This window comes from Culex pipiens, chromosome 1 (genome assembly GCF_016801865.2).
Source record: "Culex pipiens pallens isolate TS chromosome 1, TS_CPP_V2, whole genome shotgun sequence".
Lineage (NCBI taxonomy): Eukaryota > Metazoa > Arthropoda > Insecta > Diptera > Culicidae > Culex > Culex pipiens.
The window spans coordinates 36,641,724-36,785,902 of record NC_068937.1 but is presented as its reverse complement, the minus strand read 5'-3'; the positions used below and the strand labels follow the sequence as shown (position 1 = coordinate 36,785,902).

General features: G+C 36.9%; 6 protein-coding genes and 1 pseudogene across 10 annotated transcripts; 3 read left to right on the top strand and 4 right to left on the bottom strand.

Annotated features, from left to right (window-relative positions):
- Nucleotides 1-40,151: 40,151 nt before the first annotated feature.
- On the bottom strand, nt 40,152-49,445 carry LOC120414186 (SET domain-containing protein SmydA-8-like). Of its 2 annotated transcripts, none has more exons than XM_039575264.2 (7): nt 49,120-49,445; nt 42,847-43,002; nt 42,249-42,768; nt 42,007-42,191; nt 41,653-41,935; nt 41,339-41,595; nt 40,152-40,618 (listed from the first exon to the last, which is right to left on the bottom strand). In XM_039575264.2, the coding sequence occupies exons 1-7, from the start codon at nt 49,264-49,266 to the stop codon at nt 40,499-40,501; spliced, it is 1,668 nt and encodes a 555-aa protein (XP_039431198.1). In that variant the 5' UTR covers nt 49,267-49,445; the 3' UTR covers nt 40,152-40,498. The 2 variants fall into 2 exon arrangements, with proteins under 2 accessions (XP_039431198.1, XP_039431199.1); XM_039575265.2 differs by having other exon boundaries at nt 42,249-42,765.
- A 4,832-nt stretch (nt 49,446-54,277) lies between these two features.
- LOC120414185 (SET domain-containing protein SmydA-8-like) lies at nt 54,278-63,051 on the bottom strand. The gene is made up of 7 exons (XM_039575262.2): nt 62,807-63,051; nt 56,610-56,780; nt 56,028-56,547; nt 55,769-55,953; nt 55,424-55,706; nt 55,085-55,341; nt 54,278-54,928 (listed from the first exon to the last, which is right to left on the bottom strand). The coding sequence occupies exons 1-7, from the start codon at nt 62,948-62,950 to the stop codon at nt 54,782-54,784; spliced, it is 1,707 nt and encodes a 568-aa protein (XP_039431196.1). The 5' UTR covers nt 62,951-63,051; the 3' UTR covers nt 54,278-54,781.
- Nucleotides 63,052-81,879: 18,828 nt separating this feature from the next.
- On the bottom strand, nt 81,880-82,680 carry LOC120414184 (60S acidic ribosomal protein P2-like; annotated as a pseudogene).
- A 2,208-nt stretch (nt 82,681-84,888) lies between these two features.
- On the top strand, nt 84,889-86,405 carry LOC120414176 (zinc carboxypeptidase-like). Its single transcript, XM_039575249.2, has 2 exons — nt 84,889-85,287; nt 85,349-86,405. The coding sequence occupies exons 1-2, from the start codon at nt 84,961-84,963 to the stop codon at nt 86,363-86,365; spliced, it is 1,344 nt and encodes a 447-aa protein (XP_039431183.1). The 5' UTR covers nt 84,889-84,960; the 3' UTR covers nt 86,366-86,405.
- A 228-nt stretch (nt 86,406-86,633) lies between these two features.
- On the top strand, nt 86,634-88,331 carry LOC120414177 (zinc carboxypeptidase-like). Of its 2 annotated transcripts, XM_039575251.2 has the most exons (3): nt 86,636-86,927; nt 86,991-87,217; nt 87,281-88,331. In XM_039575251.2, the coding sequence occupies exons 1-3, from the start codon at nt 86,921-86,923 to the stop codon at nt 88,262-88,264; spliced, it is 1,218 nt and encodes a 405-aa protein (XP_039431185.1). In that variant the 5' UTR covers nt 86,636-86,920; the 3' UTR covers nt 88,265-88,331. The 2 variants fall into 2 exon arrangements, with proteins under 2 accessions (XP_039431184.1, XP_039431185.1); XM_039575250.2 differs by having other exon boundaries at nt 86,634-87,217.
- Nucleotides 88,332-89,566: 1,235 nt separating this feature from the next.
- Nucleotides 89,567-118,380, bottom strand: LOC120414172 (facilitated trehalose transporter Tret1). 3 transcript variants are annotated; one of them, XM_052710715.1, is made up of 3 exons: nt 118,128-118,380; nt 91,118-91,735; nt 89,567-90,718 (listed from the first exon to the last, which is right to left on the bottom strand). In XM_052710715.1, the coding sequence occupies exons 2-3, from the start codon at nt 91,721-91,723 to the stop codon at nt 89,858-89,860; spliced, it is 1,467 nt and encodes a 488-aa protein (XP_052566675.1). In that variant the 5' UTR covers nt 91,724-91,735; nt 118,128-118,380; the 3' UTR covers nt 89,567-89,857. The 3 variants fall into 3 exon arrangements, with proteins under 3 accessions (XP_052566675.1, XP_039431169.1, XP_039431168.1); XM_039575235.2 differs by lacking the exon at nt 118,128-118,380 and adding an exon at nt 98,382-98,538; XM_039575234.2 differs by lacking the exon at nt 118,128-118,380 and adding an exon at nt 91,799-91,926.
- A 12,896-nt stretch (nt 118,381-131,276) lies between these two features.
- On the top strand, nt 131,277-132,865 carry LOC120414191 (ER membrane protein complex subunit 8/9 homolog). Its single transcript, XM_039575272.2, has 3 exons — nt 131,277-131,407; nt 131,469-131,841; nt 132,456-132,865. Exons 2-3 carry the CDS (start codon nt 131,500-131,502, stop codon nt 132,708-132,710), a joined length of 597 nt encoding a protein of 198 aa, XP_039431206.1. The 5' UTR covers nt 131,277-131,407; nt 131,469-131,499; the 3' UTR covers nt 132,711-132,865.
- The last annotated feature ends 11,314 nt before the right edge of the window (nt 132,866-144,179 follow it).

Here is a 144,179-nt window from a genome sequence, read left to right as displayed (position 1 = left end):
AGGGTTAGTGATTTTTGACGATTTCGTGGACGGCGTGAAGTTCGAGAAATTTATCAATTTTCTCAAATCATGTTGATTTTTTTTCAAAATAACAACAAAATAAATATTTGATCCATACAGACTATTTAAGTTAATTTTATTAGTTTTCAATTGAAAAGCTTGATATGCAACATTTGAAGAATTGTTCAGATTTTTCAGTGTTTTTAGGAACTTACTAAGTTTAGTAGGTAATATTTGCATTTGCTGTAATAACAATTTTACTGCTATTTTATTTGAAAGGTATAGTTTCAAAAGGATTTGACAGAATCATGATTTGTTTTATTAAAAATAAAATGAAAGCTTTGAAATCAACTTTTTAAGTTTTTTTCTGAGTCCTGTTTAATTTTAACGATATTTGATTATTTGGGTGGATAATTCCCGTGAAAGTTTAAAAAATACTATTTTCTATTGTTTTTGTTTTCATTTTGTATACAAATTTTGATTTCGTTACAATTAAAGTATTTTTTTACTTTTGATTTAAAATTCACATTTTGAAAAGAGAGATAAACACCTTAAAGAAAATGTTATTTTGCTAAATGTCGCAAAAAAATCAAATTATTTCACTCATTTTTGCTGGACAAGATTGTTAAACCTTGCTTTGATATGAAATTCAATAAAATGAAACAAATCAGCAAAAACTTTTTTACTTTATAAGTCGAATATTAAAAAAGCAGTTCAATAAATGAGAATACGCATGCCTTACATTTTACTTCAAAATATATTAAGAGCCCATCCATAAACTAGGTGGAATCTTTTTTAAAAATAACGAGAATTTTGTTTGTGTCTCGTTCAAATTTACGATTTTTTCATTGAAGAATAATATATAATGAAGCATGAAAAGTAGTTTCTTTGATACTAACATAAGATTTTCATAGTTATTTTAGCATTTTTTACGGTCCGCGAAATTTGCGTGAAATTTGGTGTTTTAAAATTGAGGTCCCCGTGAAATTTGCAATTTTCGAGCGTGAAAAATCACTAAGCCTACACATAATGGTCAGCCAAACAAAACGTGTTTGTTATTGTGCTCTCGTTTTTGTATATTCAAGGTCAAACATTAAAACGGGGTTTTCTCGGAACGTCGAAATGACGGGTGCGACAAGATAGCACGACGACGTCGAATTCCATTTTAAAAGAGCCTAAACCGAAAAAAAAGTTCTCCAATCGCGCTCAAAAATTTTCTGAGGGTTCCTCGGTCAAAATAATTAGACCCGTATTTTTTTGTTTGGCCATTAGGGTGACCTACATCTTGCTAGGGTGGTTCGAAAAATGGCAATTTTCGTCATTTTTCGCAAAAATCACTTTTTTCGAAAAATCATATCTCCGCGCCATTTCATCCGATTTTAGCTGTCTTAGACGCAAAAGAAAGGTGATGAGTTTGGCTATTTGAGAAAAATAGTAAGAAGTTCCAAAAATCTAGCTCAACTATTGAAAAAGTCGTATGAAAACTTAAAATGGCGTTTTGACCGTGTCTGGACCAAAGAGCCTATGTCTGATAATATTTTTATCGGATTCCTCGGAAAATTTCACATTACATATTTAAAAATTGACGATGTCAAACCGTACGTTTCCAAGATATGATTTTTTGAAAATAAAAACTTAGTTTTTCGACGCGCCACGCGCAAAAACAGAAAAATGACGAAATCGGCAAAAACAACCTTTTTCACTAAAACTGCGATACCTTAAAAATTTCATCGATGACCTATACATGTCTGGGTACCAAAAGCTTACGTTTACAGTTACGAAAATTTTGATACCCAGACCCAGACATCGCTGATTTTTTTAAGTTATCGCAGTTTTAGTGAAAAAAGTTGATTTTTTGCCGATTTCGTCATTTTCCTGTTTTTGCGCGCGGTGCGTCAAAAACCGTAGTTTTTATTTTCAAAAAATCATATCTTGGAACGTACGTTTCCATGAAAACGACATCGCCAATTTTTTGATATGTAATGTGAAATTTTCCGAGGAATCCGATAAAAATATTATCAGACATAGGCTCTATGGTCCAGACACGGTCAAAACGCCATTTTAAGTTTTCAAACGGCTTTTTCAATAGATTTTTGGAACTTCTTACTATTTTTCTTTCTTTTGCGTCTAAGACAGCTAAAATCGGATGAAATGGCGCGGAGATATGATTTGTTGAAAAAAGTGGTTTTTGCGAACCACCCTAGCAAGATGTAGGTCACCCTAATGGCCAAACAAAAAATACGGGTCTAATTATTTTGGCCGAGGAACCCCCAGAAAAATTTTGAGCCCGATTGGAGAACTTTTTTTTGGTTTAGGGCTCTTTTCAAATGGAATTGCTGACTACGTATTTTCCAAAAAAAAAACCTATAAATGACTGTTTTTTTCAATATTGCTATCAAATCATCGGGATTTTTTCGTACATTTCGATAGCTATAATATTTTTTGTGTAATACTCAAAATTTAGACAAAACTATTTATTTTCGGAAAAAATACTCCAAATTTCCGTTTTTTAACAGTATGGGTATCAAACGATGGAGATTTTTAAAACATTTTTCAAAAGTTTTGTATTTTTTTGCGTATTTAAAAAAGTTGTTGCTGTCGAAATGTATAAAAAACTCCGATTATTTGATACCCATACTGTTAAAACACAAATTTTAGTATTTAAAAAAAATGCGTAGCTTTGTGAAAGTATTGACCACTCTAAAATAAAGTATTTCAAAAGTGTCAAAAAAATTTCAAATTTCCAATCCCTTGAAATCCTTAAAAAACTGATATCCTGAAAAAACTAAAATTTTGAGTATTTTTCAACAGTACATATTTTTGTGAATTTGTAAAATGTGTAAATACACCAATTTCGACCCCAACATCGAGGAAAGTGGCTTGCAAGATTTTTTTAAAAACCATCTTGTAGAACTTAGTTTCACGCAAATTAAGAGAGGTCGGGGCAACTACTCTATGCGTTGGCAAAGAATGAACCGAATAACTCGGATTACTTTCCGCTCTTAGGCAAAGTTTTCAACTAATTATAACTTTATTCCAAGTGAAAAAGCTAGTTCGAATATTTTATAATATTTCATACAAATGTTTGTTTGTGCTTATAACTTTCATGTCACCCTACGTGAGCAACACTCACGGGCTCGTGAAAACGTGAAGACCATCACAGTCATCGTCTGTTTTCGTGGTTGATGCACATTTTCGTGGTCAGTTGATGACGACCGCGAGTGTATTTTCGTGCTGTCCACTGTGCCCGTACCAGACCCACTGTCAGCTGTCCCGTGAGGCAATATTGCCTGACCGACTGGTAAACAGATTAACTTACTCTTGACCATTTTTGGCACTGCGAACGGACTCGGACGGCGGATGACGGTGCAGTTGCAGTTTTTATTGCCTAGTAAAGCTTGGCTGCGATCAAAGCTAATTTTTATTGCGACTGGCTACTGCCTGGCTAATTACTGTGCTATAAATCTTCGAATACGCGATTTTTGGGTTTAGTTATTGCAACGGGCAGGGAAATTGAAAAACGGCTTTTGCAACAATTTGAATATCATTAAATTAAAGTTATTGGAAAATTAATCATATTCCATCGTTGTCGTGCTATCTTGTCGCATGTGACTTTTGGTCCAGGTCATAATGCCTCACCTTTTGACCTTCACAGATCCCCACCTTTTCATATATAATAGAAGATTCAATCTTGTCATGCTATCTTGACACAGCCTAAAAATTGCTGTTAGTGCGACAACTGGGCAAAGGGATTTCAGATCCGAACGCTTTTGACACACGTACATGTCCAACTATTGTAAACATTTTTATTTAAAACTCAGGGCTCCAGCAACCAATTTCAACCAAACATCGGGACAATGATCAGATCGGTCAGCCAAGCAAAGCGTGTTTGTTATTGTTTACATTTTGTGCTCTGTTTTTTTGTTTGTTGAAGGTCAAACATCAAAGCGCGTTTCACGGCAACGACGATATGAGATATTTTCGTTCTGGTACACAATAACACAATAAAGCAGTTTTTCAATTATCATTTAAAAAAGTGTTTTTTTTAAGTTTGTTTACAAATCAAGTGGTTTGAATTTGTTTTCAAGACCAACGACTTCTTCGATGCCACAGTTGGTATATTTTCAGTGTGAACCCCAAAATCTGTTTCTAGTTCAATGTCTTCGTCCATCTGTCAGTGATAGTTCCAGTTGGAGAGCGCGCCGCTTGAATATATCATTCCAAAAATAGCCCTACCGCTCAACAGTCTGTGTTTTGCGCGCTGACGATTGACTTTCTGCCTTCGGCTTAGAGGCCATCACACTGGGACGGATCGACCTTAATTCGTGGAGCGCTGAAAATAAATTTTCCAAGCGCCTTGATTTTCTCACACGTACACACTAACAGGTTACGTGAGTGTGGGAAACAATTTTCGAAAAATACATTCACACGCCATGGAGTCGCGAGAAGTCCGCTCGTATAGTCAAGGTTTAATTACAAATTATATTTTTACCTCTCCGAGCGCTCCGCAAACTTGTAACTCACAGCAAGCCATGCTTAGTGCGATAAATGTCCGCGAAAAAACCGAAACCACATATGAAAAACAAGCAAATTCATCAGCGCTCACAGATGGCGTTGTTTTTTTCCTGGTGGATTGTGTCGGGAAAAGTGTGATTACATTTCCAATTTCCTTTCATCTGCACACGAGCGAAACACAAATTACGAAAACACGTTTGCCACGGAAAACCAACAACAACAATGTTGTGGATAGAAAAAGGGTTGATGACCCTATTTTTGGCGTATGGTTGGTTCAGGGATCAAATCCCGGTCGGTCATCTTGAAATTTGGACTTAGGAATTGAACAACGACTTGACAATAATTTCGCTGCCGGCCAGCGCAGCAGTAATTCCATTTCAAAAATTATTAGTATATTTTATCTGTGAGCAAGCCTCAAATATAGACCACCAGAAAAGGTTGCATTACCGTACTGTAAGAAGTTTGTTAGAAAACAATCGAAACACACACACGGACCAGCAAAGTGGCGCTATAAATAGAGCGTTTCCCCCCTCCTTTGGAAAGCCACACGCGTGCGTTGATGGCTGATGAATTAAATTTTGGGCAAAAATGTTCCCAAAAATATGAAAGGGTTGACGTTCAATCAACGCGCACCGTTTGACACCCATTGATGGAGGTTTTTATTTCCAGGGTTTGATGTGTGATCCCCGGTAGCAGGTGATTGAACCCGGGTCCTTCTCAGAATGGGCTCAATCCATTCAGAAACATTCGTGGGAAACGGGAAGTCTTGGACGTTTGAGAGGTTTGATGAATGAAAAGACGTCATAATCCTGCTATAATAGTTTTTGAAAATTAATAAGTTATGTGAATTTCCAAGGAAAACTTAAAAAAATAAATTAAATTTTAAAACGAAACTATTGGCACTACGCCCCCCGGGGCATGGCCTTCCTCTAACGTGGGATTTCTGCTCCAGCGCCTCTGACGAGACAGGAGAAACCGGGACCGACGTTTTACTTCACCATCCGATAGAAGCTCAGTGGATAAGGCGGGAATCGAACCCGCGTCTCATAGCATCATCGGGATCGGCAGCCGAAGCCGCTACCCCTGCGCCACGAGACCCACCGAAAATTAAAAAAAAAAATTTAGGACCATCTAATGGAAATTAAATAGTTTAAATTAATAAAATACCTCAGGGAAATAACATTTTTTTAGCTTTGCTCTGGTGAATAAACTGTCATTACTGTATTCTATAACTAATTTTCAAACATTGTTGCAAACAATATGAAGAACAATTTCGCAGAAGAATGTATGCTATTTTATACATTTTCAGCAAAAGTTATGGTTATATTAGTGAAAAAATATCTGCCAATTTTCAAAATTCTTTGATATTTAACTCATTCTCGTTATTAACAGCTACAGTTTCCCAAATAAGGTAGGGGAGCTGGGGGTAAGACGGCCAGGCGGGGTAAGACGGCCACCTCACTGTTTTACTAAGTATACTAATAAATATTACTAAAATTTTTAGCAATACTGTTCCTCATGCTAAATAATGCATATGGAGTCACCCTTGCCAAACCTATTGTTTGTTAAAAATAGCTCAAAATAAACAAATATTTTTTCAACTTGAAACTGGATGTAATTTTTAAGATTTACAACTTAAGCAATTTTGTTAGATAACAATATGAAATCCTTTCTTTAAATATTTTTTCATGATAAATTGAAGTTTTTCCCAAGATTATGTCCTTCGAAAAAGTTTAAAAAATGCGATGAGCTATTTGCAAAAAAAGTTTTATAAAGTAAGTAATTTGGGGGCAAGACGGCCACCTCCACAGGGGGTAAGACGGCCACCCGTAATTTGTAAATTTGATTTGATAAAGGATACATTTTTGAAGGATTTTTGACTGTTAAGTCATATTTGACATGTTTTCAATAAAACTATCGATTTTTTATCAAAATGCTTTTAACTGCCGTTTCGACAATATTCCTTACTGTGATATAGCAAAATTCATTCAATAGTATGAAATCCTTTCAAACTTTTAATAAAAGTCGCTAATTTACATAATTTTGATTTACTACTTCTAATTGAAATACACAAACCAGTAAATTTGCATTAAATTGGGTATATGTTCGTGTAAAAATTCATAGTTTTTCATGAAATGTGATCGCAATAATATGAAACACAAAGTCCAAGTATAGAATTTGTTGAACAGCATTTTTCTTTACATTTGAAACTTGTTTTTTTCAACCAAAATAGTTATGATGTTCAGAGAAGCCTGTTCAACCAATCATATAGGTATTTGGGTAGATTTAGCAAGGTAACAAGTTAATTTATAGCACTGACCGTCCTATCCCACATGGGTGGCCGTCCTACCCCGCGTATTTCATTTTTTTTTAATTGCTGAAAAGTATCGAAAATTGGTTTATATACCAACTAATTTATGTCATTTCTGTAATGGACTATTAGTAGAACAATATGTACCTGATTTGAGATCAAAATAATCTGTAGTGTTAATTTTTTGTGACTTCTCCCTTAGGGTGGCCGTCTTACCCCCAACTCCCCTACTGTTGAAAGGCTTCCGAGAGAAATCAAAATAAGAAAAAGCTCAAAATGTGCTCATTTCTTGGATTATTCTGCTAAATGACGAAAGCGACAATCTTGAATATAATAAAGTTTTCGTTAGTTTTTTACTTTTTACTTTTCTCTACAGTACTTTAGTTCTCTATATTTGGCTTTTTTGAACTTTGTTGATGTGACCTTAAGTTGCTGAGATATTGCCATGTTTATATCTTTACATGGCAATATCTCAGCAACTAAAGGTCATATCAACTGAAATTTCTAAGTCTCACCCAAATCAGCAACTAATGGTCCAGTTTTCAATGTTATAGTATGACCATTAGGGTGACCTACGCCATGTTAGGGTGGTCTGAAAAAATGCCATTTTCGTCATCTTTGGCAAAACCACTTTTTTCAAAAAATCATATCCAAAATCCATATAATGTTCATAGTTTGTGAGAAATTAAGCGAGTTATGTGGGTCTCCCCACTCTCTCCTAACTATTCAATGCCGATAGCAACGTCAATATTTACGGGTTTATCACACAATGGATTATGTCTGGATAACAATGTGTGCTTTGGTGGATGGTTGGAAGCATTGCATTATTTCGCATGAAATGTTGAAGTAACATGGTCTAAGGACATTGCTGGAGCTTGTTTTTCAGTTATGTTTCGGACATATTTGAGTATCATGGCAGGTGCTTCGAGGGTAGCCGATATATATTATATCTTGCTCGTGTATTTTTTTTTGTCACGTGAATTAAAATTAAATGTTTTGATAGGATAAATAGGTGTTTCCATAACAGAACCGAAATTTCTGATTTGAATTGAACTCTCATGTTTACAAAACATCCGTCAAGAATAATGCAATCGCATTCTTAACTGTGCGACAAGAGTTCAAAAATTAAATTACATATCGTCTATTTATAACTGCCACATTCACTGTGTGTCGCACATTTTGCGCCATTACTTTAACCTCAAATATTTGCATGCAGAAGCAGCAGCAGTGTGTGTCAAAAGTGAGTGAGAGAGGTTGCCATCTTTATTATTAAATCACGATGACTAACGTCGCATCTCCGTCGCGGCAAGCCGCAGAATTTATGTGTTTACCTGGGTGACTTTCCCAGATGCCAACGGAAGGCTCACCGACGACTTTTCTTCGCAGCTCATCATCATCACCTTCGAGTGAGAAAATGTCTTGTTTGACTTTCCCTCCCCGCTCGAAATGAACATGACCAGCTCGCAATTTGCTTGCCGAGATTATTTGCCACAGATAAGCAGATGTGGCATTTCAGACAATTATCAGTACCACAGACTTAGTACGCAACTTGGTTGAAAATTATCTTACATCAATTGTTGTCAAACAAACATTACACTGCGCTCACACAAATTCTTCTGCTTTACTAGTGTGCGTGAACGCAGTGTAAAAAGTGACAGGTCAACATCGTAGTTGCAATTGTCAACATTGTATTAGTTTGTTTTACAAAAAACCTCCGATGGTTTGACACTTTTTGTTGGTTTGGCAAAGTCAAACTCAACTTACTCTACCGAATAATAAACAACAAACAAACAAAAGTGACGAACTGTCACTTTTTACACGGCGTTTTCAAATCAATCGATTAGTAGTGTGTGTAAGCGCTTTGTAAAAGGGGTGACACATTTAAAAAGGACCCCGCGGGTTTGACGGCAATTTAAATTAATGAGATATTTATCAAATTTTCAATAACGGAATTTCATGTATGTTTTTGTCTGTGATTATTCGCACGCGCAGCCGATTTTTTCGCCTGCATGTTTTTTTTCTCTCTAGCAAATTTTCGTGTGGCAATAAATATTTTTGATGCCTCTCGTGCCAGAGTTTACTTTGCGGCGGATTGCCTGCAGAATCCCATCGTCTCGTACTCCCCTTTGATGATGGCCCGTGACGGTCCTCGCGGGCCGACTGCTAGTGTTGGTAATGACTTTCGGTTTAGTTTGAGTAATTTCGGCTTAGGTTTTTCCTTGGCCATGCTTGAGGAGCACTCTATGCAGGTTAAACGCAGCTGTACTGCTTTTGTTTTGAATAGTGTCCCAATCGCACTAATTGCATCATTTATCCTGGCGAACTTGAATGATACACTCATGTCGATTTCTAATCAGAGATAATAATATTCTACTGAAATGTTTCATGAGAGTAGCATTTTGTCACAGTGCACACAAAAATATTGTTGAACTGTTTACATTTATTCTAGTAGGTTGCAGATTTTCATACTATTTACTATTTTTGATGGTACTTGACAGTCGTAGAACAAAATCCTCTTTCTTGTTACTAACATTGCGTGCTTCAAATGGGACCTAACACTTCAAAAGGGCACATAACTTTTGTAAACAATCCTTTCAATCAAATGACAGTTTACATAAGGTGTGATAGGGATACACTCTTGTTTACAAAAGTTATACGCCCTAATGAAATGGAAGGCACAAATCAATGTTTGCCTCGTTTTTGAGACAAGATTCAAACACAAAATTGAGAACTGTCATTTGTACTACCTGTCACACAAATAAACGAAAAAACTTGACATTGACACTGTTTTCGTTTTACTGTATCAAATTCAAATATAAAAAAAATCGGACGGTTTTGCGTTTTTCTACGCAGATTTAGTTGCTTTGCTCAGATGCTGGGTCAAGGTGAGAAAATGCATGTTATGAGATTAATGATTCATAGCTGGGGACGTGGGGATATTTTGGGCGATTGCCAAAATACGTTTGCAGAAAAAAAGTCTTCTCTAATACGCAGACATGCCTGGGATGGGATATGAATGTGTGTGTGTGGATGGGTCCAAGTGGATTACAGTGTTTTGATATGAGTTGGCATTGAATTTTGTTAGAAATAGGTGTATGACGTAGTATTTATTATCATTTTCGTCCATTTAAGCAAGAATGGTTCACGGTACGGAGGAAACAAAATGTAATAAATCGAGAAGTCCCATGGGAGATATAAACATAGAAAGCTGTGTTTCACGTTCTTGATTCAGAATATGTTCGATTTTTGTATAATATCTTGATTATGGAAAATGTTCAATTTTTGTATTATCGGTAAAAATTGCGTTTTTTCTTAAAAAAGCGCGAAAACTCCACGATTTGTATGCGATATGATCAAGGTAAAATAAATGTACAACATTTTGAAATACGACATATAATAAGGCCATTCAACAAATCATTAAAATTTACTTGAGCAAACATGCACTTGAACAACAAAACTAGTACCGTAAACCGGGGTGACATTGATGGGAACATTTTTTTTTGAATTATTTTACAATTGGTAAGGTTTGTATCAAGATTATAATTTTTAAAACCTGTACTGGAATAGTCCACTCAAGGTCCATGCATTATTTTAGAAAAAAATCCGTTGAAAATTCTTATTTTGAATTCCGGGGTGACTTTGATAGTCATAGTTTTGTTGGTTAAAATCAGATTTTAGGTGTTCAAATTTTATTTTTACGTCAAACGTACCATCACTTAGGTTGCTAATATAGTTTTCAAGAAAAAATCGATGTGTATATTTAGTTAAAGAAGTTTATGAACTTTTTACAAAATACACATAAATTTTAGGCAAAATTGTTAAAAAGTCAATTTTTTTTTCTAAAATGTGTTGAAACTAGTTCTGTTTATAAAATTATCCATTCATATTGCATTATAAATTGAATTCAATGCTCGAATCAAAAGTTTTAACATTTTGTATCAAACTTGTTCTACTAAAAATGCTTATAATTTGAAGTTTTTTTGAATTATGATTCTAAAACACTTAATATTTATTATTTACAAATTTATTTAACCTTTTCTTGCTGAAAATATCTCCTAAGAATCCGAAAATGCATTCCGTTTTCATGGCGAAAATCATGATACGTTGAGATATTCATCGATATTTTCATAATAACAGTTAACTAACTTTTTCAAAACATTATGCAACAAATTCTTCTACAAGTACAAAGAACACTTCTCTACTTTGTCAGTACACGGAGAAAAAAGAGTTCCCAAAATCGTGAACAAGCGTTCATGAAAATGGGAACGTGGTTCTCATTTACATGAACGCTTGTTCACGATTTTGGGAACTCTTTTTTCTCCGTGTATGATTCCACACCATTCCGTTCGTATTTGATTTGTACTCTTTATTTTGCGGAAAAATCTATCCTATCCGGTTTACGGTTCATGAATTTCCAAATATGAAGGTCAACCAGATCTGATTTTTATGAAGCATTGGCGGGCCGGAACTAATGTTTCATAAAAGTTGAATAAGTCTAGCATTTCAATTCATAAAAAATATTTTTATAAGGTCCTTTTAATATTAGCAAATGTATCAAGTAAAGTAAATCTTTCTCTGTTCCTGAGGGGAACACCCGTGAAGAATATCGTGGCCGGCATTTAAAAAGCGGATTCAGTGACACAACTTAATGTTAATATGATAAAGTTGTCTTGCTAAGGTGTCTTGATAAGGTCCAGTTTGCCAAATGGGTAATTCTCTACCAACTCACATGAAATCGGGAAAAGTTGCCCCGACCCCTCTTCGAATTGCGTGAAACTTTGTTCTGAGGGGTAACTTTTGTCCCTGATCACGAATCTGAGGTCCGTTTTTTGATATTTCGTGACGGAGGGGCGGTACGACCCCTTCCATTTTTGAACATGCGAAAAAAGAGGTGTTTTTCAATAATTTGCAGCCTGAAACGGTGATGAGATAGAAATTTTGTGTCAAAGGGACTTTTATGTAAAATTAGACGCCCAATTTGATGGCGTAGGGTAGGGTAGTCATCAATGAGACACTTTTGGTTTTCAACTTTCAAAGTTTTTTCTCATTTTTTCATCAGCATGTCTTAATGAGCTTTTTGTTGCATTTTCTTTCTTTTAATGTGTTCTAACATTGACCAAATTATGAGATCGATCCGACATCTACAGCCAGAGTTATTTAACTGTCTCATTGTAGACGCACTTGGCAGGAACAATGAGACAGCTGGGGAACAATGAGACACACTACGAAAATCAAGATTTTTCTAGTAAAACATCATGTTTTTGTATTGTTCCATTGCAGGTAACTTGCCTTGAACATTTTAGAGCAATTTTGCCAACATGAAACTTTAATTAACAAAAGTTATACTAAAAAGTATTTAAATTTTGTAAAATTCTTATATTTATACCAAATAATTTTGTATTTTTGGTTAAATGAAGTTAAAACTCTATAAATATGCCAAAAATCACTTTTAATTCATGTTTTGAAAGATTTCCATAGATTTGGAAAAGTTTAATGAAGAAAAATCAAAGTGTCTCATTGTTACCCATGGGCTGAAATGAGTGGGGAACAATGAGACAGTCCTGGATACTGGGTATATTCTAAATTTTGGCCAAACTTAATGAAAGGACATTGTAGCCCAACTCAATCCCTATGGAACGTTGAAAGACATTTTAAGAAATATTAGTTTTGGTGTTAATGGCAGCCTACGAGCGAAAAATAATGTTTGTCCATAATTTACTTTTACACCCCAGAATCAAACATTTATGAATAACTTTTCAAGGGAGCGTCCATAACCAAAGCCACTATAATGGCAGACGTGTATCCAGTAGACACATCTTTCCCCCAAATATGAGCTTGATTGGTTGAAACTACGACTTGTGAGAGCCATTTTATCATTGTTCCCCGTATCTCATTGATGACTACTCTACCCTACTCAGAATTCCAAAAAAAACGTATTTTTCATCGAAAAAAACACTAAACAAGTTTTGAAAATTCTCCCATTTTCCGTTACTCGATTGTAAAAAAATTGGAACATGTCATTTTATGGGAAATTTAATGTTCTTTTCGAATCTACATTGACCCAGAAGGGTCATTTTTTCATTTAGAACAAAATTTTTCATTTTAAAATTTCGTGTTTTTTAACTTTGCAGGGTTATTTTTTAGAGTGTAACAATGTTCTACAAAGTTTTAGAGCAGACAAGTACACAAATTTTAATATATAAACATAAGGGGTTTGCTTATAAACATCACGAGTTATTGCGATTTTACGAAAACAAGTTTTGAAAAAGTTACTTTTTGCGTTTCTCTTTGTTTCGTCGTCCGTGTCTGTCGCGGGTGACCATGAACGGCCATGATTAACGACGACCAACATTTTCATCAAGGGGTTTCCAGCATCGTGTCAGACTGGTCACTAATCCGGAATTACTTGGAATTTGAGCAAGTAATTCTGTAATTCCGGATTTATTGAGTAATTCCAGAGTAATCCTGGTAATTCCTAATAATCCCAGTAAGCCTGGTAATTCCATAATTCTTGTTTGTGAAAACATACTTCAGAAAATAATAAAATAATAAAAAATAACTGTTAAAAAGATAATTTCGATAAACCTTTTATAATTCTATTTATTGCCTATTAACTTTCATGTATGAAACCAAAGTTACAGCTAGTACGGGATCATTCGGATTTTGAGTAAGTAATTCAGTAATTCCAAAATTACTCCGCAATTCTGCAGTAATTCCTGTAATTACCTAGTAATTCCGTAGTAATTCGAGTAATTCCATAGTTACTCAGTAATTCGTGTATTTCCCATTAATTCAAGTAACTACTAGTAATTCTTAAAAGCAGGGCTGTGGAGTCGGAGTCGGAGTCGGAGCCGAAGTCGGTGGAGTCGGGTCTTTTTGGGGACCTGGAGTCGGAGTCGGAGTCGGAGTCGTCAAAACTCGAACAGCTGGAGTCGGAGTCGGAGCCGGAGTCGGCTAAATTTTAAGAGCTGGAGTCGGAGTCGGAGTCGGAGCCGAAAATTTCTGATAACCTGGAGTCGGAGTCGGAGCCGGAGTTATCTTAAATTCAACAAAAAATATGTTTTTTTTATTTTTCAGAATTTCCTATTTCCTTTTATGTTTAATTGATTTATCAGATGCCATTATGTTATTGAAGCTTTTTATTGTGATTGAAATGCTCTAATTGTGTTATTACACTATGAGTACAAAAAAATCAAAGTGTTGCATTTCAAATAATTGAAACTATCAAAAAATATCAAAAGAAGTTGCAACAAATTTTGAAATAATCATTGATTGTTGATGTTGATTTTAGGTAAACTATTTTGATATCGTTGCAAATTATCGTTGAACAAATCTCAAGAATTCAGTACAAAAATAAACTAATAAAAAAATGTATAGAACAAAATAAAGGATTTTAATTTATTTTTCAAATATTATAAATAAAAAAAACAGAATCAAAATATTATCAACTGGTACGAATTTTCTCAAACTGTATGTCCCAAGCCATTATGACGGAAGGTGATAATTATTGCAAATCAATGTACCTTTACAAAATAAAATATTTGTGACCTAGAAAATATTTTACTTGTGGATATTTGTTTTTTATTATATTTTAAGTTTTTTCATATATTTTGATGGAGGCGCAATATCATTCATAAAGCTTCATTTTAGGTTTCACGAAGTATCGTGAACCTCCTTTTTAAAATATAAAATTTTAAAATTAAAATAAATTAAAAATTTCCAGGGTTAAATATTTTCCATGTCACAGATATTTGAAAAGGACATCTTAAGCGTCCTTTCCACGAAGAAATTGTTTAGTTACATTAATTTGCAATAATAATCTCCTTCAGCCATGGCGTGATGTCCATGTACGTCTTAAATAAACAAAATATAAAATGTTTCGTTCAAAATTGTCATTAAAAAAACAAGGTGTCTGTCACTGTGCTTCTTACAAACGTCAGCCTGAAAGTAAACAAATTGAATTTTATTGTTCAATAGATCATTAAGGCCAGGTTTCTTTTAGTTATTCATTCAAAAATAACAATTTAATGTTTAAATTTATTAGCTTTGAAAAAAATATTTTCAAATTTGAGGTTAAGCAATAAATCCAAATTTACTTACAAAACTGTTCTTCTCAAAATGCCCCTAAAACTGAAGATATTTTTTGATTTCTGTTTCCATAACGTATAAAACTTGTAACCTAGAATCTTTTTTCCGTTTATTTACTTTACTTTACTTTTATTTAACTTATTTTTCTTGAGAAAAACATGACGCTTAGAGAGTATTTAAAAAATCCTATTTATCAATGTTTTAAAAATAATTAAATGATAATAGTTAACTAACTTATGAAACATTTAAAAATATGTGGAGTTGGAGTCGGAGTCGGAGCCAACCATTTGTTGAAAGCTGGAGTCGGAGTCGGAGTCGACTAGAGTTGGTTGGCCGGAGTTGGAGTCGGAGTCGGAGCCAACCATTTGTTGAAAGCCGGAGCCGGAGTCGGAGTCGGATCGGAGTCGGCTAATCTGAGAAAACCGGAGTCGGAGTCGGAGTCGTTTGAAATATGACCCGACTCCGCAGCCCTGCTTAAAAGGTAAATCGGCAGAATGCATTTTGCTTTTCATTGATGCTTTTTATGGTTGTAAGAAGTACAGAGCGGATTCGAAATGTCCGCCAATTTGGATGCTCTCTAATTCAAATGTATTCGGATGAAAAACACTCAAACGTCAAAATCAGTTGTCAAACTGACGTTGATGTTTACCACATTATTCGATGATTTCCAAGTAGGGCGTCCAATTTTCCAGGGTTTTGAGTTTACCGGAAAACGGAAAAAATATATTTTTTATCCCGGGAAATTTTTGAAAACGTCATGAAATCTATGTTTTCTTTATATTAGTTATGTTTTTAAAATCAAACTATTAGCACAATACTATTAAAATCAATCTAAACAGGGATAGCACTTTTAGATAGTTTTGAAGATTTTTTTTGTTCTTTGTTGTGCTTTGAATTTTAAATGCACTCGAACGCCAAAATCAGTTTTCAAAATGATGTTGATATTTACCCAATTGTTCGATGATTTCCAAGCAGGACGTCTAATTTTCCCAGGTTTTGAGTTTCCCGGAAAACGGGAAAAATATTTATTTATTCCCGGGAAGTTTTTAGTTTTTGAAAAAGTCATAAAATCTATGTTTTCTTTATATTTGTTATGTTTTTCAAGCTTTAAATTTATAGAATTAGCTCAATACTATTAATATCAATCTAAACAAGGATAGCAGTTTTTAGATAGCTTAACATTCCAACGCCCAAGGCTGCAAAAAAGTTGGAACGGTAACTTCAACTCGCTGGTTCTCGGACATAACTTAACCAATCAAGATGATTCTTCTTTCCAGTGATTTGTTAGATGTTTAGATGATTATAGAACTTTGCAGAACTTAATTCGATCAAATCTGTAATTTTTGCGATCAAAAACATCGTTCCAACTTTTTTTTTCACGTGTAAAAAAAAATCGCCAAAAATTCCGCGGCGGCAGTCGTTTTAAAAAAGGTGGAACGATGTTTTTGATTGCAAAAATTACAGAATTGATCGAATTAAGTTCTGCACAATTTTAGGATCTAGATATTCTTACAAATCACTGGAAACAAGAATTGTTCCGATTGGTTGAGTAATGCCCGAGAACCAGTGAGTTGAAGTTACTGTTCCTCCTTTTTGGGAGGCTTGGGCGTCTGTGTAAGTTGGACATGCGTTGGGCGTTCCAGTGTTAAACAAATTTTTGCTGTTCTCTGTTGTGCTTTGAATTTTATATGCACCACATTTCTAATTCAAATTAAATAAGTATCTTATAAATATTTATTTTTTATTTATTTCTATATGACATGAATAAAACAGCTTGAAAATTGGTTTAAGATGTCTAAAAACAAAAATGACAACAAATTAAATGGTACCAATTTATGTAAATTTAAGAAAAGTTTAAACTAATTAATTGTAATAGTAATGTAATTTCCAGGCCAAATTATGATTTTTGTTTAATTTTGGAAATTCCCCGTACAACATATAAAAATCCCGGGAATTTTATGCCGGGAATTCCCGGGATGGACGTACTATTGCCAAGCACGTGGTTTTGTGCATTTTACAGCTGTCATTCGATCCAATTCTCAATATGCTGGAAGCTAGGCAGTAATTCCAAGTTATTTTTATAAATTTGAGCAATTCTGCGTGGTTTCTGGAAATCGCAAGTAATTCTGGGAAATCAAAGTAATTCATGACATATTGCCAGTAATCCTGGTAATTCCATTTAGACTGGTCAGTAATCCTTGATGCTGGAAACCCCTTGATTTTCATAACTTTTTTTTCGTAAAATCGCTATAACTCGTGATGTTTACAAGCAAACCCCTTATGTCTTTTTATCAATTTTTTTGTAATTGTCTGCTCTACAACTTTGTAGAACATTGTTACACTCTAAAAAATAACCCTGCAAAGTTAGAAAAAACACGAAATTTTAAAATGAAATTTTTTATTCTAAATGAAAAAATGATCCTTCTCGGTCAATGTAGATTCGAAAAGTACATTAAATTTCCCATAAAATGACATGTTCGCCCACAAATCGGGTGCCTAATTTTACATAAAAGTCCCTTTGACACCAAAAATCTATCTCATTACCGTTTCAGGCTGCAAATTATTGAAAAACACCTCTTTTTTCGCCTGTTCAAAAATTGAAGGGGTCGTACCGCCCCTCCGTCACGAGATATCAAAAAACGGACCTCGGATTCGTGATCAAGGACAAAAGTTACCTCTTAGGACAAAGTTTCACGCAAATCGAAGAGGGGTCGGGGCAACTGCTATGTGAGTTGACGGAGAATTATCTAAAATTTTTCGAGGAATCCGATAAAAATATTTTCAAACGTAGGCTCTTTGGTCCAGAGACCCTCAAAAAAGCATTTTATGTTTTCATTTTGACCTTTTCAAATGTTAATACCCTTTCGTTTGCACCAAGACAGCTAAAATTGGTTGAAATAATGCGGAGTAATGATTTTTTGAAAAATTAGTTTTTTGCGAAAATCGGCGAAATAACCATTGGACGGACCACCCTAACACGGCGTAGGTCACCCTTATAGCCAAACAAAAAAATACGAGTCTTATTATTTCGGCCAAGGAACCCCCAGAAAAATTTTGAGCCCGATCGGAGAACATTTTTATCGAATCATACTGTTTTCGTGTGGAATTGCTGTATAGAAATGATAAGAGCTAAATTCAAACATGAAGAATGTTTGAATTTGAAACAAAAAGACATCGAAAATAATACAAAGGCAAAATCCAAATACTACGTTTAATTAGCAAAAATTTATTGCAAAAGCAAATAAAAACTTAATGTTTCAAAATAAATTTTTAATAATAAGTTAAATTATTAAAAACAAAGGCTTATTTTTTTTAAAATTTAGACACCCAATTTATTTATTGAAAATGTTATGAACAGCTTTAATAGAACTGTTTGAAAAGCCATCGCGGGCCGGATGAAATGGCTTCACGGGCTTCACGGGCTGTATTGTCTGTAGGGGAGAGTGGGGAGACTTGATCCCCTTTTTTTAAATCGCACATAACTCTGTCAGTTTCTCACAAAACTATGATCTTTTTGCATGAATTGAAAGCTTAAACATTCAACTATGTTTGGCTGATAATGGTACTTCATCAGATAAACTCTTCGAATTATGCCAAGCGTTTTAAAAAAATATTTTAAACCGGCCTTTTCAAAATGTTGGGGGTAATTTGATCCCCCTTTCAACATTTTGAAGAAATCTTAAGCAAAATGTTTCTTATTCATTTAAACTTTTAATTTTCTATAAGTTACACAATTTTAAATTAAACCTGTACGTTTGTGTTCAAAATATAACAAGTTTAGCATGTAAAATATTTAAAAACTTAAAATTGTCTTTTTTAGACCAAAATTGAGCATGTTTACAAAAGCTGGTAATTTTTGTTTACAAAACTTTTGAAAAACGGTTCAAACTGCAGTAAGTTATGTACAACTATACTAAAGGAAACTATGTACGAAACCCCAGCCCAATTATTTAATCTTGAGGCTGATTCCAGTGACTGTAAAAATGCAGGGATCAAGTCTCCCTAAACGCACTTTTTTAAACAATTGATTGTAAAAATAGTATGACGATAAATTTAACGTCAAATGCGTAAGGGTTTTGGAGTTTATATGTTTATCAAACAATTCATGCATAAAAAATATTTTTTTGAATAATTTTTGAGTGTTTTCTATACATATCAAAATAAAGAAAAAAGATCTCTTGGAAGTTTTTTGCAGCTCTTCTTAGAAAAATGTGCGTAAATCAATCTAAACATTTTTTAATTTTTTTCTTTGTTTTCTACAATGAGTTTTAGTCAATTTCGCACAACTTTCTAGAACAAAGCTAATTGTTTTACCCACATGCTGACGAGATACAGGCTTGGGATCAAGTCTCCCCACTCTCCCCTATAGATTGTTTCATACATAGAAGCGTACCCTTATTTTGAAAATAATTTAATCGAGAAAAAGAACTCCTTTCCTCATTCAGTAATCAAAAAATCCAATTACTTAATAAGGAAAGGAGGCAATTTTCCTCGAATTTAGGAATTTGATACTTTTTTTATTTCAGTGTAGATAAGTAAATGATATAAGTCTACAAAATAAAACTTTTGGAAATTGTCTAACTTGACTGTTATTTTTTTTATCTGTATATTTCCCAACTGCGTCACTATGCTGTTTTTTCTAATTTTTTTTTTTAAATAATTTTGTTGAGCCCCGTAACTATTTAACGAGTCTTCGCCAAAATGATGACCAGTTTTGGTTAACCCGTGCTGAAATAACGAGGAACCTGCTGGGTTCACAGTTTCGTTCAATATCCAACTTTCCCGACTCACGTCAAACCTCAACCCACCAACCACTTTTACTTTAGAAGGAATGTTGATGCAGTATCGATACAATGCAACTTTTACTTCCGATGGAAATTAATTAAAAGGGAAACAAAAATGTAATCTATTCTGCTATGGATTCACCCAACAGTTTCGCTGACTACACGATGTTTTCATTTTTTTGTGTTCTTGAGAAGGTTTCCGATGAGTGCTGAAAAATGTGTTTTAAAACGACATCATTCTATGCAATTAAAAAAAAAACACGTTTGAATAGAATTTTTGGTTCCCAGCTTTTTTTGGCGATCGGTGCATGGTTATATAAAAACCAAAACAGTGTCGCTACAAATGCTGAAAAGGTGATTTTTTCAGCACTCAAATCACATTATTGAGATTTCAGTGTCCGGTTTTCGTGGAAAATCGCTCATGAAAGATATGTTTTCAACGGAAATTTCCACGTAATCCTTTCCCACCGCAAAACCACAAAAACGGTGCCCATCGGTTCCATTAATCCCGGCCAAATTTAGCGTGACCCTCACATCACCGGACAATGTAAACACCAGCCGTTGGCGGACAGTGCGGGGGTCAAAGCCGACCACGGTTCCACACGGCGCTGCTGGGTGCTGGTCGCGTGATGAAAAATTTGTCAACAAATAACACGACGACGACGACGCAAGAGGTGAGATGGTACGCGCAACAGACTTGTTATTCCCATCGATGACAAATTGGCCGAGCACTTTGCTCTACACGCGAACCAATGTTTCGTCACAAGGTGAAAAATGAACTGCGACGATTTGGTTAAGTTTGACAGTTGAAAAAAAGATTGACTGTGATTTTCTTGAAAAATATCATAAATATATAATCATGAAATTGTCCTAAAATCTGATTAATATAAAATAATGCTTGTGACCCTTTTCAAAAAATCCACTCGAGCTGAAAAACCGCGGTGGTGGTGGTGATGCCACCAAAATCCACCTTGTTTGTTTAAATTAGCCTCATCTTTTAAACAACGGAAAAGTCGCCTCCGGAGTCAGGATGGTGGAAATCAAATTCTTGCCGAGCAGAAAGATAAAAAAAAACCGAGACAGATGATGTGGAAATTATATTCCCTGCGTCACGCATTTCGGGTGCGATTTCCTGCGAAAATAAAACCAACTTTGGGGCCCCGGTGAAGAATCTGGCGGGGCAGTTTCGGGTGCGGTGTAGGCGTTTAACGCCGGATGTACGCTCTAAATATAGTCCCACAGTAAATCAATATTGTGTTTTCGAGAGAGGGAAAGCGGGGGGAAAAAAGGGAAAATCAAACCTTACAAAGTTTGCGTTTTGACGTCAGTTTGAGTTTGGTGAAGCAAAGTGGATGTGCTTTCCGGCGATCAATTTTTAATATTTTAAATTGGTTTGCATGTCTGTCTGTCTACAATGCATTTTTTTTTATTATTATAAGAGTTATCAAATAACCTTTCGGAATAATTTCTCCGAGATTTTTTTAATTTGAATAAAAAATTGTAAATCGATGGCCGTTGCCAAAAACCCCTAATTGACTTTCTCGAGGGTTAATATGTGATAAAAAAAAAACAAAATATTCATTTTTTTAACAAAAAGTTTAAGCTGCATAACATGACCATGCCATGTTTATGTCTAATGAGAAATTCTCTACGAAATCAGTCTTTTTTCTTAAATTTTAATTTTTGTATTTTTTAATCGGACTGAAACTTTTTTGGTGCCTTCGGTATGCCCAAAGAAGCCATTTTGCATCATAAATTTGTCCATATAATTTTCCATACAAGTTTGGCAGCTACACAGCAAAAAATCCGATGGTAAAATCGCATGCAAAAGCATGCACATCACCTTCGTCAAAATAAACACTTAATATTACACACTGCATGTAAATGTTTTGCAAACACAAAAAAAAAAAGTTGCAACCGACGGGATTCTAACCCAGCACCAACAGTAAAGACTGGCGCCTTAGCCCACTCGGCCATCAGACCGATGAAAAGCTGTAAGGATAAACGCATATATGAGCTTGACATTTCGGTTAAGTAGGTTTCCCATACTGATTGGCTACATATTTCAGGGTGTAATATTACACAGAATTTCATAAAATAATGCAAAGTTTATTTTTTACCCAGGCCTTTTACACGCAGCTGGATTACTACTCTTTTAGCTGTGTAGCCATACAAAAATGATGTATGAAAATTCAAAAATCTGTATCTTTTGAAGGAATTTTTTGATTGATTTGGTGTCTTCGGCAAAGTTGTAGTTATGGATACGGACTACACTGGAAACAAATTATACACGGTAAAATATTTTTTGGTGAAAAATCACCTTTTGTCACTAAAACTTGATTTGCAAAAAAACACTATTTTTATTTTTTTTATTTTTTGATATGTTTGAGAGGACATAAAATGCCAACTTTTCAGAAATTTCCAGGTTGTGCAAAAAATCTTTGAGCGAGTTATAAATTTTTGAATCAATACTGATTTAAAAAAAAATCAAAAATTGGTCGCAAAAATGTTTCAACTTTATTTTTTGATGTAAATGCAAATTTGCAATCAAAAAGTACTTGAGTGAAATTTTGATAAAGTGCACCGTTTTCAAATTAAATCCATTTTTAGGTGACTTAAAAAGGCATATGGCGTCGCGCTTTTTCAGGGAAAACCGTTGATTCCGGAAACATGGGATGTTTTGTCGATGCGCCAGGTCTAGGGACAACGAATCCATATGCTCTCTTCGGGAAAAGTGTTCTCGAGACCATTACCCTTAGGCCTGACCATACAAGAAGTTGGCGCATGATTTTCCCAGACCTGTTGGAGCGATTAAACAAAAAGTTCCAATTTCCCATAGTAATTCCCATTTAAACTTTAACCCTGATCCGCGCAGCCAGTTTACAACCAAATGAGCTGATATTTGGCATGAAAGTCCCTATGGACATGCCCTACAAGGGGAACCATACTAAAACTTGATCGGAGAACTTTTTGAAAAACTTACCCACCCTATTGGCTATAGTCCTATGAAAAATCATCCAAACTTCAAAAAATTATAGTGTTTGCAAATTTTCACAAAATACCTATTTTTCCTGTATTTATTTTGAAAATCCATTTTTTTCTCGAATAAAACATCAAAATTATTGTTATTGCAATATGGGTATCAAATGATTGGGATTTTTTAATGCATTTGTAAAATTATAATTTTTTTTCAGATGATTACAATTTTCACAAAACTACGTGTTCTTGAAAAAAAGTACTCAAAATTTCAGGTTTTCACAATTTGGGTATCAAATCATCGGGGTTTTTTCTTGCATTCCGAATTTAATAAAAAAACATTTTTGAAAATACTCAAAATTATCGCAAAATTAAGGTTTTTCTCTTGCAAAATGGGTATGAAATGATCGCGATTTTTTCATATATTTCGAATGTTATAACCAGGGCTGTGGAGTTGGAGTTGGAGTCGGAGCCGGAGTCGGTGGAGTCGGGTCTTTTTGGGAAGCCTGGAGTCGGAGTCGGAGTCGGAGTCGTAAAAACTCGAACAGCTGGAGTCGGAGTTGGAGCAGGAGTCGGCTAAATTTTATTAGCTGGAGTTGGAGTCGGAGTTGGAGCCGAAAATGTCTGACTACCCGTAGTTGTAGTCGGAGTTATCTTAAATTCAACAAAAATTATGTTTATTTTTATTTTTTTAGTGTTTGCAGATTAATTTACAAAACTTCTAATATTTTTAAATTTTTTTCAAGTTGCATGCGCTGCGTTGCCATTTTTATTTTTTTAGAGATCACTAAATGATAACCTGTTAATCAGCTCTTACCCAAGTATGTAGTATCATCATAACTCAAAAAATAAAAATAAAAACAATATTGGTTTTGTAGTCAGAAATATTTAATTGATTTTTGACTGCATCCTTTTGCCGATATTTATGTACCCTTTAAACTCAAATTTGACCAAATTTAATCTAGTTCTTTCTGAAAAAAGTAAACACACATGCATCTTATACCACGATAGCGAATGGCTTGGTTGTTGTTGTTGTTAATTTATTTATTTCTGGCAGTTTTAACCTTCTTGGTCATTCGCTGCCCTAGAATGGCTTGGTAGTTTTAAGTAAATCAATGTTCAGGAAAAAAGTTACGAGGCACATCAAAAAATATAAATAATAATCACTATTTATGGAAATCGAAAACAAAAAAATCACTGACAGGATAACTCTTCCAACAAATATTCAACGATTATAACAATCTATTACTTGGAACTCAACATGCGTATTTTGTTTATAGCTTTGTACAAAAAATTAAAAGTGTCTGAGAATGTTGATCCGTAGGCAAACTATTTTGATATTGGGATAGGATGGGATAGGACAGGATTAAAAGATATGAAAATTTCCTTGACCTAGAAAATATTTATACTGTGGATTTTTGTTTTTTATCCAATTCTTAGTTTTGCCTTTCTCACTTTACTGAGGAAAGGCTATAAAATCACTCGAAAAATGAACTTCTCAATTAGACCTCCTACCCCCATCTTCATGTATACCTATCGACTCAGAATCAAATTCTGAGCAAATGTCTGTGTGTGTGGTGGGATGTTGATCAAGAAATTGTCACTCGATTATCTCGACATTGGCTGAACCGATTTTGTCCGTTTTGGCCTCATTCGATCCGTCTTGGGGTCCCATAAGTCGCTATTAAAAATATGCAGTTTAGTTAAGTACTTCAAAAGTTATGCTAACAAAGTGATTTTAACAAAAGTCCGGAAGATTGTAAAAAGGGTGGTTTTTGTAAGAAAACCCGTCATGCTATACATTTTAAGAAAGGTATTTAAAAGACCTTTGCAATGCGTCCAAGACATTGAAGATCTGACAAATCTATCAAAAGTTATAAGCACTTAAGTGTTAGTTATACGCTTTTTGGATGCCGGATATGTTGATAAAATCGTTGTCCGGATCTCTCATGCGACCTATCGTTGGATAGGTATTCAAAAGCTTTCCAATGCGTCCAAAACATTGAAGATCTGACAACCCTATCAAAAGTTATAAGTACTTAAGTGTTATTTACGCACTTTTTGCATTCTGGATAGCACTCTTTAAATGTGAGAAAGGCGCCAACCACCTAAGGGTGGATTAAGTAACGGTTTTCATATATTTTCATGGAGGCGCACGACCATTCATAAAGCTTCGTTTTAGGTTAAGATGCAAGAAGTATCGCGCGCCTCCTTTTAAATATATAAAAAACATTTTCTAGGTCACGGATATTTGAAAAGGACCCCTTAAGCGTTCTTACCACGAAGATTTTTTTAGATACATTGATCTGTAATAATAAACTTCTTCAGCCTTGGCATGATGTCCATGTACGTCTTAAAAAATTCAATGGAGCTTTAAAAAAAAGTTTCGTTTAAAATTTAAAAATACAAGGTGACTATGATAGTCACTGTGCTTCTTATAAATCCGTAGTAACAGTTCAAAAGGGCGAATCTGCGTTTGTAAACAAGCAGTCTATCCCGCTTGAGGGAAAGGGATAGACTGCTTGTTTACAAATGCAGATTCGCCCTATTGAAATGTTACTACGGAAATGTCAACTTAAAAGTGAGCAAATTGAATTTATATGTTAAATCAATTATTAAGGCCAGCTTTCTTTTAATGATCATTAAAAAAATAACAATTTAATATTTAAGCTTTAAATAAATTTAATGAAAATTTGAGGTTAAGTAAATAAATCCAAATTTACTTACCAAACTGTTCTTCTGAAAATGCCTTCAAAACTGGCGTTTTTTTATTTCTGTTTCAATAACGTCTAAAACTTGTAAAACTAGAAACTTTTTTCCGGTTTTTTCCACTTAAAGAGTTTTTAAATAATCCTTTTTATCAATGTTTTCGAAATAATAGTAAACTAACTTTTGAAATATTTAAAAATATGTTGAGTCGGAGTCGGCTAGAGTAGGTGGGTTGGAGTTGGAGTCGGAGTCGGAGTCGGTTGGATCTGAAAGCCGGAGCCGGAGTCGGCTAATCCCAGAAAGCCGGAGTCGGAGTCGGAGTTGGAGTCGCTTGAAATATGACCCGACTCCGCAGCCCTGGTTATAACTTTTTTTTGCAGATACTCATAATCCCTCCCATCCAGAATTGTTAGATTTTCATCTGCAGATTTTTCCAGATTTTTTATCGATCTTTGCCAGTTTATTTTTTATTTTTTGAGCTGGTCTTATAAAGGTACATAATTGTTTATTACCTTATTACTTAAAATTACTTTGATTACCTATGAATTTCAAAGTTATTCGTTCGTAACCAAGTTGCCAGCCAAAATTTGGAGTAAATCTTAATTACTTGCTACTTTATCTGATATCGAACACCGTTTGGTTCCAGCGGAATGTGATAAAATACTGTAATGCCAAATTTTGGTGACCGATCATTGAAAATTTTGCAATTTTGCATGTCTTGATTACCACAAATTGGTATGACACCAAATTTTACTCTTGTCTTATCATTAAAACAAATTTTCAAGGTTTTTCGAATAATCAAATGTGTGGTATTGACACCAGAGAAAGGTACAATTTTGCATTTACAATTGTTTATTGCTTGGGAAAAGTGTGTTCAGCTCAGGGAAAGGGAAAGATTTACTTTCTTCTCTATAATAAGACAATCATGGTGTTTCAGCCCTGGTAACGTCATGATTCGAAATCCGGACACTTAGTAGCATATCATCTTTGTTATAGCTGGCAAAAAATCATGCAACAAGTAGAAATTGTAGAAATATCATCAGGATGTAATATAAACAGTCAGTTTTAAGAGAATGCGTGCAAAATATGGCTTTTCTAACAATTTTTCATCAGAATTTTAAAATTAAAATGACTTGTTGTGCTTCGAATCCCGGACACTGATAAAAGCTGATTCGAAATCCGGACACTTTTGCTTCGAATTCCGGACACTCGTTTTTGCTAATGAATAGCACAAATTTGGACTGAAATGTTAGTGAATGGCATTCTTTAGGTCTCAAATAAGCTGTTAACATCAAGACAATCGATATTTTATATAAAAATTTGCTAGAATTTAAGGAAATCAAAACCATAAATTTCTATTTTGCCTTTCCGGAGCTTCGGAAACCTGTGAAATATTTCACGTGAAATGTTTCGCATTTTTGGTTATCTTATAATTTTATTTTATTTAATTGTTTTGACATTAACTACAGCGTTCAAACCATATGAAACTGTAAACAGGAGCGTTTGGTACGGTATGTCCACGCATCCTTCCTCTCCTGTAGATTCTGTGAAATGTGCTCCGTTCACAGAATCTGTCTCTGCGGTTAATGCAACGCAGTAGGCCTGGCCGCTTTAATTTATGCAATACATCTTCGGGGTTACTCAAGTGTACTGCAATAATTAATATTGACAAGAAAGAACTTGGGACGTAATCTAACCCCAAGTTCTTCCAGGATGCTTTCTTCGGACTGGCTGCGCTTGTGTTCGATTAGATTAGATTAGATTAGATTAGATTAGACATTAACTACAGCATTCAAACAAACTTTAAATGAAAGTTGATGTTAGAATTCATCAAATTACACAGTTTTGACATTCATAATGCGAACTTATATCCAAATAATTGATAAAACAAGATGAGGTGTCCGGGTTCGAAGCGTCCGGTAATTCGAATCATGACGTTATGCTGGCATCTCTTGTGGATAATAAGAAAACTGCATCCGGAGAGCAAAACAACGATTCTTTGAAACAATTGTGGAAAAATTTGAATAAGATTTTTTAAGAAAAAAGAACAAACTGGCAAACACGCTCTCAATGCAACACGCACAAAATCATTATCAAGTTTCAATTGTTGGCTTCCGGGAAGAAAATAACAACAGCACCTGCTGCACGAGCCACCGTCGACAGTGTTGAGTGTTTGGCCGGAAGTTGTTCATGCTTTTTTCCGTTGACTTGGAGCGAGTGAAAAAGTTTCTCTCACTTCTTTCGGATGCTCGTCGTAAGCTTTTGTATGTGTGCACCACCCAACAATGGAGACTGGAAGTTCTGGTGCAGATTATTAAACTTTGTTAACAAATTATTTTCCCAAACTATAAGTACATAATCGTAACAGCATTAACTTTGTCGTGGTTTCCACTTTAATTTCTTTCCAGGGAACACGATTTCGAAGAACAAAAACACAATCCAGCTCCCAGAAAGCTCAACAAGCTCAACACAACAAAGCTGGCGATCAGACTCGTGGTAGAAATACTTTCCCCCGTCAGGTAGAGGTGCTTAAGCTGGCCGGAATGGCCTAGGATCGATGGAACGTGCTCGATTGGATGGTCCTGCGAAAACCCGAAAATAACGTGAAGCAAAATTAGGGCACCCATCAATTGTTATAGCCACTTCCCGTCTGCCACAGGAAAAGCTACTTATCGTCGTTTGTTTTATTTTTTTGCCACCATTTTCAGGAGATCAAACCACCGGGAAAAATGTTATTTTCCTTCGTGAAAAAAGTTTCGCACGAAAATGGCTTGGGCCGTGGTTTTGCGGGAAGGGATTTCATTTTTCATTTTTAATGTTCACACTTTAGCAAAAAACCACCACCTCCCAGTGGAGTCAAGGAGGCTGTTCGATGGGTGCTTTTTGAAATTTGAATATCGAGCAGATTTTCCCTAATGTCTCCCGATAATAGGCGTAATTGTGAGTTCATGCCGTAGCTTTTTTTCCTCAATTCACCCAAAATATATAAAAAAGATAGATCAAAATTTCAAAATCAAGTTTAACACTTCAAGGGGACTGAAAACATAAATTTTGGGCATTTTGAAACGTGAGTGCTCAATAAAAAATCAAGTTTTGCAACGAGTTGTACACAAAAAGTTCAAAGTGAAAAAAAACTAACCAACTTTCAACTCTAGAATCGGTGGTGTAGTTGCAAGCGTGATTGCTTCGCCCCAGTTGGCTTGAGTTCGATCCCAGTCTCGACCCGGTATATATAATTGCATATGCAATATAGGGTATTTTAACGATTAGTGGACTCCCTAGTAGAGTCGAAGCACATTTTTCACAAATTTTCAATATTTTATACACAGGAAAAAAAATGATGGTAATATTAACAGGAAATAGTGACAGATTTTGTGGCAAAAAAAAATTAATTTTACCACTGAAAATGATGAATTTTCATCAGTTTTTGATGAATATTTATCAGGTTCACATTTTTACGGTTTTGCCTTTCTCACTGAGGTAAGGCTATAATCCTGCTCTAAAAATGAACTTTTTATTAAAAGCTCGAAGACCCACCTTCAAGTATATATATCGACTCAGAATCGAAAACTGAACAAATGTCTGTGTCTGTGTGTGTGTATGTGTGTGTGTATGTATGTATGTGACCAAAATTCTCACTGAGTTTTCTCAGCACTGGCTGAACCGATTTTGATCAAACCACTTGCAATCGACTTGAATCGCTATTGAATTGTTTGAAGTTTCGATAACTAGTTCAAAAGCTATGTATAAAAATGTGTTTTCAAATATATCCGGTTCTCATTTATATGCAGGTAAACGATGTCCGGATCCTTTATCCGACCCATCGTTGGTTAGGTAATCGAGAGACCTTTCCAATGAGTCCACAACATTGAAGATCTGGCAACCCTGTCTCGAGTTATGACCACCTAAGTAATATTTTTGTACTTTTTTGAAGCCGGATCTCAATTAAATGTATGCAAACGATGTCCGAATCCATCATCCGACCCATCGTTGGTTAAGTAATCGAGAGACCTTTCCAACGAGCTTACAACATTGAAGATCTGGCAACCCTGTCTCGAGTTATGACCACTTAAGTTATATCTGTGTACTTATTTTTCTGGATCTAAAAAAATAGCTGAAATATGTGTCCAAACCACTCATATTACCCATTGTTTGTAAAAAGTGAGGAAGGCATCAACCACATAGGTGGATTAAGTTAGTTTTTTTATGTAATATTACTCAAAAAAGAGGTAATATTCAACCTACCAAATTTTCAACATTCCAAAATTCAATTTTTTTTTCTGTGTAACCCTTTGTAAAAAACAATGAAATTTGAAGTCTTTTGAACAATTTTGACTATTTGTTTCATCAGTTATTTGTTTTTGAGCTGAAAAATAGCAGTTTAAAAAATAAAATGCCTGTTATTTGATGTTTTGATGCATGGTGTAGGTATAATGAAAGATATAGTGAATAAAAGATGGATTTTGCTCACATTTCATTATAAACAAATATGTTGTATTATCAAATTTGGCTTTGACCAGGGCTGTGGAGTCGGAGTCGGAGTCGGAGCCGGAGTCGGTGGAGTCGGGTCTTTTTGGGAAGCTTGGAGTCGGAGTCGGAGTCGGAGTCGTCAAAACTCGAACAGCTGGAGTCGGAGTCGGAGCCGGAGTCGGCTGAATTTTAAGAGCTGGAGTCGGAGTCGGAGTCGGAGCCGAAGATTTCTGATAACCCGGAGTCGGAGTCGGAGCCGGAGTTATCTTAAATTCAACAAAAAATATGTTTTTTTATTGTTCAGTATTTCCTGTATAACAGCTTAATTTACAAATCAACTTATATTTTTAATTGATTTATCAGATGCCATTATGTTTTTGAAGTTTTTTATTGTGATTGAAAAGCTCTAATTGTATTATTACACTATAATCACTGAATGATAGCCTCTTACCCAAGTATGTAGTATCGAAATTAAAAAAAAATAATAAATTTAAAATTGGTTATTTACTCAGACTATATTTATCATAGTATTCACTATTTTTGCAGATCGAAAAAGAGTCACCGACAGTTTAACTTTTGTAACAAATAATCAACGATAATAACAATCTCTTACTTGGAACTCAACATGCGCATTTTGTTTATAACTGAGTACAAGAAAATCAAAGAGCTGCATTTAAAATAATTGAAACTAACAAAAAATGTCAAAAGAAGTTGCAACAAATTTGAAATAACCATTGATTGTTTATGTTGATTTTAGGTAAACTATTTTGATATCGTTGCAAATTATCGTTGAACAAATCTCAAGAATTCAGTACCAAAATGAACTAATAAAAAAATGTATCGAACAAAATATAAGATTTTAATTTATTTTTCAAATATTCTAGATAAAAAACAGAATAAAAATATTATCAACTGTTACGAATTGATGTGAAATATTTGTGACCTAGATAATATTTTACTTGTGGATATTAGTTTTTTATTATCTTTTAATTTTTTTCATATACAGTAGTTGTTCGGTAACTGGGCTGAGAACGTAGCCCAGTCACCGAATGCTGCTCGTTAACTGGGCTGAACAGAAAATAACGAGGGGACCACCGATGCAAAATATTTTCCAGATGAAATATAAAAATAAAAGTTACTCATATTTATTTACAATGCTTACTTTTCCTATTTCTTTAATTGTAACTTTAAATTAAACAAAAGTTTGAAAAAAGTTTTTTTATTTGTGGAACATGATTTTTACATCCATTATCCCCGCGGTGATTTCGGTTTGTTTTGGTTTTTTGACGTTTGTCTGCTTTTTAACTGGGCTACGGCCCAGTTATCGAGCGCCCAGTTAAAAAGCAGCCCAGTTAAACAACGCCCAGTTACCGAACAACTACTGTATTTTGATGGAGGCGCAAGATCATCCATAAAGCTTCGTTTTAGGTGAAGATTCACGAAGTATCGTGCGCCTCCTTTTAAAAGTATATAAAATTTTAAAATTAAAATAAATTAAAAATTTCCAGGTTAAAATATTTTCCATGTCACAGATATTTGAAAAGGACATTTTAAGCGTCCTATCCACGATGAAATTGTTTAGATACATGTTTCGTTTAAAATTGTCATTTAAAAAACAAGGTGCCTGTCACTGTGCTTCTTACAAATGTCAGCCTGAAAGTGAGCAAATTGAATTTTAATGTTCAATAGATCATTAAGGCCAGGTTTCTTTTAGTTATTCATTCAAAAATAACAGATTAATATTTAAAATTATTAGCTTTGGAAAAAATATTTTCAAATTTGAGGTGAAGCAAATAAATCTAAATTTACTTACAAAACTGTTCTTCTCAAAATGCCTCTAAAACTGAAGATATTTTTTGATTTCTGTTTCCATAACGTATAAAACTTGTAACCTAGAAACTTTTTATCCGTTTATTTACTTTACTTTAGTTTTACTTAACTTATTTCCTTGAGAAAAACATGACGCTTAGAGAGTTTTTAAATAATCCTATTTATCAATGTTTAAAAAATAATTAACTAATAATAGTTATCTAACTTTTGAAACATTTAAAAATATGTGGAGTAGGAGTCGGAGTCGGAGCCAACCATTTGTTGAAAGCTGGAGTCGGAGTCGGCTAGAGTTGGTAGGCCGGAGTCGGAGTCGGAGTCGGAGCCAACCATTTGTTCAAAGCCGGAGTCGGAGTCGGAGTCGGAGTCAGCTAATCTGAGAAAGCCGGAGTCGGAGTCGGAGTCGGAGTCGTTTGAAATATGACCCGACTCCGCAGCCCTGGCTTTGACCAACAAAAAAAAACCTAACAGACATTTAAACACATTTATTTCCGAAAAAGATCAGAGAAAACGTTTCAAAAACCACTGCAAACATAAAAATAATTAAAAAAAATAAATTTTGTTTTTTTTCCCAGTCGCAAGATTGCTTTTTCGGCGTATCAGTCAGAAACTAGTAGACCGATGCAAATTTTTCCATATTAATTTTCCATATTAATTGCACAGTTTTAAATAAATAGGGGTTCACTTTTGGAAAAATTTGGATTTTTGTTGTCCTATATTGGACCCCCCTATTTTTTGCTAGAAAATGAGCAGTTCTTCGCTTTATTTTAGCAAAATTCCTTAAACTTACATTATTTCGACTTGCTGAAGTTGAATAATCAGTCAAAAAATGATCGGATAGTTAATTCAATCATAAAATATAAATGATCAACTCTCTACGAAATCGGCCGATTTCGAAATTTTTTATTTTTTGTATTTTTTTATTTGACTCAAACTTTGTGGGGGCCTTCCCTATGACCAAATAAGCTATTTTGCGTCATTGGTTCACCCATACAAGTCTCCATACAATTTTGGCAGCTGTCCATACAAAAATGGTATGTAAATATTCAAATAGCTGTAACTTTTTAGTGAATTTTCTGATCAATTTGGTGTCTTGGGCAAAGTTGTAGGTATTGTTGAGGACTTTTGAGAAAAAATAGATAGACGGAAAAAAAATTTGCAGATTTTTTTATCAACATTTGTTTTAACTAAAACTCAATTTCCCAAAATACGTATTTTTTGATTTTCAAAAGCTTTTTTGATATGTTTTAGGGGACAAAAATCCGCAACTTTTGAGCCATAGAGAAACATGGTCAAAAAATCTGCCGCCGAGTTATGAATTTTTGAAAAAATAGTGATTTTTGGGGAAAAAAATCGAAGTTTTATGCAAAAACAAGTTTGAGATTATTTTTTAATGCAAAATTAAATTTGCAATCGAAAAAAACTGAACAGATTTTTTGATAAAGGGCTCTGTTTTCAAGATATAGCCACCGAAAGTTTGATTTTAGCGAAATATTTGCAGTTTTTCAATTTTTAAAAATAGTGACCATGAGTGACCATTTCTAAAAATATTTTTTTTTGAAAAGTTCAGAAAATTTGTTATAAAATTGTCTAAGAGACATTGAAGATTGGACCTCGGGTTGCTGAGATAGAGCCGCTTTAAGAAAAAGAAACACGAAAATTGAAGTTTTCTAAATCTCACCAAAACAACCCACCTTTTTCTAATGACGATATCTCAGCAATTAATGGTCCGATTTTCAATGTTAATACATGAAACATTCGTGAAATTTTCCGATCTTTTCGAAAAAAATATTTTGAAAATTTTAAAATTTAGACTAACATTTTAAAAGGGCCAAATATTGAATATTACGCCCATTTAAAATGCCAGTCTTGATATAAAAATTTTGAAAACATTTTTTTTCGAATAGATCGGAAAATTTCACGAATGTTTCATGTATTAACATTGAAAATCGGACCATTAATTGCTGAGATATCGTCATTAGAAAATGGTGGGCTGATTGGGTGAGACTTAGAAAACTTCAATTTTCGTGTTTCTTTTTCTTTAAGCCGCTGTATTTCAGCAACCCGAGGTCCAATCTTCAATGTCTCTTAGACAATTTTATTGCAAATTTTCTGAACTTTTCAAAAAAAATATTTGTAGAAATGGTCACTCATGGTCACTATTTTTAAAAATTGAAAAACTGCAAATATTTCGCTAAAATCAAACTTTCGGTGGCTATATCTTGAAAACGGAGCCCTTTATCAAAAAATCTGTTCAGTACTTTTCGATTGCAAATTCAATTTTGCATTAAAAAGTAATGTCAAACTTGTTTTTGCATAAAACTTCGATTTTTTTCCCAAAAATCACTATTTTTTCAAAAATTCATAATTCGGCGGCAGATTTTTTGACCATGTTTCTCTATGGCTCAAAAGTTGCGGATTTTTGTCCCCTAAAACATATCAAAAAATCTCGAAAATAAAAAAAATACTTATTTTGGGAAATTGAGTTTTAGTTAAAAAAAATGTTGATAAAAAAATCTGCAAATTTTTTTTCCGTCTATCTATTTTTTTCTCAAAAGTCCTCAACAATACCTACAACTTTGCCCAAGACACCAAATTGATCAGAAAATTCACTCAAAAGTTACAGCTGTTTGAATATTTACATACCATTTTTGTATGGACAGCAGCCAAAATTGTATGGAGACTTGTATGGGTGAACCAATGACGCAAAATAGCATATTTGGTCATAGGGAAGGCCCCCACAAAGTTTGAGCCAAATCAAAAAATACAAATAAAATCCATTTCCGGTTTTGGCAGAGAATTGCTCAAATGCAGTTTTGTTGTGAAAATGCTAGTGGCCATGGCTGATTTCAGATGTCGAACTCAAAAAACTTATTTAGGTGATAAAGACAATTCAATGTCAGTCAACATTGTTTTAAATGATGTTGAACGTGACAAATTAAAGATTTCACTAATGGATAACGTACCCTATGAATGAAATTTAACGAAAACCGAGTGATATTCACTCAGATCTGAGTGAAATTCACTCAAATTCATTCAAATATATTTTTTACAGTTATCAATTTTGCCACGCTACAAGGGAAAAAATCTTGTAAATTTACATTATTTATCATGTACCAAAAAGTATCATGATAAATAATGTATATTTACATTACATTTATTGGAAATTTACATTAGTTTTGAACATTTACATTTGTTTTGGAAATTTACATAAGTTTAAATCAACTAATTCTGATTGGCCAATCGGAATGAGAAGCTCGACTTGGATTGCAGAAGGAAAATGGTGTGGCCAATGTTTTACTTTGAAATTATTGAAGCTGGCAGCAAAATGAAATTCTTATTTTAAAAAGATGTTTCACAGGTAGGGGTAGCTTTCTCGTCGACGGCCAAGCAGAATTACGCTGGACTGGAATTGAACGGACGACGGGTAGGATGTTCGGTGTTACTGCTGCTACCCGCTGCCGACTGAGCAATCTTCGTATTTTATAAACGAGCGGCTAAAGCATCAACTTGTTCAGATCGAGGCTCAGGCAGTGGGCCAGGGAAGTATGAGAGCGATAGAAAGAGAACCAAATATAACTATTTTTAGTTCGGGTAGTTTTGAAATCAACGTTTGACAGAAACACATTGAATATATGATTTACATTAAATAGGAATTTGCAGGAAGCCAAACAGGGACAGAAATTCATGAGATTTGAGTTTCCATGCTCAACGTTTCCATTAGATTCAAAAAAAAAAAAGTTTTCATGTGGTTAATGGATGGTCGCTTATAAATAAAATGTATATCGAAAATTATAAATATAAAATAAACTTTTCATGGTACAGAGTGAAATAAACGGTAATTTTGATCGATGACCCTATTATATTTTAAAAACTCATGACCTACAACTTTGCCGATCGATGTCAGCCAGAAAATATCTTTTCAAGGTACAGATTTTAATTGTTTTCTAATTGATTGTTGTACCGCTTCGAAAAAAAAAATCCAATAAATTCTTAAATTATGGTTTTCACAAAACTAAAGGTCAGAAGGCAATGTAAATTCATTTTATTCTTCTTTAGGGATGAGTTTAAATATTAACATTTGCTTTTCATTTCCAACGAATGCACCTATCCAAAAAGACTGAGCTTGCTTTTAAAAAGTTGTGTTTTTCTATCCCAAGCCTTCCTGCAATGAATGCAATGAATCGCCCAACACGTATGCAATCACTGGTACGCCACGTTCTCCGAAACTCTTCTGGGTTTCGAATCTGTAACAGCACTGTAAACGGTCGGTAATGAGTCCACATGAAATGTGGAAATGGTGGCACACTAGGGTGAATAATACAACCATTTTTGTTTTGCAATTCCATCGTGAAACAACTTACTTTTCCTGTCATTCTTGAACGACTAAAAAGTCTACTATTCTGTACCGAAAATAGCAGAATCGAATAGAAACACTTTTCAAAATAAATGCTGAAAAGTTCTTCTTTTCAGCACTGAAATGGATGCTGAAAAGTTGAACTTTTCGGCACTTGTTTGGAAAAGTAATACTTTTCAAAAAAAAAAAAATGATTTTTATGGTTTATAGGCAAACTACATGAACATTTGACATATAATTCCATTCAATGGGTGTTTTTCGGAATTGCAAAAAATGTTGTATGGAACTCGTTGCAAAACATGTTTATTTCAGGAACCATTTTTTTATGAACTCAGGAAATAAGTATGCTCGCTGAATTTGAACAACTTTTTTTTTTAACAAACGTTTCAACACCCTAGTTACACACGTGGCTCTTGTTTCAGCTTTTTATTAGTTGAATGGTCATCACTTCCAGGTGGTAAACTTCCTGAAAGTTGATGATTATGATTTTTTTGCAGGTTGCTGCTCAGCGATAACGTGTTAACAGCACGTATTCATAGCAAAAAAAACCTGAATGGCAAGTAATTCGTGATTTCAGAACGTTGCAATTGCAAAAAATTGAATTGAAATTCCTCGTGCGGAAACATCATTGCTTGTCAGGATAATTTTGAGATTCAAGATTGAAGAAGATTGCGCGAAAGCGGTACCTTTTTCATATTTTTATTCGACGACGTTCTCCTGACGGGTACTTGTGTGCAAACGTGAGATGGATACCAATAGCAGCGAGGGTAGAGTGAGGGGGGAAGGGGGTGAATTTGGATCAAATAAAAACTTTTACCCAAGTGCGATTCCGTGTTGTAAGTGAGTGGAATATGTGTTCGATTACTTGACGTTGTTGGCCCAACTTGGGTAAGTTCTGCCCGCAGTCTGTTTGAAGTGAGCACTGGAAACTAAATCAAAGTGAAGTTTGAAAAGTGTTGAAGGGGGAATGTCAACGCCCAGAAGAGCAAGCTAAGCAAGTGTTTGTGGAAATCCCTTTAAAAGACGTTGGAATTCAGTTGGATTTTTACATAACTTTTCCACAACAATTATAATTTAAAGTCTTCACGTGCACTGTATTATCACAAAAACGTGCAAGACAATCTACTTGTAGATTATTTCAAAAGACGACTTCTTTTATCATATGCTTGAGAAAGAAAGTTAAATTAAAAAAAAAAAATTCACGTTGAAATTCTGAGAATTGCTAAACATAAACTGATTATTAATTTATTTTTATAATTTTTTTTTTCAGCATGGATACTTTTAGTGAAAAATCAAAAAGGCAATTGTTTGAATAACTTTGGCTTAGTTGATGATATAACTTGAAAACTGAGTAATTTATATAAAAAAAACTAGTTTAATTTTGCATCCAAATGATTTTTGGATTTTTTTACTGTACAGCCCCGACTAGATTATCCGAACTTTAGATTATCCAACGTTCGAATATTCTATGGTTTGTAGCAGACTTTGGATAAACAAATCATGAACCAAAAAATTATTCTACTTTTTTTTCATACTTTAAATATCAAATTTTAATTCTGCTATTCAATTTTAGTTAAAATTTTAGTTAAATTTAACTACATCACCGCCATTTTGGCCGCCATCTTGGATTTATAAATTCGAAATCTTTTCAGAGTAGTTTAGGGGTTATTCTTAAGCTCGACAATTAAAAATTTGACGTCGAAGTAAAATGTTTTTTCTTGATTCAATTATCAGAAGTGAAATTTCTCGGATTTTATTTTTTTTTTCATTTCAATTTTATTTTGGCAGGAATTCTATGAAAAAGTAAATCATACGAATGTTTTGACATGAGGAACGGAATTTTGAATCAATTTCACAGCATAATAACCAGACATAAATGGGTCATTCCATCTGAAGCGGAACAGCATTTGAAAATTACCCTCTCCGATCCTGCGCAAATTTGGCAGGGCTGTTGATACTATCAAAACATGCAAGAATCCCGAATTTCATCCAAATCGGACCACCCCCTCCATTTTTGTACCTCCCCAAAAAATCGACTTTTTGGCGATTTTTGACCAAACCTCCTAGTTTCAAATGACGATAACTCAGGAACCACAAATCTTAGAGGGTCGGTCTTAGACTCAATTTTGAAGGAAATTGGACGTAAAATCCATTTCCGTGATCAATATGTCGATTAATTTATTTATTCTATCTGTATTGCGCAATTGAAAACTTGAAACGGCCGTATCTCAAAACACCCCAACTTATTTTTTTTATTTGACCTCACTATCGTGTTCCCCGGCCAATTTTACATAAGAATCACTTATCGACAGAAATGAATATGAATCGTTCCAGAGATATCGAATTTTAAAGTTTTGTGTTTTCGAGATTACCTACATCAGCTTCATTCGCCGCATCTGCTAGAAGCACACAGGCGGGCCGATCAATAACTGCTACCTGGTCATTTATTGAAATAATATTTCATCATAAATAATCTTTACCAAATTGGGCAAAAATTAACTGTATAACACTGTAGGAAATTGAAGTTTAACCGCGAATAATCGCAAAATATCTGTGCTAATCCACAGGACAGAGCAATAACGACACACAGTAAAGGCCAGAATTGGATTCCGACGAAGCGAGCAGGAAAATGCAATTAATCTTGTTAGTAACACTGAACAATAAGTGCACGATACATTATTGAGTAAAAAATATGAATTAAAATGAATAAAATTTGTTGATACGTTGTACTCTAGTGAAGGACGATCACAAGGAGTAGGAAAAGGATTTCTGGAAAGTAGAAAATTGAAAAATGTAAGAAAATCACAAAGTTTGATCTGCTTCAAAGCGGCTAATTCCCCAAATTTAGTTGCGATGATTTCGACACCGTCCGAACAACAGTGTTTTTTTTCTTCTATCACGGCTGCTGTCCTCACGTATGAAGATTTTTTTAAATTAAATGTACCTTGACCAAAATCATCTTTCAATCAAATGGAGCTGGCTAACAATATAAAAATAGATTTAATATGATCAATCTTTTAAACCATAAATCAGATTTGCCAAATTATGGTAAAGTGTCAATAGTAAACTATAATAATGATAATAATAATAATAAAGCAGGTTTTGGGGTTTTTGCTGAATGGCACTATTTTGCTACCGCCCATGAGAAAGGCCCTAGTCATGGCCTCGGAGGTACTCTGAAACGGTTAGCAACACGTAAAAAAACGGTGCATTCAAAATAACCCAATAAATATTCCTTTCACAAAAATAGATTGATCAAAGTAGGTATCAGCCATTTGAATAAATATTTGCGTAATTTTTTTAAAATTTAAATTAAATTATTCATCTCCCAGAACACCAGGTAGCAGTTATTGATCGGCTCGCCTGTGTGCTTCTAGCAGATGTGGCGAATGAAGCTGATGTAGGTAATCTCGAAAACACAAAACTTTAAAATTCGATATCTCTGGAACGAATCATATTCATTTCTGTCGATAAGTGATTCTTATGTAAAATTGGCCGGGGAACACGATAGTGAGATCAAATAAAAAAAATAAGTTGGGGTGTTTTGAGATACGGCCGTTTCAAGTTTTCAATTGCGCAATACAGATAGAATAAATAAATTAATCGACATATTGATCACGGAAATGGATTCTACGTCCACTTTCCTTCAAAATTGAGTCTAAGACCGACCCTCTAAGATTTGTGGTTCCTGAGTTATCGTCATTTGAAACTAGGAGGTTTGGTCAAAAATCGCCAAAAAGTCGATTTTTTGGGGAGGTACAAAAATGGAGAGGGTGGTCCGATTTGGATGAAATTCGGGATTCTTGCATGTTTTGATAGTATCAACAGCCCTGCCAAATTTGAGCAGGATCGGAGAGGGTAATTTTCAAATTTGCACTTTTTCGTGCACAGTTGAGATGGAATGACCCAAATTTGAATTTTATGGAACTGTGTGAATGCCACAGGAGCAATTGGTACACGCCCCATACATTTTTAAGTTTGTATTTCCAGTTGGAAAGGGGAAGGAAATGTGATGTAGTGAGGTTTTTTTTTTGTTCTGGTCAACAAACAGTTTTCGATCGCTGGCAGAGCAAGATTTCTAGGGAAGTCTTCTAGATATGCTGGTACAGTAGGATGACTCTCAGCTTATGATGAATAATTTGGCCTTTTTTGGAAATTTTAATAGAGCCACCCTAATGCAAAACGTTTCGGATGTTTGGATACCGATAAAGTGAGAGAGAGAGTTAAAATGATAAATCAATAGGAGCTGCCCACATGCGGACTGTGGACTCTTTCTGTTATCCCACCTGTAAGCAATTAAACACAACAAATTCGAACTTTGAACTCAGACCCAACCCGGTTGTATAAGCTTGGAATCCCGAAGCTTTTATTCCGTGAGCAAAACTTAACAATACAATCCCACACACACACACACAGTTTCTCGATTCCAATTAATACATTCGCATGCGTGCCTCCTTTGTCCTAGAGGCGGCATCCTTGGCTGGCTTCCGAAAGGGTTGGATCAGACTCCATCATTCTGGAAAGTTCACCCTCGACGCGTTCCAGCCGTTGGCTCATGGTTTCGAGTGATGTAGGTTGAGTCTGGAACAAACAAAGAAAACTCATTTGAGCTCCCCGATTCAAGTGTAATTGGGTGAAAATAATTGAGTCCCATAAATTCCTGTGACAATCACGCAAAATGATGACTAGGTATGCTAATGAGGTGTTGAAATCTCACATCGACGTCGTCGTGCTATCTTGTCGCACCCGCCATTTTGACGTTCCGAGAAAAACGCGTTTTAATGTTTGACCTTGAATATACAAAAACGAGAGCACGCAATGTAAACAATAACAAACACGTTTTGTTTGGCTGACCATTCTGTGCATTGTCCTGAAGTTTGGTTGAACTTGGTTGCTGGAGTCCCGAGTTATAATTACAAATGTTTACGGTAGTCTAGCTTGTACGTGCGACAAACGCATCCTGACTTTCCTGGCCTGAAAACCCTTTGGCCTTTTGTCGCACATACATCAATTTTCAGGGAGTGACAAGATAGCACGACGAGATTGAAACTTCTTTCATATGTAAAGTGACAAAAATGCACGTAGTTTTTTCGGTTTTTGTTGAATATCTCAGGATTGAAATCGAATTTTGGGGATCTGTGAAGGTCAAAAGGTGAGGCATTGTGAGCTGCACAAAATGGCGTTCTTAACTTAATTTGGCCCAAAATGCACGTACGACAAGTTAGCACGATGGCGACGACATGTCGGTTATAAGCATGCTCAAGCTTATTACCTAATTCATGGAAATGCTTCCTAACTCACCGTTGCATGCTTATTAGCAATTGCTCCGGAGACGTTGAGTTTTTGTGTTTTCCAAGAAGCGCCCGGATGATGAACCACGATGGCTGGTGCGCTGTTGAACGAGCTTCCAGAAATGCTTTTCATCGCCTCGAGAGCATCACGTAAGTCCTGTAGTAGTTTCGTACGAAACGGACTCATTCCTGGCTCTAGTTGATTAGCCACCTCCAGCAGATCCACGCAGAGTTCCACCTTTCGTCGCAGTTGTTTCTCGGAAAGATCTGAAAAAGTGTTTCAAAAGGAAAGTGTCCGAAATCGGCGCCACAAATCAAACCTACCTTGAAGATTGATTCCACCTGGTCCACCTCCCCCGTACAGCTGGGTGAGTGCGTACTTCACCTGCAGCACATTGGTATTCCAGGGATGAAGCAGGGACGTTGATTGAAACCTGTCAAGAAGACATTCGTACCCGTCTGGACCGGCACCGCAGGACAATTGGCCTATTTCAGCCCGAAATGCTTCGTTCCGGGTGATGTACTGCTGGGCGGACTCACGGTAGGAGCACTTTTTGTCCTCACACCTCCAGTCGGATCGGAAATCAAGGGGGTTGACGGCCACCACCTGAGTTTTGGGTGCGGAATGTGGGATTATTGAAGCTCGAGTGCTCGTCTGTAGGATTTCCGCACACTTACCATGGATTTGCTGCACTGCGGACAGACGATGGAACCGGCATAGGTGCGGAACTCGGTTGGATCCGAGCATCGATGGCAGCAACACTCGAAGCATTTTGCCTGTTTGATGGTGAATCGACGCTGGATGGTGGCCTGCAGGGGTTGGGCGTACGAAATAGAAATCATTTCGCCCTTGGGAATGTCCACTGAAAGAAGTTCAAAACATGAGTACTTAGAATCATGAAATAGTTCTAAGATCCTACCGGCCGCAATCATCACCAGGTTGAACTCCTCATCAAAGTAATGCCTGGTATTCGGTTGGCAGCAGTGATTCATCAGAGCGCCCAATTCGTACAAGGCACGTATCTTGATGGATTTCTCCGGAATTCTTATTTCAAAACTATTGGTATCGAAAATCCCAGCGACTCCCATCAATTCCTCTTCACTAGCTTCCGTCTGAAGGCCTAGCACCCCACGGACAAACGGCACCACATTGGACCGGATTGCGGCGTACAGTGGCGTGTTTTTGCGCGTTTCAAGGTGGGATTCCATCGAAACCACTTTTGCCCACAGCTGCGGATCCCTTCGCTTGAGCAAAATGGCTCGCAGTGGAACTATCGTGCAGTACGCGGAGTACTTTTTGCCGGGATTGCACTCATCGAAACCAATTTGCGGCAGGTAGCTCTTGGCGGCCAGTAGCCGACACTCTTCCCGATGGTACCGGCTCGTTTCGCAGCTCGAACCGCACATGGGCCAGCCGCAGTGCTGGCAGTTGTTGAACTGCTAGAAAGAGAAAAAAAAACAGCGAAGAGTCTCAAAATTGATTTAACCGAAAATGCGTTCAAACCGTGATTGACGTACCTTCGTGGCATCCAAATTTCTGTGGCAGCCCAAGCAGACCGGAACGCTGGCCGTTTTGGGGCCCACAATGATTGGCGGTTCGCGGAAAATAACCTCACCGCTGCGGATTGACCGGGTTGCCACCAGGTGACGACCGAGGGTTGAGTTCTGGGTTGCCTGTTTGCACGGGAATATTTGTGGGTAATTTATATACAATCAATAAAACTAAAGTAAACCTAAAATGATTTCAATTTGGTACTTTTTTTTGGGTTTTTAGGAAAGTTTAATGTAGAATTTTGGATGGCCCTGCTTAAAAAATCTTAAAAGTTAAAAAAATGAATTGGTTTGGTAACATAACTGTTTTTTCGCACGTATATTTCATAATTTTACATATTTGAATATTATACAATGCTAAAATGAAATTATTTCAAGCAAAATATAGACATAAATCTAAAATATCACTTTAAAATTTAAATTTGACTATCAAAAGAAGAAAAAAAAATTCAAAATTGTTCACAGTCCACAAGGGATTATGTCGAAAGCACAGTGATTTTCAAATTGGATTATTTTTAACGCTCCCGTGTTAATGCTGTTCATTTTTACCTCTTTGTTGATTCATTTACATTTACGAATATAAACATCGTTTGACCAGAGTAAGTAAATTTTTGCGATTTCGTGAACAGCGTGAAATCTCTGAAATTTTAAAATTTCCGTGATATCTCGTGAAATTTATCATTTCTTTTTAAATCAATAGAGCAGTTCTCTACGGAATCGGTTTTTTTTTTCTTTAATTTTAGTTTTTGTATTTTTTAATCCGGCTGAAACTTTTTTGGTGCCTTCGGTATGCCCAAAGAAGCCATTTTGCATCATTAGTTTGTCCATATAATTTTCCATACAAATTTGGCAGCTGTCCATACAAAAATGATATGTGAAAATTCAAAAATCTGTATCTTTTGAAGGAATTTTTTGATCGATTTGGTGTCTTCGGCAAAGTTGTAGGTATGGATATGGACTACACTGAAAAAAAATGATACAAGGTAAAAAAAAATTTGGGCTTAATATTGAATGTTTGGCCCGTTTGAAATGTTAGTCTTGATTTTAAATTTTTGAAAATATTTTTTTCGAAAAGATCGGAAAATTTCACGAATGTTTAATGTTTTAACATTGTAAATCGGACCTATAGTTGCTGAGATATCGACATTAGAAAATGGTGGGTTATTTGGGTAAGACTTAGAAAACATCAATTTTCTTGTTTTTTAACCTTTGCATGGCAATATCTCAGCAACTATGGGTCGTATCGACAAAGTTCAATAAAGCAAAATATAGAGAATTTTCTCAGCTTTTCAAAAATATTTTTTTCAAAGATGGGCAAACATGGGCACTAATTTTAAAAAATGAAAAACTGCGACTATTTTCAAAAAAGTTACCTAAAATTGGTTATAACTTGAAAACGGTGCACTTTATCAAAAAATCACTAAAGTACTTTTTGATTGCAAATTCGATTTTACATCGAAAAATGAAGTTGAAAAATTTTTGCGACCAATATTTCGATTTTTTGAAAAATTCTGTATTGATTCAAAAAATCATAACTCGGTCAAAGATTTTTTGCCCATTCTGGAAATTTCTGAAAAGTTGGCATTTTATGTCCTCTAAAACATATCAAAAAATAAAGATCAGAAGTGCGGTGCTTCGGTGGACGCGCAGTCCTGTTTTTTCGTGATAATTTTTGTCTCTTTTGTGTCGCTCTTTGTGTGCATGAGGTGATTGGGCATAATAATTGAATAATGCCATCAGAAGTGCGGTGCTTCGGTGGACGCGCAGTCCTGTTTTTTCGTGATAATTTTCGTCTCTTTTGTGTCGCTCTTTGTGTGCATGGGGTGATTGGGCATAATAATTGAATAATGCCATCAGAAGTGCGGTGCTTCGGTGGACGCGCAGTCCTGTTTTTTCGTGATAATTTTTGTCTCTTTTGTGTCGCTCTTTGTGTGCATGAGGTGATTGGGCATAATAATTGAATAATGCCATCAAAAGTGCAGTGCTTCTTGGGACGCGCAGTTCTGTTTTTTCGTGATAATTTTCGTCTCTTTTGTGTTGCTATTTGTGTGCATGGGGTGATTGGTTTTATGTGAGTAGGTTTTATGTGATTAGGTTTTATTTTTTATGTTATTTTCTTTCTCTCCATTTCCTCAGTTTGATTTGCGATGCCTTTCCGTCGGGTCGTGTTTTTTTTTCGCGTTCGTCGTCGGTGTGTTTTTTGTTTTTTTTTTTCGCGTGCGTGTATGTGTGTAAAAGTGCGGCTGGTTCTGGTTGTCATCGATGACAATTGAGCCAGTCTTATTTGCGATGCCTTTCGGTCGGGTCGCAGGGTTTTTTCGCGTTCGTCGTCGGTGTGCAATAACAACAAAACCTTATCATACCATTTCAGCTCGATAAACATCGTAACTCGTCGTTCGCTTCGTTAATCAGTACCCCACTAAACATGAATCATGTAAAACTCGTAAAAACATCTCAATTAAAAAGTCAGACTGTTAAATTCTTCATCATTTAATTACAAATAATTTTGGTTCTATCTTTCCACAGCCTGCTGTCTAAGATAAGTCCATTTCAATTAAAAGTTAACAGCCGATAAACGGGAAATGACTCATCCGCAGCATCCGATTGCTTGCCTTGAGATTAAAACATAATACCTTTCAACAAACACTATGATTTTGGGTCGCATCATCATCTTCTATGGTGAATCCTGACCAAACACCCTATCCTACTAACAAATTTTCAGGTTCCTGGCGCTTGTGGGGTGTAAGCACAGAGTAAATCAGCTGCCCTAGTAGCAACCTGCGCTAACTAACATTCCCGTCCCTTAAAATCGAGATCTACAAACTGACATGGCGGGCGCCGTTGGTGGCCAATGACTGTTACCTATTCGCAACTGATCTAGCTTTAGCAATCATGGTGTTTTATCTTTTCAGCGCATTCATACATGCTGTTGATAAGGGAAACACCACTAGATCGTCGAAGCATATAATCAGTAGTGCTGAAAGGATATTACGGTTCTGTTCAGCAACGGAGGGGCAACCATGGGTGATCTCTCATGCTCATGCTCTAAAACATATCAAAAAATAAAAAAAATTAAAAATAGTGTTTTTTTGCAAATCAAGTTTTAGTGACAAAAAGTTAAATTAAAAATCACCAATTTTTTTTTACCGTGTATCATTTTTTTTTCAGTGTAGTCCATATCCATACCTACAACTTTGCCGAAGACACCAAATCGATCAAAAAATTCCTTCAAAAGATACAGATTTTTGAATTTTCACATATCATTTTTGTATGGACATCTGCCAAATTTGTATGGAAAATAATATGGACAAACTAATGATGCAAAATGGCTTCTTTGGGCATACCGAAGGCACCAAAAAAGTTTCAGCCGGATTAAAAAATACAGAAAAAATCGAATGACCGAAATCTCAGAGAATTGCTCAATACTTTAAAATACCAACCTTCAACAATGATTTCACCCACAATGCATTTTGACCGCTTGCTTGTTACGGTGGTAGAATCGTAGAATTTACCCCCGGGGAGTCCCTCAGATGACCAGAATGGGCCACCCTTAGTTTTGGGCTTTAGAATGGATTTAGACCAACCATAAGGCTAGGGTCTTATAAAATACGTCAAATAACACCACCAAATCGAAAACCACGTTTGAATTCATTGTATTTTTCGAATTATGAGCAAAAATTTTATTTTCTTTACATAACCACACAAATTCTATTTATTTTGAGGTTTTTAAATAAGCTTTCTGAAAAGTTAGAACTTTCGAAAGACTGTTCAATGCTTAGAATGTTATCGGGAGCTATTATCAAGGTAAACAAACAAGAACGGATCCTCCAAATCAAATGATTTGAAATGAGAGGCTTGGTAGTGGAAGTGTCAAATTAAAATCAACTTGGGGACAGATCGGACCACCCGTTTTCTTGCCTTTTAAAAAAAAAACAAAAGTTAAAGAAATTAAATTAAATGGATTATTGGCTTCACAAATCACGTTTAATGCAACATTAGTTGTTTTTTTAGTTGTTTTGATGCTTATTTGTAAAAATAGTGTCTTAATTGGACATATTTACACTATTTTCTAAAATATTTGTTTTGGTAAGTGTTTTTTTATAAAAGAGATCAAACTTAATGTAAACATCGTTGGAAAAGTCCCTCGAATAATTTATTATCACCAATCAACGTTGTATTAGACGAAATGGCTTGTTTTCTATGGTGGCCCGTTATGCCCCCCCGAGCAGACGGTAATAACTTGGGAATAACATTTCTGATATTTGAAAATACTAGGCAAATAACATTTTATGTTATTCATAACAAGATTTGTTATTCGTCGTTATGATTTTTTTGTTATTGGATTGTTATTGTAATAACAGACTAATCACATTTTTAGTTATTTTTCGAACAAATCTTTGTTATTATTTTTTGTTATATTAACAACTAATCCGATCATCCCAATAACAGTTGGAGTTATTCTTCCATAACAAAAAATTTTATTCCAAAGTTGTTTTGGCTTTCAACCAATATCAGACCAATAACAAATTTTGTTATGATAACATAAACTGTTATTACACCCTTATGCAAAAATGGATTTTTCAGGAAGATTCCATAACACTTTTTGTTATTTTAACAGAATTTGTTATTGAAATGGCATGAATTTTGTTATTACCGTCTGCCCGGGCCGCACCCTGGAAAAGCTGTCGAAAAAACACATTTTTTTTAAAGTGGCTCATAATAGTTTTAAATAAACAAATTTCATTAACCAAGTATACAACATTGAATGAATTCAAATTATTGTGATCCAACATGGTTAAAACTGCAGTCCCAATTCACCCCATGTGTCCCGATTGACCCCAGTTTACGGTAACATTCCAAAGCATAAGCCTACTACACTGAATTCATAATTTTGTATGTTTTGCCTTCCTCACGTTACTGAGGAAAGGCTATAAAATCACTCGAAAAATGATCTTCTCAATTAGACCTCCTAGACCCACCTTCATGTATACCTATCGACTCAGAATCAAATTCTGAACAAATGTCTGTGTGTGTGGTGGGATGTTGATCAAAAAATTGTCACTCGATTATCTCGACATTGGCTGAACCGATTTTGTCCGTTTTGACGTCATTCGATCCGTCTTAGGGTCCCATGAGTCGCTATTAAAAATGATAGAGTTAAGTTAAGTACTTCAAAAGTTATGCTAAAAAACGAGTTTAACAAAAGTCCGGAAGATTGTAAAAAGGGTGGTTTTTGTAAGAAAACCCGTCATGCTATACATTTTTAGAAAGGTATTTAAAAGACCTTTTCAACGCGTCCAAGACATTGAAGATCTGACAACCCTATCAAAAGTTATAAGCACTTAAGTGTTATTTATACGCTTTTTGAAGGCCGGATCTCAGATATGTTGATGAACACGTTGTCCGGAACTCTCATGCAACCTATCGTTGGATAGGTATTCAAAAGAGCTTTCCAATGCGCCTAAAACATTGAAGATCTGACAACCCTATCAAAAGTTATAAGCACTTAAGTGTTATTTACGCACTTTTTCGAGGCCGGATCTCAGATATTTTGATGAAAATGCTGTCCGGATCTCATATGCGACCTATCATTGGATAGGTATTCAAAAGACCTTTCCAACGCGTCCAAAACATTGAAGATCTGACAACCCTATCAAAAGCTATAAGCACTTCAGAGTTACTTATGCACTTTTTGGAGGCCGGATCTCAAATATTTTGATGGAAACTTTGTACGGATCGCTCATGCGACCTATCGCCCCAAATAATACCCAAAAGACATCTAACGCGTCCAAAATATTGAAGATCTGACAACCCTATCAAATTTATAAGCACTTAAGTGTTATTTACGCACTTTTTGCATTTTGGATAGCACCCTTTAAATGTGAGGAAGGCGCCAACCACCTAAAGGTGGATTAGGTAACGTTTTCTATGGATTTTGGTGCATTTTACTTAGGTGGGCCATTCTGCCTTGCTTGGGGCCGAAAATTGCGACGCCACATGCCAAACAGTTACATCCAAACAATCAATATTTTGCAGAATTGTTAACTGTTCAACTGTTCATTGCTCTAAATTGTAAAATTTTAATTCTTCAAAAAACAAAAAAATAGTTCAATCACATGTTTGCACATCATCACGTATTCCAGCATATCCAAAATCAAACGAGCCAAAAACTGCCCTGAATTCTTCACCTAAATTCCTCAACCATCCCGTCCCGATAAAATTTCCGAAAACTCCACTCACCTTGTAGCACCGGCATTCCTTCCGATGAAGCTGCTTCCAGTGCTGTCGTTGGTGATCCTTGCCACAGTAGGACACCTGCTGGCATCCGGAGCACCGTTGACCGGCCGCCGGAATGCCACAAACGGCACACACGTCCACGTTAACCATTCTGTTCGGCACAAAACACACTGACTCACTGACTGGCCAAAAACCAATCTCAACTCATTTCATATCACATCAGCATAGATAGCAGGAAAGTGCGCAAAAATTGAGTGCGTTGCGATGAAATCTCGACCGACTTAGAAATCACAGTTAAAAATGTTTACATGAATTCAATGCTGCGTCGTTTTTTTCGTTCAAGGCTATTTCGTATAATTTTTTACTAGCTGTTAAAAAATGTGATGATCTAGAAAAATGCTTAAATTTATATTTTTTTTTACAGTTATCGAAACTGCAAATTCAAACAAATAAACAGGAACGTTTCGAAAATAGCACCAGCAACACTGTGAAAACAATGCAGTCGAAGCCATTCTTGACAAAGTATAAATGCTGCCGGGTTTATTTATAGCCCAAATTTCCCACACCCACACAGGCTGGTTTAGTGAAAGATTTACTTCAGCCGGGTCAGTTCCGATAGCTGCCGGTAACGAAACAGTCACAGTTTGTATCGCTTTTTTATGGAGGTTTATTTAGAAATTATTGTAGTTTTTTTTTAAATATATTGGTAGTAAAAAACTAAAAGGTGATTAAAACAGACCGCTTTCCTGATTTTACAGATAATGGGTACTGTTAAATACCAAGTGACTGTTTTATAATGAAATTTGATGTTTTGCAACCCTGACAACTAACCCTAGACAATTTCTACAAACTAGAAAACATTTCTTTTGATATTCAAGTTCTGCATGCAATTTGCGAATCACATCCGCCTAGGGAGGATGCTTTTGAATGCGATGAAACAGCTTGTCCGTTCGATCAGTTTACGCAAGGAGACATCAATAGAAATCTTCCTTTGAGGACAGGAACTTAGATTAAAAGCAAATAGTTACTTCGGTTGCAGTTTACACAATTTATATGTAACAAGAAACTGCTGTCAATACAAAAGCGGATATATTGCATTCTGCGGGATGCATGCTGGAATGATGGCCAGACTCCAGTAAAATTGATCGAAACTGTGCAACATCAAGGTTGCATTTCACGTGATAAACAATAATAATTTTTATCGAAAACCGAGTCTTTAGCATGGCCTTAGTTGAGTTATTGTGTGTTTTCGTTTTACTCTTTTGTACTTGTTGTTGTTGATGTGATGTATTGATGAAAATTTGAAGCTCGAACGCAATTCTACAGCCCTATGTCACGACGGCCATATTTATGACACCTAAATGTTCGACGCGAACATGAAGACAACAAAGAAGATGAAGAACGCATTTGCTGTCAAAATTTGAAAATGAACAAACTGCGTGGCAAAAAAGGCATAATTTCTAGCATAATTTCAAAATGTTGAAATTATTTCCATGAAAAAATAACGACACGGGATGGATTTCCAAACACAAGTTCCCGAAGGACCCTATCCGCCAGAGACTATGGATAAATGCCCCGCAAAGTGGCGATGAAAAGGGTTTTGCAAGATCAAAGTTCAGATTTGTTTGGACCACTTCACGGTGAACTTTTTGTGAGTCCACAAGTGGTCGGATTTTACACAATCACGCGATTCCTTAGATTCCCTGTGCGAGTCGACAGCGGGAGTGGGCCAGTCCTCGGAGAAGGTTATCGAAGGATGCTCGGAAAGACTAGCTCCGCCACAATCACCGGAATCACGGATGTTTCTGCACTTGGGCGGTTTCTCCCTGACGGAGATTGCAGCGAGTTGGACCTTCGGAAGGATCAACAGCGGGACTTCATTTTTTAGAGTGTAACTCGTGATGTTTATAAACAAACCCCTTATATTAAAATTTTTGTAGTTGTCTGCTCTACAACTTTGTAGAACATAGCATTTTTTTACAGTCCCCGGTCCAGTACTACCCGGCAAATCTTCCCGGTAAATCGGAAGCAACAGTTCTCATCTTTTTTCGTAACAGATTTGCTCACACAAAAAGTGATGTTTCTTGAAGATTTGGTGCAAACAAACAGACAACACCAATATTACTGGGTAATTCTCTACCAACTCACACGAAATCGGGAAAAGTTGCCCCTAAGAGGTAACTTTTGTCCCTGATCACGAATCCGAGGTCCGTTTTTTGATATCTCGTGACGGAGGGGCGGTACGACACCTTCCATTTTTGAAAATGCGAAAAAAGAGGTGTTTTTCAATAATTTGCAGCCTGAAACGGTGATGAGATAGAAATTTGGTGTCAAAGGGACTTTTATGTAAAATTAGACGCCCGATTTGATGGCGTACTCAGAATTCCGAAAAAACGTATTTTTCATCGAAAAAAACACTAAAAAAGTTTCAAAAATTCTCCCATTTTCCGTTACTTGACTGTAAAAAAAATTTGGAACATGTCATTTTATGAAAATTCTCTACCCATTCTAACCATGCAAAGTTAGAAAAAACACGAAATTTTAAAATGAAAAATTTTGTTCTAAATGAAAAAGTGCATCAAATTTCCCATAAAATGACATGTTCCAAATTTTTTTACAGTCAAGTAACGGAAAATGGGAGAATTTTTAAAACTTTTTTAGTGTTTTTTTCGATGAAAAATACGTTTTTTTGGAATTCTGAGTACGCCATCAAATCAGGCGTCTAATTTTACATAAAAGTCCCTTTGACACCAAATTTCTATCTCATCACCGTTTCAGGCTACAAATTATTGAAAAACATCTCTTTTTTCGCATGTTCAAAAATGGAAGGGGTCATACCGCCCCTCCGTCACGAGATATTAAAAAAACGGACCTCGGATTCATGATCAGGGACAAAAGTTACCCCTTAGGACAAAGTTTCACGCAAATCGAAGAGGGGTCGGGGCAACTGCTGTGTGAGTTGGCGGAGAATTACCCTACGACATTCACAGAGCCCACGCAGTAGTATTAGTGAAGAGCCCATGATAAACAACGTGGGCTCTTCACTAATACTACTACGTGGGCTCTTCGAGGTTTTGGTGACTGTCAAACGTTCTAGGTGCTGTGTCCTATCCCTCGCCTAGACCAGACCAAAATCCATGATAAAGCTGTCAGACCAAATCTGTCAGACCAAGACTGTCAGACCAAAGAGCAAAAAGTAAACAATCTTGGTCTTCGACGTAGGTGCACACAAATCAAGAAAAGAAAATCTGAAAAAGAATTTTATTTTTTCTATTCAATGACTGGTTTTGGACTGCAAAATTGAATGTGCGTCAGAAAATGATTAAACCGTGTGGCGGCCTGTACACCGACAACTAAATAAGCAGTTAAAAGCCTTATTCTTCCACTTTAATTTTTGATCGCGTTTTCGGTTTACACCTGAACAATCTTGAAATTATTTATACGCATTTGTGATTCCTCTCTTTCCATCATTCCCTTGGCCATTTACAGTGGTGCCAGAGGGTTGCAATTCTATGAATACGCTTACACAGCTAAAAAAGAAGTAATCCAGCTGCGTGTAAAAGACCTGGGTGTAAAATAAATATTACATTATTTTACGCAATTTTATGTGATTTTACACCCTGAAATTTGTAGCCCATCAGTAAGGGAAACCTACTTGACCGAAATATTTATTGTCATTTATCTAACATCCGGATATCTGCGAAAACAAAAAAAAATTTTTTTAAATAAGTCCTTTAATTATTTTTTGAGAGAAGTTAGTTGTGATGCTGTATTTACTTTGAAAATGATTATTTTCTGTGTAATTCATGTGAGTTTCATACTCTGTCAAAACTATTTATTCTTCATTCAGTGAAATTTGTGTGAGTTTTTACATTTTTCTGTGATATTTTTTTCAGTTATTGCATTCTCGGATAAAATTTGATATCGTGCGAATTATTTTTTTTTTTAATAAAAACTGAGATTGTCCAACTCAGATATTTTTTTGGAAAATATCGAAAATAATACAAAATTTTCTACAAATTTGCCTCAAAGACATCGAAGACTTGAGCCTCAGGAAGAAAAGCAAACAGGACAATGAAATAATAAATTCAAATACAAATTTTGCGTATGCAGCAACAAAATAATGTCTATTTTTTATGTGGCGATTACTCAGCCAGGATTATTTTTTTGTGTGGCACGTTTTAGAGTGTAAAATTTGTTTTAGGAGGTCTTATGCAATATCTACATCTTTGATCATAAAATCCGTTTTAAATTTTTGAATATTTTTGTATAGACAGCTTCCAATGGAGACTTATTTGAACGAATTAGTGATGCAAAATGTTCCACAAAGTTTCGTCCAAATCGCAAAAAAATTCAAGGTGTCCCCTTATTTAAATTGACAATATTTCGGGAACTATTCGTTCGGTTCACAATGTTTTCTTTTCACAACATTATTTTTGTTAGGACCTTTTCGGTACTGGGACCTGGTTAGGGCCGAGTCGGCTTTTGTAATTACATTTTTCTTAAAGGTACGAGTAATAACAGACGATCTTGTGTGTAAATGTTAGTGGGAGGGGAGCCGAAATTCACAATGTTGGAAAAAGGTTAACCGAGTTGGGTAAATACAACGAGTTCTGAAAAAATCAAGTTTTGCAACGAGTTGTTTACAACATTTTCTGCAATTTCAAAAAACGCCTTTTGGATGTAATTTTATGTCAAACATTCATGTGTTAAGTAAATTCCTCGTTCAAAACAAAAAATATTGAAAAATGTCACTTTTCCATACTAGCGTTGAAAAGTTCAACTTTTCAGCACTGATATTGAAAGGTATAAATTTTCCATTCTGCTATTATTGGTAGGGAAAAGTAGGCCATTTCGTTTCTCTAGAAGGACAGGAAACGTTAATAGTTTCACAGCGGAATCGCAAAAAAATTGCAATTCCGTCGTGAAACTACTTACTTTTCCTGTCATTCTCGAACGACGAAACATCCTACTTTTCTGTACCAAAAATTACAGAATCGAAAAGCAACACATTTCCAAATAAATGTTGAAAAGTTCTACTTTTTAGCTTTAAAATGAGTGCTGAAATGCTGAACTTTTCAGAACTTGTATCTAAAAGTGACATTTTTCAACATTATTTTGATTTATACGATTTATGACGAAATACATGAAAATTTGACCTAAAATTTCACTCAGTGTGTGTTTTTTTGGAATTGCAAAAAATGTTGTATGGAACTCATGGCAAAACTAGATTTTTTCAGCATTCGTCGTATTTATTCAACTCGGTGATCCTCGTTGGATAAATGTACGACTCGTGCTGAAAAAATCCTCTTTCTGCAACTTTTTGCATAAACTACTAATTGCAGTTCAAAATTTGCTGCTGTAAACAATTTTGCGTAAGAAACGACTGTCAATGGTGGTTTTGGATACAAAGCCCAGAAAAAGTAAATAAAGAGGCTTGCCAATTTAATAATCGTATTTAACATAGATTGATCGATTGATAAAACAAACAAAAAGAGAAAGTTTAGCTCCATCGACCTAAAGATGGGTCGACTTGGTTGGATTTTCGACTGATTGGCTGTGGACCGAGATTAGACGGGAAAAGGGACAAATCAATAAGCTGCTCCAAAATGTATCACTGCTCTGCATGCCTCTATGGTTTACTTGCAAAAGGAGAATATGGTTTCTAATTATGGATTTTGGTCAATCCTGTGTACAGATCCTTTGATGACTTCCGGAGGGTTGGATCACATGCCATAATTCTGGAAAGCTCCTGCTCGACAAATTCCAACTGCTGCTTCATGGTTGAATGAGATGAGATAGTAGTTTTGCACTGTATGGTATAAAGAGGAACACTGATTAGATTAATTATTTTCCGAAATGCCACTCTATTAATGAGAATGCTAATTGGGTTTCAGGTGATGAAATCCCAAATGTCGATTTTCAACACGCTTGAGCAACCAAATTCATGGAAATGCCTAAAGCTCACCTTTCCATGTTTTCTAGCGTTAGCTTCTGGGCCGTTGAATTTGTGTGTTTTCAGAGAAACGCCCGGATGTTGAACCACAATGGCTGGTGCGCTGTCGAACGAGTTTCCAGAAATGCTCTTCATCGCCTCGAGAGCAGCATGTAAGTCCTGTAGTAGTTTCGTACGAAACGGACTCATTCCTGGTTCTAATTGATTTGCCACCTCCAGCAGATCTACGCAGAGTTCCACCTTTCGTCGCAGTTGCTTCTCGGAAAGATCTGAAAAAGTGTTTCAAATGTGAACTTATTTGATTTAGAATCAATTAACAATTAAGGAAAGTGTCCGACAAATCAAACCTACCTTTAAGATTGATTCCACCTGGGCCACCTCCCCCGTACAGCTGGGTGAGTGCGTACTTCACCTGCAGCACATTGGTATTCCAGGGATGAAGCACGTCCGATGATTGAAACCTGCCAAGAAGGCATTCGTAGCCGTCTGGACCGGCGCCACAGGACAGTTGGCCTATTTCTGCACGGAATGCCTCGTTCCGGGTGATGTACTGCTGGGCGGACTCACGGTAGGAGCACTTTTTGTCCTCACACCTCCAGTCGGATCGGAAATCAAGGGGGTTGACGGCCACCACCTGCGTTTGGGTGCGGAATGTGGGATTATTGGAACTCGTGTGCTGGATTTTCGCACACTTACCATGGATTTGCTGCACTGCGGACAGACGATGGAACCGGCGTAGGTGCGGAACTCAGTTGGATCCGAGCATCGATGGCAACCACACTCGAAGCACTTTGCCTGTTTGATCGTGAATCGACGCTGGATGGTGGCCTGCAGGGGTTGGGCGTACGAAATGGAAATCGTTTCCTCCTTGGGAATGTCCACTGAAAGATGTCCAAAATAGGAGTTTTCAGAATCAATAGAATTTATTTGCATTGGATTAGTTCGAAGAACTCACCGGCCGCAATCATCACCAGATTGAGCTCGTCGTCAAAAAAGTGCTTCGTGTTTGGTTGGCAACAGTGCGCCATCATGGCGCCCAGTTCGTACAACGCCCGTATCTTGATACCACGTTCCGGGATCCTTATTTCGTAGCTGTTGGTATCAAAAATCCCGGCAATTTCCATTAGCTGTCCCACACTGACTTCGTTGCGTAGGTTGAGCACCTCCCGGACAAACGGCACCAGATTGGACCGGACTGCGGCGTACAGTGGCGTGGTTTGTCGCGTTTCGACGTGCGATTCCAGTGTTGCCAGCTGTGCCCACCGCGCCGGGTCCTTTCGCTTGAGCAAAATGGCACGCAGAGGAACTATCGTACAATACGCTGAATGCTTTTTACTGGGAGCGAGCGCATCGAAGCGAATTTGTGGTCGGTAGCCTTTTGAAGCGAATAGCTGGCACTCTTCCCGATGGTAACAGCTCGTTTCGCAGCTCAGACTGCACATGGGCCAGCCGCAGTGCTGGCAGTTGTAGTACTTCTAAGAAATAAATAAAAATTCAATGTTGCCATAAACGTGCAATCATACATCCAGAAACGTACCTTGCCAGCATCGGTCGTAATTGGATCCAAATTGCGGTGGCAGCCCAAACAGAGCGGAACGCTGGCAGTTTTGGGGCCCAGAACCGTTGGCGCTTCGCGGAAGATAATCTCACCGCTGCGGATTGGTCGGGTTGCCACCAAGTGACGACCGAGCGTTGCGTTCGTGGTGAGCTGTTCGGATAAAAATAATTAGAATTTTAATTAAACGTGTTGCTCCAATATCAGCATTGTAATGAAGCACTTTAAATAACAATTTCTGAAAAATAAAGTCAATCCAGTACGGCAGAAAGTATCGTAGTACCATTTCATTGTCATAACTTATCGGAGCTTTTCAATGTTATTCAAAGGAAGTGGGTGAACCATTTCAGTGCTGCTGACAGCATCTCACCCCAACTCTCTCTTGCTCGTTTGTTAAGGTAGAAGCAATTACAGCAAAGTGTCTGAGCGCCCAGGACTGCCGACAGAGGCGGGTTATTTTACGATCATTTTGTGCATCCGTTGTGCAGCGTTTCCACACTCAAAATTTGCTTGAAAATGTTCTCGTTTTCACTCGTGATGATATGCATTTGAAATAGTAGGGACCTTTCGAAAAGAACCTGAAGATGTTAATTTTGATGTTGTTTTCTCTCAATCCTCTCCAAAAAGTTCATTTTATCTAAATTTTACATGCATAGGTATGAAGCAGGGATGAAATAAATGTAAACATATCATTTTCGCTTGTGATTTTTTTTTCGCTCGCGAAAGAGTGAGGAGGCGAATCACGCAAAATAAAGAGTGCGGTGCCTGTGGGGACGCGCAGTTCTGTTTTTTCTCCTTCTTCTTTTTTATTGATTTTTTTCGCGCGTTCGTTTCCCAATGAGTTTTTTGTATTGTTCTCTTTTTATAGTTTTCGATAGAAACGTACCGATTTTTTTTGAGACTAGCAAGTCACATTGCTGGATTGAGTCCTTTCTATTTCATCGATGATCGGAAGGCACGCCGTCTAATATGTTTTAAGGCTTATGATATAAAATCATTTTAATGAATGAAGCCCTTCCTACATCACCATTGATCGGCAGGCACGCCGACGAAAAATTTCCACTTCCCCGTGTCTCTTAGACAATTTTATTGGAAATTTTCTGAACTTTTCAAAAACATATTTTCTGAAATGGTCACTCATGGTAACTATTTTTAAAAATCGAAAAATTGCGAATATTTCGTTGAAATCAAACTTTTGGTGGCTATGTCATGAAAACGGGGCCCTGTATAAAAAATCTGTAAAATACTTTTTGATTTCAAATTCAATTTATTACCGAAAAAAATTGGTCAAAAAATGTATGAATTTAATTTTTTTTATAAAATTAAGTTTTTTTTCGAAAATCAGGCCGTTGCAAATATTTTTTGAAGTTTATGTCCCTCGACTCTGACCAAAACTGAATTTATGAGCCATGGTTTCAAGATTTGAATGAAAAAATGTTTAAAAATGCATTGTACACCTGTCCAGTTGTTTTGCAATCATTAGTTTCCAAAATATCTAAGTATTGACGAAAATATAATTTTTTGCGATGTTGTACATCGGAATTTCATAAAATTTCAAAATATTTTTACTAAATATGATTATCAATACAGAAAAATGCATTTTAGATTGTATTCGATCGATTACAATTAAATTTTGAAGTTTTACGAAAAAAATATCTGCCCTTGAGTTTTTGGACCGTTTTTGGAGGGGGGCAACATAAACTTTGAAAAATATTTGCAACGGCCTCACTATTTTTTCAAAATCAAAAACTCGGTGACAAAATGTTTGACCATACTTCTCTATTGCAAATAAGTTGCGGATATAAATTCCCTTAAACATATAAAAAATACGCATTTTGGGAAATTTGGCATTTTTACTGTGTACCTATTTTTTAGATATTCCTCAACACCCAAAGGAAAAATATATCTCAAAATCTGCAACAGTGGATTTGCTGCAGAAAATGTCACATTTAATGACATTTTTTGCAGCAAGCCATAGGGACGTGGCGTTACATCGTGCTGCCATCTGGTTTTTTAAAGTGCAAAAGTGAAAAAGTGCTGAGTCATCGTCTAAAAATAGACAGCGTCCTATCTCGCCCAGCAAAATGAAGTCGATAAAGCAGTCGGTTTCGATGAGAAAAAGTGGAAAATGTGGTCTAAAAATAGCGACGCCATCCCCCTATTAAATCATTTTTGCCCGCGTGTAAAAAATTCAGTGATCTGCAGTTCTCACTAACACAGATAATGCTGGCCCGTTCCGAGCAACACTTCAGAAAGAAGAATATGTTGGTGCTCTTTCACTCATATTTCATCAAGCGTTCATGGCGCGAGGGTAGCGTGTCGGATCAATAATCAAGAAATTGGTGGTTCAATCCTCGTTCTGTTAAGGGTTTTTTTTAAATACAACCAAAAAGCCGCAAAAAATGCATGAGGACAGTTTTCATGCAGATTCTGATATAATTTCATGCAGTTATGCATCACAATCATGCGACCGACGTTTGGGTGAACAATGGAAATAACTTTGGCCAAACATCAAAATGATTAGAAAATTCTATTTAAAGTTACAGATTTTCTAATATTTACGTATTATTTTTGTATGGACAGCTGCCAAAATTGAATGGAAACATGTATGGGTGACCCAATGACACAAAATAGCTTCTTTGGTCATAGGGAAATCTCCCACATAGTTTGAGCCAAATCATAAAACATAAAAATGATCGAAACCTTACGATTTTGTAGGGAATTACTCTAATGTAGGAAAAGCACTCATCCAAAATTTATTTAAAAAATGCAAGAAAAATGTCCTACTCACAGCTCGATACAAAAACTATTTTTTGTGAGGTTTCGATAAAAAGTGTCCCCGTGGATGGTCCCTTATTAAAAATGAGTTTTTTTTCCAGTGCCAGTATACACGAAGAAAAAAGAGTTCCTTCAATCGTGAACAAGCGTTCATGAAAATGGGAACCACGAACAAAGTGTTCAAATTTCATGGTACGTTTTTCTAAATCGTACCATGGGATTTGAACACTTTGTTCGAGGTTCCCATTTTCATGAACGCTTGTTCACGATTTTGGGAACTCTTTTTTCTCTGTGTAACCTCATTGCTAGGCTTAGTGATTTTTCACGTAAAAAAATGGCAAAATTCACGGGGACCTTAATTTTAAAACACCAAATTTCACGGAAATTTTGCGGAACGTGAAAACTGTTTAAATAATTTCTGAGTTATTTAGCCAGTTTTCATGTTCCGCCTAATCTTAGGTTATAATTATAGAAACTACTTTTTATGCTTCATTATATATTATTTTTCAATAAACTAAAAAATCTTCACTAAATTTGAACGTGACGCAAAATAAAACTATTCATAATTTCCAAAAAAGTTTCCACGTGGTTAATGGATGGGCCCAATAAAAATATTTTATGGTGGTTATCATCTGACTATTAAAAGAAACAAAATTAAAAACCAATAGTCAAAAGAAATTTAATCTATAACGAATTATAAAAAAAAAATAATCAATATCAGAACAAAAAACAAAAAGGTGATATTTTTTAACTTTCACAGGATTTATCCACCCAAATTATCAAATTTCGTCAAAATTGAACAGGACTCAGAAAAGGGGGAACTTATATGGAAATTCACTCATTTTCTCGAGCATGGGAGTTTAGGTGTTAAAGATGAAAAAACTACTTACTAAAACTTGAATAAATCAAGCTTGATTTTTATATTTTTTTTCAAAATATTCCTTTCAAATACAAAAGGTTTTAAATTGTAATTCGATTGAAAATCTTACTAAATTTAGTTTTTTCATTAAAAAACTTATAAGCTATCTTTGTGATAACTTGATGCGTCCAAAAATATGTGTTTTAATTTAACTGATTTTTGTTAATATCATTTAAGTATTGCAGCATCCACTTCTCAATAATTATTGTAACAATTTAATGTAAATGTATGTTCTGCTAACAATTCTTCAATTGGTTCATGTCACGCTTTTCAATTGAAATCTAAAAAAAAAAAAAATCATAAAAAGTCTTAGTGAATGAAACATTTTTTTATGTTGTTAGGTTCGATTTTTAATGCTGAGAATGAGGTTTTTGTGAATTATAAGCTCTTTTGTATAGTAAAAATCTAAATCCAAAAATCAAGTCCAACTCCATTCCAAAATTTCTTATTTATTAAATGTCTTGAAAATTTCACATAAGCAGGGATGGAATAATCGCAAAAAAAATCATTTTCGCTTGCGAACTTTCTTCACCCGCGAATGAGAGAGGAGGCAAATCACGTAAAAGAAAATCGCACCCGAAATTCTCGAAGAAAATCAATCTGCTGCAAAATTTATTTCACTTTGTTTACACACATTGCCCATCTACAAAATGTGACAGGGCAATTTTTCTACGTGTGACGTTACACTTGCAAGTGTAGTAGTGGAAAAGATGTTCCGCCGAATAATCAAGATAATGATTTTTTTTAGATTCCTTTTACCGATCTTTTGTGCGCGAGGGAAGAGAGCCAAGCTCCCTTCGGATTTTTTCTCTTGATGAACATCCAAAGATTTTCTTTTGATGGTGATTATTCCATCGCTGCACATACACGGAGAAAAAAGAGTTCCCAAAATCGTGAACAAGCGTTCATGAAAATGGGAACCACGAACAAAGTGTTCAAATCCCATGGTACGTTTTTCGAAATCGTAGTCGTAGTCGTTTACGGTAGTCTCACTTGTACGTGCGTCAAACGCATCCTGACCTGAAATCCCTTTGGCCAATTGTCACACTTACCTAAATTTTCAGGAAGTGACAAGATAGCACGACAAGATTAAAACTTCTTTCATATTAAAAGTGACAAAATTCCGCGGAGCTTTTTTGGTTTTTATTGAATATCTCAAGATTGAAATCGAATTTTGGGGATCTGTGAAGGTCAAAATGTGAGGCATTGTGAGCTGCACAAAATGGCGTTCTTAACTCAATTTGGCCGAAAATGCACGTACGACAAGTTAGCACGACGGCGACGAACTCTGGTGACCCCTTTCCACTGTCCTCAGCTGACATTTTCCAAATGACGAGCAAATGGTGCATGTTGCTGGTGCCTGTGTGTGCGTCTGTGTGTGTTTCTGCGTTAAAGTTGAACTCTGTTGTTTATTCTCAATTCTCTTCGCAGCACCGACGACGCCCTGCCCTGAGTGACGGATGCCTGTCAGTGTTTTGAGTCATCAAATTTTGCTCCTCCTCGGAGAACCAATCGAGATGGACGTTTTACAACCGCGCGTCGCAGAGTAGTAGAGGTGAAGACGAGGAAAAATTCGTCACAATATCAAAGAAACACAAATCACCAGTCGAGGGGTCAGAATTATGCCGTGAAAACCGGTCAGGTGGAAAAGCCTGGGGAGGTTTTAGGCTCGTGGCCTTGAACATATTTTTGTGTTTTATTTTGTTAATTTGAAATGGCGTCTGGGAAACCGTTTTTGATGGCTTTTGATGATCAGCAAAATTGCTTTTTAGGTTGGACGAATGGTTTGAGGGCAAAGTCCAGCGGAAGTGGGCTTTAGGCGGTGATTTGGATGAGTGTTTTGTTTGTGAATTGCGAAGCCGGGAAGCCCGTTTTGAAGGATTTTTTTTTTAAATTGGTAGCAACAGTGTAATGGGCGATTTATTGAGTGATCAGATTGATTAAGAAAGATAAGGCTGCAGACGCTTTTTTCTATGGATTCCAGGTACTTGAAATACTTCAACAACACAGAGTTGTTGAATTTGATTAACTTTTTGAAAAGTGTTTAATCATTTAAGATAACAAGAACCGAAATTATTATTTTGTAATCATTGTAAATTTCTTTCTTAAGTTGAGAAGGGAGTCCTAAGAAATACTAACACTTTCATTGAAAGCATCGACCAGAAAATTTGTTACTACAGATTTCATCATGAATACTTGCAGACATTTTTTCGTTTGCCTAAAAATTCTATTACCGGGAAAAATTACACTGTTATCAGCAATTTGATGCGAAACAATCTGCCTCAACCATAACTATTTATCACAAAAAATCAACACTTAACCATCTGGAACGTAATGATAAAAATTAGAACATCGGTTCAACTTTAAACTCACTTCACTGCTGTTCAGATTGGGTCGTCACATGTCAAGGCCAGGCACGGGTTCAACCCCAAAATTCTTCCCCTCAAAATTCCTTAAACCGTTCCCCCCGCCCCCAACTCACCCGGTAGCACCGACATTCCTTCCGGTGGAGCTCCTTCCAGTGCTGCCGTTGGTGGTCCTTGCCACAGTAGGACACCTGCTGGCACCCACCGCACCGTTGACCGGCCGGAATACCACAAACGGCGCAAATTTCCAAACTGACCATTTCGAACAGAACAGTATTATGTAGAGTAAAAAAAACCTCACTCTCAAGTTTCCCAACCGGCCAAAGTGGTCCCGGGATGATCCGATGACGACTGGCTGGTTAGATGGTGTTGAGCGATTTGCTAGATTTTCCGAAAAAAAAATACCTCCCAAAACCCCAAACTCCCCTCCCCTTACCCGGCTTTCCATGCGGACCAGATGAAGGGCACCACCACCAGCGCGAATCGCTTGAGTCGGTTGTGGCCGAGAGGCAGCTGGCGTGGGGACACTGTGAAAAAAACTTTTATTTGGAAATTAATTACATTTTATTGTCAAATAATTTAAGCAATTAGCCCGATTTATGCTTGCAAAAACGTTGCGAAATAAAATTTAAAAAAAATAATGATTTTTTCACTGTGAAAACGGGGACTTTTCCCAAACACCCCCGCACACATGTATGCGAGAAAAATGGAATCACGTGGCTGTGTTTTAATTTTGCCTAACAATTGGTGGCAAGGGGTGGACCAGCTTTCTTTGAGATACACCCAAAAAGAAGAGGGGAATTGGAATATTTTTGAAATCTGACATCAAAAGCCTTTTCTTTTCAGTATCATTAATGAAATCTGATTGCAAAAAAAAAAAATAATAAAAAGGAAAATATCAAGCCGTGTTTTTTTTACCAGCCTAAGAAATGCAAAAAATGTTATGTTATGAAATTTGCCCATTACGCCCATTACTAATCACATTTTTATAAAGTCGAACTTGAGTGACAAATTCATTATAATAATTTTGTTAATGAACCTATGTTTTATGCTAGAATTTTACACAATTATTTTTTTTCAAATAAACTTTTTAAACGGGTTTATTTGGTTGTGGTTTTGTTTATGATCACTCCTCCCCTTTTTTTAAAGTGATATCATAAATGGCCATCCATAAACCACGTGATTTTTTTTTAATTCTTGAACCCCCACTCTCCCTCTATGTGGACAATTGTAAAAAAAGTGAAACTATCTCCATTCCCTATGGGAAACAATACCCTCCCTGCTCAAGGGTTCTACGTTGTTTCTGATTGGCCCTTGAAATTTTAAAACATATACAAGTAAGATTGTTTTAATTTTTGATTAATTCTTTTAATAGTATATTTGCCATCTAAATGGGGCTTGATTGAACAAATTAATTTTATAATTCCTTTTTCATACATTTCATCATGCTAAATGCTTTCCAAATATTATCCATACTGTGAATTTAAGGGGTTACATACATGTATATCGGCAAAACAGTCAGAGGTTAGTATGAGCACGCACTTCAACTTTTTTTAAATTCTTTTTTCAGTGCATTAAAATATACATTTTCACCTACACAGCAAAAAATCCGATGGTAAAATCGCATGCAAAAGCATTCACATCACCTTCGTCAAAATAAACACTTAGTATTACACACTGCATGTACAATTACAACAAAAAAAAAGTTGCAGCCGACGGGATTCAAAACCAGCATCACCAATAAGGACTGGCGCCTTAGCCTACTCGGCCATCAGACCGATGCAAAGTTGTATGGATAAACGCATATAAGAGCTTGACATTTCGGTCAAGAAGATTTCCCATACTGATGGGCTACATATTTCAGGATGTAAAATCACATAAAATTGCATAAAATAATGCAATATTTATTTTACACCCAGGCCTTTTACACGCAGCTGGATTACTACTTTTTTAGCTGTGTACTAACAAAACAAATTTGAAGATATCTGGGTGCATCATTGACCGAGCCACGTCACAGCAAAAAATCCGATGGTAAAATCGCATGCAAAAGCATGCACATCACCTTCGTCAAAATAAACACTTAATATTACACACTGCATGTACAATTTTTGCAAACACAAAAAAAAGTTGCAACCGACGGGATTCAAACCTAGCACCAACAGTAAGGACTGGCGCCTTAGCCCACTCGGCCATTAGACCGATGTGAATCTGTAAGGATAAACGCATATAAGAGCTTGACATTTCGGTCAAGTAAGATTCCCATACTGATGGGCTACATATTTCAGGGTGTAAAATCACATAAAATTTCATACAATAATGCAATATTTATTTTACACCCAGGCCTTTTACACGCAGCTGGATTACTACTTTTTTAGCTGTGTAGCCCATGTACAGCAAAAAAAGTAGTGATCCAACTACGTGTAAAAGTCCTGGGTGTAAAATAAATATTGCATTATTTTATGCAATTTTATGTAATATTACACTCTGAAATATGTAGCCCATCAGTATGGGAAAACTACTTGACCGAAATGTCAAGCTCACATATACGTTTATCCTTACCATATTCCATCGGTCTGATGGCCGAGCGGGCTAACGCGCCAGTCCTAACTGTTGGTGCTGGGTTTGAGTCCCGTCGGCTGCACCTTTTTTTTGTGTTTACAAAAATTGTACATGCAGCGTGTAATATTCAGTGTCTTTTTTGACGAAGGTGATGTGCATGCTTTTCTTAACATGTTAACATTAAGTCGATTAATAAACTTGGTGTTCCTTTCAGAAACAGGGAAATTTACTTTACTTTTTATCATTGCCGAGATATAGCAATCTTAAGTTAGCAGTTTCAAAAAACGGGTGCCACGCTATCTATCTTGACCAAATCGGCTCAAAATTTTGGTGAAGACTCATTAAACCGATTCCGTATGCATGACGATGCCGGACTTTCCAAAAGTTTATTTTACAAAAAGATAAAAATATTTTTGTGTTTTTCACCGTTAGTTTTTGATTTTTGTATCTTTTTAAAAAGCAAAAAGGCTCAGCGATTGTCCACGCTCCATATCAAAATTATTTGTTTTGTATGGAAATTGGGTGAAGAGGAAGGTCTTAGATTTTAAAAAAATATGCGATTTCCGAATTGCTAAACATGATCAGAACATAAAAAAATTTTAACCTGAAGAGTTCTGTGCGCTTTTTCGAGTTACTTGTGCTTTTTCGAGATATTTAAGTTTGTAATTTGCATGGCTGTAACTTTTGACTTGTCGAAAAATTGTTAAAAAATCAGTTGTTGTGTAGATCTCTGAAAGTGTCCGGAATATCACCATTTTCTGAATTGCTACGTTAAAAAAAACATACTTTTGAAGGTTTGCTCAGATAATTTCTCTTAATTTGATCGCAGAAGGCTTAGATAACGTGATAAAATATTGATGTCTTGGTAACAGTTGCTTGGATTGGCAAGCCCTACAACTTTCTAGGAGACAAAAAAATCCCAAAAATGTTCTTGAAAAGTCAGATTTTGAAAATCACCCTAATAGTGAACATCCTTTATTTTCAACCAATCTAAAAGTTTCCCCTTATTATGCGCAACAACTCTTCTCAAGACACCAAAGCTCCAAAACTTAACAATTTTTTCGGAAAATATTTTTTTTTCGGATAGTTAGAAAATGATGCAAAGTGTTCATAAAAATTTGTAATGCAAAAAAATTAAATGGTGTCAACATTTGAATGAAAAATAGTTTTAAAATGCATTACACATCTGTCCAGTTGTTTTGAAATCATAAGTTTCCAAATTTTCAAAGTAACTATGGTTATCAATGTATAGTAGGGCATTTTTCATTGTTTTCAGTTGATTAGACTTCGATTTCCATTGAAATTTTCATGTTTTATGAAAAAAATAATAAATTTTTTGAACCAGTTTTGAAAGGGGCGGGGGGAGGGGGTGCTGACAACTTTGAAAAATATTTCACAGATAACGCGGCTTTCTAGAAAAAGTTAATTAATTTGAGAATTTTTTATCTGTTTTCCAATCTTTTTTATACAACTTGCTTCTTATTTATGATAAATCCATTGGTACCCACCACTTCCTCTTTCTATTTTTTCTTATTTTTTATAAAAGAAATTCACGTCAATCTTAACTCTTTAAAATTAAATATATGTATGCATAGACTTCGTGTGCCTTTAGATTTCATAAAATAATTTGGAATATGGTTAATCAGTTCCAAAAATCATGCTACTTGTATCATTTGATCTGTGTAATCGCACGTATTAAAAAAAATGATGAAATTTCTTTAAATACTAGAAGTGAAATTTTGAACTTTTTTTTCCTTGCATCTTTTACCTGATTTTTATTATTAAATTTGCAAGAAAAAAATCAGAATCATTTTTGGAATTTATACGTTTTTATATTCCTTTTTCATTTCTGTTCTTATTGGCCTTATTTGTTTAATAAGCAATTTAGATTTTTTATACATCGGGGGTTCTTGATTTATTTGTATGAATGTTATTTTTTGGCTGATTAGAAATTGATTTGAAAAATGCAATGACAAATTCCAATAAATTACAATAGACAAACTATTAAAAAAGTTTTTTTTACATGTGTACTGTCCAAACCAGCTCCTACTTACAACCTAATTAGTGTGGACCCCTTGTTGCTTGCTAATTTACATTCATAAAATGAATAAAATTCCCGAAAATAGAAACCACCGGCGTCATTTGCCGCCTTTCATTGTAGAACCATATTCCCAAACAATCCCCTGCCGAGAACCACTGAAATATTTTGTTTATTTTTTTTCATTTTCCTTTCCCCACTCTTGCCCAGCTGCAGCACCATCCTGAGTAAATATGTGAAATTTTCCTTTTGCCTTCCTCACTGAGGTAAGGCTATAATCCTGCTCTAAAAATGAACTTCGTATAAAAACGTCGTAGACCCACCTTCATGTATACATATCGACTCAGAATCGAAAATTGAACAAATGTCTGTGTGTATGTGTGTGTGTATGTGTGTGTGTATGTATGTATGTGACCAACAAACTAGCTCATGTTTCTCGGCACTGGCTGAACCGATTTGACCCGAACTTGTTGCATTCGACTTGGTTTAGGGTCCCATAGATCGAGTTTTATACAGATTGAAGTTTCGATAAGTAGTTCAAAAGTTATGTATAAAAATGTGTTTTCACATATATTTGGATCTCACTTTACTGTATGTAAACTATGTCCGGGTCCATCATCCGACCCATCGTTGGTTAGGTTATCAAAAGACCTTTCCAACGAGTCCAATACATTGAAGATCTGGCAACCCTGTCTCGAGATATGGCCACTTAAGTGATATTGATATACTTTTTTGAAGCCGGATCTCACTTAAATGTATGTAAACTATGTCCGGATCCACCATCCGACCCATTGTTGGTTAGGTTATCAAAAAACCTTTCCAACGAGTCTAAAACATTGAAGATCTGGCAACCCTGTCTCGAGATATGGCCTCTTAAGTGATATTAATGTACTTTTTGAAGCCGGATCTCACTTAAATGTATGTAAACTATGTCCGGATCCACCATCCGACCTATTGTTGGTTAGGTTATCAAAAGACCATTCCAACGAGTCCAAAACATTGAAGATCTGGCAACCCTGTCTCGAGATATGGCCTCTTAAGTGATATTAATGTACTTTTTTGAAGCCGGATCTCACTTAAATGTATGTAAACTATGTCCGGATCCACCATCCGACCTATTGTTGGTAAGGTTATCAAAAGACCTTTCCAACGAGTCCAAAACATTGAAGATCTGGCAACCCTGTCTCGAGATATGGCTCCTTAAGTGATATTGATGTGCTTTTTTGAAGCCGGATCTCACTTAAATGTATGTAAACTATGTCCGGATCCACCATCCGACCTATTGTTGGTTAGGTTATCAAAAGACCTTTCCAACGAGTCCAAAACATTGAAGATCTGGCAACCCTGTCTCGAGATATGGCCCCTTAAGTGATATTGATGTGCTTTTTTGAAGCCGGATCTCACTTAAATGTATGTAAACTATGTCCGGATCCACCATCCAACCTATTGTTGGTTAGGTTATCAAAAGACCTTTCCAACGAGTCCAAAACATTGAAGATCTGGCAACCCTGTCTCGAGATATGGCCCCTTAAGTGATATTGATGTGCTTTTTTGAAGCCGGATCTCACTTAAATGTATGTAAACTATGTCCGGATCCACCATCCAACCTATTGTTGGTTAGGTTATCAAAAGACCTTTCCAACGAGTCCAAAACATTGAAGATCTGGCAACCCTGTCTCGAGATATGGCCCCTTAAGTGATATTGATGTGCTTTTTTGAAGCCGGATCTCACTTAAATGTATGTAAACTATGTCCGGATCCACCATCCAACCTATTGTTGGTTAGGTTATCAAAAGACCTTTCCAACGAGTCCAAAACATTGAAGATCTGGCAACCCTGTCTCGAGATATGGCCTCTTAAGTGATATTGATGTACTTTTTTGAAGCCGGATCTCACTTAAATGTATGTAAACTATGTCCGGATCCACCATCCGACCTATTGTTGGTTAGGTTATCAAAAGACCTTTCCAACGAGTCCAAAACATTGAAGATCTGGCAACCCTGTCTCGAGATATGGCCCCTTAAGTGATATTGATGTGCTTTTTTGAAGCCGGATCTCACTTAAATGTATGTAAACTATGTCCGGATCCACCATCCGACCTATTGTTGGTTAGGTTATCAAAAGACCTTTCCAACGAGTCCAAAACATTGAAGATCTGGCAACCCTGTCTCGAGATATGGCCCCTTAAGTGATATTGATGTGCTTTTTTGAAGCCGGATCTCACTTAAATGTATGTAAACTATGTCCGGATCCACCATCCGACCTATTGTTGGTTAGGTTATCAAAAGACCTTTCCAACGAGTCCAAAACATTGAAGATCTGGCAACCCTGTCTCGAGATATGGCCCCTTAAGTGATATTGATGTGCTTTTTTGAAGCCGGATCTCACTTAAATGTATGTAAACTATGTCCGGATCCACCATCCAACCTATTGTTGGTTAGGTTATCAAAAAACTTTTCCAACGAGTCCAAAACATTGAAGATCTGGCAACCCTGTCTCGAGATATGGCCTCTTAAGTGATATTAATGTACTTTTTTGAAGCCGGATCTCACTTAAATGTATGTAAACTATGTCCGGATCCACCATCCGACCTATTGTTGGTTAGGTTATCAAAAGACCTTTCCAACGAGTCCAAAACATTGAAAATCTGGCAACCCTGTCTCGAGATATGGCCTCTTAAGTGATATTAATGTACTTTTTTGAAGCCGGATCTCACTTAAATGTATGTAAACTATGTCCGGATCCACCATCCGACCTATTGTTGGTTAGGTTATCAAAAGACCTTTCCAACGAGTCCAAAACATTGAAGATCTGGCAACCCTGTCTCGAGATATGGCCCCTTAAGTGATATTGATGTGCTTTTTTGAAGCCGGATCTCACTTAAATGTATGTAAACTATGTCCGGATCCACCATCCAACCTATTGTTGGTTAGGTTATCAAAAAACTTTTCCAACGAGTCCAAAACATTGAAGATCTGGCAACCCTGTCTCGAGATATGGCCTCTTAAGTGATATTAATGTACTTTTTTGAAGCCGGATCTCACTTAAATGTATGTAAACTATGTCCGGATCCACCATCCAACCTATTGTTGGTTAGATTATCAAAAGACCTTTCCAACGAGTCCAAAACATTGAAGATCTGGCAACCCTGTCTCGAGATATGGCCCCTTAAGTGATATTGATGTGCTTTTTTGAAGCCGGATCTCACTTAAATGTATGTAAACTATGTCCGGATCCACCATCCAACCTATTGTTGGTTAGGTTATCAAAAAACTTTTCCAACGAGTCCAAAACATTGAAGATCTGGCAACCCTGTCTCGAGATATGGCCTCTTAAGTGATATTAATGTACTTTTTTGAAGCCGGATCTCACTTAAATGTATGTAAACTATGTCCGGATCCACCATCCGACCTATTGTTGGTTAGGTTATCAAAAGACCTTTCCAACGAGTCCAAAACATTGAAAATCTGGCAACCCTGTCTCGAGATATGGCCTCTTAAGTGATATTGATGTGCTTTTTTGAAGCCGGATCTCACTTAAATGTATGTAAACTATGTCCGGATCCACCATCCAACCTATTGTTGGTTAGGTTATCAAAAAACTTTTCCAACGAGTCCAAAACATTGAAGATCTGGCAACCCTGTCTCGAGATATGGCCTCTTAAGTGATATTAATGTACTTTTTTGAAGCCGGATCTCACTTAAATGTATGTAAACTATGTCCATTGAAGATCTGGCAATCCTGTCTCGAGATATGGCCACTTAAGTGATATCGATGTACTTTTTGGAAGCCGGATCTAAAAAATAGATGAAACTTGTTTACAGCCATTCTTGTGAGGAAGGCTCCAACCACATAGGTGGATTAAGTTAGTTTTTTTATTTATATCTCGACTTTCCCACGACACCCACGCACGGTGCTGCTGCTGCTGACCGGTCGATATGATGCCGTGCTCGGCATGATTATACAAATTTGTGCTGGGTCAGTTTCGGTTTCGATGGTGCCAGCTGCAGTCGGTGGGGGCAACCCCAAAACACATCCCAGCTGGTCTATATTTCCTATTCACTCGACTATCCCTTCACAATAGGCGCATTTGCGAAATAATTAGAGAGTGGAGATTTGAAGCAAGTTCAAATTATAATTAATACAGTGGACTCATCAACATACCATTTATAACATAGTTCCAACAAAAGGGGTGAATACCATTATTGCCTAATTAACGAGCGTCAAATTAATATGAAATTTTGTAGTCTCGACAGCATCCTGCTGCTGCTGCATGCCGCCTGTTCAGTGGTAGTGGTAGAAAATTAATTAATGAGCTGTTTTGGTGGCATTCAACAAACCGAGCAAATGTATGGTTGTGAATGTGGGAAATATCGCGGGTGAGATATATTATGGCTCTTCGGATTTTGAAACCATTAATTCACCTTCGAATGTGGTGAGGAGTTCCATATTCAGGGCATTCTAATGATCATTCGTTATCGACTTTGGCAATAAATTTGAGTTAAAATAAATAAGTAATTTAAAAGAAAAAAAAAGAAAAAAATCAGCTGCATCAACCGCAAGATTTAACTGGGTTTATTTTCTGAAGTTGGTCAAAAAATTGCTTTTCGCCAAAACCAGTAACTGAGGAATTACAGTTTCGTACATCATCAGTCATACATCTCAACAGTGGTTGAGAGAACTTAACAAGTTTTTGAGACATTATAAAATACATTAAATTAGATTTGTTTGGTGGAATTGAATTAAAATTGAATAAGAAAAAAAGTGATCTGGAAATTCACTGACATTTTTTTGAGTTTGATAACTTTCCAGAACCTCAATTTTGAATTTTTATTGCAATCTAAAAAAAACTTAAAGGAATAGTCTATATTTTTTACTGTGTTACTTTTATCTATATTCTAGGAATTTGCATTACATTTTTTTTAATTCTATTTCGTTCGTTAAATTATTTGATTTGTTTTTAATTCAGTATCATTGATTGCCTTATAGTAATCATGCAACAGTCATAGTAAACATGTAACAGTCATGCCTCGGTTTAGCACCGCATATGTGGGATGCAAAACCGAGGCGTGCATAACTGAAGCACAGAGCTTATGGGAGTTTGGCTCAGGGCTTTGGAGTCGGAGTCGGAGTCGGAGCCGGAGTCGGTGGAGTCGGGTCTTTTTGGGAAGCCTGGAGTCGGAGTCGTAAAAACTCGAACAGCTGGAGTCGGAGTCAGAGCCGGAGTCGGCTAAATTGTATTAGCTGGAATCGGAGTCGGAGCCGAAAATTTCTGATTACCCGGAGTTGGAGTCGGACTCGGAGTTATCTTAAATTCAACAAAAATTATGTTTATTGTTTATTTTTTAGTATTTGCTATAAAACAGATTGATTTTTTCAGAGATCACTAAATTGTTAATCCTGTTAATCAGCTCTTACCCAAGTATGTAGTATCATCATAACTCAAACATAAAAATAAAAATAAAAACAATATTGGTTTTGTAGTCAGAAATATTTAATTGATTTTTGACTGCATCCTTTTGCCAATATTTATGTACCCTTTAAACTTAAATTTGACCAAATTTAATTTAGTTCTTTCTGAAAAAAAGTACACACACAGTCATCTTATACCCCGATAACGAATGTCTTGGTGGTTTTAAGTAAATCAATGTTCAGGAAAAAAGTTACGAGGTACATCAAAAAATATAAATAATAATCACTATTTATGGAAATTGAAAACCAAAAATCACTGACAGGATAACTCTTCCAGCAAATATTCAACGATTTTTGTTTTTTATCCAATTCTAAGTTTTTCTTATATTTTCATGGAGGCGCACGACCTTTCATAAAGCTTTAGTTTAGGTGAAGGTGCAAGAAGTACCGCGCGTCTCCTGTTAAATATAAAAAAATTAAAAATTCAAATAAATTCAAAATTCCGAGATAAAATATTTTCAATCATTATGGCCATCTTTCTTTTAATGATCAATAAAAAAAGACAATTTAATATTTTAGCTTTTAATCAATTTAATGAAAATTTGAGGTGAAGTAAATAAATCCAAATTTACTTACTAAACTGTTCATCTGAAAATGCCTTCAAAACTGGCGTTTCTTAATTTATGTTTCAATAACGTCTAAAACTTGTAAAACTTGAAACTTTTTCCGTTTTTTTCCACTTAAAGAGTCTTTAAATAATTCTATTTACCAATGTTTTCGAAATAATAGTAAACTAACATTTGAAATATATAAAAATATGTGGAGTCGGAGCCAACCATTTTTCGAAAGCTGGAGTCGGAGTCGGTTGGATCTGAAAGCCGGAACTGGAGTCGGAGTCGGCTTATCCCAGAAAGACGGAGTCGGAGTTGGAGTCGGAGTCGCTTGAAATATGACCCGATTCCGCAGCCCTGGTTTGGCTATATGGGAGATATTAACAATAATCGAATGAAAAATCATGCAAACACCAAAAAATTACAGTGTTTTGGAATCGAGACGATAGTAGCTATCCATTATAATTATGGTTACATGAACATTTTTCCGGGCCCGTGGTGTAGGGGCAAGCGTGGTTGCCTCTCACCCAGTCGGCCTGGGTTCGATCCCAGAAGGTCCCGGTAGCATTTTTCGAGACGAGATTTGTCTGATCACGCCTTCCGTCGGACGGGGAAGGAAATGTTGGGCCCGGTCTAACCCACAGGTTAGATCGTTAACTCAGTCCAGGTGTAGGTGTCGTCTCCCTGGGTCCTGTCTAGATGGAGTCGCGGGTAGGCAGTTGGACTAACAATCCAAAGGTCGTTGGTTTGAATCCCAGGGTGGATGGAAGCTAAGGTGTAAAAAGAGGTTTGACATTGCCTCGAAAATCAAGCCCTCGGACTCCTAATTTCGAGTAGGAATCTCGCAATCGAGAACGCCAAGGCAATGCTGTAGAGCAGCCATTCTCAACCTTCTTCTAGGCTGGTACCCCCTAACGTGTAAATCAAGTAGGCTCGGTACCCCCGTTGAGAATCGCTGCTGTAGAGCGAATAATTTGATTTTTGAATGTTTTCACAAAAAGACGTATTTTTCCTGTATTTTGAAAATGCAATTTTCACTCTAAAAAACCTCAAAATATTTGTAAGTGCAATATGGGTATCAGATGATCGTGTTTTTGTAATACATTTCAAATGTCATACAATTTTTTGAAATACTGAATTTTTTTACAAAACTACGTATTTTCGAAAAAAATATTCAAAATTTCAGTTTTTTGCAATATGGGTATCAAATGATCAGGACTTTTCCATACATTTGAAATGCAATATTTTTTTTTTAAATACTCAAAAATTTCACAAAACTACGTATTTTCGAAAAAACACCCAAAATTTCAGTTGGGTAACAAATGATCGGATTTTTTCAAATATTTCGAGTGTAATAAATTTTTAAAGTTTGAAATTTTGGGCATTTTTTTTTTGAAAATACGTAGTTTTGTGAAAATTATGAGTATTTTCAAAAAAGGTAGTCATTACATTCGAAATGTATGAAAAAAATCCGATTATAACTTTCGAATGTTATTAAAATATTTCAACCATTTGATACCCATATTGTGAAAAACTGAAATTTTGAGTATTTTTTCGAAAATACGTAGTTTTTTTAAAAATTCAGGTATTTTCAAGAAAATGTTTTACAGCTTTAGAAATGAATGAAAAAATCCCGAACGTTTGATTTTCATATTGTAGAAAACTGAAATTTTGAGTGTTTTTTTTTTCGAAAATACAGTCCTGACTCGATTATCTGAAGCCGATTTCCGAAGGTCTCGTGGCGCAGGGGTAGTGGCTTCGGCTGCCGATCCCGATGATGCTATGAGACGCGGGTTCGATTCCCGCCTTATCCACTGAGCTTCTATCGGATGGTGGAGTAAAACGTCGGTCCCAGTTTCTCCTGTCTCGTCAGAGGCGCTGGAGCAGAAATCCCACGTTAGAGGAAGGCCATGCCCCGGGGGGCGTAGTGCCAATAGTTTCGTTTTTTTATTTTTTTTTTTCTTTTTTTTATTTTTTGCTTTAAACATCAAATTTAAGTTCTGCGACCTCATTTTAGTCAAATTTAAATGGTTGATTGATTGTAAAATTTTAGAAATGCAGTTTTTTCAATATTGAATCACCGCCATATTGGTCGCCAACTTGGATTTCAAAATTCTAGATCACGTTAGAATAGTTTAAGGGTCATACTTAAGCACAACATCAAAATAAGACAAAAAAGAACATTTCTGGAGTTTTTTTTGAAAAGTTTCAATAAACCAATTTTCCAGTTTTTACTTTTTGGGTGTTTTTAGAATCGCCTTGAGTCAGGGGTATTAAAAAACACCCAAAAAGCAAAAACTGAAAATTTGGTTTATTGGTCCTTTAAAAAAAAATACTCCAGATTTTTTTTCGTAATTTGATTATCCGAAGTGACATTTTGTCAAGGCCTTCGGATGGTCGTGTCTGGACTACAAAATTGTACTATTTTCGAAATGTATGAAAAAATCCCAATCAATTGATACCCATAAAGAAAAAAAACTTAAACTTTGAGTATTTTTTCGAAAATACATAGTTTTGTGAAATTTTTAGTGTTTTCAAAAAATGTTATTATTTCATACCAAATGTATAGAAAACAATCCGATCATTTGATATCCATACACTCAAACCCCGGTGGTTGGTCACTTTTTCCTGTAAAAGGGATGTCAAACTAAAAAGTGACCCCGTTCGTTTGACAACAGTTGGTGTCAAACTATCGAAGTTTGAGTGTATTGTGAAAAAAAAATAATTTTGAGTATTTTTTGAAAAATATGTAGTTTAGTAAAAAATTGGCATATTCAAAAAAAAAAATGTTATAATTTGCGAAATCTATGAAAAATTCGGGATTGTTTGATACCCATGTTGTAAAAAACTAAAGCATATTGCAATAACAATAATTTTGAGCATTTTCTAAATATAGGAAAAATACGTATTTTTGTGTAAATTTTCATAAAATTACAAGTGCAATAGACAGCTGACATCATAACGATTCCAAAACACTAATAATTAATTTTTATGCTTTGGGATTTTTTAACAAGTTTGGACTTCACTTTATGACAATATGAAAGATTAAGAATACAAGATCATGATAAAATATGAAGCGTTATTTCTGCACGACCGTTTATATTTAAAAAAAAACTGCTTCATGAAACAAGTGCAGCGATTTCACATCAAACCAGCAGAATCTAATTCAATAGTGATCATCCCAAATGATCCAACTATTTTTTTTTTAATTTTATGCTTAAATTTAAATATTTTTTTAAACGATGACATCGTAAAAGTTTTATTGCAAATGAATAATAAAACACCCTTAAGTTTTTCTCTAGCTCATGTCCACTTTTTCATCATGCGATATTTGAATGAAGCATACCACTACGATATACGTTGTTTAGTATGATAAATTAATGAAATATAAGCTAAGTTATTGTTTTCGAAAAAAGTAAAATAATTACTTCTAGAAAAGGAAGCTTTTAAAAATCACTAAATTAGTGAAAAATTTTCAAGTATCATTGTTTCTGGAAAATGCTGTCAAACGGACAATATAAATTAACTTTTTAACTCCCAAATTCAGAACAAGAAACTTTTACTGAGCATGGAAGCAAAGCTATAAATAGCTTTTAAAATACACCAGCTGATGTATTACCACGTGTAAGTCGTCAAAGTGTTCGAAAGTTCATAAACACCATTCTGCTCACATTACAGTACATACTTTTTTGTTCTCCACGTCCATGTTGAAGACTGCGGGAGCAAAAAAAAAAAACTTGACAATAATGGCCCCATTCCCAACTTCACAGTCTAGACATTCGAGCTCGGACTCATCTTTCACGTTAATGGAATGTGAAGTATCTACGAGCTCTCCCGCGACAGCTTCCGGACGGCGAAGTGACATTTTACGACATCTTTCGGTCGAAAGTTTGGCACTAATTTTCAACGTGTGGGAGCTAAGGTGTCACGAGGCAATCAGAGCCAAACTATTCGCTTCGTCAATTTCGTTTTGGTGGGTAGACTCTGGGATTGTTTGGCATACATTTGATTCATTGAAGTTTTCAACCATAACATGTTTAATCTCCTGAACTTCTGCGGGTTTGCGTCTCAGATCATCAATATAATAGTGCAAATCCTATTAGATCCAAAATAATTTGCTACTTACTTTGTCAGCTTGTTCAAGATTTCACAAAATCATAAAATTATTTCAATTTCTTCGACGCTTGTTTTACGACTTGCCAGGTAACTCAATCATTTTCTACCTTCCCCATCTTCACACCTTGATTGCACAAAATATTGTCATAAAACAAAATTCCATTTGCGCGGACTTAAAAGACCTTCCGTAACGCAGTCCAAACCCTTTTGAAGTTGTTTTTCTTTGGGATCTAAAAACGACAAAATCGTGCTAGCACACCGAATCGATCGTTCCTGGTGCCACCCCGTAACGAACCAAAATTCTCTACCCTTTCCCTTTCAGATATTGAGGAAGAATAATTTATGACCAGCAGCAACGGGAGCTCGTAAAGCGGTCCTTTGCATCAGCGGGGGCGAATGGACCACAAACGGGAATGTGGCCACCTTATTCCGAAGAAAAGCTATGGGGGGGGGAAACTTTGCTCGGAAACCCGTAAAACTCAGGATGTTCGCCGTCAAGTGCGATGAAAATGGAAATCAATGATGGCAATTTGGGCGAGGTTAGTGTGGCGCGATGAGATGGCGGGATTATGGAGATTAGTAGGGGAAGAGTGGCAAGGGTTGAGCTGGATACTAATTTGAGGGCTGTCCATACAGAACTGCTATGAGAACATCAGAAAATCGGAGTAAAATCTGGAACAAATAAACAAATTTATCAAATCAACTATCGACCACCAACCCCTATTGATAAAAGTAAGTGTTTTAATTCTACGAACGGCACAGACCAATTACCAGAGAAAAACTTTGCTTGCTTAAAATTCCAATGCAAACCGGTGCACTATGGGGTATTTCCATATAAGCGAGCGGCCAAAAATATTTTTTTTGCTTTTTTGTGACTTTTTTGTGTTGTTTGTACTTAGTATAATAAAAAAAATAAATTTTGATATTTTTCCAAAAAAAAAAGTTTGATTTTTCATATATTTGAGGCCACATGCATTAAAGTGGTGAATTTTAATATTCTTGCTCTGTCTATTTGATGCACGGAATGGCGGTTTATGCTATGTTAAAGTTTCTGATTTACGTTCCATCTCCCTCCCCTTTTTCTTGAGTTAAAATCCACCTCTCTTTGAAGACCCCCCCCCCTCCCCCTCCAACTAAAATTTAATTTTTGCGGTGTTTTAGAATTTTAGACGGTTTATTTTATGGAACATTGTATGGATTCTCGTCCACGTTTTTTGTTGATCCACTTGCAAAATTCACGTTTTCCACGATAAATTCTTCTAAATCAAAATCACTACGTAACCGATTGTCGTTAGATTACCTAAAATATGAACTTCTTCTATGGGATTTTGTATTCCTCGTTTTGAAGCTACAGAACAACATGCGTAGTTTTTCATCTGTGGTTTTTCCCTGAGTTGATCATGTGATGGTTCTGCAATGTTATAATTCTTACAAAAATACTCGAAAGCAGTTCTCACGTTTTCAGAATAGTGCTTCGTTATATCGTACAGGGACACTACGGTATTATTATCCATACTTTCAAAACAACACAACAACGAACTGATATAAATATACGACGAATCGTTTCTGTAAAATACTTAGAATAGGAATTTCTAATTTTATTAAACGTACCTAAGTACCAACAAAGTCATGAATATAAAATCAATTTAAAAACATACACAGCAGGTACGTCATTTCTGCCTCCGCAGGTAAATAATGTGATTTTAACCAAGCGTATACGCGAAACCATTAATTTTCTTGCATGAATCAAAATGTTCAAAATGGCATAACTCAAAAAGTGCACATAAGTGCACTTTGAAATTTGGAGACAAGTTAGGACATGGTTCAAATTTTAAGATCGCACAAATGCACACAAAAAAAGTACTCCATTAACAAAGTTAAAAAAAACTAAATTTTGAATAAAAATCCATCTTTTTTGATTTTTATTATTTTTTTTAGCCTGTAAAAGTGTGTTTTGTGAAATGTTATTGAATAGTTGAATCAATTACCTTTCTGAATATATATAATGATGCAGGAAAAAATACATAAACAGCTACACAGTACAACTATGAAAAATAATTATTTTTTTGTCAAAAAACATGTTTTTTCTTACCATTTTCGCCTTTGAAGGTCTGCAATTCAGTGAATTTTGAACCTACAACTTTCAAACTCCGGATTTTTCTTAGTTAGAATGTTTATTTTCGAAAAAAAATACCAAAAAAATAATTAGAGTATGTCGGTTTTTCGATTTATGGCCGCCTGAAACCCCATAGTGCGGTGGTGTTTTCGCAAGAAAGGAAGACAGAAAAAATGGGTTTTCCTTTTCGGCAATTATTACGAAATCAATCAGTCACGCAGCTTTTTATTGCAATTACGTGATGGCAATCGATTTGCTCGAATCTTTCCTTTTCTACTGAAATCATGAAATCATAATCATAATTCCATGGAAGAGACAATCATGGTAATGAGTTGGCATTCAAACTATTAAAGCTGAAATCAATCAATTTTCGCATTAAACCTAAATCCCGCACTCGGAATTCGAGTTGCATTTTCCACGAATTGAGCTCCCTATGCAGTCGATTTGGAATAACCTGTAGGCAATTAATATTTGTAGATTAGTGGGATTTCTCGTGCCAGTGCGTTTTTTATCGGCAGTTTCTGCGTATCAATCAATTCGAGATCACTGGATTTGGCTTTTCCATTTCGGGAAACCCTCAGGGTGAAGGTCAATTAGGTGAGTATTACTTCGAAGTCTGGAGATGATTTGCTCATTCAGTGATAGAACAGAATAAATTAGATACGTTACTGGTATTGGACAACTTTCGAATGCTGTGGAGACTGTACAGAATGCTTGATGCATCAAAATATCGACGCTGTCGTGCAATCTAGTAGCACGTGGCTTTTTGACGTTCCGAGAAAAAAAAAGCGTTTTAATGTTTGACAAAGAAAATAAAAACGAGAGCATTGCCTCGAAGTTTGGTTGAATTTGGTTGCCGGAGTCCCGAGTTAAAATTGAAAATGTTCACACTAGTAGGGCTTGTACGAGGGGCGTGACAATCGAAAATAATTAAATAATTTAATTAATTAACTGCAGAAATTAACGAATTAACGCAAAATTAATTTTTGTTTACGATCAAAACATCGCCACCTCTTTTTACACCACATTGAACCAGTTTGACATTGCGAGCGTTTGTTTTTGTTGTTTTTGTTGTCAGAGAGAAGTGCCTACAGGAGAACGCCCAAAAAAAGAAAAAGAGACCGAAGACACGGTGAAGAAGGGATTCCTGGGACCACTCCAGCTGCTCGGTAAATAGCTTCAGCCAAGGCGCCCCCGCTGGTCGGCGGTCGATTCAGAAGACGTTTCTGTGGATGAGGCCAACAACATGCAGGACATTTGAGTAAGTTTTCAGTGGAGGATTCCTAATTCCAGGGGTAACTCCTTATTCCTATTTCAGACTTCTTCAAGGTGAACGACCAACATCAGAAGAACGATTCCACGCATGTTTCGATGAGCAAAGACCGCCTCCGCGACGTTACCAATCGCCATCCTGATCTTCATCGACCTTATCGGTTGAAACTTGTCCCGTTTCCGTGGGACAGTCCGCGGGACTTCTGAACCTTATGACGGCTGGGAAGCCTCACGGCCGAGCTGCGAGAAAAACGCGCCACAACAGATCGTTCAACCAGTGCTGGCCCCTCTGCCAGCTGACGACCCGGACAGTTCCAGCGGAAATGAACTTAGCTATCTTGAGACTCTAGTGGCGGTCACAGTCGAAATGGAACGTGAGATGTTGAGATTAAAAAAATAAAAATTGAACTCTAAGCGAGACTCAAAGGTTTCTTAAAATTGGGGAGCATAAACACAAGCAGAAGATTCTTTATTTGATGTTTCAGATCAAACAATTGCATGCAGCTGAATAAAAAACGTTACTTAATCCACCGGAAGGTGGTTGCTGCCTTCCTCCTAAAAGCCTTGCAACCACACACTACGAAAGCTTTGGCTAACGCTTACTTAGTAAAGACACTATACATATGAGTGCTGCCATCTAGGTATGATAAATTTAATGAACCATTTGAAAGCACTGCAGTGTTTGTGTGCGTGCACTGAGCGTAAAGTTCCGACAGCTATCCGCCGGAGCTTTCAAATTATGTAAATAATGACCCTTTTTAGTATCAACCAAAACAGTTTTTCGAACATATCTTTTAAAGTACTGCACCAAGCCGGATGAAATTTAAAAAAGACTTAAAGAACCTGAAGGCAAATCCAAAAACATAGATCCGGACAAAATCGGTCGAGCCAGTTCCGAGAAAAGTGAGTGAGAAAAAAAATTCTACGTCCATCCACACGCACAGACATTTGCTCAGAATTTGATTCTGAGTCGATATGTATACGTAAAGGTATATCTGGGAGGCTTATTTAAAAAGTTCAATTTTTGAGTGATTTTATAGCCTTGCCTCAGTGAGGTGAGGAAGGCAAAAAGCACTACAAAAAATGCACAATTTTTGTTTGTGGATAAAACGCCAAAGCAACCGGCAGCAGCCATCCGGCGATGTTGCCACGAAGAAATCCCTCATTCAAAGAGACCGAATCCCATGTCGTCATCATCCTCGGATTCGAACTCTTTTCCTTCTTTTGCTCTATTCTTCTCCTTGGCGGCAGCGGCCAGGGCAGCACCACCGGACGGCATCCAGGAGAGCTTCTCGCGGCGGGTAGCGAATCGCTACTAGCGATCAGTTTCACGACGGACTTGCCCTTCAGCTCGTTGACCACCTTGGTGACTCGGGTTGAGTCGGCCTCGATACCGACCGAGCTCAGGACCTTCTCGATGTCGGGTTTCGACGGAACGGCAAGGAGACATGCGCAACTGCGGCGAACAGGCCCAGCAGGAAGTTCAGATGAATACGGTCAAGGCCTCTATGATCGTTATAAGCTGCCGGTTTTCCGAGAATCCGAAATCTTCGATGAAAACTAGATGCGGAAATGGACGATGGATCACCTTTTGCAGCTTCTAGCAACAGAAATTTACTGATTCCTTCCGGAAACATTCGCAAAAACAAATTGAAAACAAAAAAAACTGATCAGCTTTGCCAAATTTTTGACCAAGATCAAATAATCAACACAAACTTGACAGGAGGGTGCGCGAAGGAGACGCAAAACAAATCAATGTTTTCGACAAAGCAGGTTGGGCGCTGTCAAATGTTAGTTGACAAGAGGAATTTAATTCCTTAATACATTAAATGCGCAAATTAAATATATTAAGGCCAGTTTCGCGCCCCTCGGGCTTGTATCTGTGTCAAACGCGTTCTGACCGGAAATCCCTTTGGACAATTGTCGCACTTACATCGATTTTCAAGCTGTGTCAAGATAGTCCGACAAGATTGAAATTTCTTTCGCTTCGCTACGCTAGGAGACGGTGATTTTAGCGGATTGCAGACTGGATTTCGCCATGTGATGTGACGATTGTCTAAGTCCAAGTTGCCTAGGAATCGATAATTGGGAATAGAACCAACTCCACCTGAACCAGACTCTCACCACCATGACAGCCGTCCATTGCCGGCCGAAACCATCTCCATCGCGCACCAGGGACAAGGATAGGAAATTTGGAAGACGGTGCTCCACTTAAGGGGACAGACAAGATTGAAATTTCTTTCGTATGTAAAGTGACAAAAATGCACGGACTTCTTTCGGTTTTTAATGAATATCTCAAAAATGAAATCTATGAAGGTCATAAAGTTAGGCATTGTGACCTGCACAAAATTGCGTTCCAAACTCAATTGGGTTCAGAATGCACGTACGACAAGTTAGCACGACAGCGACGATATAACGACGAGCCAGTCTAATATGCACAGCATATTTGCTTACATTTGCAGAAACACAATAGGGGAAACATACCCTTTCTAATCAAACACCTATCTTCGTCATACGGAGAGTTTGATGCTCGATAAAAGCTCCAAAAATACTATTTAGGCTATAAACTTACCAGCAACAGCACCGCCTCGAGTAAGCACGCAAATGTCGCTTACTGGCCAAATAGATTAAATTTAATACACTTTTTTCTCCTCACGCAAGATGAGGAGTAACTGCTTAACAAAAATCGCCATCAACATTTTTTACTTGCGGTATCGTTTTCAAAGCAAAGCTATGACATTGCTTCCACCTACCGGCAACATGTGCTTTTGAACATTAGTTAGTCACTGACTTGAAAAATAATCCCAAAACATGTAAATAATTAGCAAGCACCATCAAAAAACCAACCGCGCCAAGTCCTTTGACGTTTGACTTTTGACGACCCATTCCAATCGAAGGCTGAAGAAAACCAAGCGAGAAGCGAAGGCAAACAACACCACCAGCAGCGCCTGTTGGTGTGAGCCAGTGATGCCAGGAAACTTTCTCTATAAATGCTACTTTTCGTGAGTGTTCGCTTAAAATTTTATCACAATTGGCAGCACTAAGCCGACTCAAAAGAGCACTGGAAGAAAAGTGAACTGAGCTGAAAATAGAAAAATGTCGTAGTAACAGTTCAACAGGGCGAATCTGCGTTTGTAAACAAGCAGTCTATCCCTTTTGCTCAAGTGACAGTTCACGTCAAGTAAGAGGGGACAGACTGCTTGTTTACAAACGCAGATTCTGTTACTACGGAATGGGCGTGGCCCGATGCATTCTCGTCTGATTAGAATACAATTGGGAAATATTTTTTTTAATTGCTTGTAGAAGGAATAGAATAACTTTTAGTAGAAGTGAAAATAAACTGAAATGTTCACAAAAAGTTGCATCACTCGTTGGTGTACTTGGTTTTAGTAAATTTCAAGAAACACTCCAGATTATCCAGCATCATTTAAACATGACCGCTTATCAGGCTTAAAATGGGTGTATTTATTAAATGGGTGTAATTAGGTACTTTATTTTTGTTATTTTAAGCATTAATGTTAATGAACTCCTAACAAATCTCAAGGAATCGATAAAAATATTCCCAAACGTCGACTCTTTGGTCCAGACACCTTCATACAGCATTTTAAGGTTTCATACGTTTTTTCTTCAAAGTTTGTATGAAGAATTTGTGTGGTCTGCTCCTTGACGAACTGCCCAAATTCTCCATACGAACTTGGTAGAAAAAAAACCATTCGGGCCTATCTAAATATTTTTCAAAAAATCAAGTTGTATTTGTTTTTGGGGATTCCAAAGTTCATGCTTCCGCTCGAGTTTAGCCTGTGAAGATATTTTTTAAATTTTCGAGTTTAGTCTGTGAAGATATTTTTTTAAATTTTCGTAGGTCATTGCATTCTTGCATTTAAAAAAATCAAATAAAATTCAATACTGTCCACAACATTCGATTCTTGCAGCTAGTTCTGCTGTATCATCTGGTTTTGGCAGATAAACCCGAGCTCTTACGTTTACTCACACTACCTCGTGCTACGTGAGTGAACACTCTTTGAAATGAACAACGGTTCATGAACCTCTTCCTCTGCTTGCTGATAATGCACTTCAGATCATTCGTTGCTGTGCCTACCGGCAAGTCGGTAGTATTCTTACTTGCGGTATCACTATCCGAAAGCGATGCGATTACTCAATCACCCGGTGCAACTCGCGCCGCTGATCCTGGCAGTGTTCTTCGGAATCAACGCGTGTATCGCCTGCGATGGTCCCGCCTCGGCCGCGGCGAGCAACAAGGCCCGCTACGACCAGTTCCGCATTTACCGGGTGTTCCTGGAGACGGACGAACAGGTCGGTATCATGCAGCAGCTGGAGAACCGCAGCGACAGCTACCAGTTCATGGGTCATGCCCGGCAGCCGAACCAGAACCTGTCGATTATGGTTGCGCCGCAGAAGATCGCCGAGATCAGCGATCTGATGGACCGGTTTCAGATTCAGGGGCAGGTGTTGGTAGGTTGATTTGGTGGATTGGTTTGGTGGGGATCTGCTGAGGTTTTGGTTTATGTTTTAGTTGTACAACATCCAAGAGCTGATCGATGCGCAGGAGTTGACGGTTATGCCAAAGGGAACTGCTCCGGAACAGTTTGATTGGACGCATTACTTCCACCTGGATACGATCCACAAGTGGCTTGATCTGCAAGCTTCAAAGTATCCGGAACTCTTAACGGTCATCCCGCTGCAGGCGAGTTACGAACGCAATCTCATCAAAGGAGTAAAGCTGTCTGCAAAACCCGGCAATACAGCTGTCTTTGTCGAATGCGGAATCCACGCCCGCGAGTGGATCTCCCCGGCGGTTTGCACGTACATCCTGAACCAGCTGCTCACGTCTCAAGCCCCCGAAGTCCGCGACCTGGCCACAAACTTTGACTGGTTCTTCTTCCCGGTGGTCAATCCGGACGGGTACAAGTACACCTTCGACGCGGATCGCTTCTGGCGCAAAAACCGCCGTCCGTACGGCTTGTGCCGGGGAGTCGACCTGAACCGGAACTTTGAGAGCAACTGGAACGGCATCGGAGCGAGTTCGGACCCGTGTGCGTACGACTTTGCCGGAGGATCCGCCGCCAGCGAGCCGGAAACCCAGGTCATCCAGAACTTTGTCAAGCAAAACGCCCAATCGGCGCGCATCCGGACGTACTTCTCGATGCACTCGTACTCCCAGCTGATCATGTTCCCGTACGGTTACACCACGGACCGGGTAGACAACTACGCCGACCTGGTAGCGATTGGCGAACGTGGCTCGGAAGCGATTCGTAACACCCACGGCAAGCAGTACCTGGCGGGGGCGATGATCGAAACCATCTATCCGTCGTCGGGGGACAGCGTGGACTGGGCGTACGCCGAGTGTGGCGTTCCGGTGGCGTACACCTTTGAGCTGCGAGGTCCGCCGGAGAGTACCAATATGTTTATCTTGCCGGCGGAGGAGATCGTTCCGACGGGGGAGGAATCGCTGGCCGCGTACGTGGCGATGCTGGGCGAAGCGAGGAAGTTGGGGTATTACGATGGCGTGGCGGAGAAGGGAGAGTTGTAGAGTTGAGATTCGTAGATTGAATAAAAGACTGGAATTGTTACATCGTTTGTTTGATTATTAAAAATGTCGAATCCGACAGATATCGGCTTCGACTTCACCATCATCTTGCATACAAAGTTGTAGGAATTTAGGCAACCACTCATAACTGCGGCTTTTTAGGATTTGTCGACTCTGACTCCTCGATCCACTGCAACCAACTCTCCGTAGTTACATAAATCGTAACCACAATGAGAAAGTCATGTTCAAGCTTTCAATTCTTGACGTTCAACACCATTCATCACGACGACAGAGTCGTTTATTTTCGTCCCACTTATCTTTGGGCAGACTTTTCTTATTAGACAGTAAACAGTCCCTGAGGATCAGTGACTACCTCGCCGTTTACGACCAGTTAAGCCAGAGGTAGACAATACCGCTATTATACGGCTCTCAAGATAAGAGACCGAAGATTCATCTGGCTAGAAAGGCGAACAACTCCAAAGTCACAGCAACCGAATCTCGGCTGATAAGTTCAATATTGTGATCGTATTGATTGAACGACGTCTCAGTTGAGCCACGATGGCCGGTAAGAAGGGATCATTTACGGGGTCACTCATACCTCTCGTACTAATCGCGTTCGCTTTGGCAGCATCCGAAAACCGAGCCCGCTACGATCACTATCGGTTGTACCGGGTTCAGCTGGTCAGTGACGAGCAGGTGCGGATGTTTCAGGACTTGGAAGCCAAGAGCGATAGCTGCACCTTTTACGGCCATGCCAGGCAGCCGGGACAGGAGCTAACGATCATGGTGGCCGCCAGCAAGGTGGCGGACTTTGAGGACCTGTTGGATCGGTTCTTGGTCTCGGGAAGGGTTTTGGTGAGTTGTTTGTTCGTTTTTTGGCTTCTTGATGATTTTGTTTTAACCACTTCAACTTTGTAGGAGTACAACATGCAGGACATGATCGACAGTGAAGCCAAGTGGATTAAGCCATTCGAAGGCTCCGATCTAGACTGGGATCACTACCACCACTTGGAGACGATCTACGCCTGGATGGATGAGCTGTCCGCGGAGCACTCCAGCGTAACCGTCCTCAGCTTGGGAACCTCATACGAGGGTCTTCCAATCAAGGGGGTCAAGCTCTCCCGTCGCCCGGACAACAAAGCGATCTTCGTCGAGGGTGGAATCCACGCCCGAGAGTGGATCTCCCCGGCGACGGCGACCTTCATCCTGAACCAGCTAATAACCTCAACCGATCCGCGAATCGTCAATCTTGCCACCAACTACGACTGGTTCTTCTTTCCGGTGGTCAACCCCGACGGGTACAAGTTCACCTTCGAGGGGGACCGGCTCTGGCGCAAGAACCGAAAACCGTACGGCCTGTGTCGAGGCGTCGATCTCAACCGGAACTTTGCCAGCAACTGGGGCGGAATCGGCTCCAGCAATGACTCGTGCAGTTACGACTTTTCCGGCGGATCGGCCTTTTCCGAACCGGAAGCCGAGGCGCTGGCCAACTTTATCCGCGACAACGCCGAAAAGGAGCGCATCCGGACGTACATCGCACTGCACTCGTACTCGCAGCTGCTGATGTTTCCCTATGGGCACACTCCGCAGAAGGTCCCCAACTACGAGCACCTGAAATTAATCACCGAAAAGGCAATTTCGGCACTGACAGCCGTCCACGGGACCAGCTTCCAGGGTGGGAGTAAGTACGAGACGATCTACCCGTCCAGCGGGGGCAGCATCGATTGGGCCTACAAAGAGGGCAAGATTCCGGTGTCGTTGACGTTCGAGCTGCGCGGGCCGCCGGATTCGGAGGACATGTTTATCCTGCCGGCGAGGCAGATTACGCCCGTGGGCGAGGAAACGATGGCGGCGTTCGTGTCGATTGTGGAGGAAGCGGAGCGGTTGGGGTATTACAAGTGATGGTTGCATTTTGAGGCCGAGTTCTAAGGATGTTTGTTTTTTAATAAATCAGTTATTAATGCCTTTTCCCGAAACAATTCATTTTGTTTTATTTTTGTTCTAAGCTTGTGTCGGTGCACCATCCGAGCAGTGACGCTATGAAGATCTCTGTTGCTCAGCCTACTTTTCCAGAGTTGAAAAAGTATTTACTTGTTTGAAAAAAGTTTCATTTTCTCTTACATTTAACCCCCGGTACTTGGTCACGTTTTCGTTTGACACTTTTTTAGTTTGTACCCCGTTGGTTGGTCAAAGTCAAACTAAAAGTCAAACTAAAAGTAGTAGTGTGTGTGAACTCCATGTAAAAAGGGTGTCAAACTAAAAAGTGACCCCGTTCGTTTGACTACAGTTGATGCCAAACCATCGGGGTTTGAGTGTATTACTTTACCCGCCGGTTAAACTTCCGTAGTAACAGTTTAGCCGGGTCCGGTGGTTTAGTGGTTAGCGTGGTAGTCTCTAAACCCCAGTATGGCCTGGGTTCAATCCCAGGTGGCATTTTTCGAGACGAGATTTGCCTGACCACGCCTTCTTTCGGATGAGGAAGTAAAACGTCGGTCCATTTGCATAAAAGAGGTTTTGGTTGACTCACCACTCATAACCTTCGGACGCCTAGAAATGAGCAGAAACTTGCAACAGGGAACACAAAAGACCCGGGGGTCATTAAAGTGGATTACTTTGCTTTTTAGTAACAGGTCAATCCAGGTTTTTAAGCAAAGATGGCGTTCAAAGTGTGAACGTCCGAAATGTCAGAATCGCTTAGTAGCACCAACATTAGAAAAAAGAATGTGGCTGTCATGCCATGGCACACTTTTTTCGTAATGTTGGTACCACTGCATGACTTTGACATTTCGGGCGTTCACAATTCGAACGCCATCTTCGCTTAAAAATCTGGATAGGGCGAATCTGCGTTTGTAAACAAGCAGTCTATCCCTTTTGCTCAATTGACTGTTCACGTTAGATAAGAGGGGGATAGACTGCTTTTTTACAAACGCAGATTCGCCTTATTGAACTGTTACTACGGACTTGATGCGGTAACCACACGACCGTTTGTTTATCAACAAAGCTGCAAACAGAGAGAGTTTTGATATTTTAAAGCCCACATCCGTCGACTGTCTCTGCAACTTCAAGAAAGACTTCAGAAAAACTCGATTTTGCTCCGAGCGGGAAGGGTTTCGTAATGTTCAAATAAAAATGAAGCTATTTTAGGATTAATTTATTTATTTAACGTTTCTTTCTTAAATTTAAAAGACTGTTTTTTGATTTTCGACTTTTATTTTAACACTTTAGAGGCTTTTTTCGCTATCTTGATATGTCGATTCAACAAATCAGTGGCAAAATGCGAGCTTTGTTCTTAAATAAATAAGAATACATAATAATAATTATAAAACACGTCAGTTCTGGTTTCCACACTTTTCTCGTAGTCAATTCTAAAATCGTCGTGCAACGAGGATTGTTTGCAACAGCTACCTAACTTACACAATGTCCCAGCATTATTTTTTCGTTTCTCAATCTTGAAGTTATTTACAACAAAAAACCGTTTCTCCTGGCAACATAACTCTACTGCGCCTCCGTCTTGTTCTCGTCGAACGCCGGATTGTTCAGCCCGGAGGCCGGCGGTGCGGAGCTCGCGTTCTTCTCCCCTCCCAACAGCTGTTGAATCTCCTGCAGCGAGATGCCCTTCGTCTCGGGCACGATGAAGAACACAAACACGGTTCCGAGCAGCGAAAAGCCGGAGAAGAGCCAGAACACGCCGGCACTGCCGAGCGCATCGACGAGCGAGGCGAAGATCTTCGTCACCAGGAAGGCGAGCAACCAGTTGAACACACCGGCCAGCGGACTGGCGTACGCCTTGACGTTGTTCGCGAACAGTTCGCCGACCATCAGCCACGGCACCGGACCGAACCCGATGGAGAACATGGCGATGAACATGCACACGGCCAGGATGGGAAGCCAGCCGAGGTCGGCGACCTTGGCCGGATCCGATTGCTTCAGCTGGAAGTAAACCGCCAGCAGGATGGTGGACACGGCCATGAAAAAGTCCGACACCATGAGCAGCATCCGGCGGCCGGCCTTGTCCACGATGAAGGTCGACAGCAGGGTGGCCGCGACCTGGATGCTTCCGACGATGATCGTGGCGTCGGTCGAGTTGAGTCCCGTGTTCGCGGACTCGAAGATCGAGTTGGTGTAGAAAATGACCGCGTTGATGCCCGACAGCTGCTGGAAGAACATCAGCCCCAGCGAGATGATCAGCGCCCGGATGGTGGACTTTTGCTGGAAGCCCTGCACGAAGGTGATCTTCTCCTCGCGCATCTTGGCGTCGTCCGCCTTGAGTTCCTCGATTTCGGCCCGCTCGTCGTAGCGGCTGCCCCGCAGCCACTTGAGCGATTTGGACGCATCGTCGTAGCGGTTCTTCTCGACCTGGGAAGTGGAAATTTGAATTAGAATGTTGAAATGCATTTTGACCTTCACAGATCCCCAGAATTCGATTTCGTTCTTGAGATATTTAACAAAAACCGTAAAAACTCCGTGCAATGTTGCCAGAAGACTGGCCTAAAGGATTTCTGGTCAGAACGCATTTGACACACGTACATGCCCGACTTCCGTAATCATTTGTAATTATAACTCGAGACATCGACAACCAAAATTACGGGACAAGACCCAGAATGATCAATCAAACAAAACGTGTTTGATATTGTTTACATTGCACACTCCACTTATGTTTAACAAAAACGTGAAACGTCAAAAAAACGGCGTGCTACAAGAAAGCACGATAACGTAGATATTGCATAGAAATTCTAAAATCTAAAAAGAACTTACGAAATAGTGCGGACTCTCCGGCATGAAGAAGAAGATCAACCCGAACGCAATCGGAATAACGCCGCAAATGATGCTCAGCACCTGTACGTTCACGGCCGCCCCCACGCCGTACACGAACAGAATACCGACGGTTACGAGCAGCTGGAAGAACGTTCCCAGCGTTCCCCGGATCGACGACTGGGCAATCTCCGCGGTGTAGGTCGGCGCCGCAATACAGAACGCACCACCACCGATACCGAGGAAGAACCGGCCCACCATCAGCATGGCCACATTGCTGGCCCAGATGATGAGGGCCCAGCCCAGCACCAGCGGCAACACCATCGACAGCATGGCCCACTTGCGCCCAATCAGCTTCATCATGATCCCGATGGGGAAGCACATCAGCGCCGCGCCCAGGTTCGCCATCGAACCAATCCACGAGAACTGCTCGGTCGTGATGGTGAACCCGTACTCGGAGTCACGCACCAGCGGAATCTCCGCCGGCGAGGTCCACCCCAGGAAGGTACCGGCAGCGAGGGCACCACCGGACGCGGCCAGCCCCGCGATGTACTGGGGCAGCTTGCGGCCGGACTCGCCGGCCACGTTGTTCACCACGAAGCTACTCATCGTGTCACGAGTCTGGAAGAAGAAATTTTAGTGTTAGAAAAAATTGTATTCACGTTTGCAGCTAAAAGAATTCACAATTTCATCGTTTTCCGCGGTGGCCCCATACTGTCTTGATCCCGAAGGGATCGCTGGAATGAGTCGAGCACGTTCGCTCGTTGAATCCGACATCTTTTATACAGTTAAACAACTCAAAACCCCAGTATTTTTCAAAGGAAAGTTTCAGCGATTCGCTAATTGTCTGTACTGTCGCTTCTTTGGCTTCATTGACTCATCACAAACATCTGAACCTGAGCGACTCGACTCGACTCTCTTTGTTTTGGTTCGGGTGAACCTCCGTGTGCGTACGGAATCTCCCACCCAGGTAGTGAGTCGTTGGAGATAACGGTTTGTGTAGTAAGAATGAATAGTGGAGAGAATGAATCGAATGAATGAATTCATTCAGAAGTTAGAGTTCATTGCTGGTAGAATTCACTCGTAATGAACTACTTTAGTACAAAGAAGAGAAATAACGAATCAGAGCATGGTGGTAAAGCAGAGTTGTACAAATTTGAAATGGGTGGTTTGTTTCCACAAAGATGCTCATGAAACGTGTTTCAATTTGTTAAACGGTTTTAGAAAAATCTAGCTTCAAATTTTCATAATGGATACAGACAAAATTTGTGAGATTTTCTTTTGGAAAAAAGTTGATAGTAACACATTCAAACTTATAAAAAAAAACAATATTTTGCTAAAAATGTTTATTTAGATAATAATATTTCTGGAGAAGAGAAAATCTGAATCGCTTATTTGAACTCATGAAAAACCTATAAACATAAACAATAAAACGAAAAATTTGGTCAATCAAAAAATGAATAAATGCGGCAAGAAATGTACAATTTACTATTTTTTTTGTAGGCTGCTTGGAAACGTTTCTTCATAAAAGTCTAATTAATTCTTGTTTAATAGTAAAATTAAATGTGTTTACTTTTTTTATTCTTATAAATAAACAATTATTTCAACATTTTAAGGTTTTTTTTTATGTGTTTTTGCTTTTCTTACACGGAGAGACCGTGCTCAGAAATTTTAACAATTAAAATTGTTGATTTTACTTTCGTAAATATTAACAAAAACGTACTTGTCACTGTCAATTTTCAGTTAAATTAACCAAAATTTAGTATTAATTTAATAACCTGTTTGTTGAAAATGCTAGAGGCAAAAAGCTAACAGATTTCCCGAACTCGAATGATCGTGCTCGACTGTTAGCTTTGGTTTTAGGAAAATCAAAAATTTTGTTGGTTGAATATAATTTACATTTGGTTGAATATTTAAAAGATGAACTTGGGTTTGTTTACGTCTGTCATTTGAAGTTAGGATTCGATCGAGAGCGGTCGATTTGTTGAGTTTGTGTTGTTAATTGTGAAGTGAGAGGATGTGAAAGGTGAAACTTACACTATTTAGCTAATGTTGAAGTGGCAAATCAAAGTGTTGCAACTGGGGAGGTGGAATTGGTGAGTAGGTTTGTTGATGATTTCTTTGCAGGTGATAAACTATGACAAGCAAGAGCGAAGGTCGCCATGAGGACCTCTAATGCGAGTGAGTTGAACACGTTATAAGAATGTTTGATGGAACGAGAGGGCAATAGAAGGGAAAGGCGGCCCGACTCTTCACGGATAAAGCAGCCCGGGCAAATTTAACAAAATGTTGGTTAATCCAAGTAAGTATGGGTTTATTTTTCCACAATAATTTACCTAATGTGATTCTTATTAGAAAACTGAATCATTAAAAAGCTTCGTGCTTACGACGGATAAAATCTTAATGAACCTTTTTTTTTCAGAATCATCAATAATAAAATACACAGAAATGCGTACACATGCCAACATAAAAAATAGAGATGAAGTAAAATATAAAAAAATATATAAAATATATAAAAGAAGATAATTATTATCTTGAAAGTTTTGTTGCAATACGACTGCTCAATAAACTGGTAAGTAAAACTAAAAATATTTTTTTCAGGAATCGGAGTACGTTGAATAAATTGAATCAAATGCAATGAAAGTTCGCTGCCAAAACTAATTGTTAAATTAATGCAACCTTGGTAAGTAGCATTATTGATATTTCTTTTTTATATATTACATTTATTTACGTTCCTTTTTTCAGTTTATAGCCGAAATTAAGAATTTTGTATCAAATTACTAATACATTTCACATGTCTATTTGCAGCAAAAGGTTCACTTTAGTGAAAATTCTGTGTCCAACCACAAGGAAAATAACTAAACCTGAGACCATTGTAGATGATGATGACTTATCGGATGATTTCACAGTGATGGTAAGTGGATACAACACTTAATTTTATACAACATAATAAAAATATAAGCTTAAAACTTGGTGAAAATTTTGCTCGGTTTATAATTTTAAGGAATTCACGAGAAACTTAACATTTGTAAAATGTTTTTTTATTATTTTTTTAGATTTATGCAACGTAATTTTTTTAAACATTAATCAAACTTTACATGTTTTATAAAAACAGTTAATAAAAAGTTTTGTTTTTATGCTTTTTAACAGTAATTTAATAATTTCATACTAAAAAACAAAGTAGTACAAAACGTAAAATTTTTAGGCAGAATAAATGCGAAAATAAAAACACTCAGCATTTATTTGTGAGGCATTATTACAAAATTTACCGAAAATTCAATAAAAAATTACTAACAACAGCTAATTAGCTGATATTTTTCTGTATTCAAGTAAGACAATAGTTAAAATATAGCTAGAAATTCGGCCCAGCCCAGATAATTAAAAAAATATATATCAACACTTACATAAATAATGTCTAATTAAGAAATGTTTTGTTATAAACTACTAATAATTTACTGCATGCAAAAATATTTCGGTTGATACAACGAAAAAAAATTGTTGAAAAATAGTTGAAAAACACTTCCCAGTCTGTTTTTAACAGAATATTCCACAATATTTCAGCTGAAAACAATAAATTTTTAGTTAATTTTCTGAAAAAAATATTCTAGCAGTCGACTGCTAGAATTTTTTTCGGCCATTTAACCAAAAAAAATGGCAATTCCAAATATTTTTTTAGTTAATTTTAATTACCGGTGGTCAGCAATTTCGGGTTAACAAAATCAACAATCGATTGTTGAAAAAAAGCTGTGTAAAAAATTAACCCATACTTTTAGTTAAATTAACCAAGATTTTCTTAGATTTGCCCCTGCCGGTCTCTCCGTGTACTAAAGAAAGGTATAGGTTTTACTTTATAGCTGGACGTCATTTTCATCTTCGTAAATATTACAATACAGCATAAATTTTCATCGGAAAAATCGTCAAAATTCACACTGCATCGATTTTCGACGCTCTATCGATTCAATTTGACAGAACTCGTCTATCTCCAACCCTAGAATTTTGAAAAAATAAATTCCGTGGAGATCGAGTGATGTTCGTGTGTGGTAAAATTTTGCCAAATTTTGTGTCGCGAAGTTTTCGCTCCTCTATTTTCGATTTTGATTGTTCCAAATGCATTTGAAAGCTGGTGTGCTGAATATGGGTCATTTCGAGGCCGATTTTAGAAATATCTATCTGTTTTCGGATGTGGCAATTTCAAATGAAAATATGTTCAATATTTTTCATTTTTATATCTTTTATTTATCTAAAAAATTGCATTTTTCGAGCTCTACAACCTCCCAAATTTTCATCCAGATTCATAATTTGGTTCTGGAGTTAGAGCCGTTTGATTAACCTACAATAAGAAAAAAAAAATCCCCCAAAAAAGGTAAAAGCCCACCTGGTGACCTTCGCCCAAATTTTTCTTTTCTAATTTTATCCGATTTTTTTTCTACATTCATAGTACAGACCATGAGAGCGAGTTGTGGCGCTATAACCACGGCAAATAGTGTCCAGGGCATTCGTGGAAATACAATGTCCCATCCCAGAGGGTCCCGGAGTACCAAACCTTCTTAGCATGGTGCTCCCAACGAATACAACCAAATTTCGGAGCGTATGGTGGTGTGTCCTCACGCTTCTTCCTCCCCTGTCGATTCAGAATTGTGTTGTTGTTCGAACACTCAGTGCTCAAACTCAACCCAATTACGAGTCATCTCTGCGATACGGCTTTACGCAGTAGGCCTGGCCGCTTTAACGCTTGTGATGTTTCAATGCATTCCGATGCAATGGCGCACTACAAATGTTAATAAATGACAAGAAGAGTGCTAGGCGTCATCTAACCTAAGGCACTCTCCAGGATCCCTTTGAAAGATTGGCTGCGCTAGGGTCTGATAGATTAGATTAGATTAGACATTCATAGTATAGACCATGAGTGAGTATCTGAAACAAATTTGACATCGATGGGCAATCCCGATCAAATTTTAGAACGATTTACTTTTTGCCTTTCTTACTAAAGAAAGACAACAAAGTCGATGTTATGAATTGAAAGAAGTTATACTCGTTACTAAGAAAGGCTCTTTCTCACCCCTGGTGGGATTAAATCGGGTTTTTAGTTTTTTTTCTTCAATAATATGAGTTAGTATTGCTGGAGTGTGACAGAGTGTTTAAATCATTAATTTCTTGAACACGTACACAATACTCATGTTGTATAAAGTTCATTCTATCTGCTTTTGAAGTGTTTATTTCCCCTCCCCTCCGCAATAAAGTTCTACAAATAAAAAAAATCGAATCAAAACAAATAATATTTTTATAATTTTTTTTTTGCAAAAAAACAACAATTTAATTTAGAAAACTTTTTGATTTTTTCACACTCTTGAGCTTTAAAAATCATGAAATTTTGGACCAGAGATCGTAGAAATCTCAATAATTTTTCCCTTTTTTTGAATGTATTAAGTTTTTACATACAAGTCTCCATACAATTTAACGAACTGGTCATATGAAAAGTGCACGTAAATATAAAAAAATCTGTAACTGAAGAAGCAATTTTCTGATCAAGTTGGTGCTTATGACAAAGTTGGAGGTTACAATTTTAATTTTTAATTAAGGGTTTTCAGAACAACATTGTTACCATCAGCAGATAATGATGTTGGGTCAGATGGTAAAAATAGGTCTTACAAATTTGCCGAAATTATACACAAAAATTGTACACGGAAAAAAGATATTTTTTTTTCATTTCAGTTTTTATTATTGATCGTTGAATTCAAACAATACAATTTTTTTAAAACTTCAATATTTTGCGTGTGTTTAAGAAGAATTTATGAAAAATGTTTTTTGTCGATATGCAAAAAAAAAATTAGATTCCACAAAAAATGCTAATGACAATGACTTACCAGTTTTTTTTATTAAGTGCTTAGTTTTCACGTAATATTCTTGAAAAAGAGCAACTTTTTTAGAGCTTTCTTTTTAGACTTTGACTTTGATCAGACTGCGGGTTGCTTATAGTTAGAATTTCGAGAAAATTTTGTGAGAAAACGAAACTTTTGTGAAATTTTCTGCTCGCTTAAAAAAAAGTTGAAATTAAGCATAACATTTCAAACGGAATAAAACGCCTAATGACAGCATCAGAATAGTCATTTAAGTTTTTTTATGTTATTTTTTTAATATGGGTCATTCTACTGAGTACACTTTTGGACTCGACCTTTACCGATTTGGACCAAACTTGGAGGGAACGTTCATCTATCGATAGTTAACAGAAATCTCAAGTTTGGTGCTGATTGAACCATCCCTCTATTTTTGGCACCGCCCTCTTTTTTGACGATTTTCTTAAAAGCTTTTTTTTCATTAAATCATAACCTTGCAAATACCTAAGCAAAAGACTTTCTACAGGAGGCATATTATATTAAATTGTCCAAGGAGTTCGATTTAAATAAAATTTTAACCCTTAAATGCCCACTAATATTTTATTTTAACGTTTTATGTTTTAAAGTTCAGTTTTGACCAATTCCTGATATTTTTATTTGTTTTATTTTATCACCATCGTGTTCCCCGGACAATTTTACATAATAATCAATGTAGACCTCAAACTAAAATGAACTGTTGGAAAGATACAGCGATTTTACTGAAAAAAAGTTTGATTTTACGCAGCACTCTGAAGTATATAGTGTACTTTTCAACAAATAGAGATGAATCCCGCATTGTTCGGTTTTTATATGTGAGAAACTTGTTTCGGTTTTGAATTAATAGGACAGAGTGTGGATTATCCTAAAATTTTCAACACGCAGAAAAATAAGGCATATTTGAATCAACAAAACGTTTTGTTGATTTGAAAATCATATTTTTTTAATAAACTGTTAGTGTTTAACAAAAAAGTTGAGTTATTTCACTTATTTTGTTATCACTAAGAACTGAAAACATTGAATTTAGTTGAGATTTGATTTTTCTTGAAGTTAGAATATAATCGCAATGGTTCAATGCACTTCAAATAGAAAAAATACACCTTCTCCAAACAGTCACAGTCCATTGCAGTCGTAAAACTTGTTTTCTGGAAGTGTGCAATCATCCAAACCATCCTAGGCATCTAGCGATCGCACATGATAGGTATAATGCCTTTTAGTCACTTTTCTTCAGCTATGAAAAATAGTAGTAAATAGAAATTACTTGCACGCTCGGTAGTGTTTCACTCTTTGCACCCTTTTTTCACACAACGATGCTAAGTTTTCCTTTCACGCGAAACTAGTTTGAAGTCATGCTGTTTGAACAATTAAATTTTAATTTTTACCAAAATAGAACCTACCCTTTTCCACAAGGACTTGGTCATTCCGACTGTTCCAAGCGTCACCACCTTTTTTAAAAGAATATTTTCCTCACTCAACCGTATCGAAACTACTTTCAAATCGATCAAACTAAAACCCCCCAGCAATAGAGTGAGTGGAGATCTTCACCGTAACGCGTCTACCCGCGGACTGATCGTCGAGGTTGAACTTGAACGACGACGGCGTCGGGGGTTTGCGAAAAATGCGCGCGCGCGAAAAGAAGCAAAACTTGGTGAATCACAACTCGTGGATAGGAATGTCCACGGACTGCGGAGCTTCGGAAGGGAAAACCAACCAGCGCAGAAAAAAATGATGTTATAGACATATGTACTAGCGGGGTTGTTTTATCCAACGCGGCGCTTGTAAAGTGGAGAAAATTTCTTTGACTAGCCGTAGAATTGACCTCCTGTGGGGGCTTGGCCCGGGTTGCGCAATGCACTTTAATTGAACTCGGTCGATTGTGGGCTTTCCGCAGCAATTGGTTTGCGGTGGAATTGGATTGATGGCTTGGTGAATTTGTGGGAAGTTTGATGAGTGTTACACGTGAGGAAATTACATGTTTTGTAATTTTAAGAAATGACGCAGGTTATTCTAGAGTGACTGTTTCTTGGACGTAATTCGAACATTTATCTACCATGTTCAATACAATTTCGATTTCTCCCAATCTTTGAATAATTAAACCTGGAATGCGACTTCACGATGATCCATAAAAGATACATATTCAAACCAACCTCCTTTTCTCACACCTGTACAACGAGATCAGCTGGGATTCCCTGGAATTGTTGTTTATCCCCCAACTTTACTTGGGATTTTAGTGATTCTTGGAACTACCACCGACCGTTTTGCATGCGTTACACTGACTGTCGTAGATTGAGCGGATCTTGACCAGCACTCACGACTCTAGTTCATGGTATCAAGTGGAAGTTTATAGATTTGTTTGTTGAATTGAAACACAGACACTTCATCAAGATTTCCAACAACCTTCGAGGTCATTCTTGACCTTGATGCAGAAATCCCAGTCTCTCGAGAGGGCAATCTTATCACCTTGTACGAAAGTCCCAAGCTGTCGTATCGTGCCGCTCCCATCAAATCCGGTTCGCGAGAAAAGAGAACTCACTTTATAATGGCATCATACTGTTGCAATACCCTGCCCGGCCACTAGAAAGAAGGGGTTACGTGACAAACCTTAACGATGCAATTAAGCAAAATTGACGATAATTAGACAATTCTGCAGATAACAAAAGGAAACCAAGAGGTATAACACGACAATCACGGAATGCAAAGAATTTCATTCCAATTTCAATCTCTATTCGTAATGACTTTGACGATTGAAGTTCAAATGACCTTCCGAGGTCTGCGAATTAACGTTTAAAATTGGCAATTGGCCATATTGTTTTCTCGGGTGTAATAAACTGCGATCGATAACGATAAGGAAAGGGAACAACACGATTGCGAGCTTTGAACCTTTTCTGGACGAACGATTAGTGAAAGATACACCGCGTTCATAAATATTTTTAATGGATTTTGCTACAAATTCACGTCAATCAACAGTGTTGCGTGCGCTAGAGTAGATAAAAGGAAAACTGCTGCTTGGTTTACTAGTGAGCAGGGATGGTAGGGACAGTAAAAATATAAAAAAAATGATTTGCTTGAATGATCTGTAACAATAACTTACTTTGTTTACAATTGCAACCCTGCCGATCAACAACAACAAAACACTACAGCTGGTATAAAAGTAGTCAACATAGATAGTGTAGCGTAAGCTCCACTTTAAAATTTGCGATGTTTGTGTGTACCCGATGTAAGCAACTACACAAGAAGATACAGCGTCCTCAAAACTCGTCTAAAACGTGTTTTTCGATCAAAAAACACGTTTTAGACGAGTTTTGAACACGCTGTATCTTTTTATAGGAGCAAGTTAGCACCATACTCTCTTCGGGAAAGTTGTAGAGCACATTCCAGAGCATCCGAATATGAATCCGGTTTTGATATAGCGTAAAACGTGGATTTTTTAAATATCATAATTCAAAAAAATGATTTTTCCCATACAAATTTGTATGGAAAATTGAATCGCTTTGCGCAAAGTGGGGACTAAACCAATCGTTACCAAACTTTGGGGAATTCATAAGGACTCTATAAGGAACCAAAAAGTTGCTGTGCTAGTTAAATTTGGACAACTTTATTTTTTTCCATACAACCATACTGCCGTTTTACGGCGATATGATGTATACGCCATTGAGGTGATTTTGCTGTAGACACGATTTTCTGTTTTTGTTCATTATTTCAATTTAAAATGACTAATTGAGGTCTGCTCTGTAGAAACTGTTAAAAAGTACAATAAAAATGTGGCCCCCACAAAGTTTCTTGTTTTTTCCTATTCTCTGCTATTTTGAACCACAAACATCATTTGGCCGTAAAAATAGCAATAAAAAATCACTACTTTTCCTGCCCAATGATGTATGTATACATTGCTCGATCAAAGCTGGCTTTATTTTTTGTGCCAGCTATTTTGATAGCTGAGTGGATCCCGTAATGCATTGCACAGTGGGAAAAAAGGGCCCAAAAAATTACCGCAACATGACTTCGCGCAAACCATCGATTGCTATACACCAAAAGCTTCGTTTTTGCACCAGGAACAATAATCCGATGAAAAATCGCACTGCACGGACCGGTGGCCGGAGTACAGGCCACCGGAAGATCCGGATTTTTGGAAAACGTGTCAGATTTATCCAATTGTGAACTGATAAGCTTTCTTCTACCATGAATAGTCACGCAAAACAATCCTAGAATAATATAAAATACCATAGGACCCATCGGAACCGGTTCCACTGATCTCCGGTGGCCACATCCGGAACCGCATTAGGAAACAGCGTAAACTAGTCATGCGACGTATCAAACTTCTTGATTTTCGATGGGGACATGAGTTATACACTCCTCTCTTAAAAACATGAAGTTTGATATGTCGCAAGAGTGGTTTCAGGAATTTGCCAAATATGATCTTCGGATGTGGCCACCGGAGAACCTGGGAACCGGTCACCGGAGGTAAAAATACATTTTAAGGATACTCTCCATCCAAAATCAAGAAGTTTGATACGTCGCATGACTAGTTTATGCTGTTTCCTAATGCGGTTCCGGATGTGGCCACCGGAGATCGGTGGAACCGGTTCCGATGGGTCCTATGGTATTTTATATTATTCTAGGATTGTTTTGCGTGACTATTCATGGTAGAAAAAAGCTTATCAGTTCACAATTGGATAAATCTGACACTTTTTCCAAAAATCCGGATCTTCCGGTGGCCTGTACTCCGTCCACCGGTCCGTGCAGTGCGATTTTTCATCGGATTATTGTTCCTGGTGCAAAAACGAAGCTTTTGGTGTATAGCAATCGATGGTTTGCGCGAAATCATGTTGCGGTAATTTTTTGGGCCCTTTTTCCCACTGTGCATTGTCCACGTGGATACTTTAAGGGGGGGGAGGTATTAGGGAGCGTTCTTTTATTACGTAACGCAGTTGGGGGGAGGGGGGTCGGATGCCGTGTTACGCTCCATACAAAATTTTTAAAATTTGTATAGAAATTTTGTTACCAGGGGGGGGGGGTCTAAAAATCCGATTTTTTGCGTTACGTAATAAAATAACGCTCCCTTAGCGATTGTCTACGCTCCATAAACACATTTTTTGCATGAACAATTGTCAGCAAGGGAGGTGGGTGAGTCTAGAATTTTCAAAAAAGTGTCTACGTGGATGTGGATAAGGTGTCATCCATTAAGTACGTCACATTAATATCAGCCAAAATTTACTCCACTCCCTATGTCACGATTTCCCTATGCTTTTAACACGCAACGTCACGCTTTCTCAAAACCCGCCTCTTCCCTCAGAACGTGACGTACTTTATGGATGATGCCTAATGGACGTTCCCTTAAGAATTAAATCGAAATAATGTAATAAAATATTGCCCAATCTTGATTTGGTCCCAAAACCTCAAATCAACATTCAAACAGTATTGAATTTGACTTCTATGAATTCTCAATGTATACATACATCATGATGAGTAAAATTGGCGTATACATCATTGTTTGTTTGCTTAATAAAATGGGCCCCAGAACAGTTTTTTGAAAAATTCTTTCGTCAGGAAGTAGCTTATAAGATTCTTTATCAGACTGTACAATAAAATTGAAAATGTCCAAAATGGCGTATACATCATATCGCCGTAAAACGGCAGCATATTACACCCTAATGGGTCATTCCATCTGAAGCGGAACAGCATTTGAAAATTACCATCTCCGATTCTACTCAAATTTGGCAGAGCTGTTGAGACTATCAAAACATGCAAAAATCCCGAATTTCATCCAAATCGGACCACCCCCTCCATTTTTGTACCCTCCCAAAAAATCGACCTTTTGGCGATTTTTGAGCGAAACCCATATCTTCAAACGACGATAACTCAGGAACCACAAATCTTAGAGGGTCGGTCTTAGACTCAATTTTGAAGGAAATTGGACGTAGAATCCATTTCCGTGATCAAAATTTGGATTAAAATAATTGTTCTACCTGTATTGCGCAATTGAAAACTTTAAATGGCCGTATCTCAAAACAGCTCTATTTATTTTTTGAATTTGACCTTACCATCGTATTCCCCGACCAATTTTACATAAGAATCACTTATCGACAGAAAGGAATATGTTTCGTTCCAGAGATATCGAATTTTAAAGTTTCAAGTATTTGAGATTACCTAAATTAGCTACACTCGCCGCATATGCTAGAAGCACCTGGGCGCGCTGATCAATAATGACTACCTGGTGTTCTGTAAGATGAATTATTTTTATAATTTTATACGATTTTGAGATAATCAATACCTTGAACAATCTATTTTTTGTTTAAGGAATATTTATTGTGTAATTTCGAATGCACTGTTTTTCCTGATCTCAGTGACATTGAACCATATTAGGTAAAATTTGAACTTTTAATCTTTATTTGCAAATGCTTCAACGTTTTAACAATACAATTAAAAAAAAATAAAAATTTTCTATTGTTTTCATATTTTTCCTAATTCCTCATTTCTTCCCACTTTATCAAATTATTTCTTTTATTTGAAGCGAGAACAAATGTAGAGCTTGGATGTAGTAGATGAAATAATTCTCATGGGTTCTAGAGCTTTTGCCATGAAAGGTTGACATTGATCATATTAAACCGATTTTTATATTGTGAGCCAGTTTCATCTGAATAATTGACGATTTTTTTCAATTCTGGTACATTTAATTTCAAAAACAATCCATATACTTCTGATACATGTGAACAGCAGCTGTATCGTCTTCCATGATTTCGAAATGATTGACAAAAAAAGAAAGATAATTGTTCGGACGGTGTCGAAATCAACGCCACTTAATTTGATCTTAATCAGATAATAAATCCGATTAATTATTGTGATTTTCTTACATTTTTCAGTTTTATACTTTCCAGAAATCCTCTTGCTTAATCTTGCTTCACGAGAGTTTTATTCATGTTAATTCATAATTTTTAACACGATAATGTATCGTACACTTTTTCTTAAGTGTTACTTACAAGATCAACTGCAATTTCCTGCTAGCTCTGCGGGAATCCCATTCTGCACTGTATTGCGTGTCGTTCTTGCTCGGTCCTGTGGGCTATCACATAAAGTCACCGTATACTTTTTTTTTTTAAATTTAAGATTAATACAGCAGTTTCCTACAATTTTTGCCTTATTTTCTAATGAAATCTTATTTCAATAAATAACCAGGTAGCAGTTATTGATCAGCGCGCCCAGGTGCTTCTAACATATGCGGCGAGTGTAGCTAATTTAGGTCATCTCAAATACTTGAAACTTTAAAATTCGATATCTCTGGAACGAAACATATTCCTTTCTGTCGATAAGTGATTCTTATGTAAAATTGGACGGGGAATACGATGGTGAGGTCAAATTCAAAAAATAAATAGGGCTGTTTTGTGATACGGCCATTTAAAGTTTTCATTTGCGCAATACAGGTAGAAAAAATATTTAAATCCAAATTTCGGAAATGGATTCTACGTTCAATTTCCTTCAAAATTGAGTCTAAGACCGACACTCTAAGATTTGTGGTTCCTGAGTTATCGTCGTTTGAAGATATGGGTTTCGCTCAAAAATCGCCAAAAAGTCGATTTTTTGGGAGGGTACAAAACTGGAGGGGGTGGTCCGATTTGGATGAAATTCGGGAATTTTGCATGTTTTGATAGTCTCAACAGCTCTGCCAAATTTGAGCAGAATCGGAGATGGTAATTTTCAAATTTGCATTTTTTCTTGCACACTTCAGGTGGAATGACCCACATGTCATTTTAAGGGAAATTTAATGTACTTTTCAAATCTACATTATCCCAGAAGGATAATGTAGGGTAAACATTTTCATAACTTCGTGTTTTTTCTAACTTTGCAGGGTTATTTTTTTGGAGTGTTATAATGTTCTACAAAGTTGTAGAGCAGACAATTACAAAAAATGTTGACATATAAACATAAGGAGTTTGCTTATTATCACCACAAGTTATCGCGATGTTTTCGAAAATAAGTTTTAAAAAAGTTGGTTGTGTCGATCTCGGTCGTTCATCGTCACCCACGACAGACACAAACGACGAAACAAAAAGAAACGCAAAAAATAACATTATTAAAACTTTTTTTGTAAAATCGTGATAACTCGTAATGATTACAAGCAGACTCCTTATTTTTTTATATCAACATTTTTGTTATTGTCTGCTCTACAACTTTGGTCAACATTATTACACTCTAAAAAATAACCCGACAAAGTTAGAAAAAACACGAAATTTTAAAATGAACAATTTAGTTTTACTGAAAAAATACTCTTCAGGGTTAATGTAGATTCAAAACTTACATTAAATTTTCCTGAAAATTACATGTTCTAAAAAATACTACAGTTGAGTAACGAAAAATGGCAGAATTTTTAAAAACTTTTTTAGTGTTTTTCATTAAAAAAATCGTTTTTTTTTGGGAATTTTGAGTATGCCGTCCAATTTTACAAAAAAGTCCCTATGACATCAAATTTTCATCTGATCACCATTTCAGGCTGCAAACTATTGAAAAACATGGAAGGGGTCGTATCGCCCTTCCGTCACAAGATAGCTAAATACGGACCTAGGGTTCGCGATCAGGAACAAAAGTTACCCTTTTGGAAAAAGTTTCACGCAAATCGAAGAGGGATTGGGACATCTTTTCCCGATTTCGTGGGAGTCCATTTGGGAAATGAATTTTATTTGTATTTTTTTATTGGGCTCAAATTTTTAGATGTTCTTCTTCTATACAATTTCAGCGACTTCCAGACAAAAATGGTAATATGTACCTTTTGAAAGAATTTTCATTCGAAAAAAAAACAGGTTCACGGGAAAAATCTAATTTCTAAATTAACTTAAAATAAACCCATAGCCATATTTTTGTGCATGTATTTTATTTTATTTTATTTTATTTTAAGGTTTAGTGGACAAAAACCTGCAACTTTTGTGCCTCATGATCAAATTTTTAAAGTTTGAAAAGGAAACACTTGTGAGATTTTCTAATCTATTAAAAAAAACAAAATGATTTGAAAATTTTGGCACAATTTTGATTACTTGTCCCATTTGAAACGTTTGTCTTGATTCAAAAATTTGATATGTTAGGTTCAGAAAATGGGTAACTGCTTGGGTGTGACTTTGAAAACTTAAATATTCCTGTTTTTTTTCTTTTATCCGCTGTGCACTGAAAAATTTTTTTTTGGAAGGCTGAAAATTTGGTTAGTTGAATATTACTCTTTTTGATTTTCGAAATTTTTTGATATGTTTTAGGGGACAAAAACCCGCAACTTTTGAGCCATAGAGGAACATGGTCAAAAAATCTGCCGCCGAGTTATGAATTGTTGAAAAAAATAGTGATTTTCGGGAAAAATCAAAATTTCATGCAAAAACAAATTTGACGTAATTTTTTAATTTTTCCATTCGAAAAGTACTTTTCTTAGAACTTAGACATAGAAAACTTCAATTTTCGTGTTTCCTTTTGTTTAAGCCGCTGTATCTCAGCAACCAGAGGTCCAATCTTCAATGTCTCTTAGACAATTTTATAGCAAATTTTCTGAACTTTTCAAAAAATATATTTCTAGAAATGGTCACTCATGGTCACTATTTTTTAAAATCAAAAAACTGCAAATATTTCGCTAAAATCAAACTTTCAAACTTTTTTCAAATCAATCACTATTTTTTTTAACTTGTTCTCTATTAACTTGTTCTCTATGGGTTTTTGTCCCCTAAAACATATCAAAAAATAAATATTTTGGGAAATTGACTTTTTGTGAAAAAAATGTTAATTAAAAAATAGGCAATTTTTTTCCGTGCACCTATTTTTTCTCAATAGCCCTCAACAATACCTACAACTTTGCCGAAGACACCAAATTGATCAGAAAATTCATTCAAAAGTTACAGTTTTTCGAATATTTACGTATCATTTTTCTAAAGACAGCAGCCAAAATTGTATGGAGGCTTGTATGGATAAACCAATGACACAAAAAAGCTTCTTTGGTCATAGGAAAGGCCTCCACAAAGTTTGTGCCAAATCAAAAAATATAAAAAATAAAAATGGTCGAAATCGGTCGAGTTGCTAATTTTTGTATGGACAGCTGCCAAAATTGTATGAAGACTTGTATGGGTGAATCCAATGACGCAAAATAGTTTTTTTGGTCATAGGGAAGATCCCCATAAATTTGAGCCAAATCAAAAAATACAAATAATTTTTTTTAGAACCCCGTATTTTGTACATTTTCATTTTCCAATTTAGGAAATCTAGCTGTCTACTAATAAGACCGTTGCAAATATCGCGACTCTGACCAATTTCGAGGCAGAGGCTTACAAATAAAACAAGTTAGGAAATTGTCATGACAGGCCACGGTTTCAACATCTGAATGAAAAAAGTGGTTTAAAATGCATCATACATCTGTCCAATTGTTTTGCAATCATTAGATGTCAAATTATTCAAGTATTGACGAAAAAAAATGTTTTGCGAGAAAATTAGTTGTTGCGGTGAACATTGAAATTTTATGAAAAAATCTCGGAAAACATCAAAATATTTTAAAATGAGCCCAAACAATGCTCGCTTACTTTTTTCAAAAAGTCTTATTTGCATAGGAAACCTGTGGCACATTGGTTGTTTTGAAAAAGTAATCGAGAATGCAGAAAAATGCATTTCAGATTGTTTGCAGTTGATTAGACTTCTTATTCCATTGAAATTTTAAAGAGAACTGCTCGGGATTTTTTGTGTGTACTCGTTTTTCAACAGTCTTAATACCTACAACTTTGCCAAAGTTGGTGACTTGGTGGTGATCGGAAAAAGTCTTCTCACAATAAAAAGTTTTCTTGCGCATCGAGCAGCGCCCGCAGATTTGTATCAAAACTAGCGGGACCATCCATACATCATTTGGACACTTTGTTATTGAATTTTAAGTTTCTACGAAAAATCAGTTTAACTGCCAAAGACAAGTCAGTTATCAAATAATCATAATAAAAAAAAAGCCCAACAGTTTTCCCACACATTCAAATCCCTCCTGTAACGACCTTGACATTGTCCGCGCGTTGAAGTTTAAGTTGAAGCGAGCGTCAGTTTGCGTAAAATGTTCCGTTTGTTTGGGTGCCATAACGGTTCTGCCTGTCAGCGCCAGCTGACGGACGAGCACACGCGTGCCGGCGACATTTTTATCATTTTATATCCACGCGGCGCATGTGGTTTGCGTGTAGTAACGTTACACATAAACTATGTTACACACACACACACTTTGTCGCAGTTGTTAGGGCAAGCTGTGGGGATTTACTTACACTTTTATTCATACACTTATTTGACCAGGTGACGTCGCGGTGAGCGACTTGTCAATCAAACGAGACAGTTAAATGACAGTTTGTGTGCACTGTAAAAATAACCCATTAATGTTTGTAGAATGCTTTTGAAACGCTATCTTGTAACTAGTATATGACAAACAAACAATGAAGCAAAGCAAAACATGTTTACATAAAAATGTATTAACAAGAGGCAGAATCGGAAGCAAATTTTCAAATTAATTTACTGTTTCGCTTAACACATATTTGTAAGCCGGGCACGAGTCTATTCGCGGAGCAATTGTTGTCAAACCTTTGTCACCACAACCATAACAGAGCTCTTTGTTACACATGTGGCACTCCTATATGGGTGTATCCCAAGTTCAGGGTAAATTGTAGTTGTTATAAACGCTTAATGTGTACAATTTTCGGTCTATTTGTTGAACCTAACCCCTTCATCGCAACGCAGTCTAATTCAACGATAGCAGATTCATTAAACCAAATTGTCGGTAATTAGATGAAATGCTACAAAAACGTACTGTATAGAGTGCTTCCGTAGTGCCGTTACAATGCCCCCCTGGTCCGGTATCGCGTTGATCACGGATTTGTCGACGCGACTCAGGACGACGCTTCCAGAAATGATTTGTAATTCAGCGCACGCACGCACTCGTCTATGCGGTGCACCGACTTTGGAAATGCCAACAGGTTTACGATTGGAATTGACACTTTTTATGTGGTAGCGGTGCGACAACTACGCAAATGAGGCTCGCTGATAAACAAATAATTCAAATTTTATTAGTTCTGGGCAGCGGCAGGGGAGTACTTGCGCGAAACGTGTTCCCGGAGTAAACAGCGAATGTAAAAAAATGTGCAAGTGTAAATAGGAATTCCGGAATTTTGTTTTTCCTGACTTAATCAACGCAAAAATGCAGTTTGCGATTGTAATTGAAGACTGTTTGACGATGAATATAGGGTATATGTCCCTATTTTGGACCTATGAAGAGCGAGCCCACGAACAGGGCATACGCCATTGTATGGGACGTCGTTTGGACCTCACCAATCTGCCTAAAATTTTCAGGGGTTGTTTTTACATATAAAAATAGCATTTGGTCAAAATATGAGCACTCTAGGTCAACGGGTAGTGGGGCAAATTGGGACACAAAGTTTGATGGTTCAAAAACGTCATAAATCTTAAAAGGCTCTAACATAGGCAAAATTCAATTTAATTTCAAAATTCAAAATGCATCTGAAAGGGCTTAAAAAATGAAACAGAATGCAGGGAGAAGCATCCCAATTGGTTTAATCTAAAGGGAGTTATTGGCATTTTAGTGAAAAAATAGCATAATTTTCAAACTCAAATAAAAAAGTGTTCCATCCAGATATCAACTCGGTTCGACCTGCAGCTTGAAGAGGACATCAGGAACTACCGTCTGAAGCTGAGAACGCTTTGGGTAAAGCAGTTTAACATATTAAATAGACACATTTAACTTTAAGTGAATTTTTTGGTCGTACATTTTTGCTCGGGGGACCCCTTAGATCAAATTTTCCGTTGATAATTTCATCATATTTGTGTTCCTGAGACAATTTCACAATTGGAACATGCACAAAAATGTTTATTTTCATCCATTTTAACCCTTTAAAAATAAAAGTTAAAAAAATTAAGAAGCTGCTTTTTTCTGGTGTCATTTAGTATCCTTGGAAACGAACTTGATTTTCAATAAATGTGAATCGAAGATTTTTTTTAACTTTAATTTTTTAAAGGGTTAAAATTGATGAAAATAAGCATTTTTATGTATGTTTCTATTGTTAAATTGTCTCAGGAACACGAATATGATAAAATTATCAACAGAAAATGGGATCTAAGGGGTCTCCCGAGCAAAAATTTACAACCAAAAAATTCACTAAAGGTAAAAGTGTCTAATTAATATGTTAAACTGCCTTACCCAAAGCGATCTCAGTCTCAGATGGTAGTCCCTGATGTCCCCTACAAGCTGCAGGTCGAACCGAGTTGATATCTGGATGGAACACTTTTTTATTTGAGTTTGAAAATTAGACTATTTTTTCACTAAAATGCCTATAACTCGCTTTAGATTGAACCAATTGGGATGCTTCTCCCTGCATTCTGTTGTATTTTGTAAGTCCTTTTAGATGCATTTTGAATTTTGAAATTAAATTGAATTTTGCCTAAGTTATAGTCTTATAAGATTTATGACGTTTTTGAACCTTCCAACTTTGTGTCCCGATTTGCCCCACTTACCGTTGACCTAGAGTGCTCATATTTTGACCAGATGCTAGTTTTATAAGTTCAAACAACCCTTGAAAATTTCAGGCAGATTGCTGAGGTCGATGCGATATGGGTATGCTTTGCTCGTGGACTCGACTCGACTCGCTCAACCAAGCTCACTTTCAATTTGATGTATTCTCAAAAGCTGCTATAGGCAGCCTTGCTTGTATTACATGACTAAGTTGGTTTTTTAATGCTAATGCTCGTACTTAATCACATTTTTGATAAAAATACTTTATATCGCTGTATAAGCCCGAAAAACAAAAACAAAACATTATTTGTCCCTATTTTGGTTCTATTGCTCCTAGGATACGACCTTCTTTGTGCCTATTTTGGACCTACCATCTGATTGGTTGAAACCTCAAAGCACGTGGCGAACTTTTTGACGTACGGTTCAGCCCCAGCTCGTACAGCCTTCAGCCGCACAAATTCGGTCGACAAACATGCTTAATCATTGTGATGTTTTTAGCCACAAATCAACATTAGAATGATTGATTTCACTTGCATTACGTGCATCATTGCCATGGACATCTATATGTATATCATTCATTTATGAGTTTTAAACTTTGTTGCGTAGCCAAACAACAAGCCCAAGAATGCAAGAAAGACTGTAACCTGTAGCAAGCGCCGCACACAAACTGTCACAGTTTGTAGAAGTGTCAAATGGACTGTAATTAGAGCCATGCTCTCCGAGATGGTCGAAGTAACCGTAATCCGTTATGTTATTGATTTGGTGGCAGTTCGTGTTTGCAAAGGCATTGTACTGCCCCTGATCGCATAAATGTCCCATATGCATTTTCATCGATTTCGAGTTATTGATGCAGTTTGGTTCAAAATTGTATGCTCTTTCAAAAGAGCCTATAACATCCAGTAATTTGTTCTAGAAATCCGGAGGAAATCCAGTTTTTCCGTGAAAACTTAACACGTAGCCTTATGTATGGGACAAACTTCAAATGCGTTTTTCTCAGCTTGCTGTTTTTGCATATGGGACATTTATGCGAACATGGGCAGTGTACAACCCATCAATAAAAACATATTGCCGGTGGTTGGAGATTCGGGGGAAGGCTGTCACTCGTAAGCAAAAGTGGTGAAACTAGCAATTTGCCAAGAAAAAAAGTGAAGAGTGATATTTTTGTTGCTTTATTTCTAATTTAAGAGGAAAAAGTTAATTATTCTTGCCCACTAAAATGAAGATAATGACAGCACGAATCATTCTCAAGTGGCAGATTCCTGCCAGATTTGGTGAAATGCACAATTTCGTAGAATTAAGACAAATACCCTACCAACAACTTAAGCACGGAATGTAAACAATAACAAACAGGTTTGTTTAGCAGACCGTTCTGGACATTGTCCCAAAATTTGGTTGAGTTTGATTGCCGGAGAACAGGGTTATAAATGAAAATGTTTACAGTAGATGGGCATGTACGTGTGACAAAAAGTCCTCTGTTTATATTCTTTTTGGCCAGTTGTCGCACTTTCAGCAATTTCCAGGGTTTATCAAGAAAGCACGATTAGATCGAAACTTCTGCCATATGAAGAGTAACAACAAATGCATAAAGTATTTTTTTTCGGTTTCAATCGATTTTAATCGACTTTTGGGGATATGCGAAGGTCAAAAGGTGAGGCATTGAGAGCTGCACAAAATGCCGCTCTTGACTCAATTTGGCCCAAAAAGCAAGTGCCACGGCGATTTGGATGTTTCTGGTGTTTCTTTGATAAGTCCTATCTGCAAATGTTATTCATAATTAAGTGGAAAGTTTCACATTGCTCTTATCACTCAATGATGCAAAGAGCATTCAATCGATGACAACTCGCGGTGTAATCTTTACGACCTTTAGAGTTTGGTTATCGCATCGCTGTTATACATCCAAATTGGCCATTGTTCGTGGGAGATCCGGCTTAGAAAGGTGGCACTCCGCAGTAGTTTGTGTTGTATTTTGTATCAATTTGAAAGTATGTGAAACATTATCTTACATTTTCCTGTTATTTTCGTTTGCGACCAAGGGTTAGCAAACCCCACTTTCCGTGTGATTGATGTTTTATTGATCATATTATCAACAGTTGTAAACCACATTGGAGCCCATTCTGTTCATCACCTTTTATTGCATAACACCATTATCTCTGTTATCAACCAGCTCAGATACTAGCTCCAACGCCAACTGGTTCATCTTTCCAACCCGCCGACGACTTCACCTTCAACAAGTGTAAGTGCGATCTACCCCCACAACGCTCAACGAGCAGTTTAACGCAATTCAAGTAAATTAACCCAGACGTCTGCGTCAAAAAGGACTTTCTCAGCTAACGGTGCCGTCAGTCGCTCGAGAAAGCAAAAGTTCTCGCTTTCGAAACGGCCTAACGCCGACTAAGCTGTGCTGACGAAAGCAGAATTATTCAATTAGATGATTTATCTAATTTCCGGACCCGGTTATCTCCAGCCGCGGAACTCTCGTGCACTGAGCGATTTTTGCATTTGAATAAGGCAAGCCTGTCTACGTGCCATCATCCCGTTGGCGTTGTGCCTTCTTGACGGATGTCGATTTTAGGACGATTCAAACCAACTTCACTAAGTGTATGCAATATTGCCACACGTCATACATTTTTTATTTCAAATCGCAATAAAATCTCGTTGCGGCAAGATAGCACGATGGTGACGAATTGTACACTTGTTGAACAGTTCAGTACCGATTACTTGCTGTGCTTGAGTGATCTATGATTGATACTGCTGCCGTATTGCAGCTGCTTGCTAAAAGCTACACGTTTTTGCAGCACCAGCAAGGTGTCAGAACTTTAACTATCGATACCTAAATTAAATTGAATGATGTGATAAAAGGGGTACAACTAACATTCCTTGTGCTTTATTATAAGTTCGTTCTAGCAGTCAGACCACTTTTTCTCGTGCAATAAGAGTTTGTACCTATAATCATTCTATTAAATCAAATTCAAGTTATGTCTGAGAACATTCATCGTCCCACGAACGTATGTAAACATATCATGAACAGCTTACAATTACTCCACCACTTGAACAAAGAATTCGCAATGAATTAAGTCGATCAACGAACCCCAAGTGCTCCAACAGCACTGACCTTGAGTGCGGTCAGTGAAGTCTTCTCTAGCTCTGGGGCCTGAGGAGTACATCTGGATCGCTGAAGCGTGCAGTTTTTTAATTCCACGATGCATTCTGGATGCATTGTACATGAAACATGTATCGTGTAGAAAGAGAAAGGCTCCTCCATTATTAAAGGGTAACAAGTTTGAGTGCCGTTTTAAGTTGCTACAAGTTCGTAGACACTTTATGCATGAGAGATAAAAGTGGGCAAAGTTATGAAAACATTTCTTTTTACTGTGTAAAACATAACAACCCTTGACTTTTTTTCGAAGATTTTCATTAAATTTCATTTCAATTCGTTCCATGAGAATTTTTTTTTCGAATTTCTTCGTGATACTACTTGCTTTTCTTGTCATTCGCAAATGAAGAAACGGCCTATTGTTCAAATATTTCTGAAATATTTTTTCCTCCACATGGCCTTATGCCAAGTCGTATTTTTATGCTCCAGGAATGTAGGGCATCAAATTTTCCCCAGAATTATGTCCAGGTAATGTTAATTGTTCCGTTTTTTAAAGTTTTGGAATCTTTCTTAAAAATTGTTCCTGAGATAACCATGACAAGTTATCCCACATGCAAAATGGCCGCCATAACGCTTTAAATTATTCCTGGGATAACCATCCTTGGGATAACTTTTCCCACCTCCTTGAATGGAATATTCAGTCAAATGCCCATGATTTTTGTCAATTCTCCATTCAAATCAGAACTATACTGAAAAGTATTACTTGTCGAAACAAGTTCTGAAAAGTTCATCTTTACAGCACCCATTTCAGTTCAGAAAAGTAGAACTCATTACGTATTACTTTTCGATTATATTATTTGTGGAAGAGCATTTCGTCGTTCGAGAATGACAGAAAAAGTAAGTATTTCACGACCAAATTACAAAAAAACAACACTATTGTATCAGAACATCAACTGCAAAAGCATTTACATAACCTTTAGGCTGGAACAATTTTTATTTAAAGTTTATGTCATCTTTCAAATTGGCCCAAAAAATCAGGGGGCAAAACATTTTTTTTTTCCAAAAACTTCATAATTTTCCATGCGCTTAGAATCATTTTCAGCATGTTTCTCTTGATCTCTTGATTTTTTAAAAATGTTCGATGTTTAGTACCGCTAAAAAATTTGTTTTCGCTAAAATTTGTATTATCGTCAAATCGTCGCTGTCGTGCTAACTTGTCGTATGTGCATTTTGTGTAGCTCACAATGCCTCATCTTTTGACCTTCACAGATCCCCAACATTCGATTTCAATCCTGAGATATTCAATGAAAACCAAAAAAGCTCCAAAACTGTTCAACGCTTTTCATATGAAAGCAGTTTCAATCTTGTCGTGCTATTGTGTCACTACCTGAAAATTGATGTAAGTGCGACAACTGGCCAAAGGGATTTCAGGGCACAACGCGTTTGACGCACGTACAAGTAAGACTACCGTAAACATTTGTAATTATAACTCGGGACTCCAGCAACCGAGATCAACCAAACTTCGGGGTAATGCACAGAAAGATCAACCAAACAAAACGTGTTTGTTATTGTTTACATCGCGTGCTCTTGTTTTTGTTTATTCAAGATCAAACATTAAATCGCGTTTTTCTCGGAACGTCGAAATGGCGGGTGCGACAAGATAGCACGACGACGTCGAAATCTTACATTTTTTGAAAACTAATGATTGCAAAACATCTGAACTGGTGTAGAATACATTTTAAAACACGTTTTCTATTGAAATGTTGAGACTTTTGCTTGTTATTTCATTTGTTTTGCACCCAGACAGAGATGAGGAACAAAAATAAGGCCAAATAAGATTTAATTTAAAGAAATTTTGTTAATGTTATTTTTTCCTTTTAATCGAATTGTGTCACTTTTTGATATTTTATATTAGGTATTGAGATTTTTTATATTAGACTTCAATACTTTAGAAATTCATTATGAATTAATTATTTGATCAACATTCAACCTTTGAACCTCGTTTGATTATATTTTAAGATAAATGTGAATTTAATTGATGTTTTGAGAAAAAAAAACTTGCTGGTAAATTTATTCTTAATGAATATTTGATTAAATTGTACCATTTGATTGCAGCTCTCATTTTTGTTCAAAAAAGGTCAATTGCTTTACTTTGTTTTACTGATCTTTTCTATGTTTAATTTGTTGCATAACATAAAGTTTTCAATATTCATCACTACATGAAAAAACTCCGATATAATTATTATTCATTTTTATTTATTTGCGCAAATTATTTTTTTTGCTTAGAAATTTTTTTAACATTTTGCAATCCTAAATATAAATGAATTTTAGATTTTTTTTAGTTTGAAATTTATTATTTATTTATTTATAAATGTGACCAATTTAATTTAAAATGCAGAAATCAAATGTATTTGAATATGAAACAAATCCATAATTTCTTGAAATGAAAATCAGATTAAAAATTATGAGACAAAATATTTACATTAGATTTTCAGTTTACGTTTGACAGCCGGAGACAGCGGTTGTTTTTTCTGCTGTTTTCGTGGCGCGGCACAGTGCTTACGGATGGAGGTGGAAGAATCCTCCGACGGGGACGGGTTTCGTTCCGTAAATGGAACGGGGAAGCGGAGGAAGACCAGCAACGGAGCCGTTGTCGGGGATGGCCCAGAAGAGAATCTTCTCAACAACAACAAATTCAGCCCGCTGGCGGGGAACAACAACAATAACAATGGTATCCCAGCCGGGAAAGGAAGCGTCCCACCGGTTCCAGTGGTTCCAGTGGCCAAGAAACCACCACCTCTGGTGGTAAAGAATCCGAGCTACGCCAAGCTGAGGAGTGTAATGTCACCGTGCACAACCAAGCCAAGTTACAAGCTAATTCCGTTTGGGATCAAATTGCTGTGTTCCTCCGAGGAGCGTTTTGAGACCGCGCGGGCCCACTTGATTGCAAACAAAGTGGAGTTCTACACCCACGAGAAACGAAGCGAGCGGCAACTCCGCGTCGTCGTCCGAGGACTTCCGTCGGCTTCCCCTAAATTCGTCAAGAAGAACCTCAAGGAATCGCAAAACCTGGATGCTGTGGAGGTGCACGCCATCAAAAGAAAGGGAGAGTTCGCCTCGTCAGAGGAAACCCCGTACATTGTTACGTTCCCCAAGGGGTACACCAGCCTCAAGCAGCTGAGTGAAATCAAGCGCTTGAGAAGATTTCACATCCGGTGGGAGGCCTACCGGAACAAGCGACCGAACGTGACCCAGTGCAGGAACTGCTTGCAGCTGGGTCATGGAACCAGGAACTGTCACCTCAAGGGGAGGTGCAACAATTGTGGAGGTCCCCACAAGACGGACGAGTGCGAAGTACAGGAAGCCCAGCCAAAGCGGTGTGCCAACTGCTCTGGTGCCCACGAAGCTACGGACCGCAGCTGCCCCAAGCGTGCAGATTTCATCCAGCGGCGACAGCAGGCGTCGAAACCAAAACCGCCGGCAAGGAAGGCGGAGAAGCAGAGTCCAGCAGTTCCGGCGTTCACGCCGGCGGAGTTCCCTCCGCTGCCAGGCGCAGTTCCGGACGGAAAATTGAAGGATCGCCCTCGACCCGCAGGAAGCAGCCAAGGTGCCCCCGGAGACGGTGAAGCCACAGAGAAGGAAGCCGGGGAGGTACTCTACAGTTCGGCTGAGCTGTGGGGGATTTTCTCCGAGTACATCGGCAGGTTCAAGACCTGCAAGACCCGCTTGGACCAAGTAACGCTCGTCAGTTACATGATCTCCAAGTATGGAATTTATGAAGTTTTTTTTTTGTTTATTATATATTGTTTTACTGATCCTCGGTCCCAACCTGGTCACAGCACCTAAAAGGACCTAATTGGTCAATGCATGGAATCAAAATACTGATGTCGTCAGCAGATTGATTTTTTAGATCGAAGCCTACCTAAAAGCGGAATTGGGTTGTAGAGGGTTAACTTGACTTGATTTTTTTTTAAAGTTTGCATGATAATGCCAAAGACTCAAAAGCAATGTACACTTTTCAAATGTTTTGTTATTTGCAGTCAGAAAAAATCAAACTATCATTAAAAAAGTTGCAATGATTAAGAGAAATGCAGTGCATTAATGATTTCAAATTATTTGTTCAGATAAAAACATATCGCGTATCTTCCCAAGCCGAATTCCAATCCATGTGTACATCTTAATTACAAACCGTCGTCATCACAAGCCGGATTTTGCTCGAAAATTTTCCAATTGATAAATTAGTTTATAACTGATCGTCACATAAAGTAATCAATACCCCTCACATTTTCATCGCTTTAATCTTTCACTTATCAAAACTTTGTACATTTTTGTTTATTTTTGATCGAGAAAAAAAACCAATTGCCCCCATGACCGACTGGCTGGACTTCATTGAGCTGGTCCCTCATAAAACAATCACTTTATTACACATTGAACCGGGCACTGATTAGATAAACACCACCTTCAGGTGACAGATATTTTGCTGCACCATTTTCACGATTTTCCATCAAAATTTCACAACCAGATTCCGGAATATTTGGGGTAATTACTCACAATTGCTTAATTCACCCGCCGTTTCAGCTAATCCAGGCTAATCACTTTCACTAAGACCGTATCCAGTGTCCAGTTGGTGGCGGCGATCCGGCTAGAACCATATCCCGACGCGTACTGCCGTCCGGCGCAAACTCAACGCACAGTTTTGTGTGGAGCGCGTAATCTCGGTGTGTGATTTGCGCCGAACGCCAACGCAACGAGACGTATCACTTAACGGTACAGGCGCGCGCGCGTTGATTGGCTCACAGGTTATCAAAATCCTTTTCTACGCTGAAGTACCCGATACTGGTAGATCGATTTGAGAGGCCGTGGGGGATACTGTGGCGAAGCTCGGTTTGTTTTATGTACTACCCTTGTGGTGTACCAGTACAGATCTGAAAATTGAAACAAGTGTCGTGGCAGGCGTTTTATCAGTACTGGGATATTCGCTGGGAAATCGGAATATTTCAGAGTTAAACAAATCTTGGACATTAATCAGAAGTTATGATTGAACACTTAGTTCGTGGTTCCCATTTTCACGGTTCGCATGTTCACGATTTTGAACTCATTATATTCCGTCATGATTCGAAATCCGGACAGATAGTACCATATTATTTTTGTTATAGCTGGCAAAAAATCATGTAATAAGTTGGAAATGTAGAAATACCATCAGGATTTAGTATAAACAGTCAGTTTTAAGAGAATGCATACAAAATACTTTTTTCTGACAATTTTTCATCAGAATTTGAAAATTAAAATGACTTGTTGTGCTTCGAATCCCGGACACAGTTAAAAGCTGATTCGAAATCCGGACACTTTTGCTTCGAATTCCGGACACTAGTTTTTGCTTATGAATCGCACAAATTTGGACTGAAATGTTAGTTAATGGCATTCTTTAGGTCTCAAATAAGCTGTTAACATCGAAACAATCGATAGTTTATATAAAAATGGCTAGAATTTAAGAAAATCAAAAACATAAAGGAGAATGGGCAAATTTGGTCCAAGGATGTACACGAACGGGACCAACTTTTTTCGAAAGATCTCGCCGAGACATGAAAAAAAGTCTTCTGGACCAACTCTCCAAACCCCGGGGTTCAAAAGTTACAAGTTGTTGAAGTTTGAGCATTTTGGGTTAAAATGTACAAAAAATCGTATTTTTGCTATTTCTAAAATCATTTATAAAATCTCTGTTTCATTATGGATTTCGATTTTCTTGACTTCATTCGACGCGTATCAGCAAAAACTATGAGTTCTGATATGTCTTAGCATGATTGAAACATGATTTCTCTTGTTTTTATCCGTTTGATCCGTTTGTGCAAGAGGCATCCCATAGAAACAAGTCGAAACTTCAAGGTTTTGAAACCGGATCCGACCCAGACTGCTTCAGTGAGTATGGAAGGCTTCAGTGCAATGTTGTAACAACTTATTGGGATGGTCTGAGTCATCCGAGAACTCCTTGGAGTTAAGACCGGTGAGTCTACCGCCGTAACAAGCAAGATGTCGGCGGTTTTTGACCACGGATCATACCCGCATGGCTTCAGTGAGTATGGTAGACTACTATGCTGATGTGTTGGAGTGTCCTGGGTTCTCCTAGGACTCCCTGGAGTTAAGATCTGTGGGTCTACTACCGTAACAAGCAAAATGTCGACCGGTTTTGACAACGGAACATACCCGCATAGCTTCAGTGAGTGTGGTAGACTACTTTGCTAATGTGTTAGGATGTCCTGGGTCATCCAAGGACTCCCTGGAGTTATGATCTGTAGGTCTACGGCTGTTACAAGGACTCCCTTGAATGGTCCAGAACATCTCAACCTAACAGCAATACAGTCTGCCATACTCACTGAATCTTTGCGGTTATGATGCGCGGCTAAAAATCATCGACCATTTTCTTGTTACAGTGACCCAAATATCTAAACTCCAGGGAGTCCTAGCAGTCTACCATACTGTCTGAAGCTATACGTGTATGTTCCGGGGTCAAAAATCGTCGACCTCTTGCTTGTTACGGCTGTAGCTCCACAGATCATAACTCCAGGGAGTCCTTGGATGACCCAAGACATCCTAACACATTAGCAAAGTAGTCTACCACACTCACTGAAGCTATGCGGGTATGTTCCGTTGTCAAAACCGGTCGACATTTTGCTTGTTACGGTAGTAGACCCACAGATCTTAACTCCAGGGAGTCCTAGGAGAACCCAGGACACTCCAACACATCAGCATAGTAGTCTACCATACTCACTGAAGCCATGCGGGTATGATCCGTGGTCAAAAACCGCCGACATCTTGCTTGTTACGGCGGTAGACTCACCGGTCTTAACTCCAAGGAGTTCTCGGATGACTCAGACCATCCCAATAAGTTGTTACAACATTGCACTGAAGCCTTCCATACTCACTGAAGCAGTCTGGGTCGGATCCAGTTTCAAAACCTTGAAGTTTCGACTTGTTTCTATGGGATGCTTCTTGCACAAACGGTTCAAACGGATAAAAACAAGAGAAATCATGTTTCAATCATGCTAAGACATATCAGAACTCATAGTTTTTGCTGATACGCGTCGAATGAAGTCAAGAAAATCGAAATCCATAATGAAACAGAGATTTTATGAATAATTTTAGAAATAGCAAAAATACGATTTTTTGTACATTTTAACCCAAAATGCTCAAACTTCAACAACTTGTAACTTTTGAACCCCGGGGTTTGGAGAGTTGGTCCAGAAGACTTTTTTTCATGTCTCGGCGAGATCTTTCGAAAAAAGTTGGTCCCGTTCGTGTACATCCTTGGACCAGCTCCCATATAAATTTGCCCATTCTCCTTTCTGCTTTGCCTTCCCGGTGCTTCGGACGCCTATGAAATATTTCCGTTGAAATGTTTCACATTTTTGGTAAACTTATAATTTTAATTTATTTAATTGTTTTGGCATTAACTACAGCGTTCAAACAAACTGTAAATGATAGTTGACGTTAGAATTCATCAAATAACACAGTTTGGACATTCACAATGTAAACTTTTATCCAAACAATTGATAAAACAAGTTGAAGTGTCCGAGTTTCGAAGCGTCTGGGAATTCGAATCATGACGTTAGATATCACCGACTAAAAAAATTCAGCGCTACTCGAGGAGAAGCACTTTGAGGTCTCCAGAAAAACGTGCCCTTTGAATTTTCTAAAAATAGGGGATAGTGAGGCAAGAGGAACAAGTTTAGGAAATGCTCGTTATAACCCATTGAAAACGTTAAAAAATCTGTCGGATTTTTTAATAATCATCTTATTCCAGGTCTTGACTGAGACTTTGATAGAACAAGTTTTTAAAAATCCTGTTTTTAATGTAAAAAAATGATTTTAAAATGTTTGATTTTCCGTACGTTCTACTCAACTAGTGGAGCAAGACGAACAACCCGTTAGGGCAAGAGGAATAATGCATGAAACAACATGTTGATTTGATAACAATTGAACTGTTATCACTTAGATACATCAGATAAGAATAGAGGATGACAAGCGGGAATTCCCGGGAAAAAATTCCCGGGAAATCGACCATTTTTGGACTTCTCGATTCCCGGGAAATTTGGTCGAGACTCCCGGGAAATTTTAAACTTCTGAATATCGAAGCAAAAGAAAGTGAAAATTTCACCTTGACAAAAAATCCAATAACTATAATTGAGAGAAGCCAAAAAAATGTGGACCCCAAAATTTTCCTTAAAGCATACTTAGCAGTTACACCATAGACATGAAATCTAAGTTAATTTCGCTGTATCAGGGTTATTTCCTTTTTTGATGTCAATAAATTAGTCAATTTGTATTTCACGTCAACCTCAAAATTAAATTATATTTTGGAAAAAAAAACTCTGGCAATATTTGTAAAGTTAATGTCGGCCAATTGTGGAGATTCGGGTTTTCCTGATAACTGTAAATATTTCTTCAATTAATATTTACAGTTCACCTTAAAAAGGAAAAAATAAATAGTTAAATTGATGTTTTATTCGTTATTTCTCTTATTGCAAATATCCCGTTAGTGGGAAATTTTATATTAGCTTTTTTTTACTTCACAAGAATCTAAATCTAGATAGATTAGATCTAGGTAGTTGAAGTTTCTCTAAATAATGAGGATACTCCAATTAACGTTTCATAGGTTTGAATAAATTGTAAGTGAATTTATTGAAAAAAAAAACAAATTTATAACTTTTCTTTTAAGTTATTGCCACAATTGGTATACTCAAAACAAACTCCCGGGTCCCGGGAATTCCCGGGAAATGGCCAAATTGAACTCTCGATTCCCGGGAAATTGAAAATCTCGAGAATCGTCACCCTCTAGATAAGAATGTATTTGAAACGTTTCTTTCATTTTAAGATTGAAAAATAAAATTTTTGATTAAAAATTTGATCGTTTTTACGAAAAAAATATGACTTAGATGATAAATAGTAAATTTTCATGATATCACTATATTTTGTATGGACAATTTTTCTTATCAATTGTTATCAGTTTTAAGTACTTTTATGTATTTATTTCACAATAAAATATGTTGTTGCCGCAATTCATTTTTTTTCATGCTAAAAATCCATATGATACACTTGCCCCACCTGAACATGATTATTCAAAAGCTCTCAACAAAAATAACCAAAAGTTAAATCATGCTTTATAATAGGTGCAAGTTACTGGTAGGAACACTACTGATCTAGGAAAAATAGCATTTTGATAAAATGAGCCTTAAAATCAACCCTAAGCCTTTTTTTGTACTTTCCAAATATTCCAAGATGAAAACAAAGGTTTTGAAAAAACTTCAATCAATGTTATGCCTAGTTTACGTCGTTTAAGCGGTTATGTAGTAGTATAATCAGCTAATTGCATTGCTAGCAACAATTCCTCATACTGGAAATAACTAAAATTGTAAAAATTACTGCCGTACGAGCGATTGTTCCTCTTGCCCCATATGGTCGTCTTGCCCCACCTTCCCCTATTTAGACAGGGCCGAACGATTTTTCTTTAAAGTTTATTTGGAGAATTAGAGCACCCTAATTCTTTGTACAAACTTTGGAGCAAATGAATTGGCTCTGTCTAAATATGTTTGTAAATTTTGGCATGTCAGTGGTTTCAATGTTCAAACAATCGTTTTTTTTCCAGAGAACTTCCACTCCAGGTGGTTACACACTCAAACAGGAGGGCTTCTTATCGTAATCGTACTCCCGGGTATCAAATGAGTGAGTGTTCATGACGAGAGTCTTTTGTTGTGTACAGAGTGATTCAATTGGTCAAGTACATAGAGGGCGTCAATTTCGACCTTCAAGTGCTAATAAGCCTTTTTTTAAGGATCAAAATATCAACAAAGGGCTTATAAGTTTCATGTACAATCGAAACTCCACCAACTCTCGGAAGAGCACCCCTCAAAACAAGTGCACACCGGTCCCCCCTCATCAACCAACGGCCACCGAAATCGGTGAGCAAAACACATGAATGAACTTGGCCTTCAGGGGGGCCACCTGAACAACTGCCGGTCGTGGGTTTTGTTTTGGTGCAAAAATTCTCGAGAACGCACTTTTTTATTTCGCGAATTCATCGCAAATCACGAGCGATGGAAAGCGAAAGTCACGGTCGATTGATGTGTGTGTGTGGTGGATGGTGGTAAGCATTTTTGCAAATTGATCTTCTTCAATGCGGAATTGGTGGATTTGTTGGGGGAGGGTTTCGGAGATGATAATGGGTTATTTGTTTCATATGTTATGGTTTATTAGGGTGGGTTAATTTAAGAGGGTTACAGCTGAACAGAGCTTTGTAACTTGATAATTTAACTTTCAAAAACATTTGCAAAGGTTTTTTTTTAAATTTAAATAAAATTATGGTTAAACTGTTATTTTTATCACTACACAGTATACAAAGTTGCAATGTGATGGTCGAATATTCGGCCGTTGAACAAAATTTTCAAAGTTTACGTCTTAATGGTTTGAGCTCATAAATAAACACTTTTCGATCACCGTTATTTTTTTTGTTTCAAGTCAAAAATAAAATCAATTCAAATTATTCGCTCTACAGCAATGCCTTGGCGTTCTCGATTGCGAGATTTCTACTCGAAACTAAGTGTCCAAAGGCTTGATTGTTGAGGCAATTGCAAACCTCTTTTTACACCTTAGCTTCCATCCACCCCGGGATTCAAACCGACGACCTTTGGATTGTTAGTCCAACTGCCTACCATTGACTCCACCGAGACAGGACCCAGGGAGACGACTCCTACACCATGGACTGAGCTAACGACCTAACCTCTCTAGGCTAGACCGGGGCCAACATTTACTTCCCCGTCCGACGGAAGGCGTGGTCAGACAAATCTCGTCTCGAAAAATGCCACCGGGACCGTCTGGGTTCGAACCCAGGCCGACTGGGTGAGAGGCAACCACGCAACCTAATGGCTTGAAATTGTGGAATTTTTTTTAAGTCAGGATACCTCATTTTGGTATTTCAGTTTTTTATCAATTTCTTCTGAAACTATGGGAAAATGTTGACTAATTTTGACAAGGTCATTAATTTTGCGCTGAAATGACTTGAAAACCAAAAATGTCAAAATGATTTTTGAAATTTTTGATACACCCACTAAGAAAATTTTGAAATCTTTGAAATGTCTCTAAGTCGGGATAAAAAAAATACGTGGATTTACTCGTCAATCAATAGCATTGTTGAATTGAACTTTCAGACGAAAATAAAAAATCAAGTTCAACAACAGTCAATTCAATTTAGTAAAATAAAATTGAGTTCTCTCATTACTGTAATCTGTAAACTTAAAAAAAATACTAAATGTTAATAAAATGTATAGTTCCGCATTTTCTGTAAGTTTTTTTTTAGTTAAAGAAATAATTGTTCCTAAATGGATTATGATGCAACACACAGCTGTAAGGAACTCCAAAACTCTGTTATGCACTTCAAAATAACTCATTGTATCTTGATTATTCACAAATAAAACAAAATTGAAAATGAAATTGTATAGTTCCGCATAAATTTAGAGAATTCTCGGGGATATTTTTGCGAGAAATCACTGGAATTCCCGGAACGAGAAATTGGACGCTCTATGCAGACGTGCATCGGCACTCAATAGCACTTGACAGTTTTTTAAGGCCATGGCTTGGAAAAGGCACCATATCATTTTGTTTTGTGCCTAAAGTATGTTTTTTTCATTGCACTATGGGTTTCTGAACGACCGAAACCTTTATCTTCACTTATTCGCTAGTTTTAGTGATGAAGTGCTATTTGAGTGCTAAATAGCACATTTAGCACTTAAAATTTTTGTGATATTCAAATCACTATAAATTTTTTAATAATCCAAACTGCATAGTGAACAACGATTATTAAAAGCATCGAACTAAAGCTTGTTTTGATGCACAGTGAGCAAAGATTCACTCTGCCGGTTTACGAAGGCAATCATTTCAAAATGTGGTGAAGTGCTATTGAGTGCCGATGCACGTCTGGCTCTATGTACAGTACCTACGAAAAATAAAATTTCGTATATTTCCCTCATCAGATTCTTTTGAGTTTCATATTTTACTCAGTGATTTAGAAAATATTGCATAAATTTCCTTTTGTTTTTTTTTTATTTGCCTTAAAATGTGTGGAGGTCTTCGCATTGCCCAAAAAAAGCAATTTTACAAGACTGGTTCTTCCATACAAGTTTCCATACAAATTTGACAGCTGTCCTTACAAAAAGGAGAATTTGTACCTTGAAAAAGGGAATTCTGATTTATTTGTTGCCCTCGATAATGTTGTAGGTGAAGACAATCCAGGAATAAATGCATAAATAATTTCTCGTTTTTATTTCACAATTTAACACAAAACATCGATTTGCGCAAAAACATTATCCTTGAAAAAAATACATATGTTTTAGAGCATAGTTGCCCAAATTTTAAACATTCCGGAACGAACAGGCCAAATTTTAGAAAACATTATTAAAAACAATATTTTGTTAGATTTTGGAAAAAATCTGTCTTCTATGATTATTGTATTTCAAATTGAATAACGTCATGATTCGAAATCTGGACACTTAGTACCATATTATGTAGATAATGTAGAAATATCATCAGGATTTAGTATAAACAGTCAGTTTTAAGAGAATGAATGAAAAATATGTCTTTCCTAATAAATTTTCTTCAGAATTTGAAAATAAAATGACTTGTTGTGCTTCGAATCCCGGACACTGTTAAAAGCTAATTCGAAATCCGGACACTCGATTTTGCTTATGAATCGCACAAATTTGGACTGAAATGAAAGTGAATGGCATTCATTAGGTTTCAAACAAGCTGTTAACATCAAAACAATCGATCGTTTGTATTAAAAAAAAGCTAGAATTTAAGAGCGAGTTTTCACCAATGTGTAACAGGTCGTATCGAGGTGCTCCGATTTGGATGAAACTTTCAGCGTTTGTTTGTCTATACATGAGATGAACTCATGCCAAATATGAGCCCTCTACGACAAAGGGAAGTGGGGTAAAACGGGCTTTGAAGTTTGATGTCCAAAAAACCTAAAAAATCTTAAAATTGCTCGCATTTCCGTAAAACTTCATCAATTCCTACTCTCTTAGATGCATTCGAAAGGTCTTTTGAAGCACTTCAAAATGTGCCATAGACATCCAGGATTGGTTCGACTTTTTCTCTTAGCTTTTGCAAATTACTGTCAAAAATGGATTTTTTTAAAACCTTAATATCTTTTTGCAACAGCCTCCAACACCCATACTCCCATAGGTCAAAAGATAGGTAATTACATGGACTATAAGCCTACGGAAATAACTTTTTGGCCAATCGCAGTTTTTCTCATAGTTTTTCGATTTTTTTAGAACAAACATTTTACAACGTTAGTTTTTGCCCTGCAGGCCGCCATAGCGGCACTTTTTAGTCTCAATTTTGTCATATTCGGAATCCTCGGACAATTTCACGTAAGTTAGAAGTATTGGAGTTGTAAATTTGATTGGGAAAATTGCCATTTTGAATGAATTAAAATATTTTTTAACAATTTGTTGGATTAGGGGTAAAACAGGTTTTCGCCTACTTGATACAGCATTTGACGTATTAATCACAGGGTGAATAAGATCTATTTCTTTTTTCAAAAATGTTTTATTTAATTTTTTTTTAAATCAAATTTGCAACTCCAATACTACTAACTTACGTGAAATTGTCCGAGGATTCCGAATATGACAAAATTGAGACTAAAAAGTGCCGTCTTCTTGGCCTACTACCGTTGTAAAATGTTTGTTCTAGAAAAATCGAAAAACTATGAGAAAAACTGCGATTGGCCAAAAAGTTATTTCCGTAGGCTTATAGTCCATGTAATTACCTATCTTTTGACCTATGGGAGTATGGGTGTTGGAGGCTGTTGCAAAAAGATATTAAGGTTTTAAAAAAATCCATTTTTGACAGTAATTTGCAAAAGCTAAGAGAAAAAGTCGAACCAATCCTGGATGTCTATGGCACATTTTGAAGTGCTTCAAAAGACCTTTCGAATGCATCTAAGAGAGTAGGAATTGATGAAGTTTTACGGAAATGCGAGCAATTTTAAGATTTTTTAGGTTTTTTGGACATCAAACTTCAAAGCCCGTTTTACCCCACTTCCCTTTGTCGTAGAGGGCTCATATTTGGCATGAGTTCATCTCATGTGTAGACAAACAAACGCTGAAAGTTTCATCCAAATCGGAGCACCTCGATACGACCTCTAGAACAAACCGAGCAATATTTACAAATACTGCCTCTTAAGGAAATCAAAAACATAAATTTCTGCTTTGTCTTCCCGGTGATGAAATATTTCCGTTGAAATGTTTCGCATTTTTGGTAAACTTATAATTTTATTTAATTGTATTTAATTGTTTTGGCATTAACTACAGCGTTCAAATAAACATTAAATGAAAGCTGACATTAGAATTCATCAAATAACACAGTTTTGACATTCATAATGCGAACTTATATCCAAATAATAGATAAAACAAGTTGAAGTGTCCGGGTTTCGAAGCGTTAAACAGCCCAACTGAAAGAATACGTTTTTTTTAATTTTTTGTTAAATTTGTTGTCAGGGTCTTATAATCAGGGCTGTGGAGTCGGAGTCGGAGTCGGAGCCGGAGTCGGTGGAGTCGGGTCTTTTTGGGGACCTGGAGTCGGAGTCGGAGTCGGAGTCGTCAAAAATCGATCAGCTGGAGTCGGAGCCGGAGTCGGAGTCGGCTAAATTTTATAAGCTGGAGTCGGAGTCGGAGTCGGAGCCGAAAATTTGTGATAACCCGGAGTCGGAGTCGGAGTCGGAGTTATCTAAACGTCAACAAAAATTATGTTTTTTTTTATTGTTTGGTATTTGTTATAATGTAGGTTAATTCACAAAACTTCTTATTTTTTCATTGTTTTTTTTAAGTCGCATGCATTGCGTTGCCATTTTTTCATTTTTTTAAATAGATTTATCAGATTTCTCTACGAAATTGGCCGATTTCAACCTATTTTTTCTGTTTTTTTTTTTGCTATTTGACTCAAACTTTATGGGGGCCTTCCCAGAAGAAGCCATCTTGTGTCATTGATTCACTTCAAGTAATCTCCATACAATTTTGACAGAAGTTCATATAAATATGGTACGTAAATATTCGAAGATCTGTAACTTTTCAAGGAATTTTTTGATTGATTTAGTGTCCTCGACAAAGTTGTAGGTATTGATGAGAACTATTCAGGTTCACGGCCAAAAAAATTGGTGATTTTCGAATTACCTTTTATTTACAAAATTTTAATTTCCCAAAATCGGTATTTTATTTTTTTTAGTTTTTTGTATATTTGAGGGGACATCCCGCATCTTTTAAGCCATTCTGAAGTATGGACCAAAATTTTGTCGAAGAGTCATGATTTTTTTAATAGTGATTTATGTTCAAATGGAAATCTTGTACTTAACATTTTCTGAACTAATTTTTTATGTAAAATCGAATTTGCCATCGAAAAGTACATCACACATTTTTTATTAAGTACATCGTTTTAAAAATATATTCATTTAAAGTTAAATTTTGCCGAAAAAATCCGCTCTTGCTTTTTCAAAATCAAATCAAATTATTCGCTCTACAGCATTGCCTTGGCGTTCTCGATTGCGAGATTCCTACTCGAAACTAGGTGTTCGAAGGCTTGATTGTTGAGGCAATTGCAAACCTCTTTTTACACCTTAGCTTCCATCCACCCCGGGATTCGAACTGACGACCTTTGGATTGTTAGTCCAACTGCCTATCAGCGACTCCACCGAGGCAGGACTAAGGGAGACGACTCCTACACCTGGACTGAGCTAACGACCAAACCTTTTTTTTTTAGGTTAGTCCGGGACCAACATTTACTTCCCTTCCGACGGAAGGCGTGATCAGACAAATCTCGTCTCGAAAAATGCCACCGGGACCGTCTGGGATCGAACCCAGGCCGACTGGGTGAGAGGCAATCACGCTTACCCCTACACCACGGTCCCGGCTTTTTAAAATGTCCATTTCTAAAAATAATGAATGTTTGGCCCTTTTGAAATGTTAGTATTTAGAAAATTTCACGAATGTTTCATTTTTCTATATTGAAAATCAGACCATTAATTGCTGATATATAGACATTAGAAAATGGAGGGTTGTTTGGTTTAGACTTATAAAATCAATTTTCCTGTTTCTTTCATCCGCTATATCTAAGCAACCAGTGGTCCAATCTTCTTCGACAAAAACGTAGGAAATTTTCTTAACTTTTCGAAAAAAATATTTTCAGGAATGGACAATTATGGACACTATTTAAAAAAATAAAATAAAAACGGAATTTTACGGACAAAATTTAACTTTGAATGCTATATTTTTAAAACGGTGCACGTAATAAAAAAATGTGTATAGTAATTTTCGATTGCAAATTCGATTATACATAAAAATGAGATCAAAAAATTTTAAGTACGTGATTTATTTATTTTTACAAAAATCACTATTTTTAACAAATCATATATCGTCGGCAAAATATTGGTCCATTTTCGTTTTAAATATTGGTCCATACTTCTGAATTGTTCTTGTGAAAATGATTTCAAAACTGGAGATATTTTTGGATTTCTGTTTCAATTACGTTTAAAACTTTTCACCTGGATTTTTTTTTTCAGTTTTGTGATTTGAACTTATTTTTCTTGAGAAATACATTACAATAAGAGAGTATTTAAATAATCCTATTTATCAATGTTTTCAAAATTATAGTCAAGTAACTTTAGAAACATTTAAAAATATGTGGAGCCGGAGTCGGAGTCGGAGCTAATCATTTGTTGAAAGCTGGAGTCGGAGTCGGAGTCGGAGTCGGCTATAGTTTGTAGGTCGGAGTTGGAGTCGGAGTCGGAGTCGGTTCGAGCTGAAAGCCGGAGCCGGAGTCGGAGTCGGAGTCGGCTAATCTCAGAAAGCCGGAGTCGGAGTCGGAGTCGGAGTCGTCTAAAACATGACCCGACTCCGCAGCCCTGCTTATAATATACATTTTTGCAATTCCGTCGAGAAACTACTCACTTTTTCTGTCATTCTTGAACGACGAAATAGCCTACTTTTCTGTACTAAAAATAACAGAATCAAATAGCAATACTTTTCAAAATAAATGCTGAAAAGTTCTACTTTTCAGCACTCAAATGGGTGCTGAAAAGTTGAGCTTTTCAGCACTTGTTTCGAAAAGTAACACTTTTCAACATTTTTTGATTTAAACGATTTATTGACAAAATACATGCAAATTTGACTTGAAATTTCACTCAGTGTGTGTTTTTTGGAATTGCAAAAAATGTTGTATAGAACTCGTTGCAAAACTTGATTTTTTCAGCACTTTTCGTATTTATCCAACTCGGTGAACCTCGTTGGATAAATGTACGACTCGTGCTGAAAAAATCCTCTTTTTGCAACTTGATGCATTAACCTGGTCAATAACGGAGTAGCAACTGCGGGTGGGCACCTATGCTTATGCTTTTTGCAACTTGATGCATTAACTACTATTGCATCTCTTAACAAAACAAATTTGAGGACATTTGGTTCTATCATTGCTGAGATATAGCTATTTTAAGTTAGCAGTTTCAAAAAAACGGGTGCCACGATATCTCAACACTGCCTATTTTCTCTAGTCCATCATCACCAAATTAGCCTTATTGAGATACTTTTCATAGAACAACATTTTATTGATTTAATGTCGTTTTGGTCACGAAATTACGCCAAATCAAACCTGTACTAAAATGTGTCGGCAAAGCAGACCCAATCAAAATTGACGCAGCCAGTGCGCAGCTGCGTACTTTCGTGCCATGTCAGTTTGACGGAAGCCGTACGTCAGTCTATTTGCATTGATTAAATTTTCAAAACACTGCTCAAGTAGGTGGCCTGATTTATTCCCAATATCCGAGCAAAATAACCCGATTCTCACCGATTTCAGAGTGACCAACCCCGCGCAACCACCGCTGAAAATGTCCGACGTAAACTTCTCCGCCCGTGCCTACTGCAAGATCATGCTGCACGCGGCCAAATATCCGCACCTGGCCGTCAATGGGCTGCTGCTGGGTGCCAAGGGAAGCGACCAGAAGGTGGTCGATGTGGTTCCGCTGTTCCACCAGTGTCTGCATGTGACGCCGATGGCCGAGATCGCGCTGATCCAGGTGGAGGCCAAGGCCGCCCAGCAGGGCCTGCACATTCTGGGCTACTACGCGGCCGCGGAGAACTTCTACGACAACCACCTGGAGAAGGCGCCCGGGGCGCGGCTGGCGGACAAAATTGCCGAGAACGTGAGCGGGTCGGCGGTGTTTGCCGTGGTGAGTACGTTTGGCGGGTGCTGGATTTAGGCGTTAGCGGATTCGAAGTGGGTTTTCTTTGGAGTAAATTTTGCTCACTTCTAGTACGGACTTAATTTTCGATTTGATTTGATCGATTCCTGGAGTTTATCTTGGAAAAGTCCAATAAATCAAATTTCCAGTTATTGGGTTTTGGGTGTATTACAATACCCCTGACTCAAGGCGGTTCCAAAAACACCTAATAAGCATAAATTGGAAATTATATTTATTGGACTTTTATAAAAATATAAATTCCAGCATTGATCTTGTGGTAGTTAAAGTATTGAAGTAATTAAAGCGTTTGTACAACAGGAATGTTTTTAACAAGTAGTTTCGTATTTATTCATCATTCTGCTTGTTGCTTTTATGTAAATATTGAATAATCTTTTGAACAAACGTTCTGATCAACAATTTTCTTATGATTTCTTCCTGTTAAAAAAACATCTTCGTACAGCATCTAAACAACAAATTTCATCAAATTTAAGGGGGGTTCAACTTTGTACAAATTTTGCTTAGTGGAATCATTTTTGTTAACATCTAAATTATGTTATTTTCAAAACTCAAAATCAATGCTTTTTCCTTGAATTTCCTCCCAGGTCGACAACCGGGCCCTCTCGATCAACATGAGCTACGCGGCGCTCAAGGTGTGGCAGAGCAAGGAGTCGCGCTGGGCGAAGGCCCGCTGCGTGGTGGAGGACGCCAAGAACACGTTCGACGCGGTCAGCAATCTGCTGCAGCGGGGCGCTATGCGAGAGCTGGTCGACTTTGACAACTATCTGGACAACACGGAGAACGACTGGAACAACGAGCACTTTAACCGCGATCTGCCCCAGCTGCTGGCGATGTATTGAGCATTTAGAAAAATAAAACTTGAAAAGGGGACGAATTTTAAATATAATTTATTTCTTTTTGCGCGGTAGGATGTGTTTATCGTTTTGTTAGCTGAAAATTACCAAAAATATAACCATTCCAGCGTGCTTTTCATTGCCCGGCTGGCATAATCTAATAAGAATTGTTTTTATTTTGGTAAATCGTCAATCTTCCAATTAGCTTAGTTAGCTTAGCTTAGCTTGGTTGGCCTTGCAGACACAAGTCCAGTATAATTTCTGTAGTAGGGGAAATCTCGCTTACTTTTTCAAAAGTTCCAATCAGCAGACAAACGTCAAAAAACAAACCGAAATAACCGAGGGATCAGTAGATGCAAAATGCTAGTTCAATGAATTTAAAATATATTTTCAGTTCAATGACGCTTTATAATCTGGAATAATCCCAGAAATTTACTCAAAACAAGTACACTAACCAGAAGAGCTGCTTTCTGTGAACATTTCTGTTTAATTTGACTTTTACCAAATCCCATTTTAAAGCATTTAACAAAAACATTGTTGCAGTTGCAAAGTAACCGCCGACCTTACAAGTCGCATTATCAACGCCAGTCCGCAGTTTGTGTACGCGTCGCCGCTTTTTTTAAAATGTGCACCGTAGACAAAAACAGTGTGGTTCTGGATTTTTGTCAACTCCAAACCCAACCAGGCCCGAAGATTGTTAAAAAATTCCTCGCAGACCTTCAAGTAAACTAAGAAAACTTGCGAGCTTTGCAATTATGCAATAGAAGAAGAATAGCCGTGTTGCAGTTCGCCGACTCAGCAGTGGCCTCGTCCATCATCGACAAACCTCTGGTATATCAGGGTTGCAACATCCCGATTTACCTGGACAACAACGCTACGGACGTTCGTGTGCTTGACCTACCTCTAGGCATAAGCAATGACGACGTAGTAAAAGTGATGAGTAAATACGGCGAAATTTTGACCATCACCAACGACTGCTGGATTAACTTCTTCCCAGGAATCCCAAATGGAGTTCGGACCCTGCGGATGTTGCTGAAACAGCTAACGCCGAAATCAATCACTGTAAACAATGCTGCTGCAACAGTGACGATTATAGGCAAAAAATTGCTTTGCAAACTCAAAGCAAAAAAACAAAAAATGTGCGGATTCAACTAAAAAGGTGAACCAAAAAAGCAGTACACCACCGATTGAACCTGAGCCAAGTAGCAGCAGCAGCAGTAAAATCAACAACAGTAAATCAGACCAACATCCAAAGCAAACAAGTCAAATTGACGAAGAAGACAACGATGGATTCGAGACCGTGCTTTCTAAGCACACTCGCAAAACCCGGAAGCGTTTACAAGCATATTTGGACGCGGATGACGAATTGACAACAAAACGAAGAGAGATAGCTGAAGAAGAAACAACAGATGAAGAAGACGAAGATGTCATAAAAGCAAAATATTATAGGAATAAGTGTTATGAGATAACTGTTAAATCCCTGGAGGAAGAGGACGAAGATAAAATTGAAGAACATGATAATTTAAGATCAAAATTTTCCGCTAAATATTTGAAACATAGACAGAAATATTTAGAAAAAAGGCATGGTAACAATTATTGAAATATAGCCAGACAAGTGATTTAAAACTCTGTAACCTTTCCTCTTCCACTATCCACCTTGAAGAGATGAATGCACAATGGTGTAAAGTCTCTATAATAAAAAAAAAAGTCTATTCTAGTAAGACGAAAATGCACTGTAGCCCGCGCAATTTTTATAATCAGTCGAGCTCTTTTTTTTCAGCGCTCTTGTCCACGAACTAACTAAATTCAAAATATTGTTTTCGAAGAGATTGAAAAATTTCATGAATGTTTCATATTTACAACATATCGGCCCATTAGTTGCTGAGATATTGAGTGGCCCAATCTCCATTGTTTTTTAGGCGAAATTGTAAGACATTTTCTGAACTTTTCGAAAAAAATATTTTCAGGAATGGGCATAGGACACAGTAATTATAGGCACTATTATAAAAAAAATCAAAAAACCGAAATTTTTCAGACAAAATTAAACTTTGAATGGTTCTATTTTCAAAACTATGCACTTAATCACAAAAATTGTAAAGCACTTTTCGATAGCAAATTCGATTTTACATAAAAAATGAGCTCAAAAATGTTAAGTACAGGATTTCAATATTTTACAAAAATCACTATTTTTGAAAAAATCGTAAGGCCGTTGCAAATTCTTTTTATGTCGCTATGAATGTTATGGATGATAGGGTTTCTCTTATATTTCGAAAGTGTTCCCAAGGGGCCACCACCGGTGACCAGTTTCAGATTGGCCAGGATGGCTCAGCGAACAACGGCATTACCAAAGATGGACATATCTTTCAATTTCATGAAGTTTGATGATGGGTTTTTAACAAAAAAAATCAAGTTGGCCGTTCATCGGGTACCCGGGAACCGGTTCCAGGTTACCCGGAAGTGGCCACTATCACTCCAGAGTGGTTCTGGCAATCGTGTATTGTGTTTTTAGTAAGATTTATGGATCAATTTCAACTATCATGAGAGTATTGGTATCACATATACGTGAAAAACAGTGAAACATGAACTTTTCGGATGTTCCGGATTTCCCGAACCGGTAGGTCACCTGGCCCTGATATTATTATTTGTGGTCAAAGTACAGGTGAATACCTGTCGAATGCAACCCGGAGCATCCTGATTGGTTGAAAATTGCCGGAGATACAGGTCGTCAAAGTTGGGGTCTCAAAAAGGTATTTTTTCAGTTGTAGCCGATTCCCGGTGGCCACAGTAACAAAATCCGGTTTTCCAGGTCGGTTTCGGTAAGGGGACATTCTAAGCTTTAATTTGTGACCAAAAGAACCGGAATCGGTCAAAAACGTCGGATTTTTTGACGTTTTTTTAAAGTTTGGGGTAGAAAAGGACCCCAATAACTTATGTGTGATTTTTTTTAATACCAGGGAAAGGTTAACATGAGAAGAAAGCTTGTTTCAACACTACGAATCAATTCACTACTTAAGAGTAACGCTTCTGATGGCCGAATGCTAAGCGTCCCAAGCCACCAATCCAAAGGTTCGAATCCCACCTGATTCATTTTCGTTTTTGTATATACTCATGATTACAAATATCAAAAGTACCTACCGGGATTTGATCCTTGAACCTTCTGCTTGTGAGATGGAAGCCGCAACCATTAAACCACGGAGCCGGTTCCGTTAAAAGATGCTAGGTTTTGTCCCCTAAAACTTCTAAAAAAATTAAAAATGAAAAAATACGGATTTTGGGAAAATAATTTTTTGTGAAAAAAAGTTAATTAAAAATTCACATTTTTTCCGCGTACCTATTTTTCTGAATAGTCCTCATCAATTCCTACAACTTTGCCTAAGACACTAAATCATTCAAATAATTCCTTGAAAAGTTACAGATTTTCGAATATTTACGTACCATTTTTGTATGAACAGCGTAAACAGAAATTATATTGGTGAACCAATGACATAAAATGGCTTCTTTGGTGATTGGGAATGCCCCCACAAAATTTGAACCAAATCAAAATACACAAAAAAATAAAAATGGTCGAAATCAGCCGATTTCGTAGAGAATTGCTCAATGGCTCACAGTAAAAAAAGTCCATGTGAAATCGCATGCAAAAGCATGCATATCACCTTTGTGGCCAAAAGCATGTAATATTGTATGAGAAAACGTGTACATAAAAGCATGTATCGAAGAAAAAAGATCAGATCTGCTCAACCCAAAAATAACATCAATCTGGCGTGAGTCATACTCAGATTACCAAGTCTGCGCCCCAACCCGCTCGGCTATCTCGCCGCTATGAACACGGTTGGATCAATGCCAATGTAACAGTAGGTTTTCGTACGTCGTATACTGTGTTGACTGCATCACGGCGTGTTTTCTAGAACAAACATTTCAAGAAAAAATAGTCATCGCTACTGTCAAATGTGTCTTATGAGAAATTTTCTCAGCTTTCCAAAGCTTCTAAGAGTGAAATGTTTCATCGGAAAATTTCTGAGATATCAATTTTTAAAGTTTTTTGTTTTAAACTCCTGTATTATTTATTTTAAACTTTGTAATAACTATTCTGGAAACTTGTCAAATGATGTTTTTCATGTGTCATTTAATCATCAAAATGTGCAAAATAAGGCAAGAAACAACTTTGGATAAGATTGCAAATCGCTAAATATTTTGAAAATTAAGTTTAACCGAGTTTTTGAATATATGAGATTTATTCAGAAATGAAAATCATAAAACCGTATTAAAAATATTTTTTTTTGCAATAATTAAAAGATAATAACATAATTTTTGTTTACGAATATCACGTTTATGCTCGGATTTAGCTTGAATTAAGCTGATAAAACCGATTTTTTTGTTGCAAGTTTGAGATTAGTTTGGATATCTATAGATTTTTATGAAAAAAAATCATATTTCCTTAACCAAACATTAATCAATTGCATGGATACAAAATATGTTATATACTCAAAATTGAACTATAAATTACTGTGGCGAGCTTCAGGAGAAAAACTTTTCATGAGTATGAAATGATTTTTATAATTTTTATTTTGTATGAAATGATCAAGGAATCAGCAATATTATAGAAGTCTTATCTTATCTTTTTAAAACGTTTTAAAAATACTTTGATTTTTGTTTAAATAGTTTGGAAGTTTTTTGTTCTAAATTCCTTTATTTTTTATTGTTTTATTTTGTTTGATTTTTTCTGTTAAATAATATTTTATTTTTGTTTAAACCAAAAAATGTATGTGGCAGTGTTTTCAACATTCAGAGTTAAAACACACAAATTTTACTCCTACATTTAACAACAGTAAATTTTTTTTGTTGTTTCATACACATGGGAATATGACTTTTGAACCTTGCAACAGTAATTGGTAGTACATTTTCGATTTTAAATCATCTTTTGGATCCATGTTCCCGGTTCATGTATGCTTTAAGAAGTATCATATTTATTCATAAAAATCCATTAATAAACTTAACAATCTCAAACCTGCAAAAAATCGATTGTATCAGCTTAATAAGAGCAGACGCGTGATATTTGTAAACAAAAATTGTGTAATTATCTTTTAATTCTTGTAAATAATATTTTAAGACGGTTTTATGATTTTCATTTTTGAAAAAATACCATACATTAAAAATCTCGGTTAAACTTAATTTAAAAAATGTTTAGTGATTTGCAACCTTCTCCAAAGTTGTTTCTAGCCTTATTTGGCACATTTTGATGATTAAATGACACATGAAAAACATAATTTGACAAGTTTCCAGCATAGTTATTATAAAGTTTACAATTCAAAATAAAGGAATTTAGAACAAAAAACTTAAAAATTAGAAATCTCAGAAATTTCCCGATGAAACATTTCGATCTTAGAAGCATTGGAAAGCTGAGAAAATTTCCTATAAGACACATTTGATAGTAGCGATGACTATTTTTTCTCCTTAAGGTTGCCCAGAAAACACGCCGTGGCATACGATGTATGGGAGCAATTCCAGCTCAAATCACGAATTTTTCTGGTACTTTTGTACCCGACCCTCTCCGATTTCAATGATACTTTGTAGACATGTTATCCTAGGCCTATATAAGCCATTTTTGTGTATATGGAGCCAATAGTACTCGAAAATAACATTTGAGGAGGGCGTAAGGTATTTAAATATTTTTGTATTTTGTAATTTAAAAATTACTGTATCTCGAAGCCGTTGCGTCGTATCAAAAAGTGGTCAAAGACAAACTTGTAGGAAATTGGACGGGCTTTCTGAAAAAAATACACTGAAACAAAAATACATGCCACATCTATGAGATTTTTTGGTTTTTAAGTCTTAAACTGAAATTTAAAGGTGATGTCAGCCTAAAATGTTAACAAAAGACTGACGAAAAATGCAGGATGGTATGTCTCTCCTAAAAAAAATACAAAAATCATTTACTAAAACTGTTTTTTTGAAAAGTGGTCTCAAAGTCAAAATTTTAAAATCCAGTAGTGGGAATCGATTTTCCAGACAATTTTACATAAAAGTCTTCATATTTACCATTGCCCTATATCCAATCCTTGGGAAGAAACAGCGGTTTTAAAAATAAAAATGTTGAAAAACGTTTTTTTTTTGGTTTTTGGCAATTTCTCTATGACAGACTTGGTTTTTCAGTCTCGTAAATATTTTTACCGGAAAGCTCGTCCAATTCCCCATAAGTTTGGCCCACTGAGCAACTGCAATTTGGTCTTAGAAATTGTACATAGAATTTGAACAAAAAACGACTCGAATTAGGTGGGATTCGAACACTTACCTATGGATTGAAGGTCTGCGACTCTAACCAGTCGGCCATCTGAAGGCAAATAGTGTCCAGGGCATCCATGGAAATACAATGTTCCATCCCAGAGGGTCCCAGAGTACCAAAACATCTTAGCATGGTGCTCCCAACGAATACATTTCAACGAATCATCTCTGCGGTAAACATTACGTAGTAGAAGGCTTGGCGGCTTTAAAGTTTGTAATGTTTCAATGTATTCTAATGCAACGACGCACTGCAAATGTTAATAAATGACAAAAATAAAGCTAGACGTAATCCAATCTAAGGCTTTCTCCAGGCTCCCTTCGAAAGATTGGGATTAGATAAGATTAGATTAGATTGTTTGGCTCTCGATGCTTTTAATGCCATCAAGAAATAAGGATATGGGTTCGAGTTACTACTAAGCACGGATGAACGGACATGACACCAGGAACAAATTTTCTTCAAATTTCTGAAGCAAACTATCACTTGCGCCATCTACATTCGAGTTGTCGAAGTAGCATCGCGCGATTACGCATGATTTCTCAAAATGTATTATGCAATAATTAATTTAAACATTTTGCATTAGTATGGTGCTAGAAATAGTTTTTAAGCATTAAGTTTGGTCGTCTTGCGAACCTTCGTGGTGAACGGACACTAGAGCTGCGGTATTTTTTACTACCTAAGCTCAGAGTTATTTCAAAACAAAATTCACAGTCTTTTTAAAGACTACCTGAGTTATTTTCCAAAATTCTAAACAGTCTTTTCAAGACTAACCCCGCCTGAAATTTTGTTGTATTTTACAAACGAAGCCATCTTTTTAAGAGAACTTTGCTTGCAAAATGCGTCAAAACAAAGGTAAACGCAAATCTTCTGAAGATTTGGTCGTTACGTCAGTGAAGCGTTTGAATGCTAAACCGGCTAACGGAAACAGAAAAAGAAAACAGCCTCTTCTGAGGTCTGATTCTGATTCTGAATGTGAGGTCAATCCTCCAATTCCATTGACAAACAGTTTCGGTGTTTTATCCGAAACTGATGACAAGGAACCTTCTCCTCGTACTGAGCCTTCTGCCGTCGAGAAACGAGTAAAGGCTCCGCCAATTGTTGTGACTTCCGTCTCCGATTTGGCCAGCTTTCGAACGCAACTGAAGAATTGCAAGGAAACTTGCAATTTGAAAGTTTCGTTCCAGCTTGGTCGAAGAGGAGAATGTCGCTTGTTGACGGAATCTTTACAAGATCACCAAACTTTTGTTGGTTATTTGAAAAACCACAAACACAATTTCTACACGTATGAGACCAAGAATGCTCGGCCATTCAAGGCGGTCTTGAAAGGTCTCTCCAACGACTTGTCGGTGGATGAGATCAAAAACGAACTTAAGGTGTTGCTTGGCTTTGCCCCATCCCAAGTAATACCAATGAAGAAAAAATCAAACGGGAATATTTCTCGCTTTGGTTTGACTTCACAATTTTATCTGATTCATTTCAACAGAAATGAAATCAACAATTTGAAACTTTTGGACAAAGTTCAGTTTTTGTTCCATGTACGGGTAAAGTGGGAGCATTTTAAGAAACATGGCGGTAATGGCCAGAATCTGACCCAGTGCCGGCGTTGCCAGGCATTCGGTCACGGTACTGATCATTGCGCCATGGTTCCAAAATGCATGGTTTGCGGGGATTCTTCTCACGACAAGGACAATTGTCCCGTAAAAGAAGTCACCCAATTTAAATGTGCAAATTGTGGTGGAAATCACAAATCAAATTTCTGGGATTGCCCCATCAGAAAAAAGGTTTTGGATTCTCGTGCTAAGCATCAGCCGAAATCCAAACCGAAATTTTCTCAAAGTCAGGTTGTACCTGCATCTTTAAATCAAACGTTCGTGCTGTCTCACTCGAACAATTCTAGAAATACCCCTACCGTGGAAAAGTTAGGTAACAACAATGGCATTTCTTATGCTAACGTCGTTTCGGGTTCATCCACGAATTTTAAATCCTCTACCAATCTTTCTGAAATTGGGCAGGTACCTCAAATCTCATTTGAAAATTTTTCTGCTGGCAACGCTTTGGGATCTTCTGATCTCGGCGATGTTACGTTTGAAAAAATGACTTTTTTGCAAAACTCACTGTTTGGTTTGATTCAAACAATGAGTAATGCTACATCCATGATGGAAGCAATCCAGATTGGATTAAAATTTGCGAATGATGTTGTTCTTACCCTGAAGTTTAATCATGGATCTAAGTAATTCCATCAATATTATGAATTTTAATGCTCGCTCTTTAAAAGCGAAAGAAAATGAATTTTTCAACTTTTTACGAGTTCATAACGTGCATGTTGCTGTTATAACCGAAACATTTTTAAAAACTGGCACTTATTTGAAAAGTGATCCAGATTATAAAGTTATAACTAATAACCGAATGAATCGAAATGGCGGTGGAGTTGCAATAGTTATCCACCGTAGTATGACTTATAGCACGTTACGTGACTTTAAGTTAAAAGTTATTGAAAGTTTGGGCATTGAACTTGAAACTTCTTTTGGAAAAATTATGATTGCAGCTGCATATTTGCCATTCCAATGCACTGGGGAAAATAAAAATTATTTCAAAGGGGATTTGAATAAACTTACTCGGCATAGATCTCGATTTTTGATCATCGGTGATTTTAATGCCAAACACCAATCTTGGAATAATTCAAAAGTAAATTCCAATGGTAAAATTCTGTTCAGAGATTGCACTTCTGGTCTTTATTCGGTTTTATACCCGAATGGGCCAACTTGCTTTTCTTCTGTTAGAAATCCATCAACAATTGATTTGGTGTTGACAAATCAAAGTCAGTATTGTGGTCCTTTAGTGACTCATGCTGATTTTGATTCTGATCATCTTCCAGTAACTTTTTCACTTTCTCATGAAGCAGTTACCAGACCCAATAGTTCTGTGTTTAATTACCACAAAGCTAATTGGGACAGGTATCAGCATCATATTGAGAATAATTTAAATCATGATTTTGTTTTAGAAACCAAAGCTGATATTGATTCAGCCTTGGAATCTTTAACTAATGCAATTTTGGATGCTAGGAATATTGCTATTCCTAAAGTCCAAGTCAAATTTGATTCTCCCATTATTGATGACGATCTTCAGCTTTTGATTCGTCTAAAAAATGTTCGCCGAAGACAGTATCAACGTTCTCGTGATCCTGCACTGAAGCGAATTCAAAAAGATTTGCAAAAGGTTATTGACCACAGATTCACTCTCCTGCGAAATGAAAAGTTCGCAAGAGATGTCGAACAAATTAAACCTTATTCCAAACCTTTTTGGAAACTTTCAAAGGTTCTTAAGAAACCTCAAAAACCCATCCCTTCTTTAAAAGATGGTGATAATATTCTATTAACTAATGGGGAAAAAGCTCAAAAACTTGCTCAGCAGTTTGAGAGTGCTCATAATTTCAACTTGAATGTTTTGAGTCCTATTGAAAATCAAATTTCAATAGAATTTCAGAATATTGTTGAACAAGAATTTTCATCAGATGAAGTTTTTAATACGGATCTGAATGAAATAAAATCTATTATCAAAAAATTTAAAAATATGAAAGCCCCTGGTGAGGATGGCATTTTTTACATTTTAATTACAAAATTACCAGAAGCAACTTTAAGTTGCTTGGTCAAAATTTTCAACAAAAGTTTTGATTTGGCATATTTTCCCAGTAGTTGGAAAAATGCCAAAGTAATTCCGATTTTGAAACCGGATAAAAATCCTGCTGAAGCCTCAAGCTATCGGCCCATTAGTTTGCTTTCATCTATTAGTAAATTATTCGAAAGAATAATTCTTAATAGAATGATGACGCACATTAATGAAAATTCAATTTTCGCTGATGAGCAGTTTGGATTTCGCCTTGGGCATTCAACTACTCATCAGTTGTTGAGAGTTTCAAATTTGATTCGAAGCAACAAATCTGAGGGTTATTCTACTGGCGCTGCTCTTCTTGATATAGAAAAAGCATTTGACAGTGTTTGGCATAAAGGTTTGATTGCGAAATTAAAAAGGTTCAATTTTCCGATTTATATCGTGAAAATTATTCAAAATTATTTGACGGATCGTACTCTGCAGGTATGTTATCAGAATAGCAAATCTGATCAACTACCTGTACGTGCTGGCGTCCCTCAAGGAAGCATTTTGGGTCCAATTTTATACAATATTTTTACTTCTGACTTGCCTGATTTGCCCCCAGGATGTCAGAAATCACTTTTTGCTGATGACACAAGCATCTCCGCCAAAGGCAGAAGCCTTCGTGTCATCACAAGAAGATTACAAAAAAGCTTGGATATTTTCAATTCTTATTTGAAAGAATGGAAAATTACTCCAAATGCTGCAAAAACTCAACTTATTATTTTCCCTCACAAACCAAGGGCTGATTTTCTTAAACCAAAAAGTCATCACATTATAAAGATGAATGAGGTAAATTTAAAGTGGGAGGATCAAGTGAAATATCTTGGACTTGGTTTTGACAAAAACCTTACTTACAAGGATCACATTGAAAGTATCCAGGTTAAATGTAACAAATATATTAAATGTTTGTATCCACTTATAAACAGGAATTCTAGACTTTGTCTCAAGAATAAACTGTTAATTTATAAACAAATTTTCAGACCTGCCATGCTTTATACTGTGCCGATCTGGACAAGCTGTTGCTTAACCAGGAAGAAAAAACTTCAGAGGATTCAGAACAAAATTCTGAAAATGATTCTGAAACTTCCTCCCTGGTTCAGCACCAGTGAACTTCATCAATTAGCCGAAGTTGACACTTTGGATGTTATGTCCAATAAGATAATTGATGCATTTCGACAAAAATCATTGCAGTCTTCAGCTGCATTGATCCGCTCTTTATATAGTTTATAAGTTAGTTTTAAGGTATCCCTTTTCCCTTTTCCCTTTTGTACATGTAGGACCTCCTACATTTGAAATCACTGAATAGCGAAAGCTACAATATTTCATGAATAAATGAAAGTTGCTAGTATTTAAAATTGAGGTGAAAAGTCATCGTTTGTGATTGGACACTCAATAATATTTTAACTGAATGAATGTACATGGAAAAGAAATTTGAATAAATATAAATTAAAAAAAAAAAAAAAAAAAAAAAAGCATTAAGTTTGGCTTTATGATTCTATGTAATTTATCATGGATACTAAAATTGCCGAAAATTTTATAGAAATGGT

What these genes read in the sequence shown, in the direction of transcription:
- LOC120414176 (XM_039575249.2), top strand. Translation starts at nt 84,961, where the DNA reads ATGCGATTACTCAATCACCCGGTGCAACTCGCGCCGCTGATCCTGGCA. An exon ending in AGATTCAGGGGCAGGTGTTG is followed by an intron (nt 85,288 to 85,348) that starts GTAGGTTGATTT and finishes TTTATGTTTTAG; the next exon opens with TTGTACAACATCCAAGAGCT.
- LOC120414172 (XM_039575234.2), bottom strand. Translation starts at nt 91,891, where the DNA reads ATGTCGGATTCAACGAGCGAACGTGCTCGACTCATTCCAGCGATCCCT. An exon ending in CCGCGGAAAACGATGAAATT is followed by an intron (nt 91,736 to 91,798) that starts GTGAATTCTTTT and finishes TTCTTCTTCCAG; the next exon opens with ACTCGTGACACGATGAGTAG. An exon ending in CGGAGAGTCCGCACTATTTC is followed by an intron (nt 90,719 to 91,117) that starts GTAAGTTCTTTT and finishes TCCACTTCCCAG; the next exon opens with GTCGAGAAGAACCGCTACGA.
- LOC120414185 (XM_039575262.2), bottom strand. Translation starts at nt 62,950, where the DNA reads ATGGTCAGTTTGGAAATTTGCGCCGTTTGTGGTATTCCGGCCGGTCAA. An exon ending in AGGAATGTCGGTGCTACCGG is followed by an intron (nt 56,781 to 62,806) that starts GTGAGTTGGGGG and finishes TTATCCGAACAG; the next exon opens with CTCACCACGAACGCAACGCT. An exon ending in TTACGACCGATGCTGGCAAG is followed by an intron (nt 56,548 to 56,609) that starts GTACGTTTCTGG and finishes TTTATTTCTTAG; the next exon opens with AAGTACTACAACTGCCAGCA.
- LOC120414186 (XM_039575264.2), bottom strand. Translation starts at nt 49,266, where the DNA reads ATGGTTAACGTGGACGTGTGTGCCGTTTGTGGCATTCCGGCGGCCGGT. An exon ending in CGCAGTGCAGCAAATCCATG is followed by an intron (nt 41,936 to 42,006) that starts GTAAGTGTGCGG and finishes CCCAAAACTCAG; the next exon opens with GTGGTGGCCGTCAACCCCCT. An exon ending in AGGTGGAATCAATCTTCAAG is followed by an intron (nt 41,596 to 41,652) that starts GTAGGTTTGATT and finishes ACACTTTTTCAG; the next exon opens with ATCTTTCCGAGAAACAACTG.
- LOC120414191 (XM_039575272.2), top strand. Translation starts at nt 131,500, where the DNA reads ATGTCCGACGTAAACTTCTCCGCCCGTGCCTACTGCAAGATCATGCTG. An exon ending in GGTCGGCGGTGTTTGCCGTG is followed by an intron (nt 131,842 to 132,455) that starts GTGAGTACGTTT and finishes ATTTCCTCCCAG; the next exon opens with GTCGACAACCGGGCCCTCTC.
- LOC120414177 (XM_039575250.2), top strand. Translation starts at nt 86,921, where the DNA reads ATGGCCGGTAAGAAGGGATCATTTACGGGGTCACTCATACCTCTCGTA. An exon ending in TGGTCTCGGGAAGGGTTTTG is followed by an intron (nt 87,218 to 87,280) that starts GTGAGTTGTTTG and finishes TCAACTTTGTAG; the next exon opens with GAGTACAACATGCAGGACAT.